Source organism: Helianthus annuus, chromosome 5 (assembly GCF_002127325.2).
Source record: "Helianthus annuus cultivar XRQ/B chromosome 5, HanXRQr2.0-SUNRISE, whole genome shotgun sequence".
Lineage (NCBI taxonomy): Eukaryota > Viridiplantae > Streptophyta > Magnoliopsida > Asterales > Asteraceae > Helianthus > Helianthus annuus.
The window spans coordinates 72,159,268-72,303,446 of NC_035437.2; the positions used below are offsets into that span (position 1 = coordinate 72,159,268).

General features: G+C 39.8%; 4 protein-coding genes and 4 long non-coding RNA genes across 11 annotated transcripts in view; 4 read left to right on the forward strand and 4 right to left on the reverse strand.

Annotated features, from left to right (window-relative positions):
• Window positions 1–41,376: 41,376 nt before the first annotated feature.
• LOC118492350 lies at window positions 41,377–42,312 on the reverse strand. The gene is made up of 2 exons (XR_004893297.1): window positions 41,788–42,312; window positions 41,377–41,670 (listed from the first exon to the last, which is right to left on the reverse strand). It is a non-coding gene; the product is annotated as an uncharacterized LOC118492350 (long non-coding RNA).
• An 18,955-nt stretch (window positions 42,313–61,267) lies between these two features.
• LOC110938767 lies at window positions 61,268–62,572 on the reverse strand. Its single transcript, XR_002591670.1, has 3 exons — window positions 62,446–62,572; window positions 61,885–61,938; window positions 61,268–61,445 (listed from the first exon to the last, which is right to left on the reverse strand). It is a non-coding gene; the product is annotated as an uncharacterized LOC110938767 (long non-coding RNA).
• Window positions 62,573–74,368: 11,796 nt separating this feature from the next.
• Window positions 74,369–78,106, forward strand: LOC110940412 (lysM domain receptor-like kinase 3). Its single transcript, XM_022181956.2, has 11 exons — window positions 74,369–75,067; window positions 75,295–75,375; window positions 75,454–75,741; window positions 75,812–75,957; window positions 76,298–76,387; window positions 76,507–76,612; window positions 76,692–76,843; window positions 76,910–77,007; window positions 77,327–77,474; window positions 77,543–77,650; window positions 77,730–78,106. The coding sequence occupies exons 1-11, from the start codon at window positions 74,470–74,472 to the stop codon at window positions 77,892–77,894; spliced, it is 1,980 nt and encodes a 659-aa protein (XP_022037648.1). The 5' UTR covers window positions 74,369–74,469; the 3' UTR covers window positions 77,895–78,106.
• Window positions 78,107–79,014: 908 nt separating this feature from the next.
• LOC110940411 (DNA repair protein RadA) lies at window positions 79,015–82,720 on the reverse strand. Of its 2 annotated transcripts, none has more exons than XM_022181953.2 (15): window positions 81,913–82,720; window positions 81,269–81,324; window positions 81,145–81,203; window positions 80,971–81,042; window positions 80,793–80,876; window positions 80,622–80,729; window positions 80,488–80,550; window positions 80,328–80,408; window positions 80,193–80,258; window positions 79,967–80,122; window positions 79,811–79,888; window positions 79,698–79,736; window positions 79,503–79,581; window positions 79,354–79,426; window positions 79,015–79,292 (listed from the first exon to the last, which is right to left on the reverse strand). In XM_022181953.2, the coding sequence occupies exons 1-15, from the start codon at window positions 82,452–82,454 to the stop codon at window positions 79,205–79,207; spliced, it is 1,644 nt and encodes a 547-aa protein (XP_022037645.1). In that variant the 5' UTR covers window positions 82,455–82,720; the 3' UTR covers window positions 79,015–79,204. The 2 variants fall into 2 exon arrangements, with proteins under 2 accessions (XP_022037645.1, XP_022037644.1); XM_022181952.2 differs by having other exon boundaries at window positions 79,499–79,581; window positions 81,913–82,719.
• Window positions 82,721–91,231: 8,511 nt separating this feature from the next.
• Window positions 91,232–92,971, forward strand: LOC110938766. 2 transcript variants are annotated; one of them, XR_004893298.1, is made up of 3 exons: window positions 91,232–91,366; window positions 91,882–91,948; window positions 92,761–92,971. It is a non-coding gene; the product is annotated as an uncharacterized LOC110938766 (long non-coding RNA). The 2 variants fall into 2 exon arrangements; XR_002591667.2 differs by having other exon boundaries at window positions 92,754–92,795.
• A 5,091-nt stretch (window positions 92,972–98,062) lies between these two features.
• LOC118479303 lies at window positions 98,063–99,802 on the forward strand. Of its 2 annotated transcripts, none has more exons than XR_004893299.1 (3): window positions 98,063–98,197; window positions 98,713–98,779; window positions 99,592–99,802. It is a non-coding gene; the product is annotated as an uncharacterized LOC118479303 (long non-coding RNA). The 2 variants fall into 2 exon arrangements; XR_002591668.2 differs by having other exon boundaries at window positions 99,585–99,626.
• A 32,592-nt stretch (window positions 99,803–132,394) lies between these two features.
• LOC110940689 (protein CHUP1, chloroplastic) lies at window positions 132,395–137,978 on the forward strand. Its single transcript, XM_022182241.2, has 4 exons — window positions 132,395–132,593; window positions 132,667–132,734; window positions 135,855–136,493; window positions 137,016–137,978. Exons 1-4 carry the CDS (start codon window positions 132,446–132,448, stop codon window positions 137,739–137,741), a joined length of 1,581 nt encoding a protein of 526 aa, XP_022037933.1. The 5' UTR covers window positions 132,395–132,445; the 3' UTR covers window positions 137,742–137,978.
• Window positions 137,979–143,695: 5,717 nt separating this feature from the next.
• LOC110943232 overlaps window positions 143,696–144,179 on the reverse strand; it is a 1,350-nt gene continuing 866 nt past the window's right edge. Inside the window, exon 1 of the mRNA XM_022184984.1 lies at window positions 143,696–144,179. This exon is cut by the window's right edge and continues 866 nt beyond it. Within this exon, the coding sequence (XP_022040676.1) occupies window positions 143,696–144,179 (484 nt within the window).

Sequence of the window (144,179 nt, forward strand, 5' to 3'; positions counted from 1 at the left end):
TCAACTTCGTTAATTAAAACTCATGACTTTTGGTCATTGCCCTTCCATCCCCACAATATGGACTGATTCGTACATTTGTACTTCCTTGTTAATTTTAGACATACTTATGTAAATGTTGCTCTTGCCATGCCTTGCAAAAAAATATCTTTCCTTAGTTAAAATTAAGCCACTTGTTAGGGTCTCAACCTGTTAGCCATCCTGTTTCTTTTGAATCGTTTACTAACAAGTCCAACAGGTAATTATGCTTACATGTTGGGCCAACATCCTTTATTCTTGTAATTCGTGCATATCTTAACATTCAGATTCTACTTCTTTCTTTCTTGCAATTCATGCATATATTTCGAACATTCAAATTCTATGTCTATTTCTTAATATTTTTACACAATTGTATTCTATCTTTCTTTCTAGTTATTCATTCATACCCTCCCTTTTTATTATGGAATGTTCTTGATTACCCGAGTGTCTTACATCCTCTTTTCCCTTCTTACACATGCTCACTAGGCATATCTGTGATGAGTTTCTGCTCGTGAGCATCATTTCGCTAAGTTTATTAGTTTTCTTCACATCGAGGTCTTTACCTCCTCATCTCGTTTCAATTCGGACATACTATTATTTTACCATTTCTTTCAAAAAAAATCTCTACCATTATTGGTACTTAAATCATCCATCAAGATCTTAGCCTATTATCCATTCTGATCATCACGAGTCGATCACTACAATGTCTAATTCGTAACATATTCAGTGCATCATTCTTTCATTAGAATCTTTTATTACCACAACATCTTTCTATAGATATACTTACTTACACCATCACATGCTACCTTATTTGTCATATGTTTTATGCTTACTTGTATATCCCGTTTTGGGTCTACCACGGTTAACTATCAATATATCCTTACTATATTCCCACAACCAGCTATAACTTATTTCACGCATGTTCACATATACATCACCTATATATATACACATTCTTTTAGTCCAACATCATGCTTGACCGATCAGATTATCAGTGCTACTTACTTATTATGTTTGTACTTATCTTAAATTAGGTGGGGGAACGCATCTCCTCATTTGCTTTCATAGATTCCTTCCCACCTAAAGGCCTTAACTTTCATCCGTTTATAACCCATTCTTAAGGTTTTTATCCATTCTTACTTACTCGGATACAATCCTTTCGTTCTGACTGTCTATTAGGGCATTCCATTCGAGTATGCTTGGCCCGTATTCACTTACGGGTTCGAACGTTTTCTTTCGTACCTTTCATCCTTATTTGTTGATTCGCACTCATCTACGGATTCAAACCGTTCATTCTTACATTTCTTTCTTTCGTCTCATCATTCTCCCATCTCATCTCATGTAAGATGTCTCGCAGCCGCCTTCTATATTCAACTTCAAGTGTTATATTCCAAAACTACATTCTACATTCTGTTTCATGTATTGCATCTCAACGTAACACTCTACATTATGTTTCAAGCGTTGCGTTTCCATATAAATAACTTCCTTTAAAATTTTCGTTCTACTAACATTTACTTTTTATTTGACCAGTTTTTCATCCTTAGAACCATACTACACTCACAACTCTATCATATTTTCACGTTCAATACCTTCTAGGTTTGATCATGCTTATCATTCTATCATTTCATGTAACACCTCGGAATTTTTTTTTCGTCCAATAATGTATTGACATGTATCTTAGGGTCACACGTGGTGTTAAATACTAAATAAAGGACTAAAGTTGACAAACATTTAAAGTATGTAAATTCGAGGGTTAAAAATGTCAACAAGGGATAAATATACTGTACAGTAACCCTAAACGATGCTCGTACCTTCAAACGAATGAATCATGGATCGTACGGAACGAATTATAGAAGAAAGTGAGGAATTACAAACTACAGGGGCCAAATGTGTCAACATGTTTAAGTTATACCTCTGAGTGACCTTTGGGCTTACCCGAGACTTTGTAATGATAAATTATACTCACTAGAATGCGCGATATAAATTTCGCGAAGTTCCGTTTTAAAACGAGGAAGTTATGATCAAAATCGTATGCGAGGGGTTAAAAGCGTCAAACATTGAAAGTTGTGACCTTTCGGGTAATAATAAATTAACCAAGTGTTAATAAGTTGGGTAAAAGTTCCGAGGCCCTTATTCGTAAATAAACGAGGCCCAAAACGCAAAGTTACCCCTTCGAAACCCAAAGGCCAAGTGCAATAATTAAAAAGATTTGAAAATCTTGAAAAACAAGTCTCAGGCGGGCCGCGTTAAAGAATCAAAGGATCTTACGCGGGCTGATTGTCAGTAAAGATATGGGCTCTGACGTATGGATTTAGGCGGCCAGCGTAAAGGTTGCATGATCCTTAACGCGGGCCGCGTCAGCCCCCCAGATGCAGAAAAGTCGGACAGGAGCACTGTTTGCTGTTTTAACCGACTTATGAAGCAATTATGAGAGCATAGGCGCCCCCTAAACGTCCCCTAGCACTCAGGGACACTTGGTGATCATCCAAGAACACTTGTAGCCTTAGTTATCCATGATCTAAGGTGTGAAGTTTACTATAAAAGGCCATTTAGTGCACCATTGTTCTTCACACCTTCAAACAACACTTCTGATCATTCTTGGAGCTCAAGTGCCTTCAATACTCATCCCTGGTCGTGCATAGGACTCTTGTAAGTGTGCTCCACCCTTTCTTGGTTAAGTTTCGCTTAGTTATTGCTTAAAAGTCAATCCGTCGTAATTAACGATTGACTTAACGGTTAATCACAAATGGTCCAGTGATTAATCAAAATAAAGGTAGTTATATGTTGGTAATCATGTGGGCTTTAAACCCTTAAAAGGGCACCCTCTGATTCCCACTCTAACTAGTCCAAATGTCGAGTCAAACTTGCTTAGAAAAAGTCAACAGAATGCTAACTTTCGATTTTATGCATAATCAGTAATGTAGATGGCGTGTAACCTGTTTTAACACTCAAAAAACATGATAATAAGTATTATAATTGGTCTAAGCTTGTTTGATCCGACCATTTACTGTTTTGACCCGGTTCGGAACCGAAAGTCGCAAAACTTTGACTTTTGCTTTAACTTCAGTTCTGACCCGTTATGGTATGATTTAGATATGCCTTTGGACTCTCTTAGGACCAGGTTACATGATGGTATAACCCTCTGTAACCGGGTCGTTGTTTGTCCGATTCGTTTGCACATTTCCGTTAAATGCTTAAAAGTTGACCATAACGCCCTTTTTACTTTAAAACGGGAATTTTGGACATGTGAAAGGACAATAACCTTAGTTACTGATTTCTAAGCATGTCCCTAAAATTTCACGTCAATCCGAGGTCTAGAATAGGAGTTATGCTAAATAGCGCAATTACGGAAACTTTAGTAATTAAACGGTGCAATTAGCATAAAGACTATCTAAACCCAAATTTCGACACCAAACCTTTTACACACTGTTGTAAAATAATATTTAGGAATTTTTAAATATTTTTAATTATTTTAACCTGCTCGTAACCTGCGGTTATAGCATTGGTTCGGTAAATACCGAATATACCATTTTCGGACATAACTTGAGTTCTACATGGTATTTTGACCCGATTCCAGTTGCTACTCATTTTTAATAATAAATAAAGGATTTTAAACTTTATAAACTGTTCGGAAAACTCAGATTTCCTGTAGAACTCGGAAACCTCTTTTATAATCTTTAAAATGACCGAAATACCCCTACGGGGCGTATATTGGATTTAAACTCATTATGGGCATTATGGAAGGTATCCTACTGATACCACAACCTCTTTAAGAGCATATTAACTTAGGAAACTTGTGTAAGACTCTTACGGGTACCCGTTACGCCCTTTGCGCGCACGGTTTGGTTTATGTAACTAGTTTACATAGACTAGCCGAAACGGGTCAAACCTTATCGTTTTTACTTCAAAATCAAGAGTGTGGTTATACTACCCATGTAAAACAAGTCTTCAAACTTATTGGGTCCAATCCACATTCCATACCCGGTTTTCGCTTTTCACGCAATTAAACCGTATTTATCCTTTGAAACTGACCGGTCTAAGCTAAGGCTAAATTAAAGACCCGTTAGGATTCTAATAGGTTGTTATAAACCTTCGTTCCAGAATAGGAGACCAGTAAAAGATATTTGCATTTGTTTATTGAGGTTATTACTTGCTCAGGTAAATACTTTTAACTTATTTTCCGTTATACGGGCTTGGGTTACGGTATATAAAAAATACCGTTTGGTCGGGCAATTGACCCTAACTCATTAGTAGCTGGGTATTATCAATGTGACCCGTTTAAAAATTGGTTTTGTTGGCTTTACGCCTTTGGGAGCTTAATGACCATGTCCCGGATATCCTTGGCATCATTTTACGAAATGGCCACGGCCTCGACACGCGGGTGTAGGCGTACACCCGACAATGTGTCTATATTATTAAAGGTATAACCGTAGGTTTTCCCGCCATGGCTTTATGCTTTGTGGCGTGTCTATTAAACTTAAACCCGGCACGACCAGGGCGACTGAACGCATAGAGAACATGTAATTCTTTTACAAGATTTAATTGATAAATTATCCCAAGTTATAAAGAGTTTGTGCCTTGTGCATTCAAAACAATTTTATTAAACCTTTTTACAAAAAGTGTCGGTTGAATGTATTTACCAGTGTAAACTGACGTATTTTCCCCAAAAAGATTAAACGCAGGTTCTGTACGAAATAGGCTGGCCACTCCTTAACATCGTTAGAGTCTCGCAAGCTTGGGATGCCATTATCTGTTGAACATTATTCTATTTTATTTTGATCCCCTTTGGATTATATTCGACTGTTTGTGATACTCGGATATTACATTTAATGGTCGGAATATATCTATCTTTATGCTTCCGCTGTGCATTTAAATATTGTGTGGTTTGACTATATTGTTGCCAACTACGTCACGGTAATCCCCCACTGTGACGGTCTACCTCACACAGTTTGTGATACTCAGAGGCGTAGAAGAAACCTCTTTGAGCCCGCAAGATGGTCTACCTCACACAGTTCGACACCTTCATAGCGTCACTCTTTTGGAGCAAATTCGGAGAACGAGCCCAGTAACCCTCAACCTTCTTTCATACCTCTCCAGCGTTCTGTTTCGCACCGTTCCTATGGCGATCCTACTCCTTTCTTCCAAGGCCAGTTCAACCCGGCTGATTATGTCCAAGAACCAATAGGTTATAACCCTTTAGGACCTGAAGACCATTTCTCCGAAGATAATGCGGTAGATATGGACGAGGACACGGATCCCATAGAACCTGCAAGAGGTACTCCCAACCATCCTATCGAGATCTCTGATGGGTCATCCTTTTATGGAACACCCTGTCAAGGTCCCGACAGTTACCAGGCGAGGTTTAACCAGTGCGAGTGGTACTTTACACCCTCTCACCATTCATCACCTCACCAGTAGCAGCAGCAACAATAGGATCCTTCCGAGGATTCGCGTTTCGTGGCAGTCACGCCACCGCCTCCACCGCCACCAGTTCATCAAGCACCTCCAGATCCGCCAAGGCGTAGGAGATCAGGCGCGCGGATGTCCACCCGAGGAGGGGAATTTCACTTTAGCACCCCTCGCCACTCGAGTGCGAGTCATTTTCCGCCATTGCCTAAAGAACCACAAATGGGTGAACCTTCGGGCCACCCTGCAGAGGTGAATTCTACACCAGTTGCACCACCTCCGCCACCATTTGGGTATGATAACCCTATTCCTGCGTACGCCGGTTCCACAGCGTACAACCCGTTTGAGCAGCCAGCTCACACGCACTACAACTATAATTATGCAGATGCCGACCCATACGTGGTAGCGGCCAATTACAACGCCCTCCATCCAGAAGGACCTTATGGGGATCCTTGGGGATTAGGATACGCAGCGCATGGGTATCCAGCTCCTGCTAGGACTCTGGCTCAGCACGTAACGCAGCAGCCACGTTTTCCCCCACCGGAGCAGGAAGAAATCCTTCACCGTTTAAATCGTGTGGAACGAGACTTTGAGCAAGAACGTAAGAACAATCGTGGATTCCCTAAGGGCCTAGCAAACCTGTTAAAGGTGAAGAAGAAGCTAGATCATTAGTCTTTATATGTTCTATTGTATTTACTATTTTAACCAAGTCCCTGTGTGGACATTTATTGTGTTTAGTCCCTACGTGGACAATTGCCTTTCAGTCCCTGCGTGGACTTATCTTTTTGTCCCTGTGCGGACATCTATCCTTGTATTTGGTCCCTGCGTGGACTTGTTTTCTGTAAACCTCTGCGTAGGTACTCGTCTATTGAAAGTCCCGTTTAGGGTAGTGTGTAATCATCATTATGATTAATGGAATGTTAAGTTTATAAATTTCATTTTGTCATTTTAATACATTATTATACGAAATAAATTAAAAATCATTCCTTTTAAATAAGTCTGCCTAAATAAAGAATCTTAAATGGTGAGACCTAGCCTGGTGTCCTTTTAAGACCCGGCCAAGATGGTGAGACCTGGGTAAAAGGTTCAGATTCCTGTTAACCTCTGTAAACATGTTAACATTCTTGGCAGGTGTGATTCGTTAAAATCACACGCGTCATTCTTATATAAGAATCCTTCAAAGGATTCCAAGACCTAAATTAATGATTTATAAACCATGGGTTAAATCATCCATTAGTGATGTAGTGCCTTCGGCCATACTTATTGTCATATAAGACAAAAGACAGTTGTAGTCTATGACTCCCTGTCAGAAAAGGTAAAAGAACTATGGTTCAAACCTTCATGCCTTGATTCTCTGAAATCCTGGCTAATAATATATAAAACGTCCTTGTGACTAGGCTTTTGTGCCACTAACAATATTGTTTGTAATTAGAATAAGTTATATTCAAATCCTAAATAAAAGTGAGTAACAAATTAACCGAATATGGTCTATGTTTACCATGGTTAATGAATTGCCATAAAAAACAATTCCATAATAAACTCCTAATAAAATTTTGTCATTATCCTCTGTAGCAGATCAAGATCTCAAATGGCTGACCCAAATGGAGCTAATAGTCATTCAAAGGAGGATGACAATGATAACGCCCAAATTCATATAACGGGCGCGGAATTGAAAGCTTTAGTAGACAACGCTGTGAAGACAGCCTTGTATCGGCAGTACGAAGAGTATAGCGAGTCTCAAAGCAGGACCCGATCTGCACCACACTTTAAACCAAAAACCCATTCTGAGCATCACCGCAAACCACCCTCAACCCAGTCTAAGCCTAAGAAGGACGACGATCGGCACTCATCAAATGAAGATAGTGTCCATCCTAAGAAGAAAGTGTTCACTGATGCACCTCGCGCCAAGGGTTGCACGTATAAGTACTTTGTCTCCTGCAAGCCCAGAGATTTCACTAGGGAAAAAAGGCACGGTGGATTGTATGACCTGGTTAGACGAAATGGACACTGTGGTGGACATTAGTGGTTGTGCTGAGAGGGATGTGGTGAAGTTTGTATCCTAGTCATTTAAAGGTGAAGCCCTAGCGTGGTGGAGATCATTGGTTCAAGCCTCAGGGAAGGCTGTTTTGTATAGCATGTCATGGGAGGAATTTATTGCTCTCATTAAAGAAAACTACTGCCCTCAGCACGAGGTTGAGAAGATAGAGTCTGACTTCCTATCACTGGTCATGAAGAACCTGGACTGCCAGGCATATCTCACGAGTTTCAATACCCTATCAAGATTGGTTCCGTACCTTGTGACCCCGGAGCCCAAACGGATCGCGCGTTTCATTGGGGGTTTGGCCCCAGAGATAAAAGCTAGCGTGAAGGCTTCTAGGCCTGCTACATTTAGATCCGTGGCAGATATATCTCTGTCTCTTACGCTGGATGCGGTGAGATAGAGATCTCTGAGAAATGCTGACGGTGAGAAAAGGAAACGTGAAGATGATGATTCACGTAGGTCAAGCAAGAAGCATCGGGGGAATCGTGACCACAAGAAGGGATCAGAGACCAAGAAGAATGACCGACAGTCGGGCGATAGGCCCAAGTGCAATGTTTGCAAGAAGCACCACTTCGGAAGGTGCAGATATGAGCGGAAATCCCAGCCAAAGGCATGTGGGATTTGCAAGTCCTCTGAACATAGGACTCTTGAGTGCAAGAAACTCAAGGATGCAACTTGTTCTAGTTGTAACGAAAAAGGGCACATCAAGACTAACTGCCCGAAGATAGTGAAGAAGGCTGAAGAAGGGAAAAAGGCCAATGCGAGGGTCTTTCAGATGAATGTTCAAGAGGCTATCCAGAACGACAACGTCATAATCGGTACGTCTCTTATCAACGATGTATTCGCAAGAGTATTATTTGATTCTGGAGCAGATAAATCCTTTGTGGATGATAAGTTCTTTGAGTTGTTAAAATTGCCTGTTAAAACCTTGAATGTGAAATATGAAGTAGAAGTAGCTGATGGGACTATGGGAACAGTCTCAACTGTTTTAGATGGATGTGTTATATCCATTAGGAATCACTCATTTCCTTTATCCCTGTTACCCTTTAAACTAGCTGGTTTCGACGTAGTATTGGGTATGGATTAGTTATCGCATAACCAAGCCCAAATCGTGTGCAATAAGAAGCAAGTGGTAATCAAGACTCCGTCTGGAGAACCACTTACCATTCAGGGAGATACTCAACATGGATTGCCTGCACAAGTATCTATGCTAAAGGCATCCAGATGTTTGAAGAAAGGATGTGTCATTTATATGGCACAGGTGACTATCGGTGAGGAGAAACCCAAGATTGAAGACATTCCAGTCATCTCTGACAATCCTGAAGTTTTCCCGGAAGAACTGCCTGGTTTGCCACCAGATAGGCAAGTGGAATTCAGTATCGACATCATTCCAGGAGCAGCGCCTATCGCAAGAGCACCTTATAGATTGGCACCCACGGAAATTAAAGAATTGAGGACGCAGCTAGATGATCTGCTAGCCAAAGGTTTTGTTAGACCAAGTTCATCTCCTTGGGGAGCGCCAATCCTGTTCGTCAAGAAGAAAGATGGTTCGATGCGTCTATGCATCGATTACCGTGAGCTGAATAAAGTTACAATCAAGAATAGGTATCCTTTGCCCAGGATCGACGATCTGTTCGATCAGTTGCAAGGAGTGAGCTACTTTTCCAAGATTGACCTAAGGTAAGGTTACCATCAATTGAAGGTTAAAGACGAAGATGTGCACAAGACCGCTTTCAGAACTCGTTATGGTCATTTTGAGTTCCTGGTGATGCCTTTTGGGCTCACTAATGCACCTGCCGCATTCATGGATCTCAAGAATCGCGTTTGTAAGCCTTATTTGGATAAATTTGTCATTGTCTTCATCGATGACATCCTCATTTACTCAAAAAGTCAAGCTGACCACGAGAAGCATCTTCGATGTATTCTTAAGTTGCTTCATCAAGAAAAGCTTTACGCCAAGTTCTCTAAATGTGAATTTTGGCTACGAGAAGTACAATTCCTTGGACACGTAGTCAGTGAGCGTGGTATCCAAGTGGATCCCGCCAAGGTTGAAGCCGTCATGAATTGGCAGAAGCCGAAGACGCCTACGGAGATTCGCAGTTTCCTAGGTCTAGCAGGATACTACCGACGCTTCATCGAGAATTTTTCAAGAATTGTTGCACCCCTAACTTCTTTAACTAGAAAGAGTATAAAGTTTAATTGGGGCCCTAAGCAGCAAGAAGCTTTTGATCTCCTCAAACAAAAGCTGAGCAATGCTCCAGTGTTGACATTGTCGGACGGAATGGAAGAATTTGTCGTATATTGTGATGCATCGCACACCGGTATAGGGTGTGTGCTTATGCAGAAGGGCAAGGTGATTGCCTATGCTTCACGACAATTAAAGGTGCATGAAAAGAATTACATCACCCATGACTTGGAGTTGGGTGCCGTTGTATTTGCACTAAAGCTTTGGAGGCACTATTTGTATGGTATTAAATTTGTGATCTATTCTGATCACAAAAGCCTTCAGCATCTATTCAATCAGAAAGATTTGAATATGAGGCAGCGACGTTGGATGGAAACTCTGAACGATTATGACTGTGAAATAAGATAACATCCAGGCAAGGCCAACGTAGTCGCAGATGCCTTGAGCAGAAAAGAAAGAGTGAAACCAATAAGGATCAATGCCAAGAGCATTGAAATCAAGAACAGTCTGAATGAAAGATTGTTAGCTGCACAGAAAGAAGCTGTGTTAGAAGCTAACTATCCTAACGAAAAGCTAGGAGTAACTGAAGAGCAGTTATCCTATGGCAAGGATGGAATTCTGAGATTGAATGGAAGGATATGGGTTCCTATTTATGGAGGTCTTCGTGACGTTATCCCTCAGAAAGCCCACAGTTCCCGATATTCCGTTCATCCTGGAGCTGATAAAATGTACTAGGACTTGAAGGCAAACTTTTGGTGGATAGGCTTGAAGAAGTCTATAGCCACCTATGTAGCAAAGTGTTTGACTTGTGCGCAAGTAAAAGCTGAACATCAAAAGCCTTCAGGCTTGCTACAACAGCCTAAACTTCCCGAGTGGAAATGGGAAATGGTGACGATGGATTTCATCACCAAGTTACCAAAGACAAAGAAGGGAAACGATACAATATGGGTAATAGTTAATAGACTGACTAAGTCAGCACATTTCCTACCCATAAAGGAGACTCATAGCTCCGATATGTTAGCCCAGTTGTTTGTGGATAAGATTGTAGCCCTTCATGGCGTGCCTGTGTCTATTATCTCTGATAGAGATACCAGATACACGTCACACTTTTGGAAAAGTTTCCAACAATCTTTGGGTACGCAGCTAAACTTCAGTACGGCTTACCACCCTCAGACAGATGGACAGAGTGAGCGTACAATACAGACGTTGGAAGACATGCTTCGTGCATGTGCGATCGACTTAGGTGGTAATTGGGATAACCACCTACCATTAGTCGAATTCTCCTATAACAACAGCTACCATACAAGCATTAAGGTTGCACCTTTTGAAGCCCTATATGGTAGAAAGTGTAGAACGCCCGTTTGTTGGGCAGAAGTTGGAGATGTCCAGATGACAAGACCTGATATTATATTTGAAACAACGGACAAGATTGTCCAAATTCGCGATCGATTGAAAGCTGTCACACCCCCAAAATCCACCCGCGGAATGCCACCGCTTGGGAGCGTGACTGACCAGGATCCAGCCATCAATCATATCAAACGTAGCATTTAATAATAAAAGTAATTAATGTAATTCATCATGACATGATTGATGTTTCAAAACCAAACATTGTTTAAGTAGCGGAAGCATAGCAATGTAACTCAAAATGGTTATAAGTTCAAATATCATTCATGATCCATATCCCACAACGACCTGCTCCTCCCTGTGCAAGCTCCATAAGTACCTAAAGTCCTGCAAGGCATGCAGCAAATAATCAACAAACTAGTTGAGCGAGTTCACAGAAAGTAAGTTCATAACATAGTGCATAGGTTTAGCTAGTGGGGGCTTCCCATACTAGTACGTACTAAAGGTGGGGGCTTCCCAAACATTTTGTTTATATTACTGGTGGGGGGGCTTCCCACGTTTATCCTTACTAATGAGGGCTTCTCATTAGTGGTACTTACTAGACTAACTTCCAACCATGTGTTCTTCTTTACCGAGAACAGGAATACGTACTGGGTCACGTAGGCTTTACGTGACGTGCCCTTCCCCGAGGACAGTGGTACGCGTGGGGGCTACGTAGGCTTTACGCAGCGTGTCCTTCCGACCCGGAAGACAGTAGAAGGTATTGGGTTACGTAGGCTTTACGTAACGTGTCCTCCCGACCCGGGAGACAAATGGCAAATACTGGGTTACGTAGGCTTTACGTAACGTGTCCTGACTATCCTGAGGACGATGGTCTATAGTCTAGTGAATGCGTAAGTACGAGTAACTCTTTCAATATCAACATATCCAACCCAATTCCCAACCCGGGAATCCCATGCCTTGGCTGTGTGAACTCACCTTGGTTTGCTCGGCAGATACACAAAGAATACAGGTAGCAAGTAAATGGTCAACCACGTCCTATCACGGTTTATACAAGTCAGGTTTTGACTTCACGTAATGCACGTATAAAACATACAAGTTAACATGTTTCGAGCACTTATAGAACATGGTAACACTTAGCAGTCAAGAGCATAACTTGTGTGTTCTAATCTCGGCCCAACATAACCCGGCCCAAATATCTACCACATATTAATCTTGTGCGATCCAATGTCTAAGCCCAAAAGACAATCAGCCCAATATACAAACCATCAAATAACATTTCGGCCCAAACAGATAAGCAGTCCAATAATACTTACGGCCCAATACATTAAACCGTCAATTTCATAAGTCCAATTTAATTGGCCCAATTGATTGGGCCCGTGACAAATGTGAGTCCAAAACAGTGTTCGTGCATACTGGTCTCGAGTCGCAACCAGCGTTCTCGAGTCGCAACGGGGATTACGAGTCACAACAGGAGATTACGAGTCACAACAGTGGTCTCGGCTCGTCATGGTTCGGTTACGAGTCGCAACAGGACTCGCAACCAAGGTTTCGACTGATGCTGTTATGGTCTCGAGTCGAGACTGTGGGTTCCCGACTCGCAATCTGGGTCGCAACCAAGCGTGTAACAGCTTTCCTGATTTCATGCAATTCAGTTACCACATTTATGCAAATCAATTATCGTTGTCAGTTTCCAAAAATCAATTAACAACTAACGGTTTACCATTCAAGAAATCATCGATCAAACAGGGTTTTCTAAACCTTAATTCGTATGAACAACAACATGAACAACACTTAAACAATTCATCAATAACTATACAACATTCATACCAATCATCTAGCCATTCTATCAACCGGTTATTATATAAACAAGCATCCAAATCCTGTGAACTAGTACCCGATCATCACATCATCAACAACCATAAAATTAATACATGAAGGCTGATTTACAACCACTATTAACTATAATCACAGAAGAACATGCGAACAAGGATTCTCGGTTGTTAACAACATCACATACAATGACACATGAATCATACATACTAACATACTAACCGAATGGATTGGAACAAAGAGAAGGTGAGCCGAGATCCTTGATCCGAAGAAGGATTGTTTGCCGTCGGATTTCCAAGCAAGCCGAGAGAGAAAAGTAGCAACTAGGGTTCTTGTGTGTATTGTGGTTTTTTTAAAAAGTGGGGAATGGTTACAACATTCCCATATGTCAATCGGCTAAGGTAGGGGTGGGCCGAACCCTCTCTTGGGCTGCCCAAGGTTCCGTGTGCAAAGCATGAGGCCCGAATGGGCTTGTGCGATTAGTTATGGTGTGCGGTTTGGACTCGTGTAACATTCTCATAACATACATACACCTAAGGCACATAACAAACATTCATTTAAAATCATATAATTCAGTTCTCATAAGCACGTAACGTTACATCAAAGCAAGTCTAAAGTTCGAGTTGTCACATTATCCCCAACTAATTGGAAATTTCGTCCCGAAATTTGGTATGCACTCACTGAGGAAGCTAGGTAAACTGTATTGTTCACTGATTTTCCTGGGGTGTCACATCCTCCCCCCGTTGATCTGGAATTTCGTCCCGAAATTCCGAAGTAGTGGCTTCAGCCTCAGTAGTGGTTGCATTGGTCTCGAATAACTGGGGGTACTTTTCTGTCATCCTGTCTTCGCGTTCCCAGGTGTACTCTGGACCACGTTTGGAGTTCCAACGAACTCGAACAAGAGGGATTCTCTTGTTTTTGAGGACCTTCACATCCCGGTCCGTGATTTCAACTGGTTCCTCGACGAACTGCAACCACTCGTCGATAGTGAGTTCTTTGAAAGGAATGATGAGGTTTTCATCTGATAGGCACTTCTTTAACTTCGATACATGAAAGACATTGTGAACTGCCCCGAGTTCAGCTGGTAGATTTAGCTTGTATGCTACTTTGCCAATCTTCTCAATGATTTCGAATGGTCCGACATAGCGCGGATTTAGTTTGCCCCGTTTGCCAAAACGTACCACACCCTTCCAGGGTGAGACTTTCAATAATACCCGGTCCCCGACCTGAAATTCCAAAGGCTTTCTACGCTTGTCCGCGTAGGCTTTCTGACGGTCGCGTGCTGCCGCCATGCATTGTCGTATCTGTGCGATCTTTTCTGTGGCGTCCACTACAATCTCTGGACCCGTAATTTGACTATCCCCCACCTCTGCCCAACAGAGAGGTGACCGGCATTTACGCCCGTACAATGCCTCGAATGGAGCGGCTTGAATGCTGGTGTGATAACTATTATTATATGAGAACTCCACCAAAGGGAGATGCTTTTCCCAGCCGTTGCCGAAATCGATGACGCATGCCCGAAGCATGTCTTCTAGAGTTTGGATCGTTCGCTCAGACTGCCCATCCGTCTGAGGATGATATGCTGTGCTCATGTCTAATCGTGAGCCGAAAGATTTGTGCATTGCTTGCCAAAGTTCTGACGTGAATCGTGCATCGCGATCCGAAATGATGGACGTGGGCACCCCGTGCCTCGAAACAACTTCTTTAAGGTAGATGTCTGCGAGAGTGGAGAACTTATCCGTTTCCTTTATAGGTAAGAAGTGTGCAGACTTGGTGAGTCGGTCCACGATCACCCATATGGTATCATTCCCACGTTGGGATCTAGGTAGGCCTGTAACGAAATCCATGGAAATTTCTTCCCATTTCCACTGAGGTATTTTTGGCTGCTGAAGTAGGCCGGCTGGTTTCTGATATTCAACCTTGACTCTTGCACAGGTCAAGCATTTTCCAACGTACGTAGCGATGTGGGCCTTCATGCTAGGCCACCAATAAGTAGTTCTGATGTCGTGGTACATTTTGTCCGACCCTGGATGTACCGAATAGCGAGACTTGTGAGCTTCATCCATTACAAGTTCGCCTAGACCGCCATAAAGTGGGACCCAAATACGCCCCGTTACATAGTAGGCGCCGTCTGCCTTCTGTTCCATTTGCTGTCGTGAGCCGCGTAAGGCTTCAGCCTTGACGTTTTCGGGTTTCAACGCTTCTACCTGAGCATTTCGTATCTGTGTAGGAAGGCTAGACTGAATCGTAAGCTGTAGCGCTCGCACGCGCCGAGGTAAAGTGTCTTTCCGACTGAGGGCATCAGCCACAACATTGGCTTTGCCTGGATGGTATTTGATAGCGCATTCGTAATCGTTCAGTAGTTCAACCCATCGCCGTTGACGCATGTTCAAATCCTTCTGCTTAAGGATATGCTCGAGACTCCTGTGATCGGTGTAAATTGTGCACCTGGTACCGTACAGGTAGTGTCGCCATATCTTAAGCGCGAAAACAACAGCTCCCAGCTCTAAATCGTGCGTCGTGTAGTTCCGTTCGTGAATCTTAAGTTGGCGTGAAGCGTAAGCAATAACCTTGTCGCGCTGCATTAACACACATCCAAGTCCCCGAATGGATGCATCACAATAAACCACGAAGTCATTTGTGCCCTCTGGCAGAGAGAGGATAGGTGCACTGCAAAGCCTATCCTTTAGGTGCTGAAAAGCAGTCTCCTGGGGTTCTCCCCAGCGATAGGTAACACCCTTTTGTGTCAGTAACGTAAGCGGCTGAGCAATCTTCGAGAAATCCTTGATAAACCGTCTGTAGTAACCCGCCAAACCCAAGAATTGGCGTATTTCCGTTGGCGTTCGTGGTGCAGGCCAGTTCCTGATCGAATCTACCTTGGATGGATCGACATGGATCCCATCCTTGTTCACTACGTGGCCTAGAAAATGGACTTCACGAAGCCAGAAGTCGCATTTTGAAAACTTAGCGTATAGCTGTTCCTTCCGAAGGAGTTCCAAAATAAGGCGAAGATGCTGCTCGTGTTCCTCTTGACTCTTGGAGTAAATCAGAATGTCATCGATGAAAACAATGACGAACTTGTCAAGATAGGGTTTGCACACCCTGTTCATAAGGTCCATAAATACAGCAGGCGCGTTCGTTAACCCGAACGGCATGACAAGAAACTCGTAGTGGCCGTAACGAGTTCTGAAGGCTGTCTTGGAGATGTCCTCATCCCGGACTCTCAGCTGATGATACCCTGACCTCAAGTCTATCTTGGAATAGTAACACGACCCTTGCAACTGGTCGAATAAGTCGTCGATGCGCGGAAGAGGATAACGGTTCTTCACCGTTACCTTGTTGAGTTCACGGTAGTCGATACACATCCTGAACGTACCGTCTTTCTTTTTCACGAAAAGTACTGGAGCTCCCCAAGGCGAAGAGCTTGGACGAATGAAACCCTTTTCCAAGAGCTCTTGTAGCTGCTTTGACAATTCTTCCAACTCTGATGGAGCTAGACGGTATGGTGCGCGAGCTATGGGTGCTGCTCCTGGAGCGAGCTCGATTTGAAATTCGACCTGACGATGAGGCGGTAAGCCAGGTAAGTCTTCAGGAAACACCTGAGGGTAGTCACGTACAATTGGAATATCTTCCAATTTCTTTTCCCTTGCTGATGCGTCTGAAACAAGAGCCAGAATGGCAGTGTGCCCCTTTCGTAAGCATTTCTGAGCCTTCAAGAAAGAGATGATGCCAACCACAGCACCACTCTTGTCGCCTTGAACTTCGAGAGGTTCCTGACCCGAACGAGGAATGCGAATTATCTTCTCACTGCATAAGATTTCTGCCTGGTGTTGGGATAACCAATCCATCCCAATCACGACGTCGAAACTACCCAAAACTATGGGAATGAGATCGATAGAGAAAGCTTGACCAGCTAGGATAAGATTACAACCCTGAACTACGTGCGTGGCTTCTAGACTTTTACCGTTAGCTAACTCTACTACATGTTTGGTGGATAAAAGTGTTGGTGCACGTTTTAGCAGTTGACACATTTTCACAGACATATAACTTGTATCCGCACCCGAATCAAACAAAACAGTAACATAAATATTGTCGAGGAGAAACTTACCCATAACGACGTTGGGATCGTTCACTGCGTCGCCTCGACCTAGTACGAAAGCACGACCACGAGCTTCGTTGCCGTTGTTGTTGTTTCCCCCGTTGTTGTTATTCCCGTTGCCCTGATTGTTGTTGTTGCGATTCTGGTTCAACTGTGGGCAGTCGCGTTTGAAATGACCTTCAGCCCCACACTGGAAACATCCCCGGTTTCCACGCTGTGGCTGCTGTTGCTGCTGTGGGTTCTGTGGAGCTGGTTGTTGAGGTTGTTGATTCTGATTCGCAGGACGAGGACTCCTACAGTCCTTAGCCTCGTGCCCCATCTTAAGACACCTTTGACAACGACCCTTGCTGCATGGGCCGCTATGGTGCCTGTTGCAATTGTGACACTTGGGGTGAAATCCCTGATATCTTCCCCGTCTATGACCACCAGAGGATTGCTGACTGGGACTCTGGTAGTGGTCAGTCTTCTGTTGCTGAGCTTGAGACTGAACGGATGCTGAACCTTTACTAGAATCTCCATCCCATTTTCTTTTGCTGTCGCTAGTAGTAGCAGGAGTAGCTGAAGGAGTGACTGTAGTAGTAGCGCTGACACGCTTAGGCAGTTTATTCTGATCCGCTGCCTGATCGGTAATACGATGAGCGAGGCGTTGAATTTCCTGGATGTTGTCGAGATTAGCCGAGGTAACATGGCTCTGGATTTCTGGCGCCAATCCCTTGAGATACATCTCAATGCGCTTGTATGGAGGGTCCACCATAGTTGGACACAGAACGGCCAGCTCATTCGACCGCTTAGTATACGCTTCAATCTCTGACCCAACCATTTTCAGATTATACAGCTCGTCTTCCAACTTGTGAATATCTTCACGCGTACAATACTCCCTCTTGATAAGTTCCTTAAAATCGTTCCAGGGTGTGGCGTTAGCAGCTGCCAACCCCAGAATTTGCACCTGCGCGTTCCACCAGGTTAGCGCGATTCCTTCCAAGGTGCCAGTTGCATACTTGACCTTGCGAGCCTCAGGGCACTCGCACATTTCGAATACTGATTCTAGCTTTTCAAACCAATGGAGGAGTCCCACTGCCCCTTCTGTGCCGCTGAAGGTACTTGGACGACAGTCCATGAAGTTCTTGAATGTGCAGACAGGTTGCTGCGCGTGTTGACCTATTGTGTACGAATAGGACGAGATTAAATACGAGAGTTACTACAGGATCTAAGGATCCTAGTATGAATCTATACTGCAGGGTATACTACCTGCTTGAGCAGCTGCAAGCGCCGCAGCAACTTGAGCTTGGACGAGAGCCTCTAGCTGGGCTTGAGTCATGTTGATTCGTCCAGACATGATCTTCATAGTAAAAAGTAACGTAAATGAGAGTGGTTCGCGAGTAGGGCGATGACAGAAAAGTGTAAGCACGTAGGGATTCTCATGCTATAGTATCATGTGTATCTAAACGTAATGCGAGCAAAGTTCTAAGCAGTTCTAGCAAACAGGCAATAAACATAAACCTTATTACCTAGGATATCGAGTCTTGCACGTGGAGCGAAGCGTCGTTGTGGATCGTTGAGAGCACTGTGCTGGTTATAGTCCGGTTTTAATAAAAACGTTTTCCCATATTAAAACCAAGTTCTCTATAACCAATGGCTCTGATACCAATCTGTCACACCCCCAAAATCCACCCGCGGAATGCCACCGCTTGGGAGCGTGACTGACCAGGATCCAGCCATCAATCATATCAAACGTAGCATTTAATAATAAAAGTAATTAATGTAATTCATCATGACATGATTGATGTTTCAAAACCAAACATTGTTTAAGTAGCGGAAGCATAGCAATGTAACTCAAAATAGTTATAAGTTCAAATATCGTTCATGATCCATATCCCACAACGACCTGCTCCTCCCTGTGCAAGCTCCATAAGTACCTAAAGTCCTGCAAGGCATGCAGCAAATAATCAACAAACTAGTTGAGCGAGTTCACAGAAAGTAAGTTCATAACATAGTGCATAGGTTTAGCTAGTGGGGGCTTCCCATACTAGTACGTACTAAAGGTGGGGGCTTCCCAACCATTGTGTTTATATTACTGGTGGGGGGCTTCCCACGTTTATCCTTACTAATGAGGGCTTCTCATTAGTGGTACTTACTAGACTAACTTCCAACCATGTGTTCTTCTTTACCGAGAACAGGAATACGTACTGGGTCACGTAGGCTTTACGTGACGTGCCCTTCCCCGAGGACAGTGGTACGCGTGGGGGCTACGTAGGCTTTACGCAGCGTGTCCTTCCGACCCGGAAGACAGTAGAAGGTATTGGGTTACGTAGGCTTTACGTAACGTGTCCTCCCGACCCGGGAGACAAATGGCAAATACTGGGTTACGTAGGCTTTACGTAACGTGTCCTGACTATCCTGAGGACGATGGTCTATAGTCTAGTGAATGCGTAAGTACGAGTAACTCTTTCAATATCAACATATCCAACCCAATTCCCAACCTGGGAATCCCATGCCTTGGCTGTGTGAACTCACCTTGGTTTGCTCGGCAGATACACAAAGAATACAGGTAGCAAGTAAATGGTCAACCACGTCCTATCACGGTTTATACAAGTCAGGTTTTGACTTCACGTAATGCACGTATAAAACATACAAGTTAACATGTTTCGAGCACTTATAGAACATGGTAACACTTAGCAGTCAAGAGCATAACTTGTGTGTTCTAATCTCGGCCCAACATAACCCGGCCCAAATATCTACCACATATTAATCTTGTGCGATCCAATGTCTAAGCCCAAAAGACAATCAGCCCAATATACAAACCATCAAATAACATTTCGGCCCAAACAGATAAGCAGTCCAATAATACTTACGGCCCAATACATTAAACCGTCAATTTCATAAGTCCAATTTAATTGGCCCAATTGATTGGGCCCGTGACAAATGTGAGTCCAAAACAGTGTTCGTGCATACTGGTCTCGAGTCGCAACCAGCGTTCTCGAGTCGCAACGGGGATTACGAGTCACAACAGGAGATTACGAGTCGCAACAGTGGTCTCGGCTCGTCATGGTTCGGTTACGAGTCGCAACAGGACTCGCAACCAAGGTTTCGACTGATGCTGTTATGGTCTCGAGTCGAGACTGTGGGTTCCCGACTCGCAATCTGGGTCGCAACCAAGCGTGTAACAGCTTTCCTGATTTCATGCAATTCAGTTACCACATTTATGCAAATCAATTATCGTTGTCAGTTTCCAAAAATCAATTAACAACTAACAGTTTACCATTCAAGAAATCATCGATCAAACAGGGTTTTCTAAACCTTAATTCGTATGAACAACAACATGAACAACACTTAAACAATTCATCAATAACTATACAACATTCATACCAATCATCTAGCCATTCTATCAACCGGTTATTATATAAACAAGCATCCAAATCCTGTGAACTAGTACCCGATCATCACATCATCAACAACCATAAAATTAATACATGAAGGCTGATTTACAACCACTATTAACTATAATCACAGAAGATCATGCGAACAAGGATTCTCGGTTGTTAACAACATCACATACAATGACACATGAATCATACATACTAACATACTAACCGAATGGATTGGAACAAAGAGAAGGTGAGCCGAGATCCTTGATCCGAAGAAGGATTGTTTGCCGTCGGATTTCCAAGCAAGCCGAGAGAGAAAAGTAGCAACTAGGGTTCTTGTGTGTATTGTGGTTTTTTTAAAAAGTGGGGAATGGTTACAACATTCCCATATGTCAATCGGCTAAGGTAGGGGTGGGCCGAACCCTCTCTTGGGCTGCCCAAGGTTCCGTGTGCAAAGCATGAGGCCCGAATGGGCTTGTGCGATTAGTTATGGTGTGCGGTTTGGACTCGTGTAACATTCTCATAACATACATACACCTAAGGCACATAACAAACATTCATTTAAAATCATATAATTCAGTTCTCATAAGCACGTAACGTTACATCAAAGCAAGTCTAAAGTTCGAGTTGTCACAAAAGCTGCCCGAGACAGGCAGAAAAGCTACGCAGCTTTGAAGCGTAAGCCTTTCAATTTCGAAGTAGGCGACAAGGTTTTGCTTAAGGTATCACCCTGGAAAGGGGTGATGCGATTCGGTAAGAAAGGCAAGTTAAGCCCAAGATATATTGGACCCTTCGAGGTAATCGAACGTGTCGGATCGGTTGCCTACAAATTAAACTTACCGGAAGAGCTCAGTGGTATCCACAATGTATTCCACATCTGTAACCTAAAGAAGTGTTTCGCTGACGAATCACTGGTTATACCGCATACAGACGTACACATCGATGAAAGCTTAAAATTTGTTGAAAAACCTGTGTCGATCGAGGATCGACAGGTTAAGAAGCTTCGCAGGAAATATATACCGATTGTGAAGGTAAAATGGGATGCCCATAGAGGTCCCGAGTATACGTGGGAGGTAGAGTCCACGATGAAAGAAAAGTACCCTCATTTATTTCAATAAATCTCGAGGTCGAGATTTCTTTTAAGGGGGTGAGGATGTAACACCTCGGAATTTTTTTTTCGTCCAATAATGTATTGACACAAGTCTTAGGGTTACACGTGGTGTTAAATACTAAATAAAGGACTAAAGTTGACAAACATTTAAAGTATGTAAATTCGAGGGTTAAAAATGTCAACAAGGGATAAATATACTGTACAGTAACCCTAAACGATGCTCGTACCTTCAAACGAATGAATCATGGATCGTACGGAACGAATTATAGAAGAAAGTGAGGAATTACAAACTACAGGGGCCAAATGTGTCAACATGTTTAAGTTATACCTCTGAGTGACCTTTGAGCTTACCCGAGACTTTGTAATGATAAATTATACTCACTAGAATGCGCGATATAAATTTCGCGAAGTTCCGTTTTAAAACGAGGAAGTTATGATCAAAATCGTATGCGAGGGGTTAAAAGCGTCAAACATCGAAAGTTGTGACCTTTCGGGTAATAATAAATTAACCAAGGGTTAATAAGTTGGGTAAAAGTTCCGAGGCCCTTATTCGTAAACAAACGAGGCCCAAAACGCAAAGTTACCCCTTCAAACCCAAAGGCCAAGTGTAATAATTAAAAAGATTTGAAAATCTTGAAAAACAAGTCTCAGGCGGGCCGCGTTAAAGAATCAAAGGATCTTACGCGGGCAGCATTGTCAGTAAAGATATGGGCTCTGACGTATGGATTCAGGCGACCCGCGTAAAGGTTGCATGATCCTTAACGCGGGCCGCGTCAACCCCCCAGATGCAGAAAAGTCGGACAGGAGCACTGTTTGCTGTTTTAACCGACTTATGAAGCAGTTATGAGAGCATGGGCGCCCCCTAAACGTCCCCTAGCACTCAGGGACACTTGGTGATCATCCAAGAACACTTGTAGCCTTAGTTGTCAATGATCTGAGTTGTGAAGTTTACTATAAAAGGCCATTTAGTGCACCATTGTTCTTCACACCTTCAAACAACACTTCTGATCATTCCTGGAGCTCAAGTGCCTTCAATACTCATCCCTGGTCGTGCATAGGACTCTTGTAAGTGTGCTCCACCCTTTCTTGGTTAAGTTTCGCTTAGTTATTGCTTAAAAGTCAATCCGTCGTAATTAACGATTGACTTAACGGTTAATCACAAATGGTCCAGTGATTAATCAAAATAAAGGTAGTTATATGTTGGTAATCATGTGGGCTTTAAACCCTTAAAAGGGCACCCTCTGATTCCCACTCTAACTAGTCCAAATGTCGAGTCAAACTTGCTTAGAAAAAGTCAACAGAATGCTAACTTTCGATTTTATGCATAATCAGTAATGTAGATGGCGTGTAACCTGTTTTAACACTCATAAAACATGATAATAAGTATTATAATTGGTCTAAGCTTGTTTGATCCGACCATTTACTGTTTTGACCCGGTTCGGAACCGAAAGTCGCAAAACTTTGACTTTTGCTTTGACTTCAGTTCTGACCCGTTATGGTATGATTTAGATATGCCTTAGGACTCTCTTAGGACCAGGTTACATGATGGTATAACCCTCTGTAACCAGGTCATTGTTTGTCCGAGTCGTTTGCACATTTCCGTTAAATGCTTAAAAGTTGACCATAACGCCCTTTTTACTTTAAAACGGGAATTTTGGACATGTGAAAGGACAATAACCTTAGTTACTGATTCTAAGCATGTCCCTAAAATTTCACGTCAATCCGAGGTCTAGAATAGGAGTTATGCTAAATAGCGCAATTACGGAAACTTTAGTAATTAAACGGCGCAATTAGCATAAAGACTATCTAAACCCAAATTTCGACACCAAACCTTTTACACACTGTTGTAAAATAATATTTTGGAATTTTTAAATATTTTTAATTATTTTAACCTGCTCGTAACCTGCGGTTATAGCATTGGTTCGGTAAATACCGAATATACCCTTTTCGGACATAACTTGAGTTCTACATGGTATTTTGACCCGATTCCAGTTGCTACTGATTTTTAATAATAAATAAAGTATTTTGAACTTTATAAACTGTTTGGAAAACTCAGATTTCCTGTAGAACTCGGAAACCTCTTTTATAATCTTTAAAATGACCGAAATACCCCTACGGGGCGTATATTGGATTTAAACTCATTACGGGCATTATGGAAGGTATCCTACTGATACCACAACCTCTTTATGAGCATATTAACTTAGGAAACTTGTGTAAGACTCTTACGGTTACCCGTTACGCCTTTTGCGCGCACGGTTCGGTTTATGTAACTAGTTTACACAGACTAGCCGAAACGGGTCAAACCTTATCGTTTTTACTTCAAAATCAAGAGTGTGGTTATACTACCCATGTAAAACAAGTCTTCAAACTCGTTGGGTCCAAACCATATTCCATTCCCGGTTTTCGCTTTTCACGCGATTAAACCGTATTTATCCTTTGAAACTGACCGGTCTAAGCTAAGGCTAAATTAAAGACCCGTTAGGATTCTAATAGGTTGTTATAAACCTTCATTCCAGAATAGGAGACCAGTAAAAGATACTTGCATTTGTTTATTGAGGTTATTACTTGCTCAGGTAAATACTTTTAACTTATTTTCCATTATACGGGCTTGGGTTACGGTATATAAAAAATACCGCTTGGTCGGGCAATTGACCCTAACTCATTAGTAGTTGGGTATTATCAATGTGACCCGTTTAAAAATTGGTTTTGTTGGCTTTACGCCTTTGGGAGCTTAATGACCATGTCCCGGATATCCTTGGCATCATTTTACGAAATGGCCACGACCTCGACACGCGGGTGTAGGCGTACACCCGACAATGTGTCTATATTATTAAAGGTATAACCGTAGGTTTTCCCGCCACGGCTTTATGCTTTGTGGCGTGTCTATTAAACTTAAACCCGGCACGACCCGGGCGACTGAACGCATAGTGAACATGTAATTCTTTTACAAGATTTAATTGATAAATTATCCCAAGTTATAAAGAGTTTGTGCCTTGTGCATTCAAATCAATTTTATTAAACCTTTTTACAAAAAGTGTCGGTTGAATGTATTTACTAGTGTAAACTGACGTATTTTCCCCAAAAAGATTAAATGCAGGTTCTGTACGAAATAGGCTGGCCACTCCTTAGCATCGTTAGAGTCTCGCAAGCTTGGGATGCCATTATCTGTTGAACATTATTCTATTTTATTTTGATCCCCTGTGGATTATATTCGACTGTTTGTGATACTCGGATATTACATTTAATGGTCGGAATATATCTATCTTTATGCTTCCGCTGTGCATTTAAATATTGTGTGGTTTGACTATATTGTTGCCAACTACGTCACGGTAATCCCCCACTGTGACGGTCTACCTCACACAGTTTGTGATACTCAGAGGCGTAGAAGAAACCTCTTCAAGCACCTCCAGATCCGCCAAGGCGTAGGAGATCAGGCGTGCGGATGTCCACCCGAGGAGGGGAATTTCACTTTAGCACCCCTCGCCACTCGAGTGCGAGTCATTTTCCGCCATTGCCTGAAGAACCACAAATGGGTGAACCTTCGGGCCACCCTGCAGAGGTGAATTCTGCACCAGTTGCACCACCTCCGCCACCATTTCGGTATGATAAACCTATACCTGCGTACGCCAGTTCCAAAGCGTACAACTCGTTTGAGCAGCCAGCTCACACGCACTACAACTATAATTATGCAGATGCCGACCCATACGTGGTAGCGGCCAATTACAACGCTGTAACACCTCGAAATTTTTGTGTCCAATGATGTGTTAACACGTGTCATTTGTTTACACGTGGCATCTATAATAAATAAAGGACTAATTTTGACAAACCTTGAAAGTATATAAATTCGAGGGTTATAAATGTCAACAAGGGTAAATATACTGTATAGTATCCCTAAATAATGCTTAAACCTTCAAACGAATAAATTATAGATCGTACAAAAAAAAAATAAAACGCGGGAGAAAGTGAGAGATTACAAACTACAGGGGTTAACTGTGTCAACATGTTTAATAATACCTCTGAGTGACCCTTTAACGTTCCAAAGACTTTGTAACGGTATTATACCCTCACTAAAATAATATATATGAATTTCGCGAAGTTTCGATATGAAACGAGAAAGTTACGATCGAATTCGTAGAAGAAGGGTTAAAAGCGTCAACAGTGAAAGTTAAGGCTTTCCAATATAATTAATAAATAAACCGGGGACTTAATAATGCGGGTAATTAACACGAGGCCCCTATCGGTAAATAACCGAGGGCCAAACCGCAAAGTTACCCCTTCAGAACCGAAAGGCCAGGTGAATCATTACGAAAGATTTCGTTATTAATGGCCCGATTCTGTAATGATTATAAAAGATTTGAAAAATTCTGAAAATATAACCTCACGCGACCCGCGTAAGGTTTAAACCTAAGTTGAGGCGGGCCGCGAGCTCCCTCTATTACGCGTCTGAATTGTTAATCCCAGGCGACCCGCGTACAAGTTGCATGGATTGTCCATGCGGGTCGCGTACGACGCCCAGATGCAGAATGGTTGTAACTTCTTGACTTTTGAGCTCTTGAACGATCATTTGATCAATTATGGCAGCATGGGTGACCCCTACACGACCCATTACCCTTAGGGACACCTGCCCATGATCCATGATCAGTTATAGTATGTTGTGTAAAGATCTTGAGGGTCTTGTGTGACTATAAATAGGCCTCTTTGGCTCATAACATTCACACACTCAAAAACACTTCTACTAAACATCTCTCAAGCTCTCAAGACTTCTCTGAAGTTCCCTAAGCAAGAACCAACTACTGTAAGTCGTTTAGATCCCTTGTGATTCAGTTTATGCTTAGTAAATGGCTAAGAACCAAACCGTCGTAACTACGGTTTGACTTTAAAATAACTCAGTGATGGTTCAGTCTTATGACGAACCAAAAGTAGTTTTGAGTTGGTATTTATGTGGGTATTAAACCTCTAAAATGGTTCCCCCTGATCACCACTCTAACTATGTCAAATGTCGAGTCAAACGTGCGGTTAAAAAGTCAACAGAAAGCTATTTTAGCGACTTATGCATAATCTGTAATATATATGTTATGGAACCTGTTTTGACAATCATAAAACATGATAATAAGTATATAAACATGTTTGCGCTCGTTTGAATCGATCATTTACTATGTAGAACCGGTTCGGGGCCGAAAGTCGCAAAAGTTTGACTTTTGCTTTGACTTCAGTTCTGACCCGTTTTAGCGAGGTATAAATATACCTCAGGACTCTCTTATGACCAGGTCACATGTTGGTATAAGCCTCTGTGGTCGGTTCATGAGTTATCCAAGTCTTTAGCGCATTTCCGTCATTCGCCTAAAAGTTGACCGTAACGGTCTTTTAAAATTAAAACGAGTATTTCGGACACGTGAACGGATCAAAACCTTGCTTGTTAAATTATAAGCATGTCCTTAAAGTTTCACGTCAATCCGAGGTCTAGAATGAGAGTTATGCTAAAAGGCGCACTTTTAAGAAAGTTTTGTATTTTACGGCGCAATTAGCATAACGCCCATCTAACCCAAGTTTTCATCACCAAAACTTTTACCCACTGTGGTAAAATAATATTTTGGGAATTTTAAAGATTTTTAATAATTTTTACCTTGCTCATAACCTGCGGTTATGGCTACGGTTCGGTAAATACCGAATATGCCCTTTTTGGCCAAAACGGGAGTTCTACAAGGTCTTTTGACCCGATTCCAGTTGCCACTGGTTTTAAATAATAAATAAAATGTTTTAAGCTTTGTAAGCTGTTCGGGAAACTCAGATTTCCTGTAGAACTCGAAAATCCCTTTTAAAGTCTTTAAAATGACCGAAAAGCCCCTACGGGGCATAATATAAACTTAAACTCGTTACGGGCATTACGGAAGGTATCCTACTGATACCAAAATACTTTTAAGGCATATTGACTTAGGAAATAAGCGTACGACTCTTATGGTTAACCGTTTCGCCTATTTGCGCACACGGTACGGCCCACGGAACTAGTTTTCGTGCAATAGCCGATATGGGTCAAATTATATTATTTGAACCCCAAAATCCAGAGTATGAACTATAAACCCATATAAAACAAGTCACTGAACTTGTTGGGTCCAAATCATACTCCATTCTCGGTTTTCGCCTTTTCGTGCGAATTAACCATATCTATATATCGGAATCAACCGGTTTAGGCTACGGCTAATACAAGGACCGTTAGGATTCTAAGAGGTTAATTAAAACCTTCGTTCCAGATTAGGAGCCCCAGTAAAAGCTATCGGTGACTTGATCTTAATTAAGGATTTATACTTGCAAAGGTAAATACTTTAACTTATTTCCCCTATATGGGCTTGGGTTACGGTATATTAATACCGCTTGATTGAGCATTATATAATTCCATCGCTGAGGTGGTTAATTGATTAAATATGATCGGCTCATTTAAACAGTTTTGTTGCTTATAAGCCTTTGGGGGGTTTAATGACCGTTGTCCCGGATATCCTCGGCATCATTTTACGAAATGGCCACGACCATCGACATCCCGGTGTAGGCGTACACCCGGTATAAAGTGTCGACATTAAAACTAAAAGACGTAGCCGTTGGTTTCTGTACTACGGTTTTACGCGAACGTGGTGTGTCTATAAATCTTTAACCCGGCACGACCCGGGCTACTGAACGCATAAAAGAACATGTAAAACGTTCACAAGATCATTATGAATTTTCCCAAGTTATAAAAGAGTTTGTGCCTTGTGCATTCAAATCAATTTTAATAAACATTTTCAAATGTGTCAGTTGAATGTATTTACCAGTGTAAACTGACGTATTTTCCCCAAAAAGATTAAGTGCAGGTACCTAAACGTAATTGGCTGGTATTAGCTCCCTAGCGTCGGGATAAGCCTCGCAAGCTTGATTGCAGTATCTAATGGAACAATACTTTACTTTTACTTACGATCCACTGTGGATATTCAACTTCTGTAATACATTGATATTATCACCAGAGGTTGAAATTTATATATTTATCTTATGCTTCCGCTGTGCATTATATAATTGTGTGGTTTGACTATATTGTTGCCAACATCGTCACGGTAATCCCCCACCGGGCCCACCGGTGAGACACGTGGAAATCGGGGTGTGACAGGTTGCTCATGAGACACGTGGAAATCGGGGTGTGACAGGTTGGTATCAGAGCCAACATTGAGTGAATTAAACACTATCCTAATGTGTTTAATCTCAGTGACACAATTGCACATACTTGAGTCTAGACAAGAACTTAGGACAAATTCGGATTTATACTCCTTTTTGTCTTTATTTTTCGATTTGATTTTTAATAAGTTTTGGAGCAGGAAAATGCCACCTGTTATATTCCGAGGAAGAGGAAGGGGACGTAGAGGCCGAGGAGAGATCGTGACACATCACGATCAAGAAGCTGGACCATCTGGTACAAGACATCCTTCGATGACAAGAAGCGAAGAGCCACAGAGACGAAGAGATCTTTACGAACCAGCGAGGCATTCCACTTCGCACAGCTCGACGCCATCCTACCGGCATTCCTTTGGGCCAGATTCAGAAAATAATCCCAACAACCCACAACCTTCCTTCATACCTCTACAACGTTCGGTTTCGCACCGGAACTACGACGACCCTAGTCCGTACTACGTAGCTCAGTTTAATCCGGCTGACTACATACAGGAACCTTCAGGATTTGTTCCACTAGGGCCACAAGACCATTTTTCTGAAGATCCTATGGAGGAAGATGAGGATCCAACTGAACCAGCTCGTGGTACGCCCACGCATCCGATAGAAGTATCTGATGGATCTTCATATCATGGTCCGCAGTATCAAGGCCCAGATAGCTTTATGGCCTTGTTTGACCGACATGAGTGGTATAACACACCATCTCATCAGACATCGCAACCGAGACATCCGCAGGATCCCTCTGAGGATTCACGCTTTGAGGCAGTTACGCCACCACCTCCGCCACCGGCACAACCAGTTATACCTGATCCGCCGAGGCGTAGGAGGACCAATGCTCGTATGTCTACACGAGGAGGAGGGGGTAACCACTTCAGCACTCCTCGACATTCTAGTAGTAGCCACTATCCGCCGCTACATGAAGAAGGACCTTCAAGTCCTATACAAGAAGCGAATTCCGCACCTACTGCACGAAATTCGCCACCATTTGGGTATGACCAACCCATACCAGCGTACACAGGTCCAACGACTTACAACCCGTTTGAACCATCACAAGCACAATACAACTACGGCTATGAGCACGACCCATATGTGGTGTCGGCTAGATATAATGCGCGCTACCCTGACGGAGCACATGGAAACATGGGACCACCGGACTACTCAGCTCATGGGTATCCAATACCTCCCAGACCTCCAGTTCCGCATCAAGCGCCACAACCACGATTCTCTCCTCCTGAACAGGAAGAAATACTCCATCGACTAGATCGTGTGGAGAGAGAGTTCGAGGAAGAGAAGAAAAGCCACAGAGGATTTCTCAAGGGCTTGGCGAACCTACTAAAGGGCAAAAAGAAGAAACGTGACCACTAGCCCGTAATAGTAGTACTACTGTAATTTCTACTTTGAAATAAGTCCCTGCGTGGACAACTTATCGTATTTCAGTCCCTACGTGGACTTATCTTTAGTCCTTGCATGGACACCTATCTTATATTAGTCCCTGCGTGGACTTGTCACTTATTTTAAAACCTCTATGGAGGTATGTATTATTTGAAAGACCCGTTTAGGGCAAAATGTAATTGTATTTGAGATTTTGGAATGTATGTTATGAGTTTTGTTTTAATATATAAAAATAAATCAAAACCATTCCTTTTACATTGATCTGCCTAAATAAAGAATCTTAAGGGGGTGAAACCTAGCTTGGGGTCTTTTAAGATCAGTCAAGATGGTACGACCTAGCTGAAAAGATTCTGATTCCCTGTTAACCTCTGTACGCATGTTAACATTCATGGCAGATGTGATTCGTTATAATCACGCACGTCATTCTTATACAATAATCCTTTGAGGATTTCAAAACCCAACTAAATGATATATAGATCGTGGGTTAAATCACCAATGAAGGTGGTCAATATTATAAAGACATCCATTTAGCGATGCAATGCTTACGGGCCAGTACTATAAAGACATCCATTTAGTGATGCAATGCCTACGGGCCAGTACTATAAAGACATCCATTTAGTGATGCAATGCCTACGGGCCAGTACTATAAAGACATCCATTTAGTGATGCAATGCCTACGGGCCAGTATTATTAAAACATCCATTAGTGATGCAGTGCCTACGGGCCAGAATTATTAAAACATCCATTAGTGATGTAGTGCCTACGGGCCAATATTATCAAAACATCCATTAGAGGTGTAGTGCCTATGGGCCATAATAATTGTCTTATAAGACAAAAGGCAGTAGTAGTCTATGACTCTCTGTCAGAAAGAGATAAAAGAACTACGGTTCAACTCTCTATGCCTTTGATTCTCTGGAATCTCGGCTAATATTATAAAACATCATCGTGATTAGGCTGTATGCCACCAATACTATTTATATAGTTAAAATAGGATATATTCAAATCCTAATATTTAATGAGTTAATAAGTTAACCGAATATGGTCTCTGTACCATGGTTGACAAATTGTCATAAAAGACAATCACATAATCATCTCCTAAATTAAAATTTTGTTATCTTCTGTAACAGATTCAAGTTACAAATGGCGGATCCCAATGGAGAGAACAGCCACACGAATGAAGATGACTATGACAATGCGTCAGTACATTTGACAGGCGCACAGCTAAAGGCTCTGATCAACCAATGCTGTCCAGGCAGCTATTGATCGTCAGAATACTGAGTCTCAAGGCAGATCTGTGTCAAAGCCACCCTCTAAACCAAAGACACACTCCAAACCACCCTCTGAACCCAAGAAAGATGACGACAAGCATTCGTCTACTGAGCACAGCGTTCACCGCGATAGAGAATATACGGATGCGTCCAGTGCTAAGGGTTGCACCTACAAATACTTTGTATCATGTAAGCCCCGTGAATTTACAGGGGAGAAAGGTGCGGTTGATTGTATCACCTGGCTGGACGAGATGGACACGATAGTGGACATCAGCGGGTGCGCTGAGAGGGACGTGGTTAAGTTTGTGTCCCAGTCATTCAAGGGCGAGGCCCTGGCGTGGTGGAGAGCTCTGGTGCAGGCTTCAGGTAAGTCTGCCTTGTACAAAATGTCATGGGGGGAGTTTATTACCCTCATAAAAGAAAACTACTGCCCTCAGCACGAGGTTGAGAAGATTGAGGCAGATTTTGTCTCACTGGTGATGACAAACCTGGATTGTCAAGCTTATCTGACAAGCTTTAACACTATGTCAAGACTGGTGCCATATCTTGTGACACCAGAACCACGAAGGATTGCCCGATTCATTGGGGGCTTAGAGCCGGCGATCAAGGCCAGCGTAAAGGCCTCTAGGCCAACGACCTTCAGGTCAGTTACTGACCTCTCCTTGTCTCTTACACTTGATGCTGTCCGTCTGAGGGCGCAAAGGAGCAAGGAGGCTGAAAAGCGAAAACGTGAGGATGATACCTCACGAAAGTCCGGTAAAAAGCACCGTGGAAACGGTGAGGGCAAGAGAGGGTCGGAGGCAAAGAAGGAGGGGCAAGCTGATGGGAGACCATACTGCAAGGTCTGCAAGAAACCTCACTCCGGGAAGTGTAGGTTTGCGTCTGGTTCGCAGTCGCAACAAAGGACTCCACCCTGTGGGCTATGCAAGTCCAAGGAGCATAAGACAGTGGAGTGCAAAAAGATAAAGGATGCAACCTGCTATAATTGTAACGAAAAGGGGCACATAAAGAGTAATTGCCCGAAGTATGCCAAGAAGGCGGAAGAAACGAAGAAATCAAATGCGAGAATTTTTCGTTTGGATGCAAAGGAAGCGGTCAAGGACGACACTGTGCTTACAGGTACTTTTCTCGTAAATAATATATTTGCAAGAGTACTGTTCGATTCTGGCGCTGACAAGTCCTTTGTAGACCAGAAATTTTGCCAACTACTAAATATGCCAATCAAAACCCTAGACGTAAAATACGAAGTAGAGTTAGCAGACGGCACGATAGAAACCGTCTCTACCGTTCTAGAAGGATGTGAAATATCCATTAGGAACCATTCTTTTCCTTTATCTCTACTTCCCTTCAAATTGGCGGGTTTTGACATCGTGCTAGGCATGGACTGGTTATCCCATAACCAGGCCCAAATCATTTGTGGCAAGAGACAAATAGTCTTAAAGACTCCGAGTGGTGAATCTCTTACCATTCGAGGGGATACGCACTACGGATTGCCCGAAGACGTATCTATGCTGAAAGCTTCAAGGTGTTTGAACAGAGGCTGTGTAATTTACATGGCTCAGGTGATAATTGAAGAACCAAAGCCGAAGATCGAGGATCTTCCTGTCATTTCTGAATACCCCGAGGTTTTTCCTGAAGAACTACCTGGTTTGCCACCAGATAGACAAGTGGAGTTCAGAATTGACATCATTCCTGGAGCAGCTCCGATAGCCAGAGCACCTTACAGATTAGCGCCAACGGAAATGAAAGAACTAAGGACCCAGTTGGATGAACTGCTGGCGAAAGGTTTTATCAAACCTAGTTCATCTCCCTGGGGAGCTCCTGTCCTATTTGTAAAGAAGAAGGACGGATCGATGCGGTTGTGCATCGACTACCGAGAGCTAAATAAAGTTACCATAAAGAATAGATATCCTTTACCAAGGATCGATGATCTGTTCGACCAACTGCAAGGAGCAAGTTACTTCTCCAAGATCGACTTAAGGTCGGGTTATCATCAACTAAGGGTCAGAGATGAAGATGTACACAAGACTGCATTTAGGACTCGCTATGGTCATTACGAGTTCCTAGTGATGCCTTTTGGGCTCACAAATGCACCGGCTGCGTTCATGGATCTCATGAATCGCGTGTGCAAGCCGTATTTAGATAAATTCGTCATAGTCTTCATAGACGATATCTTGATCTATTCTAAGAATCAAGCTGACCACGAGAAGCACCTCCGTTGCATTCTCGAATTACTACAACGTGAGAAACTCTACGCCAAGTTCTCGAAATGTGAATTCTGGCTACGAGAGGTCCAGTTTTTAGGACACGTTGTGAGTGAGCGTGGTATCCAAGTGGATCCCGCTAAGGTAGAGGCAGTCATGAACTGGTAAGAGCCAAAGACGCCTACCGAAATACGTAGTTTCCTGGGTTTAGCAGGATACTACCGAAGATTTATTGAAAATTTTTCAAGGATTGCTGCGCCCTTGACTTCCTTGACCAAGAAGAAAGAAAAATACATTTGGGGCCCGAAGCAGCAAGAGTCCTTTGAAATACTGAAGCAGAAGCTAAGTAACGCACCTGTGTTGACCTTACCTGAGGGTACAGATGAATTCGTAGTTTACTGCGATGCATCACACACAGGCATGGGGTGTGTGCTTATGCAGAAGGGCAAGGTGATTGCCTATGCTTCAAGGCAATTAAAGGTGCATGAAAAGAATTACACCACCCATGATTTGGAGTTGGGTGCCGTTGTATTTGCACTTAAGTTGTGGAGGCATTACCTTTATGGTATTAAATTTGTGATTTATTCAGATCACAAAAGCCTTCAGCACCTGTTCAACCAGAAAGAGTTGAACATGAGACAGCGCCGTTGGATGGAAACCCTGAATGATTATGACTGTGAAATCAGGTACCATCCCGGCAAGGCGAATGTAGTCGCCGATGCGTTGAGCAGGAAAGAAAGGGTAAAACCCATTCGAATCAATGCCAAGAGCATTGAGGTTAAAAATAATTTGATTGAAAGGATTTTGGCTGCACAGCGAGAGGCTGTGTTGGAAGCTAATTATCCTAATGAAAAGCTGGGAGTAACTGAGGAGCAGTTGACTCTTAGCAAGGATGGAATCCTAAGACTGAATGGACGTATATGGGTTCCAGTTTACGGAGGACTACGTGATGTTGTTCTCCAGGAAGCCCATAGTTCCAAATACTCAGTCCATCCTGGTGCTGATAAAATGTACCAAGACTTAAAGGCAAATTATTGGTGGATAGGCTTGAAAAAGTCTGTAGCCGCCCATGTAGCAAAGTGCTTGACTTGTGCTCAAGTCAAAACCGAGCACCAAAGGCCGTCTGGCTTGCTACAACAGCCTGAACTTCCCGAGTGGAAGTGGGAATGCGTAACTATGGACTTCATAACCAAGTTACCCAAAACCAGGAAAGGAAACGATACAATATGGGTCATAGTCGATAGGCTGACTAAATCAGCTCATTTTCTACCCATCAAGGAGACATATAGCTCCGATATGTTAGCCCAACTTTATGTTGATAAGATTGTAGCCTTACACGGCATACCTGTGTCTATTATCTCCGACAGGGATACTAGATACACATCACACTTCTGGAAGAGTTTCCAGCAATCTTTGGGCACGCGTTTAAATTTTAGTACGGCTTACCATCCACAGACGGACGGTCAAAGTGAGCGTACTATCCAAACGCTAGAAGACATGCTTCGTGCATGTGCGATCGATCTAGGTGGTAACTGGGATAAAAACCTACCCCTGATCGAATTCTCCTACAATAATAGCTACCACACCAGCATAAAGGCTGCGCCTTTTGAGGCATTATATGGTAGGAAATGCAGATCGCCTGTTTGTTGGGCGGAAGTAGGAGAGGTCCAATTATCGGGACCAGAGATTGTTTTCCAAACTACGGACAAGATTGTCCAGATCCGGGAACGTCTCAAGGCTGCCCGCGATAGGCAGAAGAGCTACGCTGATCCAAAGCGTAAGGATTTTCACTTCGAAGTGGGTGAAAAAGTATTACTTAAGGTGTCACCCTGGAAGGGGGTGATGCGTTTCGGCAAGAAGGGCAAATTGAGTCCGAGATACATAGGACCTTTTGAGGTCATTGAACGAGTCGGATCAGTTGCCTATAAACTAAACTTGCCTGAAGAGCTCAATGGAATTCACAATGTGTTCCACATCTGCAATCTCAAAAAGTGCTTCGCCGACGAGTCGTTGGTGATTCCACACACAGATGTGCATATAGATGAGAGCTTAAAATTTATAGAAAAACCTTTGTCGATTGAAGATCGACAGGTGAAGAAGCTTCGCAGAAAGCACGTACCGATTGTAAAAGTCAAATGGGATGCTCGTAGAGGTCCTGAATATACGTGGGAAGTCGAAGCTACAATGAAAGAAAAATACCCCTATTTATTTGAGTAAATCTCGGGTCGAGATTTATTTTAAGGGGGTGAGGATGTAACACCTCGAAATTTTTGTGTCCAATGATGTGTTAACACGTGTCATTTGTTTACATGTGGCATCTATAATAAATAAAGGACTAATTTTGACAAACCTTGAAAGTATATAAATTCGAGGGTTATAAATGTCAACAAGGGTAAATATACTGTATAGTATCCCTAAATAATGCTTAAACCTTCAAACGAATAAATTATAGATCGTACAAAAAAAAAATAAAACGCGGGAGAAAGTGAGAGATTACAAACTACAGGGGTTAACTGTGTCAACATGTTTAATAATACCTCTGAGTGACCCTTTAACGTTCCAAAGACTTTGTAACGGTATTATACCCTCACTAAAATAATATATATGAATTTCGCGAAGTTTCGATATGAAACGAGAAAGTTACGATCGAATTCGTAGAAGAAGGGTTAAAAGCGTCAACAGTGAAAGTTAAGGCTTTCCAATATAATTAATAAATAAACCGGGGACTTAATAATGCGGGTAATTAACACGAGGCCCCTATCGGTAAATAACCGAGGGCCAAACCGCAAAGTTACCCCTTCAGAACCGAAAGGCCAGGTGAATCATTACGAAAGATTTCGTTATTAATGGCCCGATTCTGTAATGATTATAAAAGATTTGAAAAATTCTGAAAATATAACCTCACGCGACCCGCGTAAGGTTTAAACCTAAGTTGAGGCGGGCCGCGAGCTCCCTCTATTACGCGTCTGAATTGTTAATCCCAGGCGACCCGCGTACAAGTTGCATGGATTGTCCATGCGGGTCGCGTACGACGCCCAGATGCAGAATGGTTGTAACTTCTTGACTTTTGAGCTCTTGAACGATCATTTGATCAATTATGGCAGCATGGGTGACCCCTACACGACCCATTACCCTTAGGGACACCTGCCCATGATCCATGATCAGTTATAGTATGTTGTGTAAAGATCTTGAGGGTCTTGTGTGACTATAAATAGGCCTCTTTGGCTCATAACATTCACACACTCAAAAACACTTCTACTAAACATCTCTCAAGCTCTCAAGACTTCTCTGAAGTTCCCTAAGCAAGAACCAACTACTGTAAGTCGTTTAGATCCCTTGTGATTCAGTTTATGCTTAGTAAATGGCTAAGAACCAAACCGTCGTAACTACGGTTTGACTTTAAAATAACTCAGTGATGGTTCAGTCTTATGACGAACCAAAAGTAGTTTTGAGTTGGTATTTATGTGGGTATTAAACCTCTAAAATGGTTCCCCCTGATCACCACTCTAACTATGTCAAATGTCGAGTCAAACGTGCGGTTAAAAAGTCAACAGAAAGCTATTTTAGCGACTTATGCATAATCTGTAATATATATGTTATGGAACCTGTTTTGACAATCATAAAACATGATAATAAGTATATAAACATGTTTGCGCTCGTTTGAATCGATCATTTACTATGTAGAACCGGTTCGGGGCCGAAAGTCGCAAAAGTTTGACTTTTGCTTTGACTTCAGTTCTGACCCGTTTTAGCGAGGTATAAATATACCTCAGGACTCTCTTATGACCAGGTCACATGTTGGTATAAGCCTCTGTGGTCGGTTCATGAGTTATCCAAGTCTTTAGCGCATTTCCGTCATTCGCCTAAAAGTTGACCGTAACGGTCTTTTAAAATTAAAACGAGTATTTCGGACACGTGAACGGATCAAAACCTTGCTTGTTAAATTATAAGCATGTCCTTAAAGTTTCACGTCAATCCGAGGTCTAGAATGAGAGTTATGCTAAAATGCGCACTTTTAAGAAAGTTTTGTATTTTACGGCGCAATTAGCATAACGCCCATCTAACCCAAGTTTTCGTCACCAAAACTTTTACCCACTGTGGTAAAATAATATTTTGGGAATTTTAAAGATTTTTAATAATTTTTACCTTGCTCATAACCTGCGGTTATGGCTACGGTTCGGTAAATACCGAATATGCCCTTTTTGGCCAAAACGGGAGTTCTACAAGGTCTTTTGACCCGATTCCAGTTGCCACTGGTTTTAAATAATAAATAAAATGTTTTAAGCTTTGTAAGCTGTTCGGGAAACTCAGATTTCCTGTAGAACTCGAAAATCCCTTTTAAAGTCTTTAAAATGACCGAAAAGCCCCTACGGGGCATAATATAAACTTAAACTCGTTACGGGCATTACGGAAGGTATCCTACTGATACCAAAATACTTTTAAGGCATATTGACTTAGGAAATAAGCGTACGACTCTTATGGTTAACCGTTTCGCCTATTTGCGCACACGGTACGGCCCACGGAACTAGTTTTCGTGCAATAGCCGATATGGGTCAAATTATATTATTTGAACCCCAAAATCCAGAGTATGAACTATAAACCCATATAAAACAAGTCACTGAACTTGTTGGGTCCAAATCATACTCCATTCTCGGTTTTCGCCTTTTCGTGCGAATTAACCATATCTATATATCGGAATCAACCGGTTTAGGCTACGGCTAATACAAGGACCGTTAGGATTCTAAGAGGTTAATTAAAACCTTCGTTCCAGATTAGGAGCCCCAGTAAAAGCTATCGGTGACTTGATCTTAATTAAGGATTTATACTTGCAAAGGTAAATACTTTAACTTATTTCCCCTATATGGGCTTGGGTTACGGTATATTAATACCGCTTGATTAAGCATTATATAATTCCATCGCTGAGGTGGTTAATTGATTAAATATGATCGGCTCATTTAAACAGTTTTGTTGCTTATAAGCCTTTGGGGGGTTTAATGACCGTTGTCCCGGATATCCTCGGCATCATTTTACGAAATGGCCACGACCATCGACATCCCGGTGTAGGCGTACACCCGGTATAAAGTGTCGACATTAAAACTAAAAGACGTAGCCGTTGGTTTCTGTACTACGGTTTTACGCGAACGTGGTGTGTCTATAAATCTTTAACCCGGCACGACCCGGGCTACTGAACGCATAAAAGAACATGTAAAACGTTCACAAGATCATTATGAATTTTCCCAAGTTATAAAAGAGTTTGTGCCTTGTGCATTCAAATCAATTTTAATAAACATTTTCAAATGTGTCAGTTGAATGTATTTACCAGTGTAAACTGACGTATTTTCCCCAAAAAGATTAAGTGCAGGTACCTAAACGTAATTGGCTGGTATTAGCTCCCTAGCGTCGGGATAAGCCTCGCAAGCTTGATTGCAGTATCTAATGGAACAATACTTTACTTTTACTTACGATCCACTGTGGATATTCAACTTCTGTAATACATTGATATTATCACCAGAGGTTGAAATTTATATATTTATCTTATGCTTCCGCTGTGCATTATATAATTGTGTGGTTTGACTATATTGTTGCCAACATCGTCACGGTAATCCCCCACCGGGCCCACCGGTGAGACACGTGGAAATCGGGGTGTGACAGGTTGCTCATGAGACACGTGGAAATCGGGGTGTGACAAACGCCCTCCATCCCGAAGGACCTTATGGGGATCCTTGGGGATTAGGATACGCAGCGCATGGGTATCCAGCTCCTGCTAGGACTCTGGCTCAGCACGTAACGCAGCAGCCACGTTTTTCCCCACCGGAGCAGGAAGAAATCCTTCACCGTTTAAATTGTGTGGAACGAGACTTTGAGCAAGAACGTAAGAATAATCATGGATTCCTTACGGGCCTAGCAAACCTGTTAAAGGTGAAGAAGAAGCGAGATCATTAGTCTTTATATGTTCTATTGTATTTCCTATTTTAACCAAGTCCCTGCGTGGACATTTATTGTGTTTAGTCCCTGCGTAGACAATTGCCTTTCAGTCCCTGCGTGGACTTATCTTTTTGTCCCTGTGCGGACATCTATCCTTGTATTTGGTCCCTGCGTGGACTTGTTTTCTGTAAACATCTGCGTAGGTATTTGTCTATTGAAAGTCCCATTTAGGGCAGTGTGTAATCATCATTATGATTAATGGAATGTTAAGTTTATAAATTTCATTTTGTCATTTTAATACATTATTATATGAAATAAATTAAAAATCATTCCTTTTAAATAAGTCTGCCTAAATAAAGAATCTTAAATGGTGAGACCTAGCCTGGTGTCCTTTTAAGACCCGGCCAAGATGGTGAGACCTGGGTAAAAGGTTCAGATTCCTGTTAACCTCTGTAAACATGTTAACATTCTTGGCAGATGTGATTTGTTAAAATCACACGCGTCATTCTTATATAAGAATCCTTCAAAGGATTCCAAGACCTAAATTAATGATTTATAAACCATGGGTTAAATCATCCATTAGTGATGTAGTGCCTACGGCCATACTTATTGTCATTAAAGACAAAACACAGTTGTAGTCTATGACTCCCTGTCAGAAAAGGTAAAAGAACTCTGGTTCAAACCTTCATGCCTTGATTCTCTGAAATCCTGGCTAATAATATATAAAACTTCCTTGTGACTAGGCTTTTGTGCCACTAACAATATTGTTTGTAATTAGGATAAGTTATATTCAAATCCTAAATAAAAGTGAGTAACAAATTAACCGAATATGGTCTATGTTTACCATGGTTAATGAATTGCCATAAAAGACAATTCCATAATAAACTCCTAATAAAATTTTGTCATTATCCTCTGTAGCAGATCAAGATCTCAAATGGCTGACCCAAATGGAGCTAATAGGTCTTGGGTTCCCCGGTAACGGCGCCAAAAACTTGATGTGCTGAAAATGGGTTAATTGAAAACAACTAAAATTACCCTAATTCTAGACTCTCTAAGCTTTAAATTTATAAAACTAAGACTCTCTAAACCCTAAACCACACAACCGGCAAGTGAACCGATCAATGTAGTAAAGCTAAAGCAAGTCCGAGTGTCGAACCCAAGAGACTCTACTGATTACGCTAATGACTCTATCTAGACCTAGACTGACACGGACTTTAACTAATATTTTATTGATTGGGGGGGTTTCTAAATATCCTAAAAATATAATTGAAAATAAACTAACTAGACGAACCAGACGCAACTCACACGAAGGTTGAACTCAAGGATGGTGAAGGAACTACCTAGACAGGAATCCTGATTGCTTTTAGTTACGAGTATAATTGGAAGTTGTCTGCTATGGAACCAGGATCTTAAAATTCTCACCTCTCGGGAAATCTAAGGACCCCTAACCCTTTTCAAGAGCACGCTAAGATCCCCTAAAGGTTGTTAAATTACCAATTATTAGACTCCTTTACAAGACATCTAATGGGTTTATAAAAGTATCCTAAAAGGCTCACTCCCTTACGAGACCTAAACCTAGGATAGGCTTGTTTTCTCAGCTAGACTTGCTAGACAGCAGCCAAAAGGTTAACTTCCTAAGAAGGACCCACCTTGCGGTTTAATCACTTAGACCTAGCAATAATCTCGCACCTTACAGCTATTGATGATTAGTAGAGCACTTGATTTTATAAGATTACCAATTATTACTTCTAAGGCTACTTATGCAATTTTCACCCTAAAGGATTAGAGATTTATTATGTGATATAGACACTCACCAAAACCTAAAATCCTAGCATGACTCTATTATGTGATAAAGACCGTCACCAAGATTCATGTGAAGCAATAATCAATATTCAAATACTATCAAGCACGCAAACACATCTAACCAATAGAACAAGCCGTTTACAATTTATAAATAATCCATAGCTTCCATAAATCCAAAATATAATCAAATCATATAGCAATCATTCAACCATATCTAGGTAGTTAAAGAAAATTAGCCAAGAACCATAGTCACTAAAAAGAAATAAGTCTCAAATAAATAACAAATCATGTTCATTGGTTCGAATAACATAAAGTAAATTAAAACCAAAACACTAACTCGTTGTGAACCCGGACTTGAATCTTGATTGCGGCTTTGAATCTTGAACCCTTCTTCTTTTTACGGCTGATCGAACCTCCCTCTCCAAATAATCTTCTCCGTGCGTCCGTCCTCTGATGTTGTCGTCCTTATCCTTCTGTCGTCTAACTCCCCTTTTCTATTTCAACAATACTTCAATTCAATATATATCTCCTTTCACCATTTAGGGTTTTTTTAATAATTAATATCCACTTAACAAATGTTTCAAAAGCCCACAAAAATAACAAAACCATACCCAACTGATGTTTGTCGAAAGATAATATGGTTGGGTTTTATGCCTTTCTTGCGGCCCAATGTCATAATTCCACTTGCTGTTGCCTCCCTAAAATTTTTGCGCCACACTCTTTCTTTTGTTCACAGCCCAAACAAAATCATGGCAACCCATTTAGTTGTTGATGTCCACTTGATATCCTCCAAAACTAGACTCACGTGCATCTGATGTATGGATACAATTGTTTTATATATGTATTAAAAGCCCAACACCACACCAATAAATAATAGTAAAGATGGCAACCGCAACATAGAAATAGCGGGTTCGGCCTAATCACGGAAAATGGTTGCAATATTTTAGTTCAGTCATTGGCGCCCTACTCTACTCAACTGGCAGGTTATTTCTTTATTACTCGTTTCCGCTCCATTTGCACCAGAACCTGCCAAAACACCAAATAATGTAATCTAATACTAAAACTAAATAAAAAGAATAAAAAACTATACAATAATTATACAATTTACACGGGACAAATATGGGTATTTTAACCTACATCAATAGTCATTCTAAGGAGGATGACAATGATAACGCCCAAATTCATATAACGGGCGCGGAATTGAAAGCTTTAGTAGACAACGCTGTGAAGACAGCCTTGGATCGGCAGTACGAAGAGTATAGCGAGTCTCGAAGCAGGACCCGATCTGCACCACACTCTAAACCAAAAACCCATTCTGAGCATCACCGCAAACCACCCTCAACCCAGTCTAAGCCTAAGAAGGACGACGATCGGCACTCATCAAATGAGGATAGTGTCCGTCCTAAGAAGAAAGTGTTCACTGATGCACCTCGCGCCAAGGGTTGCACGTATAAGTACTTTGTCTCCTGCAAGCCCAGAGATTTCACTGGGGAAAAAAGGCACGGTGGATTGTATGACCTGGTTAGACGAAATGGACACCGTGGTGGACATTAGTGGTTGTGCTGAGAGGGATGTGGTGAAGTTTGTATCCCAGTCATTTAAGGGTGAAGCCCTAGCGTGGTGGAGATCATTGGTTCAAGCCTCAGGGAAGGCTGTTTTGTATAGCATGTCATGGGAGGAATTTATTGCTCTCATTAAAGAAAACTACTGCCCTCAGCACGAGGTTGAGAAGATAGAGTCTGACTTCCTATCACTGGTCATGAAGAACCTGGATTGCCAGGCATATCTCACGCGTTTCAATACCCTGTCAAGATTGGTTTCGTACCTTGTAACCCCGGAGCCCAAACGGATCACGCGTTTCATTGGGGGTTTGGCCCCAGAGATAAAAGCTAGCGTGAAGGCTTCTAGGCCTGCTACATTTAGATCCGTGGCAGATATATCTCTGTCTCTTACGCTGGATGCGGTGAGATAGAGATCTCTGAGAAATGCTGACGGTGAGAAAAGGAAACGTGAAGATGATGATTCACGTAGGTCAAGCAAGAAGCATCGGGGGAATCGTGACCACAAGAAGGGATCAGAGACCAAGAAGAATGACCGCCAGTCGGGCGATAGGCCCAAGTGCAATGTTTGCAAGAAGCACCACTTCGGAAGGTGCAGATATGAGCAGAAATCCCAGCCAAAGGCATGTGGGATTTGCAAGTCCTCTGAACATAGGACTCTTTAGTGCAAGAAACTCAAGGATGCAACTTGTTATAGTTGTAACGAAAAAGGGCACATCAAGACTAACTGCCCGAAGATAGTGAAGAAGGCTGAAGAAGGGAAAAAGACCAATGCGATGGTCTTTCAGATGAATGTTCAAGAGGCTATCCAGAACGACAACGTCATAATCGGTACGTCTCTTATCAACGATGTATTCGCAAGAGTATTATTTGATTCTGGAGCAGATAAATCCTTTGTGGATGATAAGTTCTGTGAGTTGTTAAAATTGCCTGTTAAAACCTTGAATGTGAAATATGAAGTAGAACTAGCTGATGGGACTATGGGAACAGTCTCAACTGTTTTAGATGGATGTGTTATATCCATTAGGAATCACTCATTTCCTTTATCCCTGTTACCCTTTAAACTAGCTGGTTTCGACGTAGTATTGGGTATGGATTGGTTATCGCATAACCAAGCCCAAATCGTGTGCAATAAGAAGCAAGTGGTAATCAAGACTCCGTCTGGAGAACCACTTACCATTCAGGGAGATACTCGACATGGATTGCCTGCACAAGTATCTATGCTAAAGGCATCCAGATGTTTGAAGAAAGGATGTGTCATTTATATGGCACAGGTGACTATCGGTGAGGAGAAACCCAAGATTAAAGACATTCCAGTCATCTCTGACAATCCTGAAGTTTTCCCGGAAGAACTGCCTGGTTTGCCACCAGATAGGCAAGTGGAATTCAGTATCGACATCATTCCAGGAGCAGCGCCTATCGCAAGAGCACCTTATAGATTGGCACCCACGGAAATGAAAGAATTGAGGACGCAGCTAGATGATCTGCTAGCCAAAGGTTTTGTTAGACCAAGTTCATCTCCTTGGGGAGCGCCAATCCTGTTCGTCAAGAAGAAAGATGGTTCGATGCGTCTATGCATCGATTACCGTAAGCTGAATAAAGTTACAATCAAGAATAGGTATCCTTTGCCCAGGATCGACGATCTGTTTGATCAGTTGCAAGGAGCGAGCTACTTTTCCAAGATTGACCTAAGGTTAGGTTACCATCAATTGAAGGTTAAAGACGAAGATGTGCACAAGACCGCTTTCAGAACTCGTTATGGTCATTTTGAGTTCCTGGTGATGCCTTTTGGGCTCACTAATGCACATGCCGCATTCATGGATCTCATGAATCGCGTTTGTAAGCCTTATTTGGATAAATTTGTCATTGTCTTCATCGATGACATCCTCATTTACTCAAAAAGTCAAGCTGACCACGAGAAGCATCTTCGATGTATTCTTAAGTTGCTTCATCAAGAAAAGCTTTACGCCAAGTTCTCTAAATGTGAATTTTGGCTACGAGAAGTACAATTCCTTGGACACGTAGTCAGTGAGCGTGGTATCCAAGTGGATCCCGCCAAGGTTGAAGCCGTCATGAATTGGCAGAAGCCGAAGACGCCTACGGAGATTCGCAGTTTCCTAGGTCTAGCAGGATACTACCGACGCTTCATCGAGAATTTTTAAAGAATTGCTGCACCCCTAACTTCTTTAACTAGAAAGAGTATAAAGTTTAATTGGGGCCCTAAGCAGCAAGAAGCTTTTGATCTCCTCAAACAAAAGCTGAGCAATGCTCCAGTGTTGACATTGCCGGACGGAATGGAAGAATATGTCGTATATTGTGATGCATTGCACACCGGTATAGGGTATGTGCTTATGCAGAAGGGTAAGATGATTTCCTATGCTTCACGACAATTAAAGATGCATGAAAAGAATTACACCACCCATGACTTGGAGTTGGGTGTCGTTGTATTTGCACTAAAGCTTTGGAGGCACTATTTGTATGGTATTAAATTTATGATCTATTCTGATCACAAAAGCCTTGAGCATCTATTCAATCAGAAAGATTTGAATATGAGGCAGCGACGTTGGATGGAAACTCTGAACGATTATGACTGTGAAATAAGATACCATCCAGGCAAGGCCAACGTAGTCGCAGATGCCTTGAGCAGAAAAGAAAGAGTGAAACCAATAAGGATCAATGCCCAGAGCATTGAAATCAAGAACAGTCTGAATGAAAGATTGTTAGCTGCACAGAAAGAAGCTGTGTTAGAAGCTAACTATCCTAACGAAAAGCTGGGAGTAACTGAAGAGCAGTTATCCTATGGCAAGGACGGAATTCTGAGATTGAATGGAAGGATATGGGTTCCTGTTTATGGAGGTATTCGTGACGTTATCCTTCAGGAAGCCCACAGTTCCCGATATTACGTTCATCCTGGAGCTGATAAAATGTACCAGGACTTGAAGGCAAACTTTTGGTGGATAGGCTTGAAGAAGTCTATAGCCACCTATGTAGCAAAGTGTTTGACTTGTGCGCAAGTAAAAGCTGAACATCAAAAGCCTTCAGGCTTGCTACAACAGCCTGAACTTCCCGAGTGGAAATGGGAAATGGTGACGATGGATTTCATCACCAAGTTTCCAAAGACAAAGAAGGGAAACGATACAATATGGGTAATAGTTGATAAACTGACTAAGTCAGCACATTTCCTACCCATAAAGGAGACTCATAGCTCCGATATGTTAGCCCAGTTGTTTGTGGATAAGATTGTAGCCCTTCATGGCGTGCCTGGGTCTATTATCTCTGATAGAGATACCAGATACACTTCACACTTTTGGAAAAGTTTCCAACAATCTTTGGGTACGCAGCTAAACTTCAGTACGGCTTACCACCCTCAGACAGATGGACAGAGTGAGCGTACAATACAGACGTTGGAAGACATGCTTCGTGCATGTGCGATCGACTTAGGTGGTAATTGGGATAACCACCTACCATTAGTCGAGTTCTCCTATAACAACAGCTACCATACAAGCATTAAGGCTGCACCTTTTGAAGCCCTATATGGTAGAAAGTGTAGAACGCCCGTTTGTTGGGCAGAAGTTGGAGATGTCCAGATGACAAGACCTAATATTATATTTGAAACAACGGACAAGATTGTCCAAATTCGCGATCGATTGAAAGCTGCCCGAGACAGGCAGAAAAGCTACGCAGATTTGAAGCGTAAGCCTTTCAATTTCGAAGTAGGCGACAAGGTTTTGCTTAAGGTATCACCCTGGAAAGGGGTGATGCGATTCGGTAAGAAAGGCAAGTTAAGCCCAAGATATATTGGACCCTTCGAGGTAATCGAACGTGTCGGATCGATTGCCTACAAATTAAACTTACCGGAAGAGCTCAGTGGTATCCACAATGTATTCCACATTTGTAACCTAAAGAAGTGTTTCGCTGACGAATCACTGGTTATACCGCATACAGACGTACACATCGATGAAAGCTTAAAATTTGTTGAAAAACCTGTGTCGATCGAGGATCGACAGGTTAAGAAGCTTCGCAGGAAATATATATCGATTGTGAAGGTAAAATGGGATGCCTGTAGAGGTCCCGAGTATACGTGGGAGGTAGAGTCCACGATGAAAGAAAAGTACCCTCATTTATTTCAATAAATCTCGAGGTCGAGATTTCTTTTAAGGGGGTGAGGATGTAACACCTCGGAATTTTTTTTTCGTCCAATAATGTATTGACACATGTCTTAGGGTTACACGTGGTGTTAAATACTAAATAAAGGACTAAAGTTGACAAACATTTAAAGTGTGTAAATTCGAGGGTTAAAAATGTCAACAAGGGATAAATATACTGTACAGTAACCCTAAACGATGCTCGTACCTTCAAACGAATGAATCATGGATTGTACGGAACGAATTATAGAAGAAAGTGAGGAATTACAAACTACAGGGGCCAAATGTGTCAACATGTTTAAGTTATACTTCTGAGTGACCTTTGGGCTTACCCGAGACTTTGTAATGATAAATTATACTCACTAGAATGCGCGATATAAATTTCGCGAAGTTCCGTTTTAAAACGAGGAAGTTATGATCAAAATCGTATGCGAGGGGTTAAAAGCGTCAAACATCGAAAGTTGTGACCTTTCGGGTAATAATAAATTAACCAAGCGTTAATAAGTTGGGTAAAAGTTCCGAGGCCCTTATTCGTAAACAAACGAGGCCCAAAACGCAAAGTTACCCCTTCGAAACCCAAAGGCCAGGTGCAATATTAAAAAGATTTGAAAATCTTGAAAAACAAGTCTCAGGCGGGCCGCGTTAAAGAATCAAAGGATCTTACGCGGGCCGCATTGTCAGTAAAGATATGGGCTCTGACGTATGGATTCAGGCGACCCGCGTAAAGGTTGCGTGATCCTAAACGCGGGCCGCGTCAGCCCCCCAGATGCAGAAAAGTCGGACAGGAGCACTGTTTGCTGTTTTAACCGACTTATGAAGCAATTATGAGAGCATGGGCGCCCCCTAAACGTCCCCTAGCACTCAGGGACACTTGGTGATCATCCAAGAACACTTGTAGCCTTAGTTGTCAATGATCTAAGGTGTGAAGTTTACTATAAAAGGCCATTTAGTGCACCATTGTTCTTCACACCTTCAAACAACACTTCTGATCATTCCTGGAGCTCATGTGCCTTCAATACTCATCCCTGGTCGTGCATAGGACTCTTGTAAGTGTGCTCCACCCTTTCTTGGTTAAGTTTCGCTTAGTTATTGCTTAAAAGTCAATGTGTCGTAATTAACGATTGACTTAACGGTTAATCACAAATGGTCCAGTGATTAATCAAAATAAAGGTAGTTATATGTTGGTAATCATGTGGGCTTTAAACCCTTAAAAGGGCACCCTCTGATTCCCACTCTAACTAGTCCAAATGTCGAGTCAAACTTGCTTAGAAAAAGTCAACAGAATGCTAACTTTCGATTTTATGCATAATCAGTAATGTAGATGGCGTGTAACCTGTTTTAACACTCATAAAACATGATAATAAGTATTATAATTGGTCTAAGCTTGTTTGATCCGACCATTTACTGTTTTGACCCGGTTCGGAACCGAAAGTCGCAAAACTTTGAGTTTTGCTTTGACTTCAGTTCTGACCCGTTATGGTATGATTTAGATATGCCTTAGGACTCTCTTAGGACCAGGTTACATGATGGTATAACCCTCTGTAACCGGGTCGTTGTTTGTCCGAGTCGTTTGCACATTTCCGTTAAATGCTTAAAAGTTGACCATAACGCCCTTTTTACTTTAAAACGGGAATTTTGGACATGTGAAAGGACAATAACCTTAGTTACTGATTTCTAAGCATGTCCCTAAAATTTCACGTCAATCCGAGGTCTAGAATAGGAGTTATGCTAAATAGCGCAATTACGGAAACTTTAGTAATTAAACGGCGCAATTAGCATAAAGACTATCTAAACCCAAATTTCAACACCAAACCTTTTACAAACTGTTGTAAAATAATATTTTGGAGTTTGTAAAGATTTTTAATTATTTTAACCTGCTCGTAACCTGCGGTTATAGCATTGGTTCGGTAAATACCGAATATACCCTTTTCAGACATAACTTGAGTTCTACATGGTATTTTAACCCGATTCCAGTTGCTACTGATTTTTAATAATAAATAAAGTATTTTGAACTTTATAAACTGTTCGGAAAACTCAGATTTCCTGTAGAACTCGGAAACCTCTTTTATAATCTTTAAAATGACCGAAATACCCCTACGGGGCGTATATTGGGTTTAAACTCATTACGGGCATTATGGAAGGTATCCTACTGATACCACAACCTCTTTAAGAGCATATTAACTTAGGAAACTTGTGTAAGACTCTTACGGTTACCCGTTACGCCTTTTGCGCGCACGGTTCGGTTTATGTAACTAGTTTACATAGACTAGCCGAAACGGGTCAAACCTTATCGTTTTTACTTCAAAATCAAGAGTGTGGTTATACTACCCATGTAAAACAAGTCTTCAAACTTGTTGGGTCCAAACCACATTCCATTACCGGTTTTCGCTTTTCACGCGATTAAACCGTATTTATCCTTTGAAACTGACCGGTCTAAGCTAAGGCTAAATTAAAGACCCGTTAGGATTCTAATAGGTTGTTATAAACCTTCATTCCAGAATAGGAGACCAGTAAAAGATACTTGCACTTGTTTATTGAGGTTATTACTTGCTCAGGTAAATACTTTTAACTTATTTTCCGTTATACGGGCTTGGGTTACTAAATATATAAAAAATACCGCTTGGTCGGGCAATTGACCCTAACTCATTAGTAGTTGGGTATTATCAATGTGACCCGTTTAAAAATTGGTTTTGTTGGCTTTGCGCCTTTGGGAGCTTAATGACCATGTCCCGGATATCCTCGGCATCATTTTACGAAATGGCCACGACCTCGACACGCGGGTGTAGGCGTACACCCGGCAATGTGTCTATATTATTAAAGGTATAACCGTAGGTTTTCCCGCCACGGCTTTATGCTTTGTGGCGTGTCTATTAAACTTAAACCCGACACGACCCGGGCGACTGAACACATAGTGAACATGTAATTCTTTTACAAGATTTAATTGATAAATTATCCCAAGTTATAAAGAGTTTGTGCCTTGTGCATTCAAATCAATTTTATTAAACCTTTTTACAAAAAGTGTCGGTTGAATGTATTTACCAGTGTAAACTGACGTATTTTCCCCAAAAAGATTAAATGCAGGTTCTGTACGAAATAGGCTGGCCACTCCTTAGCATTGTTAGAGTCTCGCAAGCTTGGGATGCCATTATCTGTTGAACATTATTCTATTTTATTTTGATCCCCTATGGATTATATTCGACTGTTTGTGATACTCGGATATTACATTTAATGGTCGGAATATATCTATCTTTATGCTTCCGCTGTGCATTTAAATATTGTGTGGTTTGACTATATTGTTGCCAACTACGTCACGGTAATCCCCCACCGGGCCCACCGGTGAAACACGTGGAAATCGAGGTGACATTTCAACCTTACACGATTTGGTTTGATGGGTTAGAAAGCTTACTTCACCGCATGCTACTCCATGCCATCACAATTAACTTTTAATAACTTTCATTTCTTATCCATCACCATCATCATCATCATCATCATCATCATCATCTTGTGTCAATAAGATCCATACAATGCATAACTTCAAATCATAAGGATAAAAAATCCCTATCCGTCCTTATTCCTATCTCCACATTACACATTACATATTACTGAAACGTAATCGTGTGACGTAATTCGTATTCGTACAATTTTGTTATATTTTATGCTACTTTCGGGAGTTTATGTGACAACTCGAATTTCCAAGATGTCTATTTCGCATTTATCGCTTGTTTATTTGCACAGTTAATCACTATGGAATTATAAACGTCCGATACAATAAAGTGCATTGTGTGATTATGCATGGTTATGTGTTAATTGTGATAAATTTGTTAAATGCATAAACTTGGTGGTGAAACTATGAAATTGTTGTGAGATGGTGTGCATGTGTAAAATATGATACTTAGGGAGGTAGAGGGTAATTAGTGAAATCCTAGAGATTCTTAACCCTAATCCCTTGTTCACTAGTCATTTTCACAAGAACCAAAACACGTAGTTTACATTCTCTAGCAATCATCACCAAATCATTGGCAAGACATTCATCACTTTTGCTTCTACATTTTCTCTAGAATCAACACAAGGTAAATGATTTATGTTTATTGATTGCTTGATTACTATTAATTCTTGATTCTTGTAATTCTTGGTGAAACCCTAATTCTTCATATAAGTGTCCTGTGATTTTGATTTGATTATGAAATATTGTGATGATGATGATTAGTTGCATGTTTGATAGATTGTTCTTGTGAGGATGGTTGATTGTTAAGTATCGGCTTATTGATTTGATCTTGCACTGTGAAAATCATGAACTAGGGTTTGGAATGGTCATTGAAACGTAACTGTTGTTGTAGAAACGTAACTGTGAACTTGAATATACGTATGTTTGATTGAATGTCAGAGTTTTTGAAACCCTAAACACTTGTCTGAGCTTTATGAATGATATGTTAAAGCCCGACCTTTAAAATTATAAGGATCCGAGTTTTATAGGCTTGATTGTCCGACTTTCATCCAAGTTACATGTTGTCCGAATTTGTTACACATCACAAAGGGGTCCGAACTTTGTGAGGCCTTGAGGTCCGACTTTTGTAAGTGTGAAATGAAGTCCGAGTTCTTTGTATGCAAGGGGTGGGTGTCCGACTTTTGGCAAGGGACTATGTGTCCGAGTTTTATAAAATGCCTTAGGGTCCGAACTTTAAGTGATGTAATCTAGTCCGACATTAATGTATGTTAGTTAGGTCCGAATTTGTATAACATGGCTGGTCCGAGTTTTGCTTTATAAGGACATGGCCCGACTTTCTTTGAATGTAAGGGCCTAGTCCGACCTTTGTGAAAGGAATAGGGGTCCGAGTTTTGCAAACAGGAGATGGGGTCCGAGTTTTAACCCCCATACCCCCCTTGTCCGATGTTTAAGCACTGAAAGGAGTCCGAGCTTCTTTATTGCATGCGTTGTCCGAGTTTTGGCCCCAACCCCTGTCCGACTTTTGAACAGGGAACCCCCCCCCCCACTTCTTGTCTGAGTTTTAATAGGGCAAGGCTTTGTGTGATGATAAATTGAAACTATGAATGTATGCTATAACATGTTGAATCTGTTGAGATGTGAAGGTTACTTTGCTAAGCCACGAACACTGTTAAATATGATATGTTAAATGTGATTGACTCCGTATGATAACCACGTTGCGTGAATTAACTGTAATACTGTCCTGATTAACTCTGATGCGCATGTGAACTATGCAAAGTGTATTAATCCAGCTATGCGCGGATGTTATTGTTAGATTAATTTGAGAAAGCCTTGATGAGAAACCGAGATCGTACTAATGTGATTAACTGACGTATGATGCATGATAGCGATTGTCGAACATACTCTGTGGTATTAATTGCATATGAAACATTACGAACATGAACTGATCAAGTATACGTGCTTAATATAGGATTTGATTGAATAATTGCTAGCACATAATTAAGCATACCGAGCAAACCAAGGTGAGTTCACACTCTTACTAAGGCATGGGATTCCCGGGGCTTGGGAATGGGTTTTAAAGGAATAAGGTTGAATAGATTCGTACTGACATTCTTACTAGACTACCATACCATCGTCCTCGGTTGTGCAGGACACATACGTGCGATCTACGTACACATATACTTACTACTATCCTCGGTTGTGAAGGATACTTATACATACTACTATCCTCGGTTGTGAAGGATACTTATACATACTACTATCCTCGGTTGTGAAGGATACTTATACATATCACTATCCTCGGTTGTGAAGGATACTTATACTTAATTACTATCCTCGGATGTGAAGGATACTCACGTAAGACCTACGTGAACTTATACTTACTACTGTTCTCGGATTGTGAAGAACACATATGGTTACGAATAGTCTAGTGGATATACAACATGGGAGGCCCCCACCAATAGAACGTACTATCGGCCCAGTAGAGCCACATGTTACAATCGAACTTACTATTACGCATTTACTTTATGTGAACTCGCTCAACTAGTTGTTGATCCTCTGTTACATGCCTTGCAGGTCGTTAGATACATGGAGCTTGCACAGGGAGGAGCTGGTCGTTGTGGGCTTGGATCGTGATAGTTTGTTAAACACTTATGACATTTGATACTTCATTATGATGGGTTTTATTTATACGCTTCCGCTAAACAATGATAACTTACTTATGTTTTTGGAACACCTTTCATATGGATTTGGTTTGGTTTAATGGCAATTACTCTTACTATATATATTGTTCTATATGATTGGTGGCTTGATCCTGGTCAGTCACGCTCCCAAGCGGTGATACTCCGCAGGTGGATTTTGGGGGTGTGACAGATTGGTATCAGAGCCATTGGTTATAGAGAACTAGGTTTTAATATGGGAAAACATTTTATTAAAACCAGACTATAACCAGAACAGTGCTCTCAACGATCCACAACGACGCTTCGCTCCACGTGCAAGACTCAACATCCTAGGTAATAAGGTTTATGTTTATTGCCTACATGCTAGAATTGCATAGAACTTTGCTCATAGTATGCTTACATTACTTTGTTCACCACTTGTTACTGCTTAAGAACACCTATGTGCCTACACTTTTCTGTCATCGCACTACTCGCGAACCATTCATACTTATGCTACCTTTACTGTTCGATCATGTCTGGACGTGTTAACATGACTCAAGCCCAGTTGACGGCTCTCATTAACGAACAAGTTGCTGCAGCGCTTGCAGCCGCACAAGCAGGAGGTATAACCTGCTATTCCAGACCTATCCTAGGATGTTAGATCCTACTCCCGTGACCCAACCCTCGCGCTTAACCTTGACCTAACTTTCTCGCGCAACGGGTCGGAACGCACAGCAACCTGTCTGCACATTCAAGAACTTCATGGACTGTCGTCCAAGCACATCCAGTGGCACAAAAGGAGCGGTGGGACTACTCCATTGGTTTGGGAAGCTCGAGTCAGTATTCGAGATGTGTGAATGCCCTGAGGCTCGCAGGGTCAAGTACGCCACTGGTACTTTGGGAGGAATCGCGCTAACCTGGTGGAACGCGCAAGTACAGATACTAGGGTTGGCAGCTGCTAACGCCACCCCATGGAACGAATTCAAAGAACGCATTAAAAGGAAATACTGCACGCGTGATGACATCCACAAGTTGGAAGTGGAGCTTTACCATTTGAAAATGACGGGGTCAGGAATTGATGCTTATACGAAACGGTCGAACGAACTGGCTACCTTGTGTCCAACCATGGTGGACCTTCCAAGCAAGCGTATCGAATTGTACTTCAAGGGTCTAGCCTCAGAGATTCAGAGCCATGCTACATCGGCTAACCTCGACAATATCCAAGACATTCAGTGTCTTGCTCATCGCCTCACGGATCCGGCAGTGGAACAGAACAGGCTGCCTAGTTGTATCAGCGCTATTACTACCACTACCACTTCTGCTACTTCCGCTACTCCTAGTGACAACAAGCGGAAATGGGATGGGTATTCCAGCAAGGGTTCAGCTACCGTTCGGTCTCAAGCACAGCAGCAGCGCAAGAATAGTGATCACCAGAGCCGAGTCAGCCAACTTCTGGTGGTTAGGGGCAGGGTGGATATCGGGGAATTCACCCAATGTGTAACTAATGCAACAGACACCACGGTGGTTAGTGCAACGAGGGACGTTGCCAGAGGTGTCTCAAGATGGGCCATGAAGCTAAGGATTCAGGAGTCCACGGCCTGCAAATCGGAATCGCCAGCAGCAACACCAAGCAGAAATCCTATGCAAAGAAAAGATTGTTCGCATTCCTCGTTCTAGTCAAGAACCTCTCGAAGTTCAAAGCGACAAAAGTGGTGCTGTGGTTGGCATCACCTCTTTCTTGAAGGCTCAGAAATGTTTGCGGAAGGGCCACACCGCAATTTTGGCTCTCGTTACTGACGCATCTGCGAAAGAAAAGAAGTTGGAAGACCATCCAGTTGTACGCGACTTTCCTCAGGTGTTTCCTAAAGATTTACCTGGTCTACTGCCTCATCGTCAGGCCGAATTTCAAATCGAGCTCGCTCCAGGAGCAGCACCCATAGCTCGAGCACCGTATCGCTTAGCTCCACCAGAATCGGAAGAACTATCGACGCAACTACAAGAAATCTTGGATAAGGGATTTGTCCGACCTATATCTTCGCCTTGGGGAGCTACAAGAACTATTGGATACCAATTATCGGTGAAAAAGAAGGATGACACCTTCAGGATGTGAAATTGATTACCGTGAACTGAACAAGGTGACGGTGAAGAACCGTTATCCTCTTCCACGTATAGATGACTTATTCGACCAGTTGCAGGGGTCGAGTTACTACTCCAAGATAGACTGGAGGTCTGGGTATCATCAGCTGAGAGTCCAGGATGAGGACGTCTCCAAAACCGCATTCAGAACTCGCTACTGTCACTACGAGTTTCTCGTCATGCCATTTGGGCTAACGAACGCGCCTGCTGTATTCATGGATCTGATGAACAGGGTGTGCAAGCCGTACTTAGACAAGTTTGTGATTGTCTTCATTGACGACATTCTGATTTACTCCAAGAGTCAAGAGGAGCACGGGCAACATCTACGATTGATTTTGGAACTCCTTCGAAAGGAACAACTGTACGCCAAGTTTTCAAAATGTGACTTCTGGCTTCGTGAAGTCCACTTCTTAGGTCATGTGGTGAACAGGGATGGGATTCATGTTGATCCATCCAAAGTAGATTCGATCAGGAACTGGCCTGCACCGCGTACACCAACGGAAATACGCCAATTCTTGGGTTTGGCGGGCTACTACAGACGGTTTATCAAAGATTTCTCCAGGATCGCACAGCCGCTCACACTACTGACACAGAAAGGTGTCACCTACCGTTGGGGAGATTCCCAAGAGACTGCTTTTCAGTACCTAAAGGATAGGCTTTGCAGCGCACCTATTCTCTCATTGCCCGAGGGCACGAATGACTTCGTGGTTTATTGTGACGCATCGATACAGGGGCTGGGTTGTGTATTGATGCAGCGGGATAAAGTTATTGCCTACGCCTCTCGTCAACTCAAGGTTCATGAACGGAACTACACGACGCACGATTTAGAGCTGGGAGCTGTTGTTTTCGCGCTCAGGATATGGCGACACTACCTGTACGGTACCAAGTGCACAATTTACACCGATCACAGGAGTCTCGAGCATATCTTCAAGCAGAAGGAATTGAACATGCGTCAACGACGGTGGGTCGAGTTACTTAATGATTACGAATGCGCCATCAAGTACCATCCAGGCAAGGCCAATGTTGTGGCTGACACTCTCAGTCGGAAAGACACTCTACCTAGGCGTGTGCGAGCTCTACAGCTCACTATTCAGTCTGATCTCCCTGCACAAATACGAGATGCTCAGGTGGAAGCATTGAAACCAGAAAACGTAAAGGCTGAAGCTTTACATGGCTCAAGGCATCAATTAGAACAAAGGGAAGACGGCGCCTACTATGTAACAGGACGTATTTGGGTCCCACTATACGGCGGTTTACGAGAACTTGTGATGGATGAAGCACACAAGTCTCGCTACTCGGTACATCCAGGGTCGGATAAGGTGTACCACGACATTAGAACTACTTATTGGTGGCCTAGCATGAAGGCCCACATTGCAACTTACGTCGGCAAATGTTTGACTTGTGCGAGAGTCAAGACAGAGTATCAGAAACCCTCATGCCTACTCCAGCAACCCAGGATACCACAGTGGAAATGGGGAGAAATTTCCATGGATTTTGTTACTGGCCTGCCTAGATCCCAGCGCGGGAATGATACTATTTGGGTGATCGTAGATCGACTCACAAAGTCTGCACATTTCTTGACTATCAAAGGAACGGATAAGTTCTCTACATTAGCAGACATCAATCTTAAAGAAGTTGTTTCGAGGCACGGGGTGCCCACCTTCATCATTTCGGATCGGGATGCACGATTCACGTCAGAACTATGGCAAGCGATGCACAAATCTTTCGGCTCACGATTAGACATGAGCACAGCGTATCATCCTCAGACGGATGGGCAGTCTGAGCGCACGATTCAAACTCTAGAAGACATGCTTCGGGCGTGTGTTATCGATTTCGGCAACAGCTGGGAAAAGCACCTCCCTTTAGTGGAGTTTTCGTACAATAACAGTTACCACACCAGCATTCAAGCCGCTCCATTCGAGGCATTGTACGGACGTAAATGCCGGTCACCTCTCGGTTGGGTAGAGGTGGGGGGTAGTTAGATTACAGGCCCAGAAATGGTAGTTGACGCTACTGAACGAATTGCACAGATACGACAACGCATGGCGGCAGCTCGCGATCGCCAGAAAAGCTACGCAGATAAGCGTAGGAAGCCATTGGAATTTCAGGTCGGGGACCGGGTTTTACTCAAAGTTTCACCCTGGAAGGGTGTGGTTAGTTTTGGTAAAAGAGGCAAACTCAATCCACGGTATGTTGGACCGCTCGAAGTCACTGAAAGAATAGGCCAAGTAGCCTACAGACTAAACCTACCAGCTGAACTCGGTGCAGTTCACAACGTATTCCACGTGTCGAATCTGAAGAAGTGCCTGTCAGATGAGACCCTCATAATTCCTTTTAAGGAACTCACTATCGACGAGCGGTTGCAGTTCGTCGAGGAACCAGTTGAAATCACGGACCGGGATGTTAAGGTCCTCAAGCACAAGAGAATCCCTCTTGTCCGAGTTTGTTGGAACTCCAAACGTGGCCCAGAGTACACCTGGGAACGCGAAGACCAGATGACAGAAAAGTACCCCCAGTTATTCGAAACCAATGCAACCACTACTGAGGCTGAAGCTACTACTACTGAATTTTGGGACGAAATTCCAAATCAACGGGGGGATGATGTGACACCCCAGGAAAACCAGTGAACAATACAACTTACGTAGCTTCCTCAGTAACTGCATGCTAAATTTCGGGACGAAATTTCTTTTAAGTTGGGGATAATGTGACAACTCGAATTTCCAAGATGTCTATTTCGAATTTATCGCTTGTTTATTTGCACAGTTAATCACTATGGAATTATAAACGTCCGATACAATAAAGTGCATTGTTTGATTATGCATGGTTATGTGTTAATTGTGATAAATTTGTTAAATGCATAAACTTGGTGGTGAAACTATGAAATTGTTGTGAGATGGTGTGCATGTGTAAAATATGATACTTAGGGAGGTAGAGGGTAATTAGTGAAATCCTAGAGATTCTTAACCCTAATCCCTTGTTCACTAGTCATTTTCACAAGAACCAAAACACGTAGTTTACATTCTCTAGCAATCATCACCAAATCATTGGCAAGACATTCATCACTTTTGCTTCTACATTTTCTCTAGAATCAACACAAGGTAAATGATTTATGTTTATTGATTGCTTGATTACTATTAATTTGATTCTTGTAATTCTTGGTGAAACCCTAATTCTTCATATAAGTGTCCTGTGATTTTGATTTGATTATGAAATATTGTGATGATGATCATGATTAGTTGCATGTTTGATAGATTGTTCTTGTGAGGATGGTTGATTGTTAAGTATCGGCTTATTGATTTGATCTTGCACTGTGAAAATCATGAACTAGGGTTTGGAATGGTTATTGAAACGTAACTGTTGTTGTAGAAACGTAACTGTGAACTTGAATATACGTATGTTTGATTGAATGTCAGAGTTTTTGAAACCCTAAACACTTGTCTGAGCTTTATGAATGATATGTTAAAGCCCGACCTTTAAAATTATAAGGATCCGAGTTTTATAGGCTTGATTGTCCGACTTTCATCCAAGTTACATGTTGTCCGAATTTGTTACACATCACAAAGGGGTCCGAACTTTGTGAGGCCTTGAGGTCCGACTTTTGTAAGTGTGAAATGAAGTCCGAGTTCTTTGTATGCAAGGGGTGGGTGTCCGACTTTTGGCAAGGGACTATGTGTCCGAGTTTTATAAAATGCCTTAGGGTCCGAACTTTAAGTGATGTAATCTAGTCCGACATTAATGTATGTTAGTTAGGTCCGAATTTGTATAACATGGCTGGTCCGAGTTTTGCTTTATAAGGACATGGCCCGACTTTCTTTGAATGTAAGGGCCTAGTCTAACCTTTGTGAAAGGAATAGGGGTCCGAGTTTTGCAAACAGGAGATGGGGTCCGAGTTTTAACCCCCATACCCCCCCTTGTCCGATGTTTAAGCACTGAAAGGAGTCCGAGCTTCTTAATTGCATGCGTTGTCCGAGTTTTGGCCCCAACCCCTGTCCGACTTTTGAACAGGGAACCCCCCCCCCTCACTTCTTGTCTGAGTTTTAATAGGGCAAGGCTTTGTGTGATGATAAATTGAAACTATGAATGTATGCTATAACATGTTGAATCTGTTGAGATGTGAAGGTTACTTTGCTAAGCCACGAACACTGTTAAATATGATATGTTAAATGTGATTGACTCCGTATGATAACCACGTTGCGTGAATTAACTGTAATACTGTCCTGATTAACTCTGATGCGCATGTGAACTATGCAAAGTGTATTAATCCAGCTATGCGCGGATGTTATTGTTAGATTAATTTGAGAAAGCCTTGATGAGAAACCGAGATCGTACTAATGTGATTAACTGGCGTATGATGCATGATAGCGATTGTCGAACATACTCTGTGGTATTAATTGCATATGAAACATTACGAACATGAACTAATCAAGTATACGTGCTTAATATAGGATTTGATTGAATAATTGCTAGCACATAATTAAGCATACCGAGCAAACCAAGGTGAGTTCACACTCTTACTAAGGCATGGGATTCCCGGGGCTTGGGAATGGGTTTTAAAGGAATAAGGTTGAATAGATTCGTACTGACATTCTTACTAGACTACCATACCATCGTCCTCGGTTGTGCAGGACACATACGTGCAATCTACGTACACATATACTTACTACTATCCTCGGTTGTGAAGGATACTTATACATACTACTATCCTCGGTTGTGAAGGATACTTATACATACTACTATCCTCGGTTGTGAAGGATACTTATACATATCACTATCCTCGGTTGTGAAGGATACTTATACTTAATTACTATCCTCGGATGTGAAGGATACTCACGTAAGACCTACGTGAACTTATACTTACTACTGTTCTCGGATTGTGAAGAACACATATGGTTACGAATAGTCTAGTGGATATACAACATGGGAGGCCCCCACCAATAGAACGTACTATCGGCCCAGTAGAGCCACATGTTACAATCGAACTTACTATTACGCATTTACTTTCTGTGAACTCGCTCAACTAGTTGTTGATCCTCTGTTACATGCCTTGCAGGTCGTTAGATACATGGAGCTTGCACAGGGAGGAGCTGGTCGTTGTGGGCTTGGATCGTGATAGTTTGTTAAACACTTATGACATTTGATACTTCATTATGATGGGTTTTATTTATACGCTTCCGCTAAACAATGATAACTTACTTATGTTTTTGGAACACCTTTCATATGGATTTGGTTTGGTTTAATGGCAATTACTCTTACTATATATATTGTTCTATATGATTGGTGGCTTGATCCTGGTCAGTCACGCTCCCAAGCGGTGATACTCCGCAGGTGGATTTTGGGGGTGTGACAGTTTATCAAGTCCTTGTGTTAGTCTTAGGGAATAAGGAGGTTTATGACGCCGTATAATTCAAAAATTTAATATTTTTGTTCATTGCTAAATATTTTTCGTAAACAACTGTTTACTTGTTATTTCCGGTACGAGAGTATGAAAGACAAGTTACTAAATAAAAATTTCATTTTCTGAACCTGGCCTCCACCGTAAGCTACGGCGGCCACCGTAGCTTACGGTGGTATTGAAAAGGGCTACGGTACAAATCTTCTGTCTTACGGTAGCAATATTTGTCCTAAACACCTACCGTAGCTTACGGTATCTACCATAAGCTACGGTAGAGCCCAGTCCAGCAATCTGAATTTCTTCATTTGCATCCCCTTTTTGACCCGTTCCATGTATTTATCGATTAAGTTACTCCCGATACTTCCAACATACCCCTTTTTCAATATTTATTTGCCGTGACTTCTTACTAACGTTCCTCATAACATCATCCATTCATAATTTATAAAATAATTCTTACAAGTTCACCTCCTCTTGCGTCTTGGAGCGAACACACACCTTCTTGCGAGCTTTCGGTTTGAGTCCGAGCACTCTAACGTGCTCGAATCTCTCAAACCTAGGCTCTGATACCAACTTGAAACACCCGCTTTCCACATTCGAAAATAAAAATAATAAAATACAATTTTTAATGAAATTTGGGCATGACCCATTCGTAAAATAGGCGGTTCCCTGCTTTTAGCAATTAATAAACATTTGCAAAACTTTAACTTTCTAACACAATATAAGTCATATTAAACAATATTTAGGTACAAGGTGTCAAGGTCTACTAATCATAATAAGTTAAAGTACATACGAACACCAAAAGACTATACGTATTTGGTTTAATAAACAAAATCATAATTTTAGACCCATAATCGTAGATAACTCCGGAAGCACGAGGTGGGTGTATCATGTGTGTTCGTTCCAAGTTCGCCATAACGTCTAAACTGCGTATTTACCTACATCAAGCATCAAAATTAAATTCGTCAGTTATGTTACTTCTAATCTACTAAATAAAAATTAACCCATTTTATACATTCATCTCATACATGCATTTTCTTACCCGATAAAACGGGTCAAGACATACTATCTCATAATTGAGATATAACATACCATTCTTATCCCGTTCCAACAGGCATTTCCATTTGTACATAAACATTCATTCGGTTCGTTTATAACAAACGAATACATTCCTTTCATTCATACGCATACACTCCAACCCGTGAATGACGGATCAAGTAAATTTCATTCATTCATCACTTATCCGTTAATAACGGTTAATAACATTCGTAACATAACTTTCATTCCTTTCGTACTTAACTATCACAAACTATCATAATTACGGTCTTAGCATAAACGACAATTACAATAGAATTTTGTAAGCATAGAACAACATACCTCGATCTTGCACGTCTTCAGCTTTCCTAGCGTTTGAGCTTTCTTCTTTTACACCTACATCCATTCATTCATTTAGCCTAAACTATTTCATTCCATCATTCACATAATTCCTCATATGACAACAAAATCATAAAATTTCTACATTTTCACATATTTGTTTCTCTTAGACATTTCATCGAACACTTGGCGGGTTTCGCATTAATAGGACATTTTGTACAATTATTCAAAGACATAATCCCACTAGTTCATCTAGTAACTTACCAACAATCAACCAAATTCATAAATCCTTCTTAATCTTCACTGATTTATTTAATATTTCAAGTATTTCAACAACATCATATGTTAGAATTACACATGATTACTTCTATTTTTGATCACCTCATTCATAACATATTTTTATCACATGGGTTTATACTAAAATCATTCAATGACCTAAAATCAAGCATGATTCTTGTTCTAGAGGGCATTCCTAACTCCAATTTACATATTTTGTTACATGAACTAAATATTGGGTTGTAACCCACTTCCTACAAAATCATAATCTCAAAGAATTGAACTTACCACTTCAATAATCGAGTTCAGAAGAGTGTTATTTGATGTTCATGAAGTGGATTATCCTTCAATTTCAAGTTTAATTGCTTGATTCTTTGACACAAGGGTTTCCTCTTGTGCTTCTGTTCTTGGTCGATCCCCCAGACACACACACACTGTGTGTTTTGGGTTTAATTGTTTTTAATAAATTAAGTTTTAAGGATTTACACCTTTGGCCCTTCTATTTTGTTTACTTATTTAACTTATACCTTTTTCATTATATTACTAATATTTGCATCATTTCCATTAACTAAGTTAAATCTTTAATTAATTTAACTTCTATGTCTAGTAAAACTTTTTGGGGTGTTACAAAAAACGAACAGATCATGGCCGTTGGATGATGAGATCTTGATTATAGGATTTAAATAGTTTTTTAATTAATAAATAGAATAAATTGATACATAGTAACCGTATAAGGGCATTATTGTAAATTTCGTTCTCTGAAATCACATTGAAACCCCATGAAAATATAATGATTCAACAAAGAAATTTGAAACCCATAATCATAGGATATTCAGTTGTAGTTAGTGTGTAGCTTCATCCTATCAAAACCACCTCTACATCATAATTTCTATCAACACAGAAAAAACAATCGTCTTCATCCTCTCTCCCCTCATCGGCGGTTTTTGCAAAACGATTAACATCAAGAAGGATCATAAAAACAAGGTATCATTACATATTGTAGTATTCATTCAATGATTTTGAATGTTCCGTCTTTATACACACGAATCTTCACAACTCAAAATCTACGGTTTAGTTGGGTCTGTGTAATCAGTCGTTTGGTAGTGTTGTTCTTTCGTTTTTTTATAATATATTGGTGTTATTTGTTCATATGTTTTGGCCGATTACAGATTTGTGCCGAATGAATATGAGTTATTCTGCCATAATGTCTCAAAATACCTTTAATCAAGAAGCTAGGGCTTAGTTTGTTGAGACATTTAAACCGATTAGTTGTGTACTTGTTCAAACTTTATCATATGCCATTCAGATATGTTGTATCTGTTCCAACTTGTATATCTTAATCAAGTGTATATCCGTTGTTCTTCTGGCTATTTTAGGGATTGCGAAATACGTTCAATTTTTAAAGTTTGGGATATTTTGTTGTCTATAAAGAAAGTAGTATTTGTGTATTTGGTCTGATTACATAGTGTAACATACTGAATTTTATTTAATTGTGTCAGTTTAGTAGAGTCTTGTAGTTCAATTTCATTGTTTTGTAAAAAAATCTATTGAACTGATGTTGTTTAAAATGGTTTACCTGTTAGATTAACTATTATAATAATACACATGTGTAAATGATAAGAGTACACATGTGTATACAAATTGTTGGGACTGTTGGGTACATAGGATATATGGTTGTGATGAAATACACAAATTTTGTAGTTAGGTTGCATGATTTTTATAATCCATCGATTTCATTAGTCTGAAAAAAGGGATTTGAACTGAGGTTGTTTAGAATGGTGTAAATTGGTAGCCTAACTGTTATACGAATACACATGTGTAAGTATTGGAAATACCCATGTACTGATCAGATTGATAAGTACATATATGTAGGTAATGTGATACATTTTTTTTTATCATAGAATTGTGTACTTATTTCTCATATACTTAATGTGTAAACCTCTTTGTTTATAATACTTTATCAGTTGATTATTTTTCATGGTTTGTTTTAGGTGATTTAAAGTCAACTCCGTTGAAAGTGGTACGTGACTGTCGTTATATAATACACATGTGTACCGCAAGTTTAATTAACTAAGTTGTTTTATGTGCAGAAAGATGTGGTCGTCAAGTACTTAAAGCGTGTCCGTCATCCACGTTTTTATGATATTGCAACTCGTCATCCTGTTTGTTTGGAGATAGGTTGGGCGACGATAGGAAACTATGAAGACTGCGAAATATACATAATGCGACACATGGAAACCTGGATGGGGATCATTGAAGATTGCTGGGAAGTTGGGTTCCCAACCGAAATGGCTAAAGCAAAGACAAAGATAGCACAACTTAGGAAGAAGTATGCAGTGAAGTTGATAACATCGGAGGCGAACAAACATCGCGAACGTATTCTAAAAGAAGCCTACCAATATGTCAGCATCAACAGAAAGAAATAGATAAAAAGACTGCTAGCGGAATTTATTTTGTGTAGTTTAGTTTTGTTGGTGTTGAAACAATATCTTTACTTTTGTTTGGCTGGTTTATCTGAACAGACTCCTTGTTGTGCTTTGTTTTGGTGGGTGTTAATCATGTTATGTCGAACTATCATGTATAGGATAACGTTTACCGTCATCGTAATGTCCATTATTTGTATATATTTGTTAGTTGTACGGACACGCTGATGTGCATTCCGCAAGTTACAAAAATAGTATAGATATTTGACAGTCTGATTAATTTGTTCAAATTCTGGACTGTTTAGTCATTTTTGTTGAATTTGTTGAGCTCCACGTAGGAGCATGAACTTAAAAATCATCTTCCGTCATAAATCGGTGAACCCGGCTTTAGTTTGATGATTTTTAGATTCTTCATTCAGTTTTTTCGTTTTGTTTCTCCTGACTTAACGATAATAATAATAGTGTATCATCAAGGCTCACAGTGATTAACCCAAGTAATAATAAATAATGTCGACGGTACTTAGTGATACAAGGCGTTTAGATAAACAAATTGATGAGTGTTTACGCCCTACAAAGTGAACAATATAGATTAATTTTAAGAGCAGGTTTTAAAGAGGGCAAGTTTGTCATTCAAAAATTATGTTAGTTTTCATATTGCCTTAAACTATCAGGATGCCCAGGCCTTCTTTTCTTATCGGTTTGGCTCGTTACACTACTATTACATCAACAAAGAGGTCAAAATTACTACTGAACAAATGCTAAAAAGATATCAGTTTGTTCGAAATTCGTAGATGATAAAAAGATATCAGTTTACTTTGCAGAAGTGTATTAGAAGTAAAAGGTATCAGTTTACTTTGTTGAACAAAATCTGCAACTGTAGCTGGCAATACAAACAACACATCCACATATACACCTCTAAAATGCTATCCTACTGGGTTCAGAATACACTTATGCAAATATACCATTATAACCTACTAGACTACATGTAAATTTAACGTGTAGCATATTTCGCGAGTCAAAATAGGACAGGAGAATATTATCAATAAACAAAGCATGGATAATGGATAAAAATTAAAAAACCTAAAAACACTTCGGTTGTATATTTTAAAACACATCTAAAGATAAACTACATAAACATGAAATCCAAAACATAAACCATTAGAATGTTTAGAAAAAAAAAGGCGAATGTTGTTACGCTTTACGGAAACTATTCCTCACTTACAAGATCCTCGGACCCATATTAGATTCTTGGGTTTCGTCATCTTCGTATATCTCGTCTTCTTCTTCGGTTGTCGAGTCGTCCTTAACCGACTCACCCTTTTTGAGCGGACAGTTCCTCTTATCATGATCCCTAACTCGTTTTTTTTTGCATAAATTGTATTTCCTTCTCGGTTTTTTACTCTTCTTGATTGCTTTCTTTCCCGGACCAACTGTTCGTTTATGCTTTCCACATCCTTCGTATACACAACTGTTTTAAGATTATACCTCGATGTTCTTCTCCTGGTCATTCAGAACTCTGATGAATTAGCAACTTCGCTGAAACAACTTGCTGATCATTCGTATGTGTCATGATTAGTAAATCATCAGTGGAACAAATTCGCTGCTCAATTGCTTGTTGATAATCTGAAGAATGAAGTGAATGAAGGTTGATGATATGAAGAACGGACCGGAAGATATGGACACAGATTTTTTTTTTGGGTTGATCGATTGAATTTTGAATTTGTTCGAGATGTTGAATCGTGGGTGGTTATCATCATCCGATAATTGCCAGAAAGAAATTAAAAAAGAAAATTATATATAAAACTATAAATGTTATAAGACCATCCTACCCTTGAGTTAAAGTTAAGAAGATCTATGGCCAGGATTTGTTCGTTTTGTTCATCACTTGGGAAGTGTTCACAAAAGAACCCAAACCTATATATATATATATATATATATATATATATATATATATATATATATATATATATATATATATATATATATATATATATATATATTTATATATATATATATATATATATAGGGAGCCGCTAGAATGAAAACCACCTCGAGTTGTAAGAACCGCGAGAACTACACCCCACGGAGTGCCGTTCGCAATGATTTTTTTTTACAAGTAGATGTGTATATTATAAACACAGCCGTAAAAAATCATGGCGAACGGCGCTCCGTGGGGTGTAGTTTTTTACACCACAAGTTTGGTGAAAAAAAAAGAAAAAAGAAAAAAAATTAAAAACACCAAACTTGTGGTGTAAAAAACTATACCCCACGGAGCGCCGTTCGCCATGATTTTTTACGGCTGTGTTTATAATACACACATCTACTTGTAAAAAAAATCATGGCGAACGGCGCTCCGTGAGGTGTAGTTCTCGCGGTTCTTACAACTCGGGGTGGTTTTCATTCTAGCAGCCCCCTATATATATATATATATATATATATATATATATATATATATATATATATATATATATATATATATATATATATATATATATATATATATATATATATATATGTTGTGTTACATATGCTTCTGTTGCCTTAAAATGTATATATGTATTTTCACTAGTTAAAGTTTATTTAACTAAAATATACATATGTGTACATATTTTTCAAAAGTGTTTTGGCTAATCTTTGTAAGAAATAAATATATACATATATGAACCAAGTTCAAAAAAAATATTATACCTTGGATATCCTTCAATGGTATCAGAGACGATGCTCACTACATGCAAATCGAAACCGGTCTTTTTCACCGGAATAATAAGTCACAAACTTTAAAAGTCTAAAGTTTTGGTTTATTTTATTTTTGGGCAATATATATATATATACATATATATATAGGGAGTCGCTAAAATGAAAACCACCTCCAGTTGTAAGAATCGCGAGAACCACTCTCAACCAATCAGAATAAAGGGTAAATTGGTCATTTCCTTTATGTGTCTAATCTCTCTCTCTCCTCAATTAAAGTCAGCTGACTTTCTTTTCACCTCTCACATATCATCACTTTCAACTATCTCTCTCTTCATTTGAACTTTTCAAAATTTCCATTTTCTCTTTGTGTTCTTCATCTGCGATGAAGATGAAGACCGATGACCATCGAACACCACCGTCTCCCACCTCCACCAAAAGTCTAAAATGTCTTCCACCTACACACCACTCCTTCTCCGGCGACCCCATCCTTCTCCGGGGACCCCCTCCTTCTCCGGCGACCCTCTGTCTTTCTCCATTGAACCTCCGCCGCATCCCCGATCCTCAACAAGAACACCACCATAACCCCATAGTCTGATGTCGTTGGTGTTTCGAGTTCCAGCGTTTTCAAGATCCGAGCAGGTGTTCGACGGTCATGGTTGTTTATAACATTGGGGGTTGGTCGCGGCGGCTCTCTGGCGGCATCTTCTGCCTCCCTTTCCTCTCTGCCGCCCCCCTTTGAGACTGGGGTTTGGTGGTGGTGGCGTTGGGGTTAGTGGTGGTGGCGTTGGGTATGGTGGGTGGGTGGAGAGGGCCGGCGGTGGAGATGGTGGTTGAGCCAGGGAAGGCGGTGGCTGAGCCGGTGAAGCCGGATGCAGGTTTGAGTTTGAGCAAATAAAAATTTAGCGATTCTTTGATGTTCTGGTGATTTTTTTATGTTTACGGCTATTTTTTGATGTTTACGGCTGATCTTGTGTCCCTGTTTACGGCTGACTTTTTGATGTTTACGGCTGATCTTGTGTCCCTGTTTACGGCTGGTTTTTTGATGTTTACGGCAGATTTTTTGATGTTCTGGTGTTTTTTTGATGATGCTGGTTATTTTGATGTTTACGGATGTTTTTTGATGATGCTGGTTATTTTGATGTTTACGGCTGATTTTTGGATGTTCTGGTTATTTTTGATGAGTGAACTATGCGGGTTTTGATCGATTGGATTTAGGTGGCGATGATGAAAAAAAAACCTAGATTTTTGATGACGATGGCGCGGCAACGATGATGGAGGGTAGGTTTTTTTAAACCTGCAACCCCACTTTGCAGCCTTTTGATTTACGGAAAATCTGAGCCAAACCCCGTTTTTTTTCGAGATACACTTTGTTTTGATGTTGTTGGTTTTTTAATTTTTTCTACCCAGTCGATGATGATAACAATCTATCTGAGACACCTACCGAGATTTTGCGATTTCTGGGTGCGTTCGTTTTAACGTAAAATGTAAAAACGTAAAAAGTTTATCGTAAAACGTAAAACGTAAAAAGTTTAACGTACAACGTAAAAACGTAAAAGATAAAATGTAAAACGTAAAACGTAAAACGTAAATTTTTAACGTAAAATGTAAAACGTAAACTTTTTAACGCAAAATGCAAACTTTTTAACGCAAAACGTAAACTTTTTAAAGTAAAACGTAAAAAACTTTCTATGTAAAAACCCGGCCGCAAAAACGGCGTGAAAAAACGAGGCGTAAAAAACGGCGCGTAAAAACGGGACGGTAAAACGGCGCGTAAAAAAAGGGACGTAAAAAATGGGGCACAAAAACGACTTGCAAAAAACGTGATGTAAAAAACGGCGCGGCAAAAAACGGCGCCTAAAACCGGGCCTAAAAAACGGCACTTAAAAACTACGGTTGCAAAAACGGCGTGAAAAAACGGAGCGTAAAACGGGTCGTAAAAAACGGGTGGTAAAAAAACGCACGTAAATTTTTTTTATAAAAAAATCTGATTTCAAAATATTTTGTTTAATAAAGAAATCTGATTTTAGAAAAAAATAATTACTGTAATAGGACAAAATTGTAATAACAAACAATAAACTTAATAAGACAAAAAAAAACAAAATTACTTAAATACCCTTTTAGATTAAAATATTAAGGAAAATTGGTATTTAATAAACCAACCTTTAACCAGTTGGTAAATAATAATCCAATCTACAGAATTTGTATATAATAATCCTACATATCAACGTGTTGGTACTCAATGAACTTCCGTTAATTTTTTTAACTGAAGTTAGTTTTTAAGTTTTATTTATTACACAAACAGTCCCTGTAGTTGTAATTTACTAGTTTTAACTATTTTATAAACCTCAAATCGAGGAAAAGGAGGACTTTTGAATGGTTTTTTTTTTTCATAAAATAGTTAAAACTAGTAAATTACAACTACTGGGACTGTTTGTGTAATAAATAAAACATAAAAACTAACTTCAGTTAAAAAAAATTAACGGAAGTTCATTGAGTACCAACATGTTGATAGGTGAGATTATTATTTACCAATTTTGAAGGTTGGATTATTATTTACCAACTGGTTAAAGGTTGGTTTATTAAATACCAATTTTCCAAATATTAAAGACATAATAAGACAAAAATAATTTAATATTACTTTTAGCTACTTTTAATCTCATCCATCCATTTTTAAGATCTAATGGCCAGAAAGTGGTTCCCGCGGTTCTTACAACTGGAGGTGGTTTTCATTTTAGTGATCCCCTATATATAATTGCGCTAAAATAAGAACCACCTCCAGTTGTAAGAACCGTGAGAACTACTTGATCCGGGGCGAGTTGGACCAAAATTTTTTTTTCATAAACGTAGATGCGTGTATTATAAACACATTTGTAAAAAAAAATCAAAAAAAAAATGTCGTGTGTGTAGTTTTGAGCACCACAAGTTTGTGTTTACGGGTACCGGTACCCGTAAACACAAACTTGTGGTGCTCAAAACTACACACACGACATTTTTTTTGATTTTTTTTACAAATGTCTTTATTATACACGCATCTACGTTTATGAAAAAAAAAATTGGTCCACCTCGCTCCGTACTGTGTAGTTCTCACGGTTTTTACAACTCGAGGTGATTCTCATTTTAGCGGTCCCCTATATATATATAGTGGAGAGTTCAAATGAGAAGAATTATTTTGCAAGAAGAAAAAAGAATAAGTTTCAACCAATAAGAATGCTTCATTTTACTTTATTTAATAATTGCATTTAATTTTAATATAAGGGTATATTGGTAAACATTCATAAAGCATTAATTTGTATTCTTCCCCTTTAATAACTAATATATATATATATATATATATATATATATATATATATATATATATATATATATATATATATATATATATATATATATATATATATATGGGAAGGTTCAGTAAAATACTATTTCATTTATAACTCATATCATTAATGTGAGAAGAAAAAGAAGAAAGGGCTTAGTAAAATACTATTTCATTTATAACTCATATCATTAATTATTAACTCTTTAATTAATTAGTCAACTAATCATTAACTATGCTACATATAATCTACAAAACCTACACATACCAAAATTTCCCTACATATATCCTACATATTATAGAATTTTATCCTACACAGTCGAAATTTATCCTTCACACCTCGAAAATATATCCTACACAACTCGTAATTTATCCTACACAACTAGTAATTTATTCTACACTTTAAATTAACTTGTTTTTTTTTTAATTTGGAAAAAATATATATTTTGAAAAGGAGTTACAAATTTAATTTAGTTTGTTATTAAAGGGGAAGAATACAAATTAATGATTTTTGCAAGTTTACCAATATACCCTTATATTAAAATTAAATGCAAATATTAAATAAAGTAAAATGAAGCATTCTTATTGGTTGAAACTTCTTCTTTTTTCTTCTTAAAAAAAATTCTTCTCATTTGAACTCTCCACTATATATATATATATATATATATATAGTATGAACACCTTTTATACCAAGAGTATCCGCAATGGAACAAGATCACCGACATGCAAACACGAAATAAAAACACCAACCATAGGGGGTTTAGATATACCTTCGGTTAGTAAATAACCGGTTAAGACACTGAGTTTCAACGAACAAGTGCTAGTGATACGAACCAACGAAACACGAGTATGAACTCGTGTAGCGGCGGCGGTGGCTGGCGGCAAGCGACGGCGGTGGCGGGACCGGCGGCGAGTGGCGGCAGCGACGGAACCGGTGGCGGTGGCCGGCGGCGAGCGGCGGCAGCGGCGGGCGATTATGGATGTTCCTTTTGAGAGCCCTTTTTAGTTCTTGCAACAACAACAACAAAGACCCAAGAAACTCAATTAAATAGTACATGGAAGTCCATGAATGTTTGCTAAGTGGCGGACATGCAAAATACATGTGCGACAAGTGGGCAGGCTTTTCTGCATGCGCGACAAGTGGCCGGGCTTCTTTGCATGCGCGACAAGTGGCGCAACACAGGTGCATGCATGACAAGTGCCGAGAGGAGTGTTCTTGTCTCACCCGGTCCATGTACCCGTCTCTCAGTTAATACCCGCGTATCGTTCGTAATTACCAGTTAAATTAGTTAAGTGGATTTTAGTTCGTTGCCCATGGTGTAACTCTTACGGGCAGGGCCGGCCCTGAGCAAGTGCCGGGTGGGCGTCAACTCAGGGCCAAAATCGTAAAAGGGCCCGAAAAATTTTCAAATTTTATATATTTTATATATAAGTTATATATACCGTATGATACAAAACAGGGTTAAAAGATCAGCTTGTTCTAGTGGTAAGTAACCTCCATTTTGAAACATAGGTCCCGAGATCGAATCTTTTCTCTGTTCCACTTTTTATTTTCTTATTTTCAACTGAAAATTGAATATTTTCTTATTTTCAACTGAAAATTGAAGTTCACAGTATATGCATTTTTATTTTCTTTTTTTCCAATTGGAAATTGAACTTCAGAGATTATTTAAAATGTATTTTCCTTTTAATTAAAACTGTTATTGATAATTCATTAGTATTTTATTTGAAGAAAGTGTATTTTATTTTTATGTACGTTTGAGTACGTTTTGACATAAATTATGTTTGGAAATAAATTGGGTCAAATATAATACGTTTTTATTCGACATTATAAATTTAAGTTCCCATACATTTTAACGTAAATTTAGTTCGGAAACGATTCGGGTCGATTGTAGTCTATATTTTATCATGCCACATATGACGCCACCGCACGTGTTTATTTTATGTACGTTTTAAGTAGGTCTACATTTCGACAATTGTATTTGTAAACAAGTCGGATCAAATGTAATACATTTTCATTTAATGGTATGAATTTGGATTACTCTACGTTTCAACTTAAATTTAGTTCGGAAACGAGTCGTGTTGACTGTGGTCTATAATTTACTCGTCACGTATGGCGTTGCTACAATATGTGGCAGGTAAAAAAGATAGTATTATATTTAATTGAAACTTTGAATAATATAGTATAATAGGGCCCGGTTTTTTGTCTCGCCTAGGGCCCAAATTGTTTTTAGCATTTTCGGAGACGGCCCTGCTTACGGGTCAAGACCCGGTCGGCAGCGTTGACTTATCGAATCGGAAATAAATATCCAACATAAGCATGAACATCTTTTTCAATAATCAAATTGTTTAAAATCAAAACTGATTGATTATGAAAACCTAAAAACTGAAATATCGTTTATAGATTCGATTATAACCTATAAGTGAACCATCCATGTTCTCCCCTTGTTAGATGAGATTTTAGTGATTTGGTGCGATTTAGACTTTACAGCCAATAAATAGTACGTCATAATCGAATAATATCACATTCATAGCTTTTGTAGTTTTGTGAAAATACGGCCAAAGTGATTGCATCTTCTTGTTTGGAATTTGTAACCATTTAAAATTAAAATATCAGTAGATATAGAAAGAAAATTAAAAACTTGTAGAATAATGGTGTATTAGGTTGAAAGTTGGGCATTTATAGAGTATCCAACATATAATTATTAGAAGAATACGGGCAAACATTGTTGCCACCTTCATTTGTATTATTTTAATCGATACACATGCATTTTTACATTCATGTTCCCTCTTGGTGGGCCATTACCCTCCATGTGTATAATCATTATCCATTTATTTCGTATATTTTACCTCTTTATTTATATTCACAACATTATAAAAATACCCGAATTATGTTATATGATTACAGTTCTATAGTTGAAAAAAATCGTATGATAAAATAATCATCGGTTTACTCTCCGTGTGCAAAAAACCATCATTTGTAGCATTTTCACCAATTCTTTAAAATAAACAAATATACGGTTATGTTAGTTGTATATAACCAAAAATAGTTGCAACTAAAAAACAAAAATGTTTACCACTTGTATAGACATGTAATGGCGTATAATTAACTATTGAAAATTTACTTCGCTACACATGATCAATAACCATAAATGAGTATCTGCTAAATGTATTCACCCCTCTCATACACTTACTGAGCCCTCTCTCATTAAAAAAAATAATAATAATATCTCTTTCTCACGTCAAGTACGTTTAGCACACGAGGGGTATGTTTAGCCACCCCTTATTTGAGTAAATTACCACAAAAGCAAGTAAAACTTTAATTAACCAGTGGCGGATCTAGAAACGAAACTAAGCCGTAACGTTTTATAAATAAGCCGTAACGAAATCGAAAAAACGTCAAATTTTTCCAAAATTTACACTAATTTTTCCAAATTTTTCCGCGCCAAGATGTAGCGGAGGTTGCCCCCCGGTAAGCCTTATGTCCGCCACTGATTAACTACACCTTTAAAAATGTGCAAGGGTTCAACAAAAAAATGTAAATGATGTGACGGTACGCAATTACCTAAAGAATTAACAAAACGATGCTTCCCCCGTTCTCATCACCCGTTAATGCCTTAGCGCCCCTCCCTTTGGCCCCATTTTACACCGCCGAAGATCCTCGAGAACCACTACACATGGTGTTATAAATTTATATTTTAATTCATGAAGTTCCAAAGACAAAAACTAAACTACATGCAACATGTACGGTCATATTTCCACTTTCTACTGAGGAGTCCATATCACAAGTTTATAGTCTTCACCTCCTCCTCTAAAACAACCAAAACAAAACTAACACAAAAGTAATTCTCCCTGTCATCAAACCCTAAATTCATATCAATGAATTCTTCAATTCGAACATTGAATTTCTTTGTGCTTCTGTTTCTTCACTTACAAACGCCGTCAACGGCCACCCTAACGCCATTAAACTGCACAGAAGCATCTCGTTTATGCACATCCTTCTTAGCCTTCACTCCTTCCCCAAACCAAACCCTAGACGTCATCATGAGCATGTTCGACGTCTTACCTAACGACGTTACAGTTGACGGTAACGGCATCTTCGTTCGGAAAAACTGTTCGTGTACAAATTCAAACTCACCGCTAGGTCATTACTACCTAACGAATACTACATACACTGTTAGGAAAAGTGGTGGATCTGTGTACGATCTGGTGGTGGATGCGTACGGAGGACTGGCGTACGTGTCGAATTTCTCACGGCCGGCGGTTGCCGGTGCGGTGGTGTCGTTGCGGTTGTTGTGTGGTTGTTCGAGTGGATTGTGGAATTATCTGATGAGTTATGTGGTGAAGGATGGTGATAGTGTTGAGCTGTTAGCTAGTAGGTTTGGTGTTAGTATGGCTAGTATTGAGAAAGTTAATGGAATTGTTGATCCTGATAATATTACTGTTGGTGCTCTTTATTACATACCTTTGAATTCTGGTTAGTTTTCACTTTGTTGCTTTTGCAGTTAATTACACCAATAACCATTGTTGACTTTAAAATAGGGGCTTTAATTAGAGATTAACCGGCGATTTTGTTAATTTACTAATTAAGTTAAACCTACCATGCCTTTTTGTTGCTTTCATTATAGATGAATTTGACTTCATGGTTTATGGTTTCGAGCATATTATAGTTAATTTCAATATAATTTTGTTTTAATCCTGTAGTTCCCGGTGAGCCATATCCTATAGAGAATAACTCCACACTTGCACCTGCTCCATCACCATATTCTGATGCAATTGTTGTAGGTAAACTATCTGTTATTCTGTTTAATTCTTGCTTATGGAGTTATGGTCTTTTCGGTAACGAGTGTTTTGTTGTTGTAGAGGGAAGGGATCATAAGAGTGATTCAAAGCATTGGTGGATTATAGGGGGTTTAGGTGTTGGTTTAGCTTTGATTATAGCAGTTGTGGCACTTTTTGTATGTCTACGATCATCTCGGGATGACAATAGGAGTCATTTGAAGGATCCGGAAAATGAACAAGTTTCTCATAAGTTTCATATATTAAGGACTTCAAGCTTCTGGTGTGGTTCGGGGAGGCTCTGCTGCAAATCTAATGATTGGGAGCAGACCATTGAGGAGTCTAGTGACCGGCATACCAACATTCCAAAAGGTTTGGACTTGTGGTTATGGTTATTTATGCTTTTATGTATAATTTTTGATGTGATTTGGAATTATTTCAGTTATTGGGACGGATGTGTTTGACATTGAGAAACCTGTTGTGTATTTTTATGAAGAAATTTTCTCATGTACGGATGGTTTCTCCGAGTCCAATCTCTTAGGTCTTGGGACATATGGTTCTGTGTATTATGGTTTACTTCGCGAGCAGGTTTGCTATTAATTTCCCCTCTTTTTCTAGTGGTGGCAAAATGGCCGGGTTGGGTAATGGGTCACAACATTTTAATCAGACACTTTATGTTCAATGTTACCCGTAAACGTGCACAATATTATGATTTGGAACACGGATTTTGACAGCAAGAATCTGGCTTTTTTCTAATTAAAGTGATTAAGGAGGTTGTATGCATTCGAATGGCGACTTTCCACCCGTTACATTGCCTAAATCGACCCATTTGTAGGTGAACTACATAAAAATGCTACCTCAAGTTCTCGACCTTTTCCATATAACTGAAGCAATTTTCTCCCTCTCGATCTTACTGATATATTTTCAGGAAGTTGCTGTCAAAAAGATGACTGCTACGAAAACTAAAGAGTTCATAGCAGAAATGAAACTTTTGTGCAAGGTTCATCATACAAATTTGGTAAGAATTTCGAATCTTGATGTTTATATTGCTATCCACATGGCATAGCTCGCTACCATTTTTTTTTAAATTTATTTTTCTTTTATGTATTGACTCTGTTTGGTTTTCTTATTGTCAAGGTAGAACTTATTGGTTATGCCGCTAGTGATGATGAGCTTTTCCTCATTTATGAGTATGCTCAAAAGGGTTCACTTGGAAGTCATTTACATGATCCTCAAAACAAGGGTAATCTTGAAATTTCGACATTATCTTGAAAGACGTTAAGATGTGAAAGGAATGTATAAAAATGCATTATATCATGTAGGTCATCCTACATTATCTTGGATAATGAGGGTTCAAATTGCATTAGACACGGCAAGGGGACTGGAATACATACATGAGCACACTAAGCCTCATTATGTTCATAGAGATATTAAAACAAGCAACATTTTACTTGACGGTGCCTTCAAAGCCAAGGTATCTTACTTGCTGCACAAGAAAGAATTTTATCATCTGTCATTTGAACAACTTTTCATCAAACAGATTTCGGATTTTGGGTTGGCAAAACTTGTTGGAATACCTAATGATGGAGAAGCTTCAACTACAAGAGTGGTTGGAACTTTTGGTTATTTAGCTCCAGAGTAAGTTTATATGTTTAATACAAGCAAACAACCACCAAAATTGCCAAAAATAGCAACTTTTTTTTTTTTTCCAAAAATATCAATTTGTTACCTAATTACCAATTTTACATGTGATATGTTTGTCTTTGCCTGCTTAATTTCTATTTTACTTCATTAATTCTTTACTAATTGGTGATATTAATAAGTAACCTTTTATGGAAGTATAAAAAGTTACCAAACGTTGATTGCCATCTGTGATCATTCTGGTGGTTGGTTGTCAGAATCACATGTTTACGCGATTTATATAACTGACATCATACAATCTGCCATGTCATCACAGATACCTCAGGGATGGTTTAGCTACAACAAAAAGTGATGTATATGCATTTGGTGTTGTTCTTTTCGAGTTAATATCAGGAAAAGAGGCTATTACACGAACTGATGCTGTTGTGAAGAAAAACTCTGAGAGACGCTCATTGGCATCGATTGTAAGTCAATTGAAAGATTGTGTATTTGTTAAATTGTCAAGGTTCTTCAACTCTAAAATTAACTGCAGATGTTGGCAGCACTTAAGCACTCACCTGACTCTATGAGTATGTCAAGCTTAAAAGACCATATTGATCCTAGTCTGTTGGATTTGTTCCCTCATGACTGCGTTTTCAAGGTACCAGATGATTCCATCTCTAGTCCAAATGAGTTTTGAATACACACACCCATTTATTAATTATTATTTGCATCTGCAGATGGCCACGCTGGCAAAACAATGTGTCGAGGACGACCCGATCTTGAGACCAGACATGAAGCAAATTGTTATTTCACTTTCTCATATTCTTTTATCATCTGTTGAGTGGGAAGCTACGCTAGCAGGAAACAGCCAAGTGTTTAGTGGCCTGGTTCAAGGCCGATGATAGTTTTATCCATTCTTGAATTGATGAGAAGTTAGTTTTTGCCTTTACAATGTGTGTAAATAGTTGCATAGACGGTTCGTTATAGTGTCATTTTATACCTACACATTTATTTGTAACGTGGTTTCCTTGTAATATATAGATGAAACATGAAGCAGGCTATCATGCATTTGGTTTCTGGTTTATACTTTATAGCATTAGTACTTTGTAATGTACCGACAAGTACAGTAGTAGACTCTCCACCTATGAAACATCTTATAACATAAGTTCATATCTATATGTATCTAATTATATTATATTACAATAAAAATGAAGCAAACACACAGCGGGGTAACATGATCAATAGTGGTTCAGGAAGAAGATCCGATGAGGCGGCTATAGTAGCGGCCGTCGGCCATGAAGGACCATCAAATTATTGATAAGCATAACATCACCTTTCTTCCAAGGTATGGCAACACTTTCTAAAATTACAGCTATAGTCTCCAACTTTTCAATTTTCTTTTTCGGATAGTCCCTGTGCCTAACATCAGTTAGTTTTCTCAGTTAAGAGGCTGTGAAATGACAAAAAATACCCTTACTGTTAAATTTATACTAAAAAGTTAAAAGAAAAATACTTGGTATTTAACCAACCCATCCACTTCATCTTCATCTTCCCCACTACCACAAGAAAGCCAGCTTAATGATGCAAAGTTTGCATGGTTTTGTGTCAAACATGTTAAAAGCAATGCCATTGTAATCGCAAAGGTTGGTTAGTTTCTTTACAACTGTCTCAGTATTTTCTTTCTCAAGTTTACCCAATTATGTATCTTGTTTCGTTTATATCCAAAAATCACGCTCTAATATTGTAAAAAGACAAAAGACACCCTATATTTTTTTGCAATCAAATGATGATAAAAGGGTATCTTGTGGCAGAATAACTGTATGTTAGGAATGGGAAGTGGACAACCGAACCGTGTGGACAGTTTGAGAATAGCTTTGAGGAAAGCTATTGTTTATGATACAGAATAACTGTATCTTGTTTCGCTTTTGTTTACTGGTATGAGGCATTTCCGACACTAAGTTCAATGGTTTATGATCGATCACTCCTACCAAACACAAAAACATACTTTTTTTAAAAACCATATTGGAACAAAATAGTTGGATTTTAAAAGATCAACCACATTGTCTTGTTAAAGATATTACAAGTTTGTTAACAGAGTATTCAAACGGATATGATCCAAAAAGAAGCTCTCAACTTGTTATAAAGACGCTGTTAATAACATCTTTTAGAGTTTGACACCCCAAAAGCTCAAATTCTCCAAAATCTAATCCCCTCAACAATTTCGCAGCAGGTTCCGGCACAACACACTTTTTATACCCCAGTTTTGCCAATGTACCCACCCTCTTCTCCATTTTTGGTACCTGCAACGACTACCGTCATCAGTAAATGCGTTTGTTTATTTCATCCAACAAAAACACTCACCATACGAAGCTCACCACCAAGCCCAACTTCTCCAATGAACGCCATGTTGCTAGGGATAGGAAACTCCAGAAAACTAAACACAAAAAATGGATTTTAGATACTAGATTTTGCAAATTAATTATACTTGTGAAAAATACAAACATGCCTACTACATATTGCTGCTGCAACTGCCAGATCACCAGCAGTTTCAGTTAGACTAGCCCCACTAACAACATTCAAGAAGATCGCCTGTAACCAATATTAGCTTAGAATATTTAGCTTAGAAAAGGATGAAAAAAAACCCGGAAAGAAACAGTAAGGGGCTGTTTGGCAACATCTGAATGGTTAAGTGCTGAAACAGTTACATTTGACTGAAGCTTGAGACCGGCTTGCTTCATAAGAACCTACAGAATTAGCAACAGCCGTGAGCGATTAGAATATTTTAACTTGAAAAAGAAAATATTTGATGTTTACTCACAGCAATAATCATATCAGCTCTGCCTGCTTGAACACCATTCACTTGCCTAGAAAGCGAGGACCCTGTTGCACATAGCGCCTGCAAATCACTTTTTTATCTGTATTTTTCAAGATATTTGACTGATAACGGAACTCAAGAAACTGAATTAAAAAGCACCTGAATTTCTATGACGAATGTGCGGGATCCATCCATAATTACAGCAGTTGCAAGACCTGCCAAGAATTCTGAATCTGAGCGTTCCTCACTCAAAAAAATCTCACTGGGATTCTTGACAGCTTTTAGTCCACATGGCGACATTTCAAACACTCCAAGCTGAAACATAACTGTTTTTCAACTATGCAAAAGTTGATGTGATGTGATACCAAGAATAAAAACTAAATACCTCATCCGTGGAGCCAAAACGGTTCTTGAATGCACGAAGAAGACGATGCGATGAATACTGCTCTCCCTGGATAATCATGACAACGAAAGGCTAAATACTTTACTACACTATAGAATAAAGCAAAAGGGTACCAACCTCCATATATAAAACAGCGTCAACAATATGCTCCAAGACACGAGGTCCAGCTATGTCTCCTGACTTTGTTACGTGCCCAATCTGACACAAATACAAAAAGGTTTTATAGTAAAACAAAGTCAATAAACGAGAGTCCGGATAGCTCATTTTTTATACTCACCAAGAACACAGGTACGTCTGTCTTCTTAGCAAAACGAAGCAAGGCAGCAGTGCATTCTTTAACCTATAAAAGTTCATATCATATTTTTAACAAAACGGATGTTTCAAGAGTGTTCATAAACACAAAAGACTAACCTGGTAGATACCACCAGCACTACCAGTAACTCCTGCTAGATGCACCGTCTGAATAGAATCGATTATTAGAGCACGTGGAGAGAGAGCTTGAGCCTTTACCAAAATATCCTGAAATCATAAAACATGTTCAGGAACCCACCACACCAGCTAACTTCATTATGAAACAATCACCTCTATGTCGGTACTTGAATATAGGAACAATTCATCTGTGCTGATTTCCATACGATCTGCTCTGTTTCCAATTTGCTCTACACTCTGTATTTAATTTGTTTTTTTTTAAATGTTATAATTTTAAGTGTGTTTTTGAATAATGAAAGCAGCAGCATCAATGGTGAAAGTGGATTGTTACCTCTTCACCTGAAACATAAAGTACTGGCGCTGGTTTACCGATTTCTTTTCCTTCTGCTATAATTGCTGCAATCTTCCATATTTAAAATAGCAAAGTAACCAGAGTTATATTATTTGTGGATTAAAAAAACACATGAAGTAGAGATCATGATAAAAAAAAAAAAAAAAAAAAAACCTGTAACATTAGTGTACTCTTCCCAACACCTGGATCACCACCAACCAAAACCAAAGAACCTGCAAAACAACACGCGTGTAAACCGGATTATTTTGAAAACTGAAATTTAATATGGAACATGTACCTGGTACTAGACCACCACCAAGAACCCTAGAAACTTCATCTCCAAATAGTCCAGATCTGTACATCAAGCAAGACATATGATTAGGGCTGCAAACGAACCGAACGTTCGGCTAACAGTTCGTGAACCGTTCGGCGGGAAGTTTGTTTGTATTCGTTCGTTTATTAAACAAACGAACACGAACAATAAATTTCGTTCGTTTAGTTGAATGAACAAACATGAACAGAGATCGTGTTCGTTTGTTTATGTTCGTGAACGTTCGGTAACGTATTCGTTTGTGTTCGATACTTCATTAGTGTTTTTAGTTTTTATATTATTTAAATACTTCAAAATTACGACAAATTAAATATCTAATAAGTGTCGTTGTATTATATATTTTGTTCATGAATGATTGTTTGTGTTCGTCAATGTTCGTTGCCTAAAATTAACAAACAAACACGAACAAGTTCATTTCCTTTACAAACAAACACGAACATAAAATCGCGTTCGATAAGAACGGTTCTCGAACACATATATTTCTTAACAAACGAACACGAACAAGGTCTTGTTCGTGTTCGTTCGGTTCGTTTGCAGCCCTAAGTATATTTAATCCATATAGCACAAAATGCAGCTAAGAGTAAACAACCATAGAGTGATAAGTAGCTTACAAAGGAAACCGCCAATCCGAATGGTTAACCCCACGGTTAACATCCGTCAAGCGTAATGGAACAGCCTCTCCAGCCCGTTTGGGCAACCAAGACTGCACTAACTTCTCAGACATCTGAAAGCCATTAGTCTTACCACCACCACTATCAACAACATCCACCAACTCCTTCATAGTATTAACACTCTTACACTCCCTACAATACCCCCACCACTGCCCATCCGAATACCCACATTCAGAACAAACCCAAACACTCTTACTCTTACTCTTCTTTTTCCCACCCCCAAACCCCTTCATAACACTCCCATAAGACCTATCATCTTTAAAAGCATCAGCATAATCAGAATTCAATAGTCTTTCACCCCGTTGTTTATCCGGTTCCTCATTCGATTTTGTCACCATACAACCGGTTACAGGATCATAAACTGTTGAGACTGTGATGGGTTCTTTGTAAAGATGCTTTGTGGAGTGAAAAGATCGATAAAGTTTGTGAATTTGTAAGTTGCGAAAGTGGGTCCGGGCGTAAAGGGTTTGTAATGGTACCATCTTTATGCAGAGCAGAGGATACAGATTTTGAAATTTAGGGGGGTTTTAGGGTTTACGGGAAGGGTTTTGGGAAACATGACGCGCGAATTTCAAAAAGGACGACATTGTTAGAAGAAATTGGGGAAAGAAATTGCATCAGTTTTTATAGAATATCTTTATCAAATCCGAATTTCCGAAAGATACCATCAAATATTGTACAACTAGGTTAAGTGTGGTCGGTTTTTTTCTCCACGCTAGGAGTTTGGTCATTAGCAATTTGGTTTGTGGAAAATATAAAAGCGAACACGATTTCATACCGGCGACGATGTTGTTCTCTTATAAGCAGTTGGGATTATCACGGTCCCACAAACGTAACGTCACTTGTTGTAGCCTAAGGCTAGATGGTATGGTGACCATCCTCCAAAGGATGATGATCCGACACCTAGGCGTCATGTCATTGTTCCTTTGGGGATGGTTCAACACACCAAATCAATGAAAATAGGAGGATGATCCTACCCCACTAGTTTACCCTTTTTTTTTAAAAAAAAAAGTCATCTACTTTTTTTAACATTTAACAAATAAAATAGAAAAATAATTTCATTAATATTAAAAAAAAATTACATAAACTTAAAAAAAATAAACATAAACTTAAAAAAATCATCTACTATTATGATTCTTCATAATGTTTTCTTGCATTTTCTTTAAAAAGGGAAGAAGGTTGTTCGGGTTGAATGGATCCATTGTAGAAGAATGTTTTATAAAAAGGGAAGAAGGTTTAAAAAAATTGAGAGAGAGATGGGGTTGTAGTGGGTGAAAAGTGGTGTCAAAGTGTTGAATTTATATAAATTTTGGTTGGATTTTGGAGTATTTTTGAAATTTGGTTGTTACTTTTTAAATATGGAAATTAATTATTTTTTTTAAACGGTCAAATTGTATGGGAAATGGACATGTTTTTGTCCTTTTGTGGAGCGTCCCCAACGTCTCCAAAGGGACGGAGACGACGAAGTCGGGGGATGGTGTTTGGAACGGCGTCGATCCGGGACGGGTGGGGGACATTCCCCATACCGTGTAGTCTAAGATTCCAAGAATTACCCGATTTTGAATGCACTTATGTTTTAAAAAAGACAAAATTGTAGAAATCGACTTTTATGTTATACCTAAACTGCAATCCATACATTTGACTATCAAATCGGCAAAATTCAACCTTTATGTTAATATTTTGATACAATGTACAACCTTTACCACTAAACTTAGAAGACCAAAACAAAAAGATCCAACTCATAGGTTGCACAAACCATAACACCATCATCATCATCATCACCATCGTCAACATTACCGGTGGCAAAAGGTGGGTGCAACGGGTGGTGACTTAGTGGGGGTTGAGTACTTGAGTGTCCAGTTTTGCGGTGATGTTCGATGTAGATTAATGGAGGTAATAACGATTCAGCGGTAGTGGATGGTTATTGAAAATGATAGGTGGTTGTTGTTGCAGGTTGTAGTGGGGTGGTAGGTGGTTAATGTCCCACGTTGAAAATGATGTTGGTTGTTGTTGTAGAAAACAAAAAATAAAATAAAACAAAAAAGCTTTTAAAATGACTAGAATATCCTCGCATGCTGTGAGACAACTTAACCAAGAAAATAAACGTGGATAGTGGTAAAGGTTGTACCTTGTATCAAAACATTAACATAAAGGTTGAACTTTGCTGATTTCATGGTGAAAGGTATGAATTGCACTTTAGGTATAACATATAGGTTGATTTCTGCAATTTTGTCTTTAAAAAACCTACACCAGAATTGTCACACCCCAACCGATGGCGGAATCATCGGGGCGCGGCACTAAGCGAATCAGATTGCTCAACAGAATCCATAACAACTATATTGAGACAGTATTTAATGCGTTCATTATCCCATACAAATAAACAATACGATCACATAAGGTATTACAGATTTCTTGTCCTCTCGAACAATACAAATCCGACAACATAGATTTTAGGTGAGTTTTTAGACTTCCTAGCTTGATTTTGATGTAGACTGTGACTAAACCTGCAACATACGTTAAAACAACGTCAATACAAAAGTATTGGCGAGTATACAAGTTTTGATAGAGTAGCGTAAATAGTTAAAAGTACTGCGAATTACCAAATACATAAACGAGATACCTCAACATACATGCATACAAGACAGATACTACCAGCTAAGTCACTCGAGCTGCGATTGCGATTGCTATTCATCCTAACTAGACCCCGTCGGGTGCTATAGAACTATACTAGTTAAGGCGGGACCTCGCGAGTAAAAGTCCTAGCACATATGTAACTAGCATCACATATAAATATGCATAACAGTCATTCGCAAGTGGTAAATAGTTTGATTGAATAATTCGTTTGTTAAATTCGATTTAATAGGAACGTATGTTACACCCAAAATGCGATAAAAAGGGGTTCGAGTATACTCACAGTTGGTGCTCAGCAAGCAAACACAACTTGGTTGGATTGAAGGGAGCGCGTCTGAGATTAGCCAGATTACAGATTGATAGCGTAAGCGACGAATGGCGCGTAAATCGGTGCAAAGTGTCAGAGGATCGGACGGTAATCCGATCGGATTGGCCGGTCGATCGGGTGACAATCCGCTCGGACGGTCATCCGGTCGGGTGACTTTTCGAGTGGATTGTTTCCTCCTCTGGGAAGGATGTGTTTGTGTATGATGTTTTGCCTTTTGAAGTTTTCGTTGTAGCATTTTGAAAACAGGGAAGTATCTCTACCTTTTAGGTCGGTCGGTCGGACGGCTGTTCGATCGGGCAATAACCCGATTGGTGGATACTTTAGTGAGAACAAGTTCACAGTAGTTGTCACTCGATCGGAGTGTAGTTCGATCGGGTGACAATCCGTTTGTATTGAATAAGTTGAAAATTGTGTAAGTGTTGAAGTCTAAACACCACATGGTCGGGTGGTAGTCCGTTCAATGTTTGAACTCCAAAATGTTGAAATCAAAGTCAAGTGTGGGACCCAAGGTGCAATCCGATCGGATGGCAGTCCGATCGGATGCCATGTCCTGTCCGTTCGGATGACATGTCCTGTCCGTTCGGGTGACATGTCCTGCCCGTTCGTATGCCTGCCCGATCGGACGGCTGTTCGATCCAAACGATCAAGTTGTCCTTGGCACTTTGACTATTTTGATGGTCTTTGGGGGTTTTGATCGAGACGGTGTTGTGACGAGTTAATCAACAGAAACCCCATCTCGAACCAAGGGACCCGATCAGACAGGAATCACCCAAATCTGACTGGTTTACTGATTCGTGATGGTCGTTCTTGGTTAACCCGAAATCGGTCGTCTCTTTGTTAGAAACCGGGTCTTGAACCAACACGACACTAAGAATGAGTAGAAGGTCGGTACAAGCTTCGATTCTATCGGTCTTGAGTGTAAAAGAGTTGAAAGAAAGTTGGAAAACCATCTTTCAATCCTTTTATTCATGATTATGTGTAGATCTGTTGTGAAAATGTTGTTTATTCTTGTGGAAATCCTTCGGATTTGAGTTGTTCTTGGGGGAATGAGGCCAACACTTGAAGTTCATAAGAACTTCATGATGACATCACCCTAGAACACCCCAAATCCATTGATTTCATGGTTAAATGTTAAGATTCAAAGGTGAAAAAGATGAAGAAGTGTGCGCAGGTCATAGAAGTATAAGATTTAGGTTGAAAACTTACAAGAATCGCGAGAAATTGAGAGAAATTAGCCCCAAAGCGTGCTGGTCGAGTGAGAGCTCCACATCAGGGAGAATGATGTGAGAGTGGGGGTATTTATATGCAAGAGATGAGAGCAAGTGGTGCAGTGGGTTAGATCGTATGGCTGTCGGATCGGATGGCTGTCCGATCGGATGGCCTTTCGATCGAAGTGCCATTCGATCAAATGCCTCCGGTGAGCTGAGTTTTGGCGTTCCGTTTCGATCGTTAAGCGTTGCGATAGTTTGGTTACACATTCTCATCCACCTTTTCATATATTATTATAATTAGCCACGTTGGGTCGTATATACATATCCATATTTCGAAGTTGCGATACAATAACCGGGTTTCGTTTCGAAAATGCGTTACTTTGCGACGTTTCACGGTCATCGAGGAGGATAGAATAGGTCCTCTCTCAATGTCATCGTGAACGTTAATGTGTGTGATGCGATGTGCGTTTTGAGTAATGAGTTGCACTGCGACACATCACGGCTATCAAGGAGGGTAGAATTGGTCCTCACTCGACATCTTCGTGGTTGTGAGCCAGTACAATGTGATGTGATAGCGATAAAATATGCGAAAATATTGCGATATAGCGATGTATGCGATATAGGTACATTATGATTCGAATCTCCGGTGCTAGGCGTAATGAGTATAACGAGTAGTAACAACGCACGAACGTGCGGGTTGTTACAGTCTCCCCTGCTTTAGGAAATTTCGTCTCAAAATTAATCCACAAGAAGGGTCGCGAGAGTCGATGCGAGCGAGTAAGCGATAAAAGCGACAAGATAGCGAGCGATCGACAGAGAATTAACGCGCGGGAGCATTGTGAAGACTAAAAGGGAGCGACAAGTTAAAGCGATCCGTATGATCAGAGGCGAACACACACACAAGAATGCGATTCCAACGCGTTTTAAATTTTTGAAAAGTTGCTTAATTAGGAAAAACTTGTTTATGAAAATCTTCTCACGGTGCGGCGTTAATTATATTGATGTTCACACTAGCACTATGAGAATGGTTTTGGTTAGGTTACTAAAAGATTTTAAAGTGATTAAAACTCGTTTTACGAAATTTTCTCATCACGCGGCAGTAACTTGAGTCGATTGTCACTACAACGTTATAAGATAATCTCGTTTTGTACAAAAATTTTGATCAAATGTTAGAAAAGTTTCGTAAGAAAAGATCAGTTTAAAATTTGTTGTAAACAAAGCCTTTTAATAATACCAAAATTTTAAATTTAAGGTCGGCCCCGCATGGCACTTTTCCACGAAAGTTCGACAATATGGTTAAAACACTTATATATAGGAAGTATCAGCGGCGTATCCACCATGCTTTAACCATATGGCTTCCGTCCCGTGAAGCAGTGTCCTACGTGTCGACATAGTATACACAGATTTGCGATGACTCGATCCAAGCGAGAAAAGGATGGACCAAGTCTTGAAAAGCGATTCGGGTAAACTGTAACACCTCGAATTTTTGTGTCCAATGATGGGTTAACACGTGTCATTTGTTTACACGTGGCATCTATAATAAATAAAGGACTAATTTTGACAAACCTTGAAAGTATATAAATTCGAGGGTTATAAATGTCACCAAGGGTAAATATACTGTATAGTATCCCTAAATAATGCTTAAACCTTCAAACGAGTAAATTATAGATCGTACAAAAACAAAACGCGGAAGAAAGTGAGAGATTACAAACTACAGGGGTTAACTGTGTCGACATGTTTAATAATACCTCTGAGTGACCCTTTAACGTTCCAAAGACTTTGTAACGGTATTATACCCTCACTAAAATAATATATATAAATTTCGCGAAGTTTCGATATGAAACGAGAAAGTTACGATCGAATTCGTAGAAGAAGGGTTAAAAGCGTCAACAGTGAAAGTTAAGGCTTTCCAATATAATTAATAAATAAACCGGGGACTTAATAATGCGGGTAAATAACACGAGGCCCCTATCGGTAAATAACCGAGGGCCAAACCGCAAAGTTACCCCTTCAAACCCGAAAGGTCAGGTAAATCATTACGAAAGATTTCGTTATTAATGGCCAGATTCTGTAATCATAACAAAAGATTTTAAAATTCTGAAATCTTAACCTCTCGCGACCCGCGTGAAGGTTATAGTTAAGTTGAGGCGGGCCGCGAGCCACCTCAAATACGCGACTGATATTTGATCTTTAGGCGACCCGCATTAAAATGCATGGGAACTCCCATGCGGGCCGCGTAAAGTGCCCAGATGCAGAAACTTTGTAGTTTCTTGCCTTTTGGAGCTTTTGAACGATCAAACACCAATTAATGGAGCATGGGCGCCCCCTACACGACCCATAACCCTTAGGGACACCTGCCCATCATCCATGACCAGTTGTAGGGCAATGTGGAATGATCTTGGAGCCTAAAATGCACTATAAATAGCCATGTTGTAGTTACAACATTCACACAACTCAAACACTTCCATCTGATCATTCCAAGAGCTCCCTAGCATTCTCCTCTGTTCTCTAATCAAGAGTTAACTTCTGTAAGTGATCTAACCCTTTGTGGTTTCACATTTCCTTAGTAAATGGCTAAGAACCAAACCGTCGTAACTACGGTTTGACTTTACAATAAATCAGTAATGGTTCAGTCTTATGACGAATCAAAAGTGGTTATGAGTTGGTATTTACGTGGGTAATAAACCTCTAAAATGGTTCCCCCTGATCACCACTCTAACTATGTCAAATGTCGAGTCAAACGTGCGGTTAAAAAGTCAACAGAAAGCTATTTTAGCGATTTATGCATAATCTGTAATGTATATGTTATGGAACCTGTTTTGACAATCATAAAATATGATAATAAGTATATAAACTTGTTTGCGCTCGTTTGAATCGATCATTTACTATATTGAACCGGTTCGGAGCCGAAAGTCGCATAAGTTTGACTTTTGCTTTGACTTCAGTTCTGACCCGTTTTAGTGAGGTATAAATATACCTTAGGACTCTCTTAGGACCAGGTCACATGTTGGTATAAACCTCTGTGGTCGGTTCATGAGTTATCCGAGCCTTTTGCGCAATTCCGTCATTCGCCTAAAAGTTGACCGTAACGGCCTTTTAAAATTAAAACGAGTATTTCGGACACGTGAACGGACCAAAACCTTGCTTATTAAATTATAAGCATGTCCTTAAAGTTTCACGTCAATCCGAGGTCTAGAATGAGAGTTATGCTAAAAGGCGCACTTTTAAGAAAGTTTTGTAATTAACGGCGCAATTAGCATAACGCCCATCTAACCCAAGTTTTCGTCACCAAAACTTTTACCCACTGTGGTAAAATAATATTTTGGGAATTTTAGAGATTTTTAATAATTTTTACCTTACTCATAACCTGCGGTTATGGCTACGGTTCGGTAAATACCGAATATGCCCTTTTTGGCCAAAACGGGAGTTCTACAAGGTCTTTTGACCCGATTCCAGTTGCCACTGATTTTAAATAATAAATAAAGTATTTTAAACTTTATAAACTGTTCGGGAAACTCAGATTTCCTGTAGAACTCGAAAAGCCCTTTTTAAAGTCTTTAAAATGACCGAAAAGCCCCTACGGGGCATAATATAAACCTAAACTCGTTACGGGCATTACGGAAGGTATCCTACTGATACCAAAATACTTTTAAGGCATATTGACTTAGGAAATAAGCGTACGACTCTCATAGTTAACCGTTTCGCCTATTTTGCGCACACGGTACGGCTCATGGAACTAGTTTTCGTGCAATAGCCGATATGGGTCAAATTATATTATTTGAACCCCAAAATCCAGAGTATGAACTATAAAACCATATAAAACAAGTCACTGAACTTGTTGGGTCCAAATCATACTCCATTCTCGGTTTTCGCCTTTTCGTGCGAATTAACCATATCTATATATCGGAATCAACCGGTTTAAGCTACGGCTAATACAAGGACCGTTAGGATTCTAAGAGGTTAATTAAAACCTTCGTTCCAGATTAGGAGCCCCAGTAAAAGCTATCGGTGACTTGATCTAAATTAAGGATTTATACTTGCAAAGGTAAATACTTTAACTTATTTCCCCTATATGGGCTTGGGTTACGGTATACTAATACCGCTTGATTGAGCATTATATAATTCCATCGCTTAGGTGGTTAATTGATTAAATATGATCAGCTCATTTAAACAGTTTTGTTGCTTATAAGCCTTTGGGGGGTTTAATGACCGTTGTCCCGGATATCCTTGGCATCATTTTACGAAATGGCCACGACCATCGACATCCCGGTGTAGGCGTACACCCGGTATAAAGTGTCGACATTAAAATTAAAAGACGTAGCCGTTGGTTTTTATACTACGGTTTTACGCAAACGTGGTGTGTCTATAAATCTTTAACCCGGCACGACCCGGGCTACTGAACGCATAAAAGAACATGTAAAACGTTTACAAGATCATTATGAATTTTCCCAAGTTATGAAAGAGTTTGTGCCTTGTGCATTCAAATCAATTTTTAATAAACATTTTCAAATGTGTCAGTTGAATGTATTTACCAGTGTAAACTGACGTATTTTCCCCAAAAAGATTAAGTGCAGGTACCTAAACGTAATTGGCTGGTATTAGCTCCCTAGCGTCGGGATAAGTCTCGCAAGCTTGATTGCAGTATCTGATGGAACAATACTTTATCTTTATTTACGATCCACTGTGGATATATTCAACCCCTGTAATACATTTTGATATTACGATCAGAGGTTGAAATTTATATATTTATCTTATGCTTCCGTTGTGCATTATATAATTGTGTGGTTTGACTATATTGTTGCCAACATCGTCACGGTAATCCCCCACCGGGCCCACCGGTGAGACACTGTAACACCCCAAAAACGTAAACCCGTATATTATAAAGTTCAAGGAATTAATAAACAAGAAATTACCAATTAAGAACTTAACCTAGTTAAGTTCTAGTCTAGAAATAACTCATATTATGGTTAAAATACTTGAAACTAGAGAAAATGGTAGTCAAGGGACTAAACTTGTCAAAAATGAAACTCTTATTACTAATAGTAACAAAATCAAAACCAAACACACCAAAAATTGGTGGTCTGGTCGACAGAAGCAGAGAAAAGGGGCGACCCCCATATCCAAAACCCTAACATCACCATTTCTTGCAAATTGAAGGCTCAAATCCTAACCAAAACAAAATCCGAGCTTAGAATCGTGTTCCTCATCGCGAGAGGGTCTAGAGGTATGTAAAATTTTGTGAGAATTCACTACTTGAAATTCTCATGAATCTAGCAAAATCTGAAATTTATTTGATGCATGATAGTAATTAGTTAGATTAAAGATGAAATAGTGTCTAGGGTTAAAACTTAGACAACTATAGGTGAAATCATGCCCTAATTCAGGAAAAATTCCATGAATCCATAAATGTTAAGTTATGGGTTTTGTATGTTGATGATGAATATTAGGATTTTGGGTGTAATCCTAGTATAAATTTCATTATAAGAAGTAATTCCAGTGATATTGATACTAATTGTGTGCAAAATTGCTATTATAGTGAAATTTGATGGCAAATCTTAAAGTCACGAACTTGTTTATGAAGGTGGAAAAATCTGACCCGCTAGGTGTTTGTAGAAATGCCTAAGTGAGGACTTAAATGTTAAAATTTGGATAAAAACGCAGATTTGATAATGGTCCATAATGATGTGATTATGGTCATGAAAAGAGATCTAAACATGTTGTGAAAACTGAATTTTCTAGGCAAAGAGTCCGGTTCCTCTAGCGGACAAGCCGAGGGGAAATCACGAGGAAAAGGCGCGCTCTAAAGGTACGAAATTTATCGTTTCGTTACATTATACCTTATTGTTAGTTTTATGTAGTCAATTTTGAAACACGACGACCAAGATTTACCAATACGTCACGAATATGATTAGTGCCTTAAACAAGTAAATGGGTCAAAACAAGTGAAAATGCATGAAATCTTACATATCCGAAATGGTGTGTAAGTTTAACACCCAAACGGGTCAAACAAGTTATGGTAATAAGCATGAAGCATGACCTTATTACACAATGCGTGAATTACATGATAAGTATGCCGTGTAACGAACACCATACCCAAATTAAGAAATCTTGTTTTTAATATAGGAGCTAAGGTGCATATCCGATGCATGAAAATAGTATAAACAACCAAATATTATGTCTTGTAATCTAGGGTGTAAGTTGATTTCGTAAGCATGCCCGCTCAAGAATAGTTGAGTAATGTTATAAACCAAAACAAGTATAAAGTACTAGCCCAGCCGCGCAGTAATTTATGCGAATTTGTGTTGTTTCGACTCATAGCGAATCAGCAAGAAAACTGCATTTTAAACAAGGAAGAGATGTGCAGAGTCTACCGTAAATTACGGTAGTACCGTAATTTACGGTGGCCTGAAATTATTTACGGTGAGTCTCTACTGTGTTACGGTAGATCCCAAATGACCAGAAGCCACCGTAATTTACGGTGACACCGTAAATTACGGTGGAGCCCTGTTTGACAAAAGTTGTTTTGATCATTTTCTCGAATCCGTGTTCGGACCTGATTCGAATACGTAATTACCAAGAGTGTTAGTACTAATGCTTGTTTTAAATGTTAGTTCTCAGGTACCAAGAAAAAGGATGAAGATCAAGCAAGTGAATAGAACCGAACACACACATTTTAAGAACGCTTCCGCATCCAAACTTTGTGTTAGAAACTATGTAAATTAATGGTAGTTACTGTCTTGTATGTGGTTTGTAACAACAATACATGAAGGTTGTGTTAATTTTGGGTTAAACTATGAAAGTTTTTGTAAAGTCGTCATTTTGGCGTTAAATGCAAGGTTTTTAGGTTATTAAATTTGGTAAAATAAGCTGGGTCTTACAAGTTGGTAATCAGAGCTTAAGGTTGCCAATAAGTGTTCGGTTCAAGCTTGATCAACATCCGGTAAGAGTTATTGCTTAAGTAGAATTTAGAAGTATAGAAATAATTCACAAACGAATATACATGGAAAAGAGTGTGTAAGTACACTCAAACACGAGAAAAGCATGAAACAAGAATAATAGAATCAAGAGTGTGTAAGCACACTCAAACACGAGAAAAGCATGAGACAAGAATGATTGAGTCAAGTTGCGAGCTTGATCAAATCAAAACAAGTAAAACATGTATTACAAATGAAATGTTTAACGATATATGTAAACATTTCAGTATCAAAGATGGCAAGCGGAGGTGACGGAGATGCGGTGCCAAGAGTCACCGAACAGATGAGAATAGTGATTGCCGAAGAAGTTGGAAAGGCGATCGAAAACAGCTTGTCGAATTTCATTGATAAAATCCAAAATACGGTTTTATCAGTGGTAGAAGAAAGAATCAAGAAGCTGGAAGATAATTCAAATCTAGCAAAGGAAAAATCCGGGGAACGAAAACCTTGTTCATACAAGGAATTCATAGCTTGTAAACCGCCTATCTATAATGGGGAAGTTGATCCAATCGTGTGTCAGCGATGGATAGGCGATATCGAGGGAGTGTTCGAGAGAACACATTGTGATGAAAATGACTACGTAGCTTATGGTACGGGTCAATTAAGAGGTCAAGCGAAGGATTGGTGGGATAACAAGAAGAAAGAGATTGGAAACGAAGCGGCTAAGGCCATGACGTGGGAGGAGTTTAAGACGCCGTTTCTTAAACACCATAGCCCCAAAGCGGTTATAAACAAGATTAAGGAAGAGTTCATGCAACTCAGACACAAGGGTGAATCCATAGACAAGATCACGGGGGTGTTTATGGACAAAATGAAGTTCTGTGATGATCTGATCACGAACGAAGAACAGAAAGTCTATTACTACCATAACATGCTGAGCGCTGAATATAGGGAGTTCATAACCCCTTCAAAGTATGAGACCCTTACCGAGATTGTCAATGCTGCTCGGGAAAGAGAGATTGAGTTGAAGAAGAGTATAGAGCGGGGTGAACGAAGGGCACAGGATATAAATCCAAGCCCTACCAAGAAGGCAAGAACGAATGAAACATCAAAGAAATCAGACGCAAAGAGCGGTACGCCAAGTTGCAAAATCTGCGGCAAGAATCACAAAGGTGAATGTCGCTTCAAGGATAAGCCATGTCCTATATGTCGAAAAACGGGACATATGGCTATATCATGCCCGGAAAAAGTGACCGTTTGTTATAACTGTTACCGAACGGGTCACAAAAGATCAGAGTGCCCAGAATTGGCGGGAAAGAATGAAGGGCAAGATTCAAAAGGTGAAGCCGCAAAAGCCAAAGCAAGATCCTTTCAATTGACCGCTGCTGAAGCAAAGGTCGAACCTGACGTGGTCTCAGGTATATTCACTATAAATTCAATTCCCGCACGTGTGTTATTTGATACTGGTGCGAATAAATCCTTTGTTTCATATGGGTTTATTCGACACCCCTCATTTGTTCTAACAAAATTGCCTATGCCTTTAGAGGTAGAGATAGGTAATAATAAAAGCTTTATTGTCTGTGATGTATGTAAAAACTGCACGATGAATATTGATGACGAGGAATATGCAATAGACTTGATCCCGATGTCGATGGGAGAATTCCAAGTGGTAGTGGGAATGGATTGGCTATCCCGTTACCACGCAAAAGTGGTTTGTTTCCGAAAGGAAATAAAACTAACTTCTCCTAGCGGAAAGCAAGTTACAATATATGGAGAAAAGGGAGGTAACCCGGTGATATGCTCAATGCTAGAAGCTCGCAAACTCATGAAACATGGATGCAAGGCCTTTATGGTATATGCGAGCGAAACGGAAAAGGAACTCCTCAAAATTGGGGATGTACCAGTCGTGCGAGATTATGAAGACGTGTTTCCGGAAGAACTACCGGGGATACCGCCAGAACGGGAGGTAGAGTTCGGAATCGAGTTGATTCCGGGCGCGAAACCCGTGGCCAAGGCGCCATACCGACTTGCACCGTCGGAGTTACAAGAATTGATGTCTCAAATTCAGGAATTTCTTGACAAGGGATTTATCCGACCGAGTGCGTCTCCGTGGGGCGCACCAGTCTTATTCGTGAAAAAGAAAGATGGCAGTATGCGCATGTGTATCGATTACCGGGAGTTAAACAAACTCACGGTGAAGAATCGATACCCACTTCCAAGAATCGACGATTTATTCGACCAACTGCAAGGAGCAAGTTGGTTTTCCAAAATTGATCTCCGATCCGGTTATCACCAATTGAAAGTCAAGGAGGAGGACGTACCCAAAACGGCTTTCCGTACGAGGTACGGGCATTATGAATTCCTCGTAATGCCTTTCGGATTGACCAATGCGCCCGCGGCTTTCATGGACCTCATGAACCGGGTTTGCAAACCCATGCTAGATAAGTCGGTAATTGTATTTATCGACGACATTCTGGTATATTCAAAGAGTGAAGCCGAGCACATGTGTCATTTGCGGGAGATATTAGACACACTTAGACGAGAGAAGCTGTATGCAAAATTCACGAAGTGTGCTTTCTGGTTACGGGAAGTACAGTTTCTTGGGCATCTTATTAGTGCTGATGGAGTACTAGTAGATCCGTCAAAGATAGAAGCTGTGACAAAATGGAGCCCTCCAAGAAATCCCTCGGAAATCCGAAGCTTTTTAGGGCTTGCGGGATATTATCGGAGATTCATACAGGATTTCTCCAAAATTGCCTTACCCTTGACCAAATTAACTCGTAAGGAGGAAAAGTTCGTGTGGGGCATTAAGCAAGAGGAAGCTTTCCAAACACTCAAGGAAAAGTTGACCCACGCTCCGGTACTGACCTTACCGGAAGGGACTGAAGACATGGTGGTTTACTCGGACGCTTCTCAATTGGGGCTCGGATGCGTGTTAATGCAACGAGGCAAGGTTATCGCCTATGCCTCGAGGCAATTGAAGATTCATGAAAATAAATATCCGGTTCACGACTTAGAATTGGCGGCGGTGGTGTTTGCCTTAAAGATATGGAGACATTACTTGTACGGAGTAAAGTTTACAATCTTTACCGACCATAAAAGCTTGAAATATTTCTTCGACCAGAAGGAATTAAACATGCGGCAAAGGCGGTGGTTAGAAACCGTCAAGGACTATGACTGCGAAATACATTACCACCCCGGTAAGGCCAATGTAGTTGCCGATGCGCTGAGTCGCAAAACAGATTATGCCCCGATACGGGTACGATCAATGCAACTGGTTGTGACTTCAAGTTTACTAGAACGAATTCGAGAAGCACAAGATGAAGCTGTAAAGGCGGAAAACTGGAAAAAGGAAAGAATCATTGGTCAAGTTAAAGACCTTGAAGTGGGCAGTCGCGGCCTAAGAACTCGTTTTAATAGAATCTGGGTCCCCAACACATGTGGTGTTAAGAAGCTTCTCCTTGATGAAGCTCATAAATCCCGTTATTCCATTCACCCGGGGGCGACCAAAATGTATCATGACTTGAAGCAAAACTATTGGTGGCCCGGAATGAAGCGAGACACTGTGAAATATGTGGAAAAATGCTTGACATGCCTACAAGTCAAAGCGGAACACCAAAAGCCGTATGGTAAGCTCCAACCGTTAGAAATTCCGGTTTGGAAATGGGAGCAAATCACGATGGACCTATTGACTAAACTACCTAAAACAAGTCGTGGTTTTGACGCTATTTGGGTGGTCGTGGATAGGTTAACTAAAAGCGCCCACTTTATTCCGATTCGTGAAACCTATACATCTGAGAAAATGTCGGAGGTATACACCAATGAAATCATAGCAAGGCATGGGGTACCGATATCCATTGTATCAGACAGGGATACTCGGTTTACCTCGAAATTCTGGCGTGAATTCCAAGAACAGATGGGAACCAAATTGTTCCTTAGCACTGCTTACCATCCACAAACGGATGGGCAGAGCGAAAGAACAATACAAACATTGGGTGATATGCTACGGGCTTGCATTATTGACTTTGGGGGTAGTTGGGATGTCCATTTACCCTTGGTCGAATTCGCGTATAATAATAGCTATCACGCGAGCATTAAAATGGCCCCGTATGAGCTATTATATGGCAGAAAGTGTCGGACTCCGGTATGTTGGGGAGAGGTGGGCCCGCGAGGGCTAGCACCAACTGATGTAATCCGAGCTACAAATGCGAAAATTGACATAGTTCGGACACATTTAAAGGCGGCTCAAGACCGACAAAAGGCATACGCAGACAAAAGAAATAGGCCAATCGAGTTCCAAGTTGGCGATATGGTCATGCTAAAGGTTTCCCCATGGAAGGGTATTATTAGATTCCGAAAAAGGGGAAAGTTGAGCCCGAGATTCATTGGGCCATTTAGAATCATTGAACGAGTTGGTAAGGTAGCTTATCGACTTGAATTACCCGAAGAATTGAGTGGGATTCATAACACATTTCACGTATCACATCTCCGGAAATGTTTGGCCGACGAGACCACTCATGTCCACTACGATGATATCGAGGTGGATAACAGTCTCAACTATGCAGTGAAACCGATTGTGATTTTAGATCGTAAAGAGAAAAGCTTGAGGAACAAAGTGATAAATCAAGTCAAGGTTAAGTGGGACCACAGAAAAGGGTCAGACACTACTTGGGAATCCGAAGAGGAGATGCGGCGTCTCTACCCTACATTATTTGGTACGTAATTCGGTTTCGGGGACGAAACCCCTTTTAAGGGGGGTGGACTTGTAACACCCCAAAAACGTAAACCCGTATATTATAAAGTTCAAGGAATTAATAAACAAGAAATTACCAATTAAGAACTTAACCTAGTTAAGTTCTAGTCTAGAAATAACTCATATTATGGTTAAAATACTTGAAACTAGAGAAAATGGTAGTCAAGGGACTAAACTTGTCAAAAATGAAACTCTTATTACTAATAGTAACAAAATCAAAACCAAACACACCAAAAATTGGTGGTCTGGTCGACAGAAGCAGAGAAAAGGGGCGACCCCCATATCCAAAACCCTAACATCACCATTTCTTGCAAATTGAAGGCTCAAATCCTAACCAAAACAAAATCCGAGCTTAGAATCGTGTTCCTCATCGCGAGAGGGTCTAGAGGTATGTAAAATTTTGTGAGAATTCACTACTTGAAATTCTCATGAATCTAGCAAAATCTGAAATTTATTTGATGCATGATAGTAATTAGTTAGATTAAAGATGAAATAGTGTCTAGGGTTAAAACTTAGACAACTATAGGTGAAATCATGCCCTAATTCAGGAAAAATTCCATGAATCCATAAATGTTAAGTTATGGGTTTTGTATGTTGATGATGAATATTAGGATTTTGGGTGTAATCCTAGTATAAATTTCATTATAAGAAGTAATTCCAGTGATATTGATACTAATTGTGTGCAAAATTGCTATTATAGTGAAATTTGATGGCAAATCTTAAAGTCACGAACTTGTTTATGAAGGTGGAAAAATCTGACCCGCTAGGTGTTTGTAGAAATGCCTAAGTGAGGACTTAAATGTTAAAATTTGGATAAAAACGCAGATTTGATAATGGTCCATAATGATGTGATTATGGTCATGAAAAGAGATCTAAACATGTTGTGAAAACTGAATTTTCTAGGCAAAGAGTCCGGTTCCTCTAGCGGACAAGCCGAGGGGAAATCACGAGGAAAAGGCGCGCTCTAAAGGTACGAAATTTATCGTTTCGTTACATTATACCTTATTGTTAGTTTTATGTAGTCAATTTTGAAACACGACGACCAAGATTTACCAATACGTCACGAATATGATTAGTGCCTTAAACAAGTAAATGGGTCAAAACAAGTGAAAATGCATGAAATCTTACATATCCGAAATGGTGTGTAAGTTTAACACCCAAACGGGTCAAACAAGTTATGGTAATAAGCATGAAGCATGACCTTATTACACAATGCGTGAATTACATGATAAGTATGCCGTGTAACGAACACCATACCCAAATTAAGAAATCTTGTTTTTAATATAGGAGCTAAGGTGCATATCCGATGCATGAAAATAGTATAAACAACCAAATATTATGTCTTGTAATCTAGGGTGTAAGTTGATTTCGTAAGCATGCCCGCTCAAGAATAGTTGAGTAATGTTATAAACCAAAACAAGTATAAAGTACTAGCCCAGCCGCGCAGTAATTTATGCGAATTTGTGTTGTTTCGACTCATAGCGAATCAGCAAGAAAACTGCATTTTAAACAAGGAAGAGATGTGCAGAGTCTACCGTAAATTACGGTAGTACCGTAATTTACGGTGGCCTGAAATTATTTACGGTGAGTCTCTACTGTGTTACGGTAGATCCCAAATGACCAGAAGCCACCGTAATTTACGGTGACACCGTAAATTACGGTGGAGCCCTGTTTGACAAAAGTTGTTTTGATCATTTTCTCGAATCCGTGTTCGGACCTGATTCGAATACGTAATTACCAAGAGTGTTAGTACTAATGCTTGTTTTAAATGTTAGTTCTCAGGTACCAAGAAAAAGGATGAAGATCAAGCAAGTGAATAGAACCGAACACACACATTTTAAGAACGCTTCCGCATCCAAACTTTGTGTTAGAAACTATGTAAATTAATGGTAGTTACTGTCTTGTATGTGGTTTGTAACAACAATACATGAAGGTTGTGTTAATTTTGGGTTAAACTATGAAAGTTTTTGTAAAGTCGTCATTTTGGCGTTAAATGCAAGGTTTTTAGGTTATTAAATTTGGTAAAATAAGCTGGGTCTTACAGACACGTGGAAATCGGGGTGTGACAGGTTGGTATCAGAGCCAACATTGAGTGAATTAAACACTATCCTATTGTGTTTAATCTCAATAACACAATTGCACATACTTGAGTCTAGACAATAACTTAGGACAAATTCGGATTATTACTCCTTTTTGTCTTTATTTTCGATTTGATTTTTAATAAGTTTTGGAGCAGGAAAATGCCACCTGTTATATTCCGAGGAAGAGGAAGGGGAAGAAGAGGCCGAGGAGAAATCGTGACACATCACGATAAAGAAGCTGGACCATCTGGTACAAGACATCCTTCGATGACACGGAGCGAAGAGCCACAACGACGAAGAGATCTTTACGAACCCGCGAGGCATTCCACTTCGCACAGCTCAACGCCATCCTACCGGCACTCCTTTGGGCCAGATTCAGAAAATAACCCCAATAACCCACAACCTTCCTTCATACCTTTACAACGTTCGGTTTCGCACCGGAATTATGACGACCCTACTCCCTACTACATAGGTCAGTTCAATCCGGCTGACTACATACAGGAACCTTCAGGTTTTGTTCCACTAGGGCCACAAGACCATTTTTCTGAAGATCCCATGGAGGAGGATGAGGATCCAACTGAACCAGCTCGTGGTACGCCCACGCATCCGATAGAAGTTTCTGATGGGTCATCCTTCCATGGAACGCCCTATCAAGGACCTGACAGTTTCCAAGCGATGTTTGACCGACATGAATGGTACTACACGCCATCTCAACAGACATCTCAACAACCGAGACATCCGCAGGATCCCTCTGAGGATTCACGCTTTGAGGCAGTTACGCCACCACCTCCGCCACCGGCACAACCAGTAATACCTGATCCGCCAAGGCGTAGGAGGACAAATGCTCGTATGTCTACACGAGGAGGAGGGGGTATCCACTTCAGCACTCCTCGACATTCTAGTAGTAGCCACTATCCGCCGCTACAAGAAGAAGGACCTTCAAGTCCTATACAGGAGGCGAACTCCGCACCTACTGCACGAAATTCGCCACCATTTGGGTATGACCAACCCATACCTGCTTACACGGGTCCAACGGCTTACAATCCGTTTGAACCGTCACAAGCACAATACAACTACGGCTATGAGCGCGACCCATATGTGGTGTCGGCTAGATATAATGCGCGCTACCCTGACGGAGCACATGGAAACATGGGACCACCGGATTACTCAGCTCATGGGTATCCAATACCTCCCAGACCTCCAGTTCCGCATCAAGCGCCGCAACCACGTTTTTCTCCTCCTGAACAGGAAGAAATACTCCATCGACTAGATCGTGTGGAGAGAGAGTTCGAGGAAGAAAAGAAAAGCCACCGAGGATTTCTCAAAGGCTTGGCGAATCTACTAAAGGGCAAAAAGAAGAAACGTGACCACTAGCCCTTAATAGTTGTACTAATGTAATTTCTACTTTAAAATAAGTCCCTGTGTGGACAACTTATCATATTTCAGTCCCTACGTGGACTTATATTTAGTCCTTGCATGGACACCTATCTTGTATTAGTCCCTGCGTGGACTTGTCACTTATTTTAAAACCTCTATGGAGGTATATATTATTTGAAAGACCCGTTTAGGGCAATATGTAATTGTATTTGAGATTTTGGAATGTATGTTATGAGTTTTGTTTTAATATATATAAAAATAAATCAAAACCATTCCTTTTATATTGATCTGCCTAAATAAAGAATCTTAAAAAGGTGAAACCTAGCTTGGGGTCTGTTAAGATCTAGTCAAGATGGTACGACCTAACTGAAAAGATTCTGATTCCCTGTTAACCTCTGTACGCATGTTAACATTCATGGCAGATGTGATTCGTTAAAATCACGCCCGTCATTCTTATACAATAATCCTTTAAGGATTTCAAAACCCAACTAAATGATATATAAATCGTGGGTTAAATCACCAATGAAGGTGATCAGTATTATAAAGACATCCATTAGTGATGCAATGCCTGCGGGCCAGTATTATAAAGACATCCATTAGTGATGCAATGCCTACGGGCCAGTATTATTAAAACATCCATTAGTGATGTAGTGCCTACGGGCCAGTATTATTAAAACATCCATTAGTGATGCAGTGCCTACGGGCCAGAATTATTAAAACATCCATTAGTGATGTAGTGCCTACGGGCCAGTATTATTAAAACATCCATTAGTGATGTAGTGCCTACGGGCCAATATTATTAAAACGTCCATTAGTGATGTAGCGCCTACGGGCCAACCATATTAAGACATCTATTAGAGGTGTAGTGCCTATGGGCCATAATAATTGTCTTATAAAGACAAAAGGCAGCGGTAGTCTATGACTCTCTGTCAGAAAGAGATAAAAGAACTACGGTTCAACTCTCTATGCCTTTGATTCTCTGAAATCTCGGCTAACATTATAAAACATCATCATGATTAGGCTTTATGCCGCCAATACTATTTATATAGTTAAAATAGGATATATTCAAATCCTAATATTTAATGAAATAAAAAGTTAACCAAATATGGTCTCTGTACCATGGTTGACAAATTGTCATAAAAGACAATCATATAATAATCTCCTAAATTAAAATTTTGTTATCTTCTGTAACAGATTCAAGTTACAATGGCGGATCCCAGTGGAGAGAACAGCCACACAAACGAAGATGACTATGACAATGCGTCAGTGCATTTGACAGGCGCACAACTGAAGGCTCTGATTGACAATGCTGTCCAGGCAGCTATTGATCGTCAAAATACTAAGTCTCAAGGCAGAACTGTGTCAAAACCACCCTCTAAACCAAAGACACACTCCAAACCACCCTCTGAACCCAAGAAAGATGACGACAAGCACTCGTCTATTGAGCACAGCGTTCATCGCGATAGAGAATATACCGATGCGTCAAGTGCTAAGGGTTGCACCTACAAATACTTTGTATCATGTAAGCCCCGTGAATTTACAGGGGAGAAAGGTGCGGTTGACTGTATCACCTGGCTAGACGAGATGGACACGATAGTGGACATCAGCGGGTGCGCTGAGAGGGACGTGGTTAAGTTTGTGTCCCAGTCATTCAAGGGCGAGGCCCTGGCGTGGTGGAGAGCTCTGGTGCAGGCTTCAGGTAAGTCTGCCTTGTACAAAATGTCATGGGGGGAGTTTATTGCCCTCATAAAAGAAAACTACTGCCCTCAGCACGAGGTTGAGAAGATTGAGGCAGATTTTGTCTCACTGGTGATGACAAACCTGGATTGTCAAGCATATCTGACAAGTTTTAACACTATGTCACGCCTGGTGCCATATCTTGTGACACCAGAACCTCGAAGGATTGCCCGATTCATTGGGGGCTTAGAGCCGGCGATCAAGGCCAGTGTGAAGGCCTCTAGGCCGACGACCTTCAGGTCAGTTACTGACCTCTCCTTGTCTCTTACACTTGATGCTGTCCGTCTGAGGGCACAAAGGAGCAAGGAGGCTGAAAAGCGAAAACGTGAGGATGATACCTCACGAAAGTCTGGGAAAAAGCACCGTGGAAACGGTGAGGGCAAGAGAGGGTCGGAGGCAAAGAAAGAGGGGCAAGCTGATGGAAGACCTCACTGCAAGGTCTGCAAGAAACCTCACTCCGGGAAGTGTAGGTTTGCGTCTGGTTCACAGTCGCAACAAAAGACTCCATCCTGTGGGCTATGCAAGTCCAAGGATCATAAGACCGTGGAGTGCAAAAAGATAAAGGATGCAACCTGCTTTAATTGTAACGAAAAGGGGCACATAAAGAGTAATTGCCCGAAGTATGCCAAGAAGGCGGAAGAGACGAAGAAGTCGAATGCGAGAGTTTTTCGCTTGGATGCAAAGGAAGCGGTTAAGGACGACAATGTGCTTACAGGTACTTTTCTCGTAAATAATATATTTGCAAGAGTACTGTTCGATTCTGGCGCTGATAAATCCTTTGTAGACCAGAAATTTTGCCAACTACTAAATATGCCAATCAAAACCCTTGACGTGAAATACGAAGTAGAGTTAGCAGACGGCACGATAGAAACCGTCTCTACTGTTCTAGAAGGATGTGAAATGTCCATTAGGAACCATTCTTTTCCTTTATCTCTACTTCCTTTCAAACTGGCGGGTTTTGACATCGTGCTAGGCATGGACTGGTTATCCCGTAATCAGGCCCAAATCATTTGCGGCAAAAGACAGATAGTTTTAAAGACTCCGAGTGGTGAATCTCTTACCATTCAAGGGGATACGCATTACGGACTGCCCGAAGACGTATCTATGCTGAAAGCTTCAAGATGTTTGAACAGAGGCTGTGTAATTTACATGGCTCAAGTGATAATTGAAGAACCAAAGCCGAGGATCGAGGATCTTCCTGTTATTTCTGAATACCCCGAGGTTTTTCCCGAAGAACTGCCTGGTTTGCCACCAGATAGACAAGTGGAGTTCAGAATTGACATCATTCCTGGAGCAGCTCCGATAGCCAGAGCACCTTACAGATTAGCTCCGACGGAAATGAAAGAACTGAGGACCCAGTTGGATGAACTGCTGGCGAAAGGTTTTATCAGACCTAGTTCATCTCCCTGGGGAGCTCCTGTCCTATTTGTAAAGAAGAAGGACGGATCGATGCGGTTGTGCATCGACTATAGAGAACTGAATAAAGTTACCATAAAGAACAGATATCCTTTGCCAAGGATCGATGATCTATTCGATCAGCTGCAAGGAGCGAGCTACTTCTCAAAGATCGACTTAAGGTCGGGTTATCATCAACTAAGGGTCAGAGATGAAGATGTACACAAGACTGCATTTAGGACTCGCTATGGTCATTACGAGTTCCCAGTGATGCCTTTTGGGCTCACAAATGCACCGGCTGCGTTCATGGATCTCATGAATCGCGTTTGCAAGCCATACTTGGACAAATTCGTCATAGTCTTCATCGACGATATCCTTATATATTCCAAGAACCAAGCTGACCACGAGAAGCATCTCCGTTGCATTCTCGAATTACTACAGCGTGAGAAACTCTACGCCAAATTCTCGAAATGTGAATTCTGGCTACGAGAGGTTCAGTTTTTAGGACACGTTGTGAGTGAGCGTGGTATCCAAGTGGATCCCGCTAAGGTAGAGGCAGTCATGAACTGGCAAGAGCCAAAGACGCCTACCGAAATTCGTAGTTTCCTGGGGTTAGCAGGATACTACCGGAGATTTATTGAAATTTTTTTGAGGATTGCTGCGCCCTTGACCTCCTTGACCAAGAAGAAAGAAAAGTACATTTGGGGCCCGAAGCAGCAAGAGTCCTTCGAAATACTGAAGCAAAAGCTAAGCAACGCACCTGTGTTGACTTTACCTGAAGGTACAGATGAATTCGTAGTTTACTGCGATGCATCACACACAGGCATGGGGTGTGTGCTTATGCAGAAGGGCAAAGTGATTGCCTATGCTTCAAGGCAATTAAAGGTGCATGAAAAGAATTACACCACCCATGATTTGGAGTTGGGTGCCGTTGTATTTGCACTGAAGTTGTGGAGGCATTACCTTTATGGTATTAAATTTGTGATTTATTCTGATCACAAAAGCCTCCAGCACCTGTTCAACCAGAAGGAGTTGAACATGAGACAGCGCCGTTGGATGGAAACCCTGAATGATTATGACTGTGAAATCAGGTACCATCCCGGCAAGGCGAATGTGGTCGCCGATGCCTTGAGCAGGAAGGAAAGGGTAAAACCCATTCGAATCAATGCCAAGAGCATTGAGGTTAAAAATAATTTAATTGAAAGGATTTTGGCTGCACAGCGAGAGGCTGTGTTGGAAGCTAATTATCCTAATGAAAAGCTGGGAGTAACTGAAGAGCAGTTGACTCTTAGCAAGGATGGAATTCTTAGACTGAACGGACGTATATGGGTTCCGATATATGGAGGACTACGAGATGTTGTTCTCCAGGAAGCCCATAGTTCCAAATACTCAGTCCATCCTGGTGCTGATAAAATGTACCAAGACTTAAAGGCAAATTATTGGTGGATAGGCTTGAAAAAGTCTGTAGCCACCCATGTAGCAAAGTGCTTGACTTGTGCTCAAGTCAAGGCCGAGCACCAAAAGCCATCTGGCTTGCTACAACAGCCTGAACTTCCCGAGTGGAAGTGGGAATGCGTAACTATGGACTTCATAACCAAGTTACCCAAAACCAGGAAAGGAAACGATACAATATGGGTCATAGTTGATAGGCTGACTAAATCAGCTCATTTTCTACCCATCAAGGAGACGTATAGCTCCGATATGTTAGCCCAACTATATGTTGATAAGATTGTAGCCTTACACGGCATACCTGTGTCTATTATCTCCGACAGGGATACTAGATACACATCTCACTTCTGGAAAAGTTTCCAGCAATCTTTGGGCACGCGTTTAAACTTTAGTACGGCTTACCATCCACAGACGGACGGTCAAAGTGAGCGTACTATCCAAACGCTAGAAGACATGCTTCGAGCATGTGCGATCGATTTAGGTGGTAACTGGGATAAAAACCTACCCCTGATCGAATTCTCCTACAATAATAGCTACCACACCAGCATAAAGGCTGCGCCTTTTGAGGCATTATATGGTAGGAAATGCAGATCGCCTGTTTGTTGGGCGGAAGTAGGAGAGGTCCAATTATCGGGACCAGAGATTGTTTTCCAGACGACGCACAAGATTGTCCAGATCCGGGAACGTCTCAAGGCTGCCCGCGATAGGCAGAAGAGCTACGCTGATCCAAAGCGTAAGGATTTTTACTTCGAAGTGGGTGAAAAAGTATTACTTAAGGTGTCACCCTGGAAGGGGGTGATGCGTTTCGGCAAGAAAGGCAAACTGAGTCCGAGATACATAGGACCTTTTGAGGTCATTGAACGGGTCGGATCAGTTGCCTATAAGTTGAACTTGCCTGAAGAGCTCAATGGAATTCACAATGTGTTCCACATCTGCAATCTCAAAAAGTGCTTCGCCGACGAGTCGTTGGTGATTCCACACACAGATGTGCATATAGATGAGAGCTTAAAGTTCATAGAAAAACCTTTGTCGATTGAAGATCGACAGGTAAAGAAGCTTCGCAGAAAGCACGTACCGATTGTAAAAGTCAAATGGGATGCTCGTAGAGGTCCTGAATATACGTGGGAAGTCGAAGCTACAATGAAAGAAAAATACCCCTATTTATTTGAGTAAATCTCGGGTCGAGATTTATTTTAAGGGGGTGAGGATGTAACACCTCGAATTTTTGTGTCCAATGATGTGTTAACACGTGTCATTTGTTTACACGTGGCATCTATAATAAATAAAGGACTAATTTTGACAAACCTTGAAAGTATATAAATTCGAGGGTTATAAATGTCACCAAGGGTAAATATACTGTATAGTATCCCTAAATAATGCTTAAACCTTCAAACGAGTAAATTATAGATCGTACAAAAACAAAACGCGGAAGAAAGTGAGAGATTACAAACTACAGGGGTTAACTGTGTCGAAATATTTAATAATACCTCTGAGTGACCCTTTAACGTTCCAAAGACTTTGTAACGGTATTATACCCTCACTAAAATAATATATATAAATTTCGCGAAGTTTCGATATGAAACGAGAAAGTTACGATCGAATTCGTAGAAGAAGGGTTAAAAGCGTCAACAGTGAAAGTTAAGGCTTTCCAATATAATTAATAAATAAACCGGGGACTTAATAATGCGGGTAAATAACACGAGGCCCCTATCGGTAAATAACCGAGGGCCAAACCGCAAAGTTACCCCTTCAAACCCGAAAGGTCAGGTAAATCATTACGAAAGATTTCGTTATTAATGGCCAGATTCTGTAATCATAACAAAAGATTTTAAAATTCTGAAATCTTAACCTCTCGCGACCCGCGTGAAGGTTATAGTTAAGTTGAGGCGGGCCGCGAGCCACCTCAAATACGCGACTGATATTTGATCTTTAGGCGACCCGCATTAAAATGCATGGGAACTCCCATGCGGGCCGCGTAAAGTGCCCAGATGCAGAAACTTTGTAGTTTCTTGCCTTTTGGAGCTTTTGAACGATCAAACACCAATTAATGGAGCATGGGCGCCCCCTACACGACCCATAACCCTTAGGGACACCTGCCCATCATCCATGACCAGTTGTAGGGCAATGTGGAATGATCTTGGAGCCTAAAATGCACTATAAATAGCCATGTTGTAGTTACAACATTCACACAACTCAAACACTTCCATCTGATCATTCCAAGAGCTCCCTAGCATTCTCCTCTGTTCTCTAATCAAGAGTTAACTTCTGTAAGTGATCTAACCCTTTGTGGTTTCACATTTCCTTAGTAAATGGCTAAGAACCAAACCGTCGTAACTACGGTTTGACTTTACAATAAATCAGTAATGGTTCAGTCTTATGACGAATCAAAAGTGGTTATGAGTTGGTATTTACGTGGGTAATAAACCTCTAAAATGGTTCCCCCTGATCACCACTCTAACTATGTCAAATGTCGAGTCAAACGTGCGGTTAAAAAGTCAACAGAAAGCTATTTTAGCGATTTATGCATAATCTGTAATGTATATGTTATGGAACCTGTTTTGACAATCATAAAATATGATAATAAGTATATAAACTTGTTTGCGCTCGTTTGAATCGATCATTTACTATATTGAACCGGTTCGGAGCCGAAAGTCGCATAAGTTTGACTTTTGCTTTGACTTCAGTTCTGACCCGTTTTAGTGAGGTATAAATATACCTTAGGACTCTCTTAGGACCAGGTCACATGTTGGTATAAACCTCTGTGGTCGGTTCATGAGTTATCCGAGCCTTTTGCGCAATTCCGTCATTCGCCTAAAAGTTGACCGTAACGGCCTTTTAAAATTAAAACGAGTATTTCGGACACGTGAACGGACCAAAACCTTGCTTATTAAATTATAAGCATGTCCTTAAAGTTTCACGTCAATCCGAGGTCTAGAATGAGAGTTATGCTAAAAGGCGCACTTTTAAGAAAGTTTTGTAATTAACGGCGCAATTAGCATAACGCCCATCTAACCCAAGTTTTCGTCACCAAAACTTTTACCCACTGTGGTAAAATAATATTTTGGGAATTTTAGAGATTTTTAATAATTTTTACCTTGCTCATAACCTGCGGTTATGGCTACGGTTCGGTAAATACCGAATATGCCCTTTTTGGCCAAAACGGGAGTTCTACAAGGTCTTTTGACCCGATTCCAGTTGCCACTGATTTTAAATAATAAATAAAGTATTTTAAACTTTATAAACTGTTCGGGAAACTCAGATTTCCTGTAGAACTCGAAAAGCCCTTTTTAAAGTCTTTAAAATGACCGAAAAGCCCCTACGGGGCATAATATAAACCTAAACTCGTTACGGGCATTACGGAAGGTATCCTACTGATACCAAAATACTTTTAAGGCATATTGACTTAGGAAATAAGCGTACGACTCTCATAGTTAACCGTTTCGCCTATTTTGCGCACACGGTACGGCTCATGGAACTAGTTTTCGTGCAATAGCCGATATGGGTCAAATTATATTATTTGAACCCCAAAATCCAGAGTATGAACTATAAACCCATATAAAACAAGTCACTGAACTTGTTGGGTCCAAATCATACTCCATTCTCGGTTTTCGCCTTTTCGTGCGAATTAACCATATCTATATATCGGAATCAACCGGTTTAAGCTACGGCTAATACAAGGACCGTTAGGATTCTAAGAGGTTAATTAAAACCTTCGTTCCAGATTAGGAGCCCCAGTAAAAGCTATCGGTGACTTGATCTAAATTAAGGATTTATACTTGCAAAGGTAAATACTTTAACTTATTTCCCCTATATGGGCTTGGGTTACGGTATACTAATACCGCTTGATTGAGCATTATATAATTCCATCGCTTAGGTGGTTAATTGATTAAATATGATCAGCTCATTTAAACAGTTTTGTTGCTTATAAGCCTTTGGGGGGTTTAATGACCGTTGTCCCGGATATCCTTGGCATCATTTTACGAAATGGCCACGACCATCGACATCCCGGTGTAGGCGTACGCCCGGTATAAAGTGTCGACATTAAAATTAAAAGACGTAGCCGTTGGTTTTTATACTACGGTTTTACGCAAACGTGGTGTGTCTATAAATCTTTAACCCGGCACGACCCGGGCTACTGAACGCATAAAAGAACATGTAAAACGTTCACAAGATCATTATGAATTTTCCCAAGTTATGAAAGAGTTTGTGCCTTGTGCATTCAAATCAATTTTTAATAAACATTTTAAAATGTGTCAGTTGAATGTATTTACCAGTGTAAACTGACGTATTTTCCCCAAAAAGATTAAGTGCAGGTACCTAAACGTAATTGGCTGGTATTAGCTCCCTAGCGTCGGGATAAGTCTCGCAAGCTTGATTGCAGTATCTGATGGAACAATACTTTATCTTTATTTACGATCCACTGTGGATATATTCAACCCCTGTAATACATTTTGATATTACGATCAGAGGTTGAAATTTATATATTTATCTTATGCTTCCGCTGTGCATTATATAATTGTGTGGTTTGACTATATTGTTGCCAACATCGTCACGGTAATCCCCCACCGGGCCCACCGGTGAGACACGTGGAAATCGGGGTGTGACATAAACTGAGTGATGAAGTCATTTTCGAACTCAGTTTAGTGACACGGGCAAGTGTGGTGAGCGATATGTGGTACGCGAAAATTGATAACACCAACACCAAGCATAGTAAACGAAGACGGCGGCGATAAGCGACAGGCGAAAAGCGACAACCGTCGAGCGATAAGCGACAGTCGATGCGTTGCAAGCGATAAAGATATGTGATTCGGTTGAGTTGGACATACCACAAGCATTAACCCCACATGGCCTTTTTCCACGAAAGTCTGCTAATACGGCTAAAACACCACCATGTTTCAGCCCTTTTAGCTTGTCTCGTGAAGCGAGGTCGTGTGGGCTAACATAACACAGATAACACAAACAGCGATAAGCGATAGCGATAGGTGATAAGAGTATCGAAACGATGCGATAGGTGCGAGAAGCGTTAAGGCGAAGAGCGACGAGCATGAGCGGTACTCGTCAAGCGATCCATGGTACGTGATTCACAGTAAGCGATACACACAAAATATGCGATTAAGCGAAGACGCACCAAAAGTGATAGCGATTCACACAATAAGCGATAACCAACGGTAGAGATTGCGAGATACGCACAATATGCGATTGCGATTTCGAGCCACATAATAAGCGATTTAGATTGCGAGATATATTCCAGCGATAATGCGATTGCGAGTGTGTCGACTTACGAAAAGTATAGCGATTACACGCTTGAGTTGTGATTGATATTGTTACGCCTTGCGATGTAGTATAGTGTGTCGAAAATAACCACAATAATATGATAGGTCTACGTTCCAACTCCACATGGCACTTTCTTCACAAAACTTTGGTTAGCATAGCGAAACACCGTCATGTTTCAACCATACGCCTCTGTTCCGTGAATACGTGTCACACTTCGTCAGACATGGCCAAGACGCTTATATATAGGAAGTACCAGCGGTGTATCCACCACGCTTAACCATGCCCTGAACGTTAAGGCATCATTGAAACTCACTACGATCTCCGTGCACTGACCAAAATAATCACGTGTGCACCCGTGATTAATTTTATTCTTGCACGTTTATCGTACCTTATCTCAAGAACGCATAGTAGGGGTAAACTACGTTATATAGTACATAGTTCTAGCATTAGATTGTGCGCGAGTATAAGAGAAATAGAATCCACATGCGTCGAGAGATAGAACAAGTTTCCACACATAAAAGAAATTAACGGCGATAAGTCATATTATTACAACAACATTAGAAGCAAAATAACGTTGTTGTGCAGGACTTTTGCGGAGACTGCGGTTGTTGATGAAAATCCTTAAGGTTGCGGTCCTGTGCGGCAGTTCTGGGTAAAATAACCATACCAGTTGCAATTGTCGCAATAACGGCAGTTAGTTCCTGGTGGGTGATGATACGTACACATGAGACACAGTGGATGGCTTCCGGTGTAGGCGCGCTTCACAAGAACGGGAACAAACCGTAGCGGTGTGGGGTTTGGAATTTCATCCACGCTTGGTTCCTTTCGCTTATGGCTGAGCTCGTTGCGATCCTGAGATGATGCAGTGTCGTTGGCGGATTCGTCTGATGATTCGCTGGAGATATCATCGGAGGAATCTTCAGAAGAATCGTCGGTAGAATCGCTGGAAGAATCGTCGGATGAATCGATGACGATTGCTTGGTGAGCCTGCTTGACAAGATTCTTAGAGAAGAATCCGTCCAAGACTCGTTTGTCGTTGATTTCTGCGGCCAAGCGGTAGGTTTCTTCGATTGTAGCAGGTCTTGCAGCTTCGACGAAATCGACCACACATTCAGGCAAGCCGCGAATGTACTTCGTTATGGCTTTTTCTGAAGTGTTGACTTGACTTGGGCAGATTATGCTAAGCTGTTTGAACCTTGCGGTGTAGCCAGCATTGTCACCTTCGACTTGCTTGATTTTCCAAAATTCGTCTTTGAGTTTCTGGACTTTGTGGGGAGGGCAGTACTCTTTCTTCATGAGCTCTTTCAGCTCATTCCAAGAGAGTGCGTAAGCTGCGGAGATCCCACGTTTGTTACGTTCGGCGGTCCACCAGTCGAGTGCTTGCGATTGAAATACTCCGGTAGCACAAGTGGTACGAAAACCATCGGGACACCCACTCTGACGAAGGGTAACTTCGATAGAGTCGAACCACTGGAGTAATTGGGACACACCTCCTTCACCTATGAACTCCATTGGGTCACAGGCTTTGAAGTGTTTGTAAAGAAAAGCAGATTGCGGCGCTTCCGTCTTAGAGTCTTTCGGGGTTCGAGAGTTGCTGAGAGAGTGCACTTGAGCGACAATTTGAGAAATGAGCTTGGCCACTTCCCTGACCACAAGCGAGGCAATCCTCTTCTCGGCGCTTCGTTTGGCTCTTCTCCTAGCTGTTCGTCTCGAGGTAGAGTCGTTGGAAGGCATCTAGACAAAGATATATTTGGAGTGAGATTCAATCATAATGATTTTTGAGTTTGCGATGCCATTGAGCGCGATCAAAACTTGTAGCGAGTACTATAATAGATTTCACATAGGAGACACGAGATTCCTAAGTTCTCACACAATTGACTCGTTTTGTACATATAATTAGTTGTAGTTTATACTCATACACATACATATCGGTGTAGATTGCGTGAGGACGCGGTGAAGGGAGAGAGAGAGCGAGAGCGAGCAATTAGGCATTAGTTTTATGGTGAACATTCGGTTTTCGTTTTGGATTGCGATGGCTGTGCGAGTTGTGCGTTTTGTAAAACAAGGAGCGAAAATTGATAAATCGAGAAATTGATAAGGCGTAAAATAAAAACGTAAGCATGATCAAGTTCATTAAAGCGTAAAACCGGCGAGTCGTAGGCTTAGTAAAATAATCGGAGTGCCTCGGGTGTTTAGGCGTCGACTACCCAAGGTAACCCAACTATACCTAACAAGTCGGGCGCGCGCGTTGACCTAGAAGGCTTATGCTTACACTAGGATGCAGCTCATGGCATTCGTCTTCCTAGTCATCGCGTGGCTCGAGTCGTCGTTATAGTCCGGTCCTTGGTGGGAGCTTTTTGAAAACTATTTTAGAGAGTGGAACGATTTATTAAGATACGGGTTTCAACCCTGACTTAAAAACTTCGTTCCTAACTGTGGTTATGCTCTTCGAATAAATTCGTGAGTTCCACTGGATTTTGAGATGGAGACTTTCGTTGAGATTCAGATGCCACTCCTAGCTCAGCAGAACGTTCTCGTGCTAGAAAAATGCGCTGAGTGAACAATCCTATCGAGAGTTCTTGGTTTTCACACCTGGTCTCGACTGGATCATTCTGTTGTGTTAAGCGAGTATTTTTCGAAAACGTGTGTATTGTGTTGGCCTTAGGAGAGGCTAAGTAATATTCAAGCCTTAGGAAAGGCTCTTCGCGTGAAATTGTAGTACGCGGTGTTCATGCGAAGTTGTAGTTTTAACAGATTCGAACGAGAGTATCAAGTAGCCCCGTGCAAATCCTACTAAGTTCGCACGAGTCAGCCTGTTGGTACTTAGACTATAGACTAGGTCAATTTCTAAGACGTCGACCCGGACTAGGTCGAGTCACAGAATTTTACCTAATTCCCTATAGTTATGGCTCTGATACCAATCTGTCACACCCCAACCGATGGCGGAATCATCGGGGCGTGGCACTAGGCGAATCAGATTGCTCAAGAGAATCCATAACAACTATATTGCGACAGTATTTAATGCGTTTATTATCCCATACAAATAAACAATACGATCACATAAGGTATTACAGATTTCTTGTCCTCTCGAACAATACAAATTCGACAACATAGATTTTAGGTGAGTTTCTAGACTTCCTAGCTTGATTTTGATGTAGACTGCGACTAAACCTGCAACATACGTTAAAACAACGTCAATACAAAAGTATTGGCGAGTATACAAGTTTTGATAGAGTAGCGTAAATAGTTAAAAGTACTGCGAATTACCAAATACATAAAAGAGATACCTCAACATACATGCATACAAGACAGATACTACCAGCTAAGTCACTCGAACTGCGATTGCGATTGCTATTCATCCGAACTAGACCCCGTCGGGTGCTATAGTACTATACTAGTTAAGGCGGGACCTCGCGAGTAAAAGTCCTAGCACATATGTAACTAGCATCACATATAAATATGCATAACAATCATTCGCAAGAGGTAAATAGTTTGATTGAATAATTCGTTTGTTAAATTCGATTTAATAGGAACGTATGTTACACCCAAAATGCGATAAAAAAGGGGTTCGAGTATACTCACAGTCGGTGCTCAGCAGGCAAACACAACTTGGTTGGATTAAAGGGAGCGCGTCTGAGATTAGCCTGATTACAGATTGATAGCGTAAGCGACGAACGGCGTGTAAATCGGTGAAAAGTGTCAGAGGATCGGACAGTAATCCGATCTGATGGCAATCCGATCGGGTGTTCGGTCGATCGGGTGACAATCCGCTCGGACGGTCATCCGGTCGGGTGACTTTTCGAGTGGATTGTTTCCTCCTCTGGGAAGGATGTGTTTGTTTATGATGGTTTGCCTTTTGAAGTTTTCGTTGTAGCATTTTGAAAACAAGGAAGTATTTCTACCTTTCAGGTCGGTCGATCGGACAGCTGTTCGATCGGGCGATAACCCGATTGGTGGACACTTTAGTGAGAACAAGTTCACAGCAGTTGTCACTCGATCGGAGTGTAGTCCGATCGGGTGATAATCCGTTTGTATTGAATACGTTGAAAATTGTTTAAGTGTTGAAGTCTAAACACCACATGGTCGGGTGGTAGTCCGTTCAATGTTTAAACTCCAAATTGTTGAAATCAAAGTCAAGTGTGGGACCCAAGGTGCAATCCGATCAGATGGCAGTCCGATCGGATGACATGTCCTGTCCGTGCGGATGACATGTCCTGTCCGTTCGGATGACATGTCTTGTCCGTTCGTATGCCTGCCCGATCGGAGGGCTGTTCGATCCAAACGATCAAGTTGTCCTTGGCACTTTGACTATTTTGATGGTCTTTGGGGGTTTTGATCGAGATGGTGTTGTGACGTGCTAATCAACAGAAACCCCATCTCGAACCAAGGGACCTGATCGGACAGGAATCACCCAAATCTGACCGGTTTACTGATTCGTGATGGACGTTCTTGGTTAACCCGAAATCGGTCGTCTCTTTGTTAGAAATCGGATCTTGAACCAACACGACACTAAGAATGAGTAGAAGGTCGGTTCAAGCTTCGATTCTATCGGTCTTGAGTGTAAAAGAGTTGAAAGAAAGTTGGAAAACCATCTTTCAATCCTTTTATTCATGATTATGTGTAGATCTTTTGTGAAAATGTTGTTTATTCTTGTGGAAATCCTTCGAATCTGAGTTGTTCTTGGTGGAATGAGGCCAAAACTTGAAGTTCATAAGAACTTCATGATGACATCACCCTAGAACACCCCAAATCCACTGATTTCATGGTTAAATGTTAAGATTCAAAGGTGAAAAAGATGAAGAAGTGTACGCAGGTCATAGAAGTACAAGATTTAGGTTGAAAACTTACAAAAATCGCGAGAAATTGAGAGAAATTAGCCCCAAAGCGTGTTGGTCGAGTGAGAGCTCCACATCAGGGAGAATGATGTGAGAGTGGGGATATTTATAGGCAAGAGAGGAGAGCAAGTGGTGCACTGGGTTGGATCGGATGGCTGTCCGATCGAAGTGCCATTCGATCAAATGCCTCCGGTGAGCTGAGTTTTGGCGTTCCGTTTCGATCGTTAAGCATTGCGATAGTTTGGTTACACACTCTCATCCACCTTTTCATATATTATTATAATTAGCCACGTTGGGTCGTATATACCTATCCATATTTCGAAGTTGCGATACAATAACCGGGTTTCGTTTCGAATATGCGTTACTTTGCGACGTTTCACGGTCATCGAGGAGGGTAGAATAGGTCCCCTCTCAATGTCATCGTGAACGTTAATGTGTGTGATGCGATGTGCGTTTTGAGTAATGAGTTGCACTGCGACACATCACGACTATCAAGGAGGGTAGAATTGGTCCTCACTCGACATCTTCGTGGTTGTCAGCCAGTATAATGTAATGTGATAGCGATAAAATATGCGATAATATGCGAAAATATTGCGATATCGCGATGTATGCGATAGGTACATTATGATTCGAATCTTCGGTGCTAGGCGTAACGAGTATAACGAGTAGTAACAACGCACGAACATGCGGGTTGTTACAAGAATGTTCAATAAAAATAGTCGTGCATTCTTGTTTTTAGCAAACAAACGATTGTTAAATATGATCAAAGTTTTGTAAATGATTATTTCGAATATATTAATTTGTATATCAATCATATTTGTTTAATAACTAGTTTAAATACCCATGTGTTACATGGGTTATTCAAAGTAAATTATATTATTTAACAGTGTTAACATAAACTTTAAAATAAAAGAAACGTACCATTACTTAAGTAAATATTAAATTACAATGAACTGAAAAAAATGAATACGAAAAATCACAAGTCTCTAAAGATTTCTTTATATACCACATTTGATGTCTTGTTTATAGGTTTTCCATCTTTGTCTAATATTAGTAATTTGACTCAATCTCTGGTTTTTACTCTTGATAAAGCGGCATACCACTGCCCATGAGTGAAAACCCATGTGATGCGGCGACAGTGACAATTTACACCGCAATACTCATTTCATGTTAGTTGATCAATTCTCTCGTGCTATATTGTATAGTTATTTTGTTAGTTTTCTTATTCATGGCATCAATGTAATCTATCTATGCCTTATTGTTGGACCTACAAAAGAACATTTGGTATCCAAAAGCCAAAGCATGATTCATTGATCAAGAAATAAGCAAATGATTGAACCAGTCTCTCCTTAAAGATAGTGAATCTTGAACACCTATTCAGAACATCTGATCAAGAGCATGGCTAAGATCTGATGAAGACTTGGAACTGTTGTTCAGGAGTACAAGCATCTGTTGAAGACCAAAGCCCTGATCAAGAAAAGGTCTAATGCAAAAGACTAAACATATGTTAAGCCAAACAGATGTTTGGACAACTGCAACAAAGGATAGCTTAGACAGTGTTTTCTCAGTGTAACAATACTTATTTCATCAATGTTTTAGTATAGCCTAGATCAGATGATAGGATTGCTCAGGTGTTTGCAAACATCCGAGGAATCTTTTCTGCTAGGAATGTTAGATGTCACTATTAGGGTGATGTCAGCTGATCTCTGAATAGAGCTTTCATACTTGTATAAATAGATCACACTTGTTAGTGATCTATTCATCACACACACTCACATTTTCTCTTGTACGAACTGATTTGTTGGTGTGATCAGCTAAGGGGGAGTCTACAGAGTCAGTCGATTTGTAAAGCATTTGAATCTTTGATGATTAATGAAAAACAATCGTTGATGATGACTTCCGGTCTGTAAATATTATTGTGATAATCAATACTTGTTCGCAAACAAAGAAACTCAGTTTCTAACAATTGGTATCAGATAACTTGATTTCACAATCAGTTTAACACAAAAAGATCAGCTTTTCAAAGATCTAATTTCAGTTCGTAGCTAAGAGTTGTTTAGTGAAGAACTAATAAAGTGTCTCTCACAGACTCTGTTTTTCTTTAAAAGAACTTGATAAAATGGCACAAAACGATCCCCACAACACAGACTTTAACAATAAACCACCTATGCTTGTCAGATACGAATACAATATCTGGCAACGTAGCACGGGGCATATGCTATCTCAACAAAATACAGGGTGTTGGATATCTCTGATTTTCGGACCACACGTCCCAATGGTACCAAGTACCAAGAACCCAAATGTATATGAGCCAAAGATGTGACAACCCTCACCAAATCAGGTATCCGTACGACTTAATTAATAATTAATTACTGCTTAATTACTGTGCTTGCTTGAAATTGTGGATAAACTGCTACTTGAATTCTGATACGCACACTTACTTGCATCATAATTTCTTTGCTGTCAGTCCATGATTTACATACAGAACTTTAGTGACAAACGTGATGCATAAAAGCACAGTAGCACAATAAACGGATAACCCATTTAACATGCTGATATAGCCAGCATCAGGCAGACACTGCCTCTAAGGCCTGTATGAGCCCGAGATAGTTTACTACACTAGTAGAAAGTGTAGGGATAAGAAGGTTGTAGAACTGCGTCACTAGGTATAAGTTACAGTGACCGGATGTGCCTAAAACGTACTCTAAGTACAAAGTTCAGCACTTTAAATAAAAATTCAGCATTTAGCTAACTAATAAAGTGCCAAAACATGAGAAAAATATTACTAGACACTTTCCAAAGTGTCGGGAATAAGTTGAGTCACTAAAAATAGTAATAACGACACTTTAAAGCTTTGTTAAGCACTTTAACGGTTCACTATCCAACCGAACAACCGGACTTTACCCGGAACATAAAAATATTGCCAACAACATTGTTTCTCATTTTCTGAGCCAGTTAGGGTCCCTGAATACCCTAACACCCGCTATAATGCATAACACACTAGTAAATGGTTTAACCTCCAACTTTACTTAACTTCATCCTAACTATTAGTTGAAATGGAACCGGATTACCCCCCCCCCCAACCGAGTTCGGTCACAATGTGACCCCCCATTGTACTTCATTTGATTATTTAAATCAAACATGCCTAATATCTTGGAGACATGAGGACCTTTGGTTAATGATCTTGAACTTTGCCTATAAGAACAAGCATTTGCACATCACAACCTTCAACACACTTCAAGTCTCAACCTCTCTCTCTCTCCTCTCCTTGCTCCTCTCGGCCGAACACACCACATCCACACCTCCGCTTTTCGATTCTGATCTTGCATTTCCAAGTGTCTACAAGTGTCAAGGAACTCATACAAAGGAGCTTGGTGCATTCGGATCGTGAAGAACCTCACCCCATTGCTTTTATCCACGCGTTTTTCGACTAGTTTCTTCCCTAGCCTCGAGCTAGTAGTAAGTGACTTCAAACACACTCTTGATCTATTTTAAAGTGGTTAAAACGAACTTTGTCGGTTAAAAGTTATGAACTTACAAGAATGCATACTAAAAGTTTACATAAATGTTAAATGTGTTGGTTAAAAGCATAAGGGTTGTGTAAATCTTGTAAGACTTGTTTTGTGTAATTATTTAGTGCCGATCTATGTTGTGGTAGCACAGATCCTCATCTAACCCGGATTAGTCATGTTCATGGATCATGACATAGAGTATGTTTAAGTGTAAAAAGGGGTTAAATGATGAACACTACCACTTACGAAGCATGAACTTGTGTAAAAACGATTTTACTTATGAAATAGTGTTCAAAACTAGTAGATCTACGGATCTACAAGTGGTATTTTCAAAGAACCAAGCGTCAAAGAAAACATATTTTAATACCGGATCTTTCATGAACAAGAGTGATTTTAAACACACAAGTGTGTAAACACTTGTGTAACACTAAGTTTCGACAAAGAACTATTTCTGTCAAATTTTACAAGAAGATGTGAAAATATATTTTCTTTAAAAACGAGATTCACAAGAAACCAAGTAGATTATTGCAAAGATCCACTGAAAGTAATGGAAATTACTACATATTTTGGACAAACCACAAGTTCATGTGTTTGTGATATTTTTGAACTAGTATGATGGTTTGGAAATTGTTATTGTGAATGAGAAAATTGTTGATTTGAATTATAAAAGAAAATGATACGCTTGAAAACGTGGCCACCTCCAATTACAGGGGAAACTCTGGCGAAATTTTTCCAAAAACCTAACACTTGGAAATATTTTCATCACAAGTGTTAGAAATACATTTTTAACTTGTTTTCAAAAATATAAATTTCGCCACGATCTTTATTACAAAATTACTAAGTGTCGGAGGTGGGATTTTCACAAAATAAAACTTGCTAAAATATATATTTAGTATATATATTTTCCGTAACATCACTTGTATAAATGTTTATGATTATTTTGTGAACTATGCAAATATTATTTTTAGGGTAAAAATAATATTACCAAATGTTAACGACTCCAAAATAATATGAACCCCTTTACGATAAATATTTAAGTTACAACGGTATAGTTAATACCACCCGACCTTTAAAACGTAACTTACGCATTTTAAGAAAATATTTATGAACGCGTATTTTGTCAAGGTATTATTTTGGGAAAATCATATGTATTAAAATATAATATTTTTGGGAAAAATATTTATATTTTGGAGTTAGAAATAAAATATATTTTAAGTGAGACTTAATAATATATTTCGAATTTTACGAACGCACATGTATTAAATCCCCCATCCTTGGGAAGGAGTCTATTTACCAAATAATTACAAAGTGTAATTACGAAATAGTTGTCTAACTATTTCCCAAAACCTTAAGCTAAGGCACGGCCGTCCGTCTAATAGAAGTTAGTACGTGTAGGTCGTCGCACAGCGGTTTGATCAGGAGATTTACTTGGTAGAGACGCACCACTGTGAGTTCATGTCCCCCTTTTCTCTTAACTGTTTTCAGTTTTCTAAACTGCGGGGGTGAAATACATGTTACTATATTTATGAGTACTTTATACATGGTATGGTTAGCGTAAGGAGGGTTACTACTTAGATCATGTGAGTGGGTAGGCGGAAACTTGAGGCCATTAATCCTCAGGGTAGGACCGAGGGACAGGAGCGGTAGATCTATCTGGGTGTAGCGAGCCCACCCCCAGGCCCAGCATAACGGACCTCGGGGTGACTTTGTGCCCAACGCATAAATCCGCTAGGTTTGAGTCTTCCTACTTGCACTTCACACATATCAATGGCCTTGCAAACCATTGGTGATCTCTCTTTTTCCTTATTTGCTACATACCAGGGTTTTTATACATACAAAGGTTTTACTTACTCACTGCACATGAACTCGCTCAACAGTTTTTGTTGATTTTTCCAACTTACATGTATTTTAGGTAACTAAAGATCTGGTACGGTATGCTACGCTGCTTTAGAGTATGGGATCATCCACGTTTAGGGATTGCGACTTTTACCTGGACGAGTCGCAAGTCTTAAACGGCGTTTATTTAAAGTTTGTGGTTGTGTCTTTCGAACAATGTTTCTATGTTATTAGGTTGTAATTTCCGTTACATGTGTCAACGCTTCAAGACAATGTTGTGTTACTTTTATTTTAAAACTTAAATCAATGGATGATCTGCATGGTTCTACATTCATATAGCTTGGTTATGATTAAGCTATGGTATTAAGAAGTCACACCAAATTAACCCACGCTTCCGCAAAGCCAGGGTGTGACAAAAGAAGCCTGAGAATTATTCCGAGCAAGACTATCAAAAATTCGAGTTAGATGCTAAGGCCTTTAGTATTGTGGTTATGGCTTTGGGCAATGATATCTATGTTGGCCTGTTGCATTGTAACATCGCCAAGGAGTTGTGGGATACAATTAAAGAACAATTCAGTAGGACCGGGGATATTATCAAGAAGACTCGAGAAATCCTTAACCAGCAATATGAAACCTTCACACACGTCAAAGGGGAGACTTTGACCCAATAGTTTGGACGTTTTTATTGTTTAATTAGTGAACTAAAGTTGGTTAATAAAGAATTTTCAAAAGCCACTTTAAGTCATCGATTTCTGAGATCTCTGCCTGCAAAATGGGACACTATTGCAATAGTGATGAGAACATCCCCTGATTTCAAGGACATGAGTTTAACCCAATGTAACAACCCTAAAAAATATTCCCGACGACAACCCGTAATTAAAACCAGAAGTACGCGCGACGAAACTTGTATACCCAACTTAGCGGTTAAGAAAACTTGATGGTTGATGAACCAACCCGCACAAAAGTACCCTTATTAGACTCACAATTAAAATCCGAACCAAGTAGGATCAAGACCCGAGCATACGCGATAAGTATCGACACGAAAATCGAGAAAAACGCATGATTGGGAAAAAAGGCGTCTGAGGACACGTGTCACCACGGCCCGACACGTGTTCAACCTACCTAGACACGTGGCAAACCTGTGCCAGGTCGACCCTCCCGGCGACACGAGGAAGAGGACAAGGATTCTTCCGCGACACGCGAGAGACTCCAGTTTTGGCTATATAAAGGTTAGTATGGGAGAAGTTCACTTGCACCTTTTCGCTTGCAAAACAATTATCATACTCTCTCGTTCTAATTGTTTCTTTACCCGGAGCCCCTAACCCCAAAACTCTGCCCCGTTATCAGGGTAACAATTTCTAATCACTAGTACGGTACTTTGCCCGATTGATTGAAACTGATCCAACAGAAGTTTAAGTGCTGCCTCTATACGGCTATACTTTGTCATTCGTTGTAGTTTTTGATCTCGTGTTTATCGTTAAATTTAAATTGAGTTAATACACTAATACATGTGCATTGTATCTTTAATTAGGAAACCAAGACTTAAACCAGAAGGCTAGTACCGAAACCCAAAATCTGCAATGTGAGTCATTCTATTTTATTAAATGCTTTCAAACCCTAAATGTTTTCTAGTTGTATTTATGGTGACTAAGTCTTTGTATTCTTACTGGGAAACTACTGTTAGTATGTAGGGTTTTGTATACAATACTTGATAATCTTCACTATTGGACAATGGGTTAGCCAATGAGTGATATGACCACAGTCACAGGAACTACCACCGAGTGACAAATACTATTTAAAATAGTTTCTTAACTATTGGACAATGAGTTAGCCAATAGTAGTTTTGTAAGATAAACAAATATAAAAACTCTAAATGTTGTAATTATAAGAATATGTTTTATACAAATGAATGATGTAACTCCCCAAAAACGGGTTTGATAATCAAATCACGTTAATAATGAAGACGAGTAAAATACCGTTAGTGGTAAAATTAACCCAGTAAATATTAGGATTTAAATAAATAAACTCGATGTTAATTAACAGGAGGATAAATACTTTGAGAAAACAAAGTATATAGAAGGCCCGAGTTAACGGGGCTTAAAATAAAACGGGTTATGACTTCCCGAACCCATTAAGTTAACTAGGAATAATTAACATAGTTAGTAATATGTGATTAAGTGACGAATAATGAATTATAGCTTCTTTTGAAACAAAAATAAACATCAGGGGCCAAAAGGGTTAACTTGAAAGTTAACTAAATAAATAACAAAAAAAAGAAACACACACAGTGTGTGTTCGTATGAACGACAAGGAGAAGAAGGGAAGGGAGCCAACCCTAGTTCTTCAAGAATCTTCAAATTGAAGCTCAATTCAGGCCCTAAATCGATGCATGAACACATAAAAACGATCACCAAGCTTAGGGGATCATGAGGTATGTCAAATTTTTGATATTTATGAAGTTGAGATTCTTGATGAATTTATGAAAATCGAAATTCAAGCTTGAATGATTGATGTTTGGGTGAAACTAGGATGAATCCATGTTTAGGAACGAACCCTAGTCAATAAATTTATGAATTTGTGTTCATGAGTATGAACTTCCTAATCACCCACTTAGTTGTTAAATGGGTTTTGTAGGATGAGGAAGAACACTAGAATTTTCATTATGAGATGAGTGTTGTTTGAATTCCATGAAGTGAATCTAGGGTTGTTATGTATGTTAGATATAATGAATTTGAGAATGATGTTAAACTTGGTAGAAATAACTAGTTATGAACTAGTTTATAAATATGTAATTATTATGCCCACTAGGTGTTTGTTAAAATACCTAAGTGAAATCGCGCGTCTACTCGGTTGTAAGTAGAACTTGATTTGGTTAGGTATCCGTAGGAATGCCTACTAACATGATAAAAAGGGTTTCATTTATAGATGAAAACCCGTAGAAGTTGTCTAATGAATAAAGTGTCTTTGATAATTGATGAGATTGCCTAAATAATTCATTGAACGCAAATTTGCATTTTTATGATTAAGGTAGATGACTTTTATAAGTCAAATTAACCGATAAAGAAGTCGAATAGTAGTTTCGACATAGAATTTGAAGATGGAATAGTCGTGATTGACAATGACTAAACTAACTATCTTACGAATTATAATGATAGTTTGACGCTTAACAAGCTAGGTGGGAGCTTGTGGAGGAAGCGGGTCAAACGGATCAAGAACGAAAAGAAAAGCGTGGTTTGGATGCAAGGTAAGTAAAGCTTACACTTTACTATTAGATTATCAATTTGTTATAGTAGTTATGAATAAGATAAAACGCTAGTTTGGTTATGTAACCCGAGACGTAACAATACGGGTCGGAATAAGTAAAAGTAGTAAAACGTTGATTCGGTCATGTGTAGACCGAATAAACAAAGAATTTTAAGAAACGATATATTATGGCGTAAACTTAAAATGAGTAAAAAGGGTAATACGATAATATGGCTACGAGCCAATGAACAAACAATTGTTTTTGAAAAAGGCGCTCAAAAGCGTAAAACATGATGTGTCAAATGAATTAGGAAAAGATTTTTAAGCAATATGATTGAACGGTGTAAACCGGAACGGATTACATGGACGAGATTGCAAATAAATACCACCTCATAAGGGTAAAATGGTCGTTAGACCAAATGGGCTGAATGATGATGATATCACCATTTGACATTTTTGACTAATGATTTTTGGTTAAGTATTATGATTACAGGTTGAATAGCATAAGGAATTGCAGTGCTATTGATTTGTAATTTAATTGATGTGGTATTAAAACGGGTTTAAGCTTTGACCCGAGCCAGGTACGCATGTTTAGAATTGTAGCTAAAAGCGATGTTTTGGTCAAATATTAGCGAAAGTCCTTCGTAGCAAAATGAAGGACTAAAATTAACCAAAAAGTCCTTGAGGTGTAAATAGGGCAAACAAACTTTAAGAGTTATTTAGAGATAAGCTTTTTGTTAAATCGAGTCCTTGGGATACGTATAAAAATGGAGTTAGGATGTAAACTAAAAAGAAGCGTGATTTAAGCTTGAAAATGTTAAATACCCTTAACGGGACAAAATGAGTAGATATGCAAAATGGGTTAAAATTTGCATAAGAACCCGTAATTTGAACCTTGAATATTAGTAAACTGATATAATGTGATTTACAAGACATTTTAAAGGTAACCCACAAGTTTGTTTCATCAAATCACAAACGGGTCAAAAAGTGTCATAATTGAATTTCAAGCCGAGAGCTTGAAATCTAAAAATTTTGTGAATTCAGATGTCAGGTTTTTTTTACTCCATGAGATGGGGAATTAAATTACGAACACATAGGAAAAAGAATCGCGTAAAACGGACAAGTAGATAGAAAGTTATGCTAGTTTAAAGTTGAGACTATGGAAAATTCGGAGCTGGGCAAAAATGCAGGAATTCAACCTGCAGCCGCTAGAAAACGGGTTTCCCCGCAGCACGCAACAGGGGGCTTTAGCTCTGGCGCGACACGCGAGAGCGCTCGCGGGGCGCGAAGGATCTAAAGGATTCTGTCGCGTGGCACGACAGACCAGGAATCGAAATTTTGTTTTTGTTTTCATTTGCATGATACTAGAACCTGATTATATTTAATTTAATGTTGTCAAAACTAATATTTATTGTGGTTTTGACCTCAGGTGATATTCGTCTCATTCTGGATGCCGATCAAGCAAGAAATCAAGAACCGAACACAAACTTTTGAAGCTTCCTCGCTAATTTAATCTTGTTTTAGACGATTTTTTTTGTTGTAAACACTAACTATATGTCGAATGTTTTAAACAAGTCAGTTGGTATTCTTAGAACACCTTAACTATGTAATCTTAGTTGTTATAACTAAGATTGTAATTATGCATTTTGGTTTTAAAAATGCGTATTTTATATTAAAATCTTAAATAAATAGACAGGGTGTTACAAATGAACTCACCAGTATTTCCTGCTGATCAAATGTCTCATTCCGGATGTCGATAAAAATGCTATGAAGCACCGAATGCTTAAATAAAGTGGCCATGTTATCAAAATAAAGAAAAGAAAAAGTGTTTTATAATCGTTGCTTATAATATGAGTTTCATCCCAATTGTTTAATAATAAAACTTCGGTGTTTTACAACGCTGAAATTTTCCTAACTACGTTCCTGATGATATTTTCCACTGCGAATTTAATAAACACCGGTACCACCTGATTGTTCACGGTTCCAACCCAAGGTGAGTGTAAGTCCCGAAAATACGGATCAAACAACGATATCAAACGATCAACAAGGATGGGCGGAATCCAAACTTGATGATCTTCAAGAAATCAAGAACAATAAGATGAAGATTTGAATATTTGTTGAATTGAATGCTTAAACTTGCATACAATCTTTAATTGTCTAATACAAGTTTCAGAAACAAATCAACCAACCCATGCTCCTCATTTTCACTTACTATTTATAGTAAGGGGTTTCCCCCAAAACCCTATGCCCATTATCCCTAAGCCCACTCTAATACCCACCTTCTAGAAACATGGTCCATTAGCCTACAATTCCTACTAATCCATAAACCTATAGGGCCTAACAATCTCCCCCTAGGTTTACTGGATTAGTTGCTGAATCCGTTAGGAGGACCACAAGGCAACGGAGCTGGATCAATAAACACATGATTCTTGATTACGATCTTGAACTTCTTTTCCAGCTTAACTTTCAACAGATGTCAGCATACCCGCATCACTTTGTAGTTGTTCGATCGCCTGACCTTTGCTTGATATTTGAGCTTGCAAAGATGAGATCTAAACTTCATTCAGTGCAGCGTCTTGTTCCAACACAATCACTCTTCTTTGCAGCTTCGCTACATCAACAACTGTATCATCATCACTATCTCTTTCTTCAATAAATTTCAATTTGTTGGCTGCAAAGCGCGTGGTTGCTTTATCATGCTTAGAGAAATCGGCACCACTGGAACTTCCTACATTGAACCTGATGCTGCTTGAGCTTTCTGGTTGCAAATGAGTTGTTTCAGGCAGATCAAGATCGAAATTGAATTTTAAATCAAAATCGAGATCTTGTGTGCTTGTTTCTTGAGTAGCAGCAGTGACTTGTGGATCGGTGGGCATAGTAGGCTAAGGTTCTGAGCTTGGGCCAGTAGAATGATTATTAGGAGCTGTTTCTTCGGTTTGAGCCACTTCATCGGGATGAGATCCTGTCGATTGTGGGGCCTTCTTATCAGATAATGTAGCAGCTACGGGTGAAGATGGGGGAATCTGAGCAACGTTGGGATTAGTAGCAAGTGGCGAATTAGCAATGGCCTTCCCACAGTTGGACATAGAAGACGATGTGTTTTCGAGATTCTGATTCCTCTGCTTGTCCTCCTGAACATATTCACTGACAAAGGAAATCACATCTCTCGTTTCTGTTGTGCAATGATTGCATTTTCCCATAATAATAGCAACACGATAGTCCCATGTCTTGCTTTGTGGCAAACCGTACAGAAAAGCCCTGTTAATCCTACCAAGTGTCACCTTTAATCCGCTCTTCTCGATTTCAGAAAGCAGTTGCGTAAATCTTCTGATCACGTCTTCTACGGTTTCACCCTCGATATATCCGAAACTATAGAGTTGTTTCCAAACCAACTCACGTTGAGAAACGCTACTTGGAGAATTCATTGTTGAACCAAGCAATAACCCGCAAACTCGCTAACTCAAGCACTTCGCAAACGAATGAACCCACTTCCTGTACTGCTCGTCAAAAACCTGTCGAAACTTTATCAAACCGAACAAACCCCTTTTTTTAATTTTAATAAACCTTTTTTTTAATAATTTGATTTTTTTAATTTTTAATATTTAAAATATAATAATTAATAATTTTTAATATATTATATAAAACCTTTTTAATTAATATTAAAATAAACTATTTATAATATTATAATTATATATTTTTAATAAAAACTATTTTAATAACTATTAATCATTAAGTAATGATTACCTAATTATTAATATTATAATTATTATAAAATATTCAAAAATCTAAACGACAATTTGAACGTCGTCGCCTTCTTTTGTCCGATCAAAACCCTAATTTAGAAAACTTCAGCCGCCAATCGTTTTTAACAAGATGAAGATGATCTATGATGATAGAGGTGATGCCGAATCGTAGAATATGGACGGAGTTGCAGGTTTTGACGAGATATATGGTGAAGAACGGTGTCGTGGGCCGCCGGAGAAGATAACCGGAGACCGGAGGTGAGGAGGGTGGTCGGGGGAGTAATGGAGAAACAGTGGTGATCAAGATGACGATGATGGTTATGTTACTGGAGGTGACAGTGAAGGTCGAGGAGAGTAAGGAGACGGTGGCCGGAGGTGATGACGAAAGTGGAGGTGGGGTCGCCGGAAATGAAGATGAACGGAAATGAGAGACGATAGCGGTGGTCGGAGGAGACGGTGGTGATTGACGATGTTCGGGTGTACGGAGTCGATGTTCGGTGGACGACGGAGTGGTGACGAAGGGTGTCAAAGATCGGAGATGGATGACGGCGAAGACAGACGGTGATGTGCAGGAAGAATGATGAACAATGGATAGAATGAATGTTGAAGATAAAACTGTGAACTGGTGTTTCGGATGATTTCGGAAGAATCTGTAGTTGATCTCGGATGAAAAATTATGGATCACGGATGAAAGACTATGGATCACGAATGAAAGACTATGGATCTCGGACGATTATGGATGATGATTAATGTTCGAAATGACGACCCCGGATGATTTCGGATTAGATGAAATGATTCCGGATGAAAAGTTGTTTGATTGCGGATGATTGCGGATGTGAAGTGGTTTGATTGCGGATGATGTCGGATGTGAAGTGGTTTGATGAATGCTGATGATTGAAGACACGTTGCGGATGATTTCGAATGATGAAAGGATGATCACGGATTAATCTCGGATGAATTCGGATGAAGGTTGTTGTTCCGAGATGATCTGATGCTGTTGTCGGCTTGTCGGTTGCTGATGATGATGTTTGAACAATGACGATGAATGTACTATGATACTGATGAGATGATGACTGATGATGTAATGAAATATGATGACTGAACAATGATGTAAGTTATAAAATTTTGAAGATTGGAGAAAATTTAACACTTTTTAACTAAATCACCAAAGCAAAATATAATAATATTTTCGAAGAACGCGAAGAACACGATGAAGATCCTGAAGAACACGATGAAGATCTTCAACCAAAAATGAAGAATTTCTTGAATGTTTGATATCTAATTGGCTCTGATACCAACTGTAAGTCCCGAAAATACGGATCAAACAACGATATCAAACGATCAACAAGGATGGGCGGAATCCAAACTTGATGATCTTAAAGAAATCAAGAACAATAAGATGAAGATTTGAATATTTGTTGAATTGAATGCTTAAACTTGCATACAATCTCTAATTGTCTAATACAAGTTTCAAAAACAAATCAACCAACCCATGCTCCTCATTTTCACTTACTATTTATAGTAAGGGGTTTCCCCCAAAACCCTAGGCCCATTATCCCTAAGCCCACTCTAATACCCACCTTCTAGAAACATGGTCCATTAGCCTATAATTCCTACTAATCCATAAACCTATAGGGCCTAACAGTGAGACACCCGACCAATTTAGCCTGTGCCATACCAATGTGACACGTGTAAGGAACGAATAACAAAATTATTTTATTAAATATGGTGTTAATATGTGATATTTAGTGTGTTGGAAAATACAGACTTTGCTAAATATTAAGTTGGTAAAGATAAGATAAATGCTTATCGCGTAACGAACAAAATGCGAAACGAACATCGATGACCGCCCGATTAATGTTAGAATCCTAAAAACATTCTGTTATGATTAAAATTCTATTTTTAATCATATTCATGAGGAAAAATAAATTAAAGCGCTTAAAATCTCTATTTTATGAATTAGAACGCAAACAGCGTAATGCAGCTGCAAAATACAGACAACGCAGCCAGTCTAGGAACATAAAATATTGTTCAGTAATATTTTGATGAGGTTATTTTTATAAGTTGACAAAATCATTTATAAAAGCCTTAAAATGCGATAAAACGCAAAATACCCCGTAGTCAGTAAAATAGATGTTTTTAGCCTATGATATATGTGATATATGTATGTATATATGTGGTGTGTGTGTGCATGAGAAGGTGGTGGCACCTAGAGTGCCCACCTATCTCTTGATTTCTCCAATCTTGACAAATGTAAGCTTGAAAGAAAACCTAATGATTTCTAATTAACCATTTAGCATTTCAAAAACAATCAAAAATAATTCTTCTTCTTCCCCTTGATGCACTCGGCTGAACCCTCTTACACTACCCTCACTTCAAATTTTTAATTACTTCCATAGAGAATCAATCCCATTTCAAGTAACTTTCATGTGGGTTTGAAGATCCAAATGTGTTTTCAAGTGATTTCAAGAAAGAACAAGCAAAACCACCATCATAAATCTCATCAAAACACATTTATTTTGAAAGGTATAAACTTATATTTTTTAGTTCATAATTCCTATTCTTTGATGATGATGATGAAATAAAGTTTCTTAAACACAAGGATTCTTCATAACATTGGAACTATAAATAACAAATGATTTTGAATAAAATTTACAATGGAAGTGTATATGTGGGTATATGTAGCCGTGAGTATGTATATGTGTGTTATAATGATTTTGTGTGATTGATAAGATTCTTGAAAAGTTTATGCATGTTGAATCAAGAAAGTTTTTTTGAAAGTTCTTGTGGTTTGAAATGATTATGTGAAAAGGTTTATGCATGTTTAATCAAGAACGATATGAAACAGATCATAATTATATTTATGATCATGAGCGGATTTATATTATCAATACTCGTTATTAATAATATAATTGTTTATCTTAACTGATACGCTTGTTGCAGGTATTAACTGAGAGACGAGTACATGGACCGAGTGAGACGTGTATACTCATCCTACGCCACTTGTCGCGCATGCACCTTTGCTGCGCCATATGTCGCACATGCACCGACCTACCGCCATTTGTCGCACATGCATGGATCTCCACATATTATTTAAAGGAGTGTATGGACAAGCTTTGTGAGGTTGGAAGATTTTGCAAAAACTCTCAAAGCACCCACATCCACAACGGGCCACAACCGTCACCACCGCGGCCGTCGTCGCCGCCTCCGCCGCTGTTGGACGCTGCCACCCGCTTGCTGCCGCCGCCCCACGCCGCCGCTCACCGCCGGCCGCCGCCACCGGTCACCGCCGCTCACCGCCGCCGCTATACGGGTTCGCACTCGCATTCGTTAGTTCGTATCACGAGCACTTATTCGTTAAACCTCGGTCATGTCTCAACCGGTTAGTCATTAACCGAGGTATATCTTTCTAATCGGTAGTTAAATATACTTTTTCACTGTGCTCGTATTTGCATGTAACCGGATCCTGTCGAGTTTCATTTTGTTGATCACTTGTTTATATTTCCGCTACGTTTTATTAATTAACTCGCTTAATTAATTAACTATTATTTATTGAACCGGGTTTTTGATAAATAAAATTTTAACCGATCACCATGGAAATCCAACAGTGATACCGCAACGAGTACGGATACTATACCGATCGCATCCGTGATTAGTAATTATTCCAAACTCATTTAAATAACATTATCTTCACCCTACGTTTAAAACCGGATTTAGGCATCTGATTCTTTCAAAAGAACAAACTCATTAAAAGAACACACAAAAAAAAAAAAAACACAGCATCTTTATCAAACATAACACGAAATATAATCCACATGTTCGATTGAATACCATTCCTATGTTAATTAATTTGGAGTTTCATATAAAAATTAAAAACCCCATTTCATACATCAACGGTTACAGGTTCATTTGAAGAAAGAAGGAGATGTTTAATCCTTCACAGATGTCCTTAAGAATCAGCTCTCCGTCTGTAAGTAATCCCAAATATTATTTCATCAAAGTAACAGCATATACATGTTTACGTGTAGAACTAAGTATGGGTTTTGCTAATTCATAACTTTTATCAAATGGGTCATTCGTATAATTTGTTTTCAGGACGAATAGATAGGAGAAGATGATGATGATGATGATCATGAACATGTATTTATGAAAAAATGGGGAACGAAAACCGAGATATAGCTCCAGTGTTATTGAAATTTGGGGTGGCTTTAGCATTGTCTTTTGGTGGCGTTCTTTATTCTTTGCTCATAAACAAGAGATCAAAGGCTTCTCAATCCCCGAAAGATCCTCGAAAACATTCAGGTTTGTGTTGCCTTGTTTTTAATTTTACAAAGGGTTTCGTGTTCATGTGTTTTAATGATGAATTTGTGTTCAGATTGCAATAAACAAGGGAATTCAAGAAGCAATGATCTGCGTTTTGATCCGCTGGCAACCGATAAACATGTAAGAACCTATGTGCTTATTCCAGTTTTCTTTGGTCTCACAAGAATATGATTCTTGAACATAAATTAAGATTCTTTAATTATGATATAAATACAATCTTATAAAAAAAATTAGCATTTTAAAGATTAAGATTAAGATTCTTTTATCCAACAAATGCATTGTTTTCCTTGAGGATTAAATGTGAAGGAAATCTTTTTGTGGGTATGACAGAAAATGTTTGCTTGCAAATTGGGCAATTCTTTCCTTCTTCTGCAATAGATCTTTGCCATCGTGTTTGACACGTGTTTCCTGAAACAGCCTTTCAATTGTTATAATAGTTCACATCAATATATATTGTTAGGGCTCTAAACGAAGCGAACGTTTAGCAAACAGTTCATGAACTGTTTGGCGGGAAGTTCGTTTACGTTCGTTCGTTTGCTTAATGAACGAATACGAATAGATGTCTCGTTTGTTCAATTACATTCGTGAACGTTCGGTAATGTGTTCGTGATTATTCATTCATGTTCGTTTGTTTATGTTGTTCATCAAAGATTTTTAAGCAGTTATTTATTTTATTTAAACTTTTTATTTTCATTAATTTTTATTTATCTCATTACCGAAATAAATACTATACGGAAACCCTATCTCCACCTTGTTTATGCACCGTTCCACTTTCTTTCTCATTATTCACATCGAAATATATTATCGACTTTCGTTCAACGATAAGGGCTTCAAGGTCTAGCGCCGCTCCCTCTCACCATCCACCTCTAGCCACCACCGTCTTCGCCGATTTTGTATGTGTTCGTGAACACATTCCTTTCCTTAACGAACGAACACAAACATAAAATCTTATTCGGTAAATGTTCATGAACTGCTCGTGAACACATTATATCCTTAACGAACAAACACGAAAAAGGCCTTGTACGTGTTCGTTCAATTCGTCTACAACCCTATATATCCTAGACTTATATTGTTATCTTTGGTGTTTTTCTTGCCAAAAGACCCCAAAACATTATGCCTAAATCCAAACCATGATGCCTACATGTTAATTCCTATGCTTTCTCACACTTCTAACGAAAATTGTCCTTTTTACAGGAACCTAAGACTATATATATATGGGAAGGTTAACATATAATATATCTTAATGTGCGATGCATACGGTATTAAATCACGCATGTTATAAAAATAATTAAGCACGTTATAATTTTCTATCATATGTATCGTACTTTAAGGAATATCGTATTTTACACTTTCTATATATATATATAGGACAAAGATCCGTTAGAAACCAACCTTTATTGCGAGAACCAGTATGAACACAAACAGTAATACCTAAAAAAATCTAAAAAACACCCAAAAAATTTTTTTTTTTTTACTATTTTTTTGTAAAAATCGCTATATTTTGTTTACAATAAAAAAAATTTTAAAATTTTTTTTTTTCGAGTCACAGTTGTCCATGCACATGTGCATTTGTATCATTTCTTTGACAAATTCCGTAATTCATTACAAATATTAGACAATTGCACTTTCATTTACACTACCATGTGTAATACACTACTTTTTACGTTACCAATATTAGAAATGCACATGTGCATCTATATGTATCAACATGAAATAAGGTGTGTTGGTACACTACTTTCTCTTTCATCTATCATTCCATCCATAATACACAAGCATGCACATGTGCATTTTTGTCATTTATTTGACAAATTCCGTAATTCATTACACATATTAGACAATTGCACTTTCATTTACACTACCATATGTAATACATTACTTTTTACATTACCAATATTAGAAATGCACATGTGCATTTCTATGTATCAACATGAAATAAGGTGTTTTGGTACACTACTTTGAATACACTTCCCCTTTCATCTATCATACCATCCATGATACACTACCATTACCTACTACCATCCATAATACAATACTATTACCTCCTACCATCCATAATACAATACAATTACCAATATTTTCACTTTATTACATGTATGTAAACATCATTTATACCATCCAATCAATATATTACATCATAAATTGACAACTATAACCAAACCCTCAACCACTAGATATAACTAACCAAAAAACATGTATATGGGCCTACTTCTCCATTCAAAATCATAAACTTTTTGTACCAAAACACGTTATATCATGGTTATACCTAATGATGCACATGTGCATTTTAAATATTGGTAATGTAAAAAGTAGTGTATTACGAATAATATTGTAAATTAAAGTGCAATTGTCTATTTCTGAGAACGTATTACCGAATTTGTCGAAGTAATGATACATATGCACATGTGCATAGATATCTGTTACTCGAAAAAAAAAAGTTTTTTTTAATGGTAACGAAATATAGCGATTTTTTGAAAAAAATATTAAAAAAAAAATTTGAGTGCTTTTTTTGATTTTTTTTAGAATTTATTTTGTGTTCACATTGGTTCTCGCGGTTCTCGCAATAAGGGTGGTTCTCGAATGAACGTTACCCTATATATATATATATATATATATATATATAATTAAGTTATATTATTAAACTATAAGATATTTTAGGTTAAGTTTGAGGAATGGTGCTGATAAATGTGAAAGTTGAACTTGATACGTTAGCTTGTAGTGGATGGTAAGCAGATATAGTCGAATGGTAAAATTTCTCTTTGCCAAGGAGAAGATGCGGGTTCGATTCCCGCTATCCGCCCAAAACCAAACTAGGTTGAGAGTTCAACGCTTCAAGCATTTCATATTAATAATCACATTTTAGAAAGAATCCTATTTTTTCTTAGATCCATTACTTGCTTCTTCTCTCTATTTGTTTATTTATTTCTTCTCCAAAACACCTCTACACCTTTAAGGTTCGTTAAGATGTCTGATCCCGCTCATCGCCTACATTTGGCCGGATTGTTTTTCGATTTAGATGATTTTCACTCCCTTTTTTTCGGTTCAAGTGCGCGATTGTAATATTTTAAGGGAGCACTCGAAATTTTCATCGCACCTATAACACTAAAAAAAATTAAGGGGGGCGACCACCACCCCAAGGGACACAATAGGTCTACCCTTGCTCATTGTATATTTGGTTTTACGACTCTCACTCCATTGCATAGAATTTGAATTATTTAGAACCTTTATTTGGTAATGGTGTAGGAGGAACTGCATGATTTGAAAAATACCGAAATTGTTAGAGCAAATAGTGAATCACCAAAAGGATATTCACATGCAGAAAAGGACACCCATGAACAAGAGATCAAGAGTCTAAGAAACACGGTAAAATTCCTTAAAGAAAGGGAGAGTAACTTGGAGATCAAGTTGCTTGAATACTATGGTCTAAAAGAACAAGAAACTGTAGTCATGGAGCTTCAAAACCGTCTTAAAGTGAATAACGTGGAAGCTAAACTTTTTTCACTAAAGATAGAGTCGTTACAAGCCGATAACAAGAGATTGGAGGCACAAATGACTGATTATAAAAAAGTTGTAATGGATCTTGAAGCTGCTCGAACCAAAATAAAGATGCTAAAAAAGAAGCTTAAATCAGAAGCTGAACAGAACAAGAAACAAATCTTAGATCTCCATCAACGAGTTCAAAAGATGCAGGAAGACGAAAACAAACATGTACGCAAGATTGATCCGGAGATCGAATCAGAGCTCAATAAACTTAAGTGTCTAGAAGCCGAAGTACTAGAATTAAGAAAATCGAATGATGTTTTGCAACTAGAAAAGATTGAATTGGCTCATAGATTAGACTGTGTTCAAATCCTCGCAACATCTGTCTTAGAATATGCCGAGGTAAACAAACTAATTCTTTTATTTTTATGCAATTTGGTTTCTAATAACCTAAATTATATGACTAATTGTTCGATAATAATCTATATTGACAATATGACCAATGACACTCGGAATTTTCACTTACATTGCCAAATCAATTCCACTTTGACTAAAAAGTAACTCCGCATGTTTCAGTTATGTCGCTTAAAAACACTTTACAACATTTTGATTAGAATAAAATTTTATATATTTCCATTAGGGAATACGAAGTTACATAGCAACCCCACTCCCACCCTAATGAAAACAAAAAAATAACTCCATCTGCCCCTAATGAACAATTGCCTTATTTTTCCATTACTTTTTCGTCAATTAGGGGTATACATTGTAAGTGTGATTACTTTAGCAATGTAAGTAAAAGTTACACCTCATCATGGATTATTATGAGTTCGCTCATAGTTTGGATTATTAAAATCCAATTTGTTTTATTTCGATTTATCACTCACTGATCTTCACCTCACGGATTACGATGTACTAAATCGACAGAGCGAGAAAGCCAAAGAAGAAAGTCAAACCCTGAAGAAACAAAATGACGATTTAACAAAACAACTCGAGACACTTGAAGCAGACAAATGCGCTGATGTTGAAGAACTTGTTTACCTCAGATGGATCAACGCATGTTTACGATATGAGCTCAGAAACTACCAACCAGGACCCGGTAAAACAACCGCTAGAGACCTCAGTAAAAACTTAAGCCCAAAATCAGAAGAAAAGGCCAAGCAATTAATCCTAGAATACGCTAACAAAGAAGACCAAGGTTTAATCAATTTACAAGAAATTGACTCTGATCGATGGTCGAATTCTCAAGCTTCAATCATAAGTTTCAGTGATTTTGACGAATCATGTGTTGAAGATTCGTTACCGCATAATAAGAAAAATAAGTTTTTTGGAAAACTTATGCGGATATTAAGAGGAAAAGATAAGGATAAACGAAATCATAGCCGGAATTCATCTGAAGATATGAGTTCTTGTTGGTCACCGGAGAATCAAAGGTTGAGAATATCGTCAGAAAAGTTGACTCATAGGCATAGTGATTCAAGTTTTTATAAGCAGATTGAAAAGGATGGTGGTGGTGGTGGTCGTCGGTCGTATTCGGTTTCTACCGGTGGGGGGAAATCTGAGTTAGTGAAATATGCAGAAGCTTTGAAAGATTCACGTCCCATGTCAAAGTTTAAGGCTCATCGGAGAACGCCGTCGCTTACATTTTTCTGATCGGTTTCTTTTTTCCAACAACTAAATTTAATATACGGTAAAAGTGTAAACAAAAAAGTATGCGACGGGAAAGAAAGAAAGAAATGCATCTAAAAGAGTTGCAATAGATTTTATATTTGTTCGGGCTTTTATGTTAGACTTGACATGTTTAACTAGGATGTGGACATATGGACCGTTTGTTTACAAATTTTGAGTTATCAACCGGACACGATCGAACTATTATAGAAAGTAAGTTATTTCAATAACACACACAATAATTTATATCCTATATGTATTAAATTATGGGTTATAGTATTGCCTTGTAATTCAGGTACCTTAAAATATAGACTTTAATTTAATTGAGCCACTGAGCCGAGCTTAGTTTGGCCTAGGGATGGGCTTTTTTTTCCCCAAATACCCCTACTCGTATTCGTATTCGTATTCGTACCAATTTTAGGTATTTGATACATGTATCGGTACGCAGTTTTATTGATTTTGGTATTCGGTACTTTCGGTATTGGTACGAGTACGGATACGGGTAAAAACGGGTACTAGTACCAAATTTTATGTAAACCTTTAAAAGTTTTTTTTTTGTATTATGTTTTATTTCATATTATGGTATTTATAGTGCTCGTACTGATTTTACCTATATGTTACCCGTATTGTATTGGTACTCGTACCGATTTTAACTATTTGACACTCGTACTATATTGGTACTCATGTCAATTTTACCTATTTAGTACTCGTACAAGTACCAATGGGGTGGTGATCCATTGGCAAAGACAAAGTCTTTAAACATCATGGGAGGGGAAACACAGGGGAGGGAGGTTTTGGGTTCAAGTCCCACAGACGAAAGGAAAAAAAGAAATTTACCGTTAAAAAAAAGTACTCGTACAAGTGCTCAAAAACTAAATAAAACAAAATGGAACCAAAGCGGGTACTGTACCGAAAATACCTGTACTCGTTCCCATACCGTACCTATATATTTGGTATGGTATTTGGTACCCAGTTTTGTTCAAATTCGGTACCAGTATTTTTGGTACCGATACGGGTATGGATACAGATACTATACCAATCCCATCCCTACTTTGGCCGGAGCCCGGCTTTGCTTATCTAATACCGAACTGATTTCGAGCAAAAATTTTATTTTCAAACGAGGTGTAAGCTTCTAGAAGAATATTTGCTTGTTTAAACAAAAACACTTCTTTAATCAAATTTTATCATCAGAAAATATAGTCCACACTTTTATAATAATATAATACTATAACACAATTGTAAGAAAAAACCCATGTAAAACATCAAGGTGACTTGTTCCCTGAATGGGTCTCAAAGCATGCACAGTATCAATGGGCGGAGGTGGTGCATCTGTTTGACAACACAAACATGACGGATAACGGTTATATTTCTTTTACTAACAATCATGAACAATACATAACACATCTATGAAAGTTCATGGTAATATATGAAATGTTTAAGAAGAAAAGATCGTACGATGAGAATTCAACACGGTTGCTTCAGACTGCGGATAAATGGGATGTAACAAGACGATAATGAATATGAAGATAGGAATGAGTGTACCCGAGTTTAGTGATTTAGTTGCCATGTGTTCTGGAATCTTTTTATCTAATATCTGGGGATTAAGGCTGATGTCATATAGAAAAATTCACCAAATCTAAGATAAATCTAAGACAGAAATTTCTAAATGATGATGTCAATTTTTAAATCCATGTTGTCATCCCTTTTCAGATTTTTAAAAACAATAAATAACATAAATATACATTAAAAAAATTAATTTATGCTTTAAAACTATAACCGAGAGTAATTAACATCCTTGCAACTTATTTATTGGGCCAAACTTCTCCCCCAATTAAACTCTGGTAATCTGGTTCTTTTGCACGCTCCCTCTTTGGAGATCCAAACACCGTATGGAGAAATACAGCCTATATCCACTCTTCTTTAAATACTTAATCATCATCTTCAGTGTCACACCCCGACCCGCAGCGAAAAAGGTGACCGGAGTATGATTCGATTGCTCATAGCTTATGACAAGTATTAAAGATTGAATAATATTAATAATTAAATGGGAAAATTACGAAAATGTCGGTTGACCAAACATGTTTTCAAATTTGTCACGCTCCTACGTCCTTGGAGGGGCACATTATGCGCGGGATGCGTCCTTCAAGCACGGGATGCGTCCTTAGAGCAAAACCCAATAAAAAATGGACACGTGGCCACGGGATGCGTCCTTCAAGCACGGGATGCGTCCTTCAAGCACGGGATGCGTCCTTAGAGCAAAACCCAATAAAAAATGGACACGTGGCCACGGGATGCGTCCTTCAAGCACGAGATGCGTCCTTCAAGCACGGGATGCGTCCTTCAAGTTTCTGAAGCGTCCGGCGAGGTTTCTGGCGAGTTGCATGTTTCCGACGAGTTTTCCGGCGAGTTATTTCCAACGTAAGCAGCTTTTTACCTTCAAATTACTAATTTCACCTTTTTAATCAACTTATTAAGTCTTGTAATCCTTTTTTTTACCACAATTTGCAGCAAATTTTTCTGTTCAATTTACGTTGGAAGATGCTTACGGCACTAATAGTTGTATGGCTCGCCTTTCTAGTTCTTTGAGATCATTATGGTAAGCAGCTTTTTACATTCATTCTAATAACCCGCCGAAAAACTCGTCGGAAATCTGCAACTCCCCGGACGCTTCAGAAACTTAAGGACGCATCCCGTGGCCACGTGTCCATTTTTTATTGGGTTTTGCTCTAAGGACGCATCTCGCGCATAATGTGCCGCTCCAAAGACGCAGGAGCGTGACAAATTTGAAAACATGTTTGGTCAACCGACATTTTAGTAATTTTCCCTAATTAAACTGACAAGTCTCAATTACAAACAATAAATGTAAAACAACATGTATCCAGCTTATTTCTCTAAGGCTTCATCCCTAAGTGTGGAAAAATCAAATCTGTTAACCTGTATTATGTGGAAAAATGGTTTTTGGGTCGACAAAAATTGGTAAGCAAATCAAAAGGTTTTAATGAAAAATGGTTTCTGTTTATTTGTTTTGAAATAGGTAACTAAAAACATGCAACTCAAATGATAATTAAGTGAACAAATGTACACAACATGTAACCAACTGAAACACACACACACACAACCAATTGAATATGTAAATGTACTGAATAATGAATAGGAGACTGAAGCCCGCAAGGAGCGAGTCTAAATATGGTGGCGATACTAGACGACAATCCATGGATGTAGGGAATCTAGTCAGCTGATGGTAGCGATCCATCAGAAATCTGAACTTGCACACATTGAACTTGAATACACCGAACTTATACAAATAATCACCAAATGCAACATCACATAATTACACCTCGAACATTGCATGTAGTTGAATAATGAACTTGAAATGTTAAATTTGCACATGATACACCCCAAAATGGTTAAATGATAAAAAAGGGAATTTGGAAAGATTTACTCACAGGTTGCGTTTTGCAATTCCTTGACGCACAAGGAATGAAGAAAACTTCAAACGTTGAGAATTATCCTAAAACATGAAATAGGAGGCACTAAATACCACATAACGAAACACAACTAAATGCATTAATTATTTAATTACTTTAATATATATTATGTGCAAGTTATGTCTTATGTCACCATGGTTTCCAAGATCCGGGTGAGATTATCACCTCTTGGAAGGTTAGGAGCTTTCCCGATATTATACATTTACGAACATTTATTGATTAAATTTAAAGTGTAAACTCTGTAAAATACATTAGATGAATTATTACTTTGTAAAATATATATAATTAAATTGCTTAATTTATTTATTATGACATACTGAAGAAACACTAGATAAATGGTCGGAACCGAGATATCTAGGGGGTTTGATTCCGCATAAAAGGGTTAGCTCTCTCTCGGTTGATTCAGTTGCTGCCGAACTTCTTCTCCGGTGATTCTGCAAAACAGAGCACCGTTAGCCTCGCCAAGGGGAGAAGAGGGTTCTCTCCTTGACCCGACTCCGGTGTGAGAATAAGTATTGGTTATGGAGAGGATAAAGTATTTGAGAGGTGAATGTGATCTGAGTTTATACCTGAACAGTTCTCGTATTTATAACCGGGAGTTTGGGAGGGAAAACCTGTTATTGAAAAGATGACGGAAGATGCTAACGCCGTAGCGGTTATATTTCCTTCCGTTAAGTTCTTTAATTCCACGTTAAGTAACCTTGATCCGATGTGAATGCACACGGATCGTGGTTTGATCTATGGCTGGGGGATTGCCACGTGGAAAGTGATTTTAGTGGAGATCATTCTCCAATTGCATGCTTTTGTTGTGATTTCAGGGATGCTTGTGGTAATGACACGTGTCCAGACGGTTATAACCGTCTGGGTGGTGCACGATCATATTCTTTCTAGAAGATTACTGCTGTAATCTAGTGTGACACCTTACTGTGTGGACACAGATGAATAAATCCCAAGTCTGGGTAAAATGATATCCAAGTTTGGATATTTGGGCGGAAGTATTGATCTTTAGGATTTTAATCCTTTGCTAATGGAAGAAGGCGCAAGGATTTTATGCTTTCCTTTGGGCGCGCGACCATAGCTTGTTGATTACTTTCTCCCTTTTGTGAGACCAATGCGCGGCCGCGCAAGGTTAAAAGGTTGAAAGGCCAGTTTGTGGTATGGTCTCAAATCCTTTTTATGAGGTTTTTGGGACCTTACCCCTTCAAGTCCCCCCAGTCTAGTGTTGTACTTATGCAAATAAGTGGAGCACTGGACTTAAGAGAGAGAAATGCTTTTTGTAAGCTTTTGAAAATTTTTTTTTTTTTGAAGATCATTGCTATGATCTTGTTAAGTGTTTATGTTACACTTTTTTGATGATGTATATTGTGATATACTTCTATTCCCGTAGGGTTTAATTCTTGTATGTGTGGATTACAATATGTTGCATGTGTATAATTACTTTTGGATAGGTAAGGCGAATGAGGGATGGTATTGTGCTCATGTGTGAACGTTTGTCTAAAAGGCACAACAACTTGTTTGTTTTTAGACTGTTCATGAGGTGTACAATGTTTGACCATATCGTTTTCGCGCGACCCAAAGAAATTACATGCAATTTGTAATAAACAGTGATGTAAGTAAAATGATGTTTGTATTGATAAAAGCGCAAGGCTTGTGATACAAGACATAATAAAGAAATACATTGCCTGTATGTTCTTTCCGCTTTTGTAGACTTGGTTCATATGTAACACCTGCGCAACTGTTGTGCGTTCCAGGTGCGGGGAACTAGGGTCCCATCGATCCTCTTTAGGGTATATGCCCCCTTGCCTAAGACCTCGTTAATGACGTATGGTCCTTCCCACCTTGGCGCTAATTTGCCGGGCTTTTTGGCGTTTGACGCCTCGTTGTCACGTAAGACAAAATCGCCGGGGACAAAGGTGCAAAAACGCACGCGCGCATTGTAATATTTTTCGAGCTTGGATTTGTACCTTGCTTCCGTTATGGCAGCGTTCTCGCGCCTCTCTTCCAGAAGATCCAAATCCATTCTTCGCTCTTGTTCATTGCTCTGTTTTTCCATGGCTAACATGCGCGGTGATGGTAAACCTATCTCAGCTGGAATGACAGCCTCGGACCCATAGACTAGACTGAACGGAGTTTCTCCGGTGCTAGTCTTTGGCATTGATCGATGCGCCCAAAGGATGCTGGGAAGTTCGTCAACCCACCCTCTGCGCGCTGTCCCAAGTCGCGCTTTTATGCCGTCAACGATTTGTTTGTTTACGCTTTCTACCTGACCGTTCGCTTGAGGATGCGCAACGGAGGCAAAGCTGTGCTCGATTTTCATTTCTTTGAACCATTTTTGAAGGTCTTCCGCGGCGAAGTTTGTACCATTGTCGGAAATAATGCGCAATGGTAACCCAAATCTGCAAATGATATGTTCCCATATAAATTTGCGGATTACCATTGCTGTTGTTGAGGCTAAAGCTTTAGCTTCCACCCATTTGTGAAGTAGTCCACCGCGACGATGATGAATTTTACTGCACCCGGTGCGTCAGGAAATGGGCCAACAAGATCAATGCCCCACTGTTGGAATGGCCAGGCGGAAGTAACGGGAATTAGTGGGTTTTTGGGTCGGAGTGTCTTCGGTGCGTGGCGTTGACATGCCTCGCATCTTCTTAAAAGATCAACTGCGTCCATGTGCATTCCTGGCCAGTAGTATCCGGCGCTCATTATTTTTGCCACGACCATGCGCGGTCCCGCGTGTATCCCGCATAATCCTTCGTGGATTTCTCTGACTAGGTATTGGGCATCTGTTTTATCAACACAGCGTAGTAATGGGCCCATGAATGATTTTCGATAAAGGACGCCATCCGCCATCTCGTAGTTTATTGCTTTGTGTTGTATTTTTCGGGCTTCTGCCTTTCCTTCCGGAAGTTTTCCGTGTTGAAGGTACAAAATAATT

Bases quoted from the DNA above. Each gene is read 5' to 3' on its own strand.
- LOC110940412 (XM_022181956.2), top strand. From the start codon at position 74,470: ATGAATTCTTCAATTCGAACATTGAATTTCTTTGTGCTTCTGTTTCTT. The intron at 77,475-77,542 runs GTAAGTCAATTG...AATTAACTGCAG, and splicing joins GACGCTCATTGGCATCGATT to ATGTTGGCAGCACTTAAGCA. The intron at 77,651-77,729 runs GTACCAGATGAT...TTGCATCTGCAG, and splicing joins CTCATGACTGCGTTTTCAAG to ATGGCCACGCTGGCAAAACA.
- LOC110940689 (XM_022182241.2), top strand. From the start codon at position 132,446: ATGGGGAACGAAAACCGAGATATAGCTCCAGTGTTATTGAAATTTGGG. The intron at 132,594-132,666 runs GTTTGTGTTGCC...ATTTGTGTTCAG, and splicing joins AGATCCTCGAAAACATTCAG to ATTGCAATAAACAAGGGAAT. The intron at 132,735-135,854 runs GTAAGAACCTAT...GTAATGGTGTAG, and splicing joins CGCTGGCAACCGATAAACAT to GAGGAACTGCATGATTTGAA.
- LOC110940411 (XM_022181952.2), bottom strand. From the start codon at position 82,454: ATGGTACCATTACAAACCCTTTACGCCCGGACCCACTTTCGCAACTTA. The intron at 79,427-79,498 runs GCATGTTTGTAT...TTTTGTGTTTAG, and splicing joins GCAGCAGCAATATGTAGTAG to TTTTCTGGAGTTTCCTATCC. The intron at 79,293-79,353 runs GTGAGTGTTTTT...TAGTCGTTGCAG, and splicing joins TTGGTGGTGAGCTTCGTATG to GTACCAAAAATGGAGAAGAG.